General features: G+C 25.5%; 19 protein-coding genes and 1 long non-coding RNA gene across 28 annotated transcripts in view; 10 read left to right on the plus strand and 10 right to left on the minus strand.

Annotated features, from left to right (window-relative positions):
• LOC112688375 (C2 domain-containing protein 5) overlaps positions 1–4977 on the minus strand; it is a 15532-nt gene extending 10555 nt beyond the window's left edge. The window contains exons 1-7 of the mRNA XM_025561539.1: positions 4805–4977; positions 4016–4219; positions 3744–3933; positions 3544–3687; positions 3258–3471; positions 2506–2634; positions 386–1575 (exon numbers count right to left, since the gene is read on the minus strand). Of these exons, the coding sequence (XP_025417324.1) occupies positions 386–1575; positions 2506–2634; positions 3258–3471; positions 3544–3687; positions 3744–3933; positions 4016–4192 (2044 nt within the window). The 5' untranslated portion in view covers positions 4193–4219; positions 4805–4977. The remainder of the gene's footprint in view (positions 1–385; positions 1576–2505; positions 2635–3257; positions 3472–3543; positions 3688–3743; positions 3934–4015; positions 4220–4804) is intronic.
• A 2425-nt stretch (positions 4978–7402) lies between these two features.
• On the plus strand, positions 7403–10025 carry LOC112688428 (superoxide dismutase [Cu-Zn]-like). Its single transcript, XM_025561597.1, has 4 exons — positions 7403–7725; positions 7802–7898; positions 9047–9234; positions 9795–10025. Exons 1-4 carry the CDS (start codon positions 7660–7662, stop codon positions 9900–9902), a joined length of 459 nt encoding a protein of 152 aa, XP_025417382.1. The 5' UTR covers positions 7403–7659; the 3' UTR covers positions 9903–10025.
• Positions 10026–12643: 2618 nt separating this feature from the next.
• Positions 12644–13062, minus strand: LOC112688393 (guanine nucleotide-binding protein subunit gamma-1-like). Its single transcript, XM_025561557.1, has one exon. The coding sequence runs from the start codon at positions 12876–12878 to the stop codon at positions 12666–12668; it is 213 nt and encodes a 70-aa protein (XP_025417342.1). The 5' UTR covers positions 12879–13062; the 3' UTR covers positions 12644–12665.
• A 2659-nt stretch (positions 13063–15721) lies between these two features.
• On the plus strand, positions 15722–32116 carry LOC112688343 (polycomb protein Scm). 2 transcript variants are annotated; one of them, XM_025561503.1, is made up of 14 exons: positions 15722–15857; positions 16297–16358; positions 19512–19654; positions 26475–26607; positions 28271–28392; positions 28571–28805; positions 28892–29077; positions 29922–30068; positions 30146–30289; positions 30402–30599; positions 30920–31078; positions 31137–31396; positions 31458–31585; positions 31978–32116. In XM_025561503.1, the coding sequence occupies exons 2-13, from the start codon at positions 16337–16339 to the stop codon at positions 31581–31583; spliced, it is 1875 nt and encodes a 624-aa protein (XP_025417288.1). In that variant the 5' UTR covers positions 15722–15857; positions 16297–16336; the 3' UTR covers positions 31584–31585; positions 31978–32116. The 2 variants fall into 2 exon arrangements, with proteins under 2 accessions (XP_025417288.1, XP_025417289.1); XM_025561504.1 differs by lacking the exon at positions 15722–15857 and having other exon boundaries at positions 16279–16358.
• A 5784-nt stretch (positions 32117–37900) lies between these two features.
• LOC112688299 (protein unc-79 homolog) lies at positions 37901–69152 on the plus strand. 4 transcript variants are annotated; one of them, XM_025561431.1, is made up of 48 exons: positions 37903–38034; positions 38128–38247; positions 40093–40254; positions 41259–41429; positions 41489–41569; positions 41628–41807; positions 42633–42865; positions 42928–43136; positions 43222–43514; positions 49299–49443; positions 49507–49683; positions 49787–49910; positions 49979–50111; positions 50195–50331; positions 50406–50633; positions 51033–51179; positions 51408–51507; positions 51638–51807; positions 52779–52927; positions 53456–53613; positions 54298–54479; positions 54554–54755; positions 54855–55046; positions 56872–56961; positions 57036–57175; positions 57232–57353; positions 57425–57641; positions 58484–58622; positions 58679–58829; positions 58899–58992; positions 62450–62533; positions 62599–62741; positions 62804–63036; positions 63103–63314; positions 63732–63868; positions 65626–65733; positions 65804–65944; positions 66002–66156; positions 66228–66322; positions 66537–66788; positions 66911–67021; positions 67278–67394; positions 67453–67617; positions 67676–67854; positions 68131–68374; positions 68447–68587; positions 68655–68780; positions 68881–69152. In XM_025561431.1, exons 1-48 carry the CDS (start codon positions 38013–38015, stop codon positions 69076–69078), a joined length of 7509 nt encoding a protein of 2502 aa, XP_025417216.1. In that variant the 5' UTR covers positions 37903–38012; the 3' UTR covers positions 69079–69152. The 4 variants fall into 4 exon arrangements, with proteins under 4 accessions (XP_025417218.1, XP_025417216.1, XP_025417214.1 ...); XM_025561429.1 differs by having other exon boundaries at positions 38013–38034; positions 62596–62741; XM_025561433.1 differs by lacking the exons at positions 67278–67394; positions 67453–67617; positions 67676–67854; ... (1 more) ...; positions 68655–68780; positions 68881–69152 and having other exon boundaries at positions 37901–38034; positions 62596–62741; positions 68131–68368.
• A 555-nt stretch (positions 69153–69707) lies between these two features.
• On the minus strand, positions 69708–70729 carry LOC112688302 (U6 snRNA-associated Sm-like protein LSm2). Of its 2 annotated transcripts, XM_025561436.1 has the most exons (4): positions 70467–70729; positions 70180–70336; positions 69999–70116; positions 69708–69937 (listed from the first exon to the last, which is right to left on the minus strand). In XM_025561436.1, exons 2-4 carry the CDS (start codon positions 70317–70319, stop codon positions 69773–69775), a joined length of 423 nt encoding a protein of 140 aa, XP_025417221.1. In that variant the 5' UTR covers positions 70320–70336; positions 70467–70729; the 3' UTR covers positions 69708–69772. The 2 variants fall into 2 exon arrangements, with proteins under 2 accessions (XP_025417221.1, XP_025417222.1); XM_025561437.1 differs by lacking the exon at positions 70467–70729 and having other exon boundaries at positions 70180–70383.
• A 112-nt stretch (positions 70730–70841) lies between these two features.
• LOC112688300 (tyrosine-protein kinase hopscotch) lies at positions 70842–77067 on the plus strand. The gene is made up of 19 exons (XM_025561434.1): positions 70842–72056; positions 72111–72361; positions 72449–72568; positions 72642–72793; positions 72879–72998; positions 73068–73204; positions 73260–73472; positions 73593–73717; positions 73861–74014; positions 74098–74245; positions 74311–74418; positions 74623–74705; positions 74773–74847; positions 75075–75185; positions 75256–75384; positions 75449–75622; positions 75812–75981; positions 76053–76399; positions 76464–77067. Exons 1-18 carry the CDS (start codon positions 71301–71303, stop codon positions 76390–76392), a joined length of 3366 nt encoding a protein of 1121 aa, XP_025417219.1. The 5' UTR covers positions 70842–71300; the 3' UTR covers positions 76393–76399; positions 76464–77067.
• A 539-nt stretch (positions 77068–77606) lies between these two features.
• On the minus strand, positions 77607–80618 carry LOC112688301 (ubiquitin-like). Its single transcript, XM_025561435.1, has 4 exons — positions 80507–80618; positions 80018–80126; positions 77834–78051; positions 77607–77761 (listed from the first exon to the last, which is right to left on the minus strand). The coding sequence occupies exons 2-4, from the start codon at positions 80118–80120 to the stop codon at positions 77630–77632; spliced, it is 453 nt and encodes a 150-aa protein (XP_025417220.1). The 5' UTR covers positions 80121–80126; positions 80507–80618; the 3' UTR covers positions 77607–77629.
• Positions 80619–80739: 121 nt separating this feature from the next.
• Positions 80740–82896, plus strand: LOC112688337 (replication factor C subunit 3). The gene is made up of 7 exons (XM_025561495.1): positions 80740–80960; positions 81018–81155; positions 81226–81391; positions 81471–81670; positions 82206–82324; positions 82391–82559; positions 82637–82896. Exons 1-7 carry the CDS (start codon positions 80874–80876, stop codon positions 82823–82825), a joined length of 1068 nt encoding a protein of 355 aa, XP_025417280.1. The 5' UTR covers positions 80740–80873; the 3' UTR covers positions 82826–82896.
• Positions 82897–83264: 368 nt separating this feature from the next.
• LOC112688405 lies at positions 83265–84048 on the minus strand. The gene is made up of 2 exons (XM_025561572.1): positions 83953–84048; positions 83265–83810 (listed from the first exon to the last, which is right to left on the minus strand). Exons 1-2 carry the CDS (start codon positions 83971–83973, stop codon positions 83460–83462), a joined length of 372 nt encoding a protein of 123 aa, XP_025417357.1. The 5' UTR covers positions 83974–84048; the 3' UTR covers positions 83265–83459.
• Positions 84049–85384: 1336 nt separating this feature from the next.
• Positions 85385–93944, minus strand: LOC112688419 (46 kDa FK506-binding nuclear protein-like). Of its 2 annotated transcripts, XM_025561588.1 has the most exons (9): positions 93747–93944; positions 92188–92283; positions 90123–90290; positions 89942–90061; positions 88473–88628; positions 86294–86586; positions 86042–86225; positions 85797–85977; positions 85385–85704 (listed from the first exon to the last, which is right to left on the minus strand). In XM_025561588.1, the coding sequence occupies exons 1-9, from the start codon at positions 93751–93753 to the stop codon at positions 85623–85625; spliced, it is 1287 nt and encodes a 428-aa protein (XP_025417373.1). In that variant the 5' UTR covers positions 93754–93944; the 3' UTR covers positions 85385–85622. The 2 variants fall into 2 exon arrangements, with proteins under 2 accessions (XP_025417373.1, XP_025417372.1); XM_025561587.1 differs by lacking the exon at positions 93747–93944 and having other exon boundaries at positions 92188–92293.
• Positions 93945–98980: 5036 nt separating this feature from the next.
• LOC112688392 lies at positions 98981–99579 on the plus strand. The gene is made up of 2 exons (XM_025561556.1): positions 98981–99078; positions 99191–99579. The coding sequence occupies exon 2, from the start codon at positions 99192–99194 to the stop codon at positions 99507–99509; it is 318 nt and encodes a 105-aa protein (XP_025417341.1). The 5' UTR covers positions 98981–99078; position 99191; the 3' UTR covers positions 99510–99579.
• A 1644-nt stretch (positions 99580–101223) lies between these two features.
• Positions 101224–102822, minus strand: LOC112688424 (NAD-dependent protein deacylase Sirt4). Its single transcript, XM_025561593.1, has 3 exons — positions 102578–102822; positions 102075–102520; positions 101224–101546 (listed from the first exon to the last, which is right to left on the minus strand). The coding sequence occupies exons 1-3, from the start codon at positions 102741–102743 to the stop codon at positions 101229–101231; spliced, it is 930 nt and encodes a 309-aa protein (XP_025417378.1). The 5' UTR covers positions 102744–102822; the 3' UTR covers positions 101224–101228.
• Positions 102823–103150: 328 nt separating this feature from the next.
• Positions 103151–106525, plus strand: LOC112688425 (vacuolar protein sorting-associated protein 37B). The gene is made up of 4 exons (XM_025561594.1): positions 103151–103445; positions 103689–103860; positions 105825–105907; positions 105970–106525. The coding sequence occupies exons 1-4, from the start codon at positions 103320–103322 to the stop codon at positions 106270–106272; spliced, it is 684 nt and encodes a 227-aa protein (XP_025417379.1). The 5' UTR covers positions 103151–103319; the 3' UTR covers positions 106273–106525.
• A 1866-nt stretch (positions 106526–108391) lies between these two features.
• LOC112688345 (synaptosomal-associated protein 29) lies at positions 108392–110688 on the minus strand. Its single transcript, XM_025561507.1, has 5 exons — positions 110331–110688; positions 110159–110260; positions 109101–109278; positions 108925–109035; positions 108392–108761 (listed from the first exon to the last, which is right to left on the minus strand). Exons 1-5 carry the CDS (start codon positions 110610–110612, stop codon positions 108628–108630), a joined length of 807 nt encoding a protein of 268 aa, XP_025417292.1. The 5' UTR covers positions 110613–110688; the 3' UTR covers positions 108392–108627.
• A 411-nt stretch (positions 110689–111099) lies between these two features.
• On the plus strand, positions 111100–118027 carry LOC112688416 (tetraspanin-33-like). Of its 2 annotated transcripts, XM_025561584.1 has the most exons (7): positions 111119–111481; positions 111543–111746; positions 117105–117278; positions 117337–117468; positions 117543–117590; positions 117660–117776; positions 117840–118027. In XM_025561584.1, exons 1-7 carry the CDS (start codon positions 111386–111388, stop codon positions 117909–117911), a joined length of 843 nt encoding a protein of 280 aa, XP_025417369.1. In that variant the 5' UTR covers positions 111119–111385; the 3' UTR covers positions 117912–118027. The 2 variants fall into 2 exon arrangements, with proteins under 2 accessions (XP_025417368.1, XP_025417369.1); XM_025561583.1 differs by lacking the exons at positions 117105–117278; positions 117337–117468; positions 117543–117590; positions 117660–117776; positions 117840–118027 and adding an exon at positions 114436–115395 and having other exon boundaries at positions 111100–111481.
• Positions 118028–119257: 1230 nt separating this feature from the next.
• Positions 119258–122015, minus strand: LOC112688357 (translocator protein). The gene is made up of 4 exons (XM_025561522.1): positions 121734–122015; positions 119771–119891; positions 119596–119690; positions 119258–119520 (listed from the first exon to the last, which is right to left on the minus strand). The coding sequence occupies exons 1-4, from the start codon at positions 121842–121844 to the stop codon at positions 119329–119331; spliced, it is 519 nt and encodes a 172-aa protein (XP_025417307.1). The 5' UTR covers positions 121845–122015; the 3' UTR covers positions 119258–119328.
• Positions 122016–122601: 586 nt separating this feature from the next.
• On the plus strand, positions 122602–128417 carry LOC112688356 (SNF-related serine/threonine-protein kinase). 2 transcript variants are annotated; one of them, XM_025561521.1, is made up of 8 exons: positions 122602–123294; positions 125161–125450; positions 125502–125611; positions 126393–126741; positions 126816–126920; positions 126986–127103; positions 127170–127862; positions 127970–128417. In XM_025561521.1, exons 1-8 carry the CDS (start codon positions 123070–123072, stop codon positions 128213–128215), a joined length of 2136 nt encoding a protein of 711 aa, XP_025417306.1. In that variant the 5' UTR covers positions 122602–123069; the 3' UTR covers positions 128216–128417. The 2 variants fall into 2 exon arrangements, with proteins under 2 accessions (XP_025417306.1, XP_025417305.1); XM_025561520.1 differs by having other exon boundaries at positions 122608–123294; positions 127170–127901; positions 127970–128413.
• Positions 128418–130383: 1966 nt separating this feature from the next.
• Positions 130384–131865, plus strand: LOC112688376 (epimerase family protein SDR39U1-like). Its single transcript, XM_025561540.1, has 6 exons — positions 130384–130521; positions 130580–130692; positions 130861–131068; positions 131128–131274; positions 131388–131578; positions 131644–131865. The coding sequence occupies exons 1-6, from the start codon at positions 130437–130439 to the stop codon at positions 131863–131865; spliced, it is 966 nt and encodes a 321-aa protein (XP_025417325.1). The 5' UTR covers positions 130384–130436.
• Positions 131866–132532: 667 nt separating this feature from the next.
• LOC112688407 lies at positions 132533–133052 on the minus strand. The gene is made up of 2 exons (XR_003149061.1): positions 132941–133052; positions 132533–132725 (listed from the first exon to the last, which is right to left on the minus strand). It is a non-coding gene; the product is annotated as an uncharacterized LOC112688407 (long non-coding RNA).
• Between the last annotated feature and the right edge of the window lie 10713 nt (positions 133053–143765).

Below are 143765 nucleotides of genomic sequence, written 5' to 3' on the forward strand. Positions count from 1 at the left end.
TTATAGAATTATTTACTATTAATTTAATACATATTTTTTCGTGTACAAGTAAAATGACTTAAAATTAGTCATAGATATACCAACTTCCATTTGTTTTCAAGATCAGGAAAAATATAATGTCTACATCAATCAATGCTAAGTTTAATACATTTTTTTTTTATAATAATAATAAAAATTTATAATAATTTTAAAATAATTAGTAAAAAAAGACAACTTTATTGAAAATTTTATGAATGTTAAGATTGAATTTATATATTAATTTAACTATAATCTAATTACAAATTAAAGTTTATAATCATACAATTTCTAATTAATAAACAAAACAGATCCATATAAATAGCTTAAATATGGAAAAAACAAAGCTTTGAACCTAGATATATATTACCTTTTGGTGCATTATTGATTTCAGAGTCTGATGACCTTCGGTGCATTGAAATGTTTGTGACTTTGCCAGGTGACTCGGCTGTTTCAGCATTCCTGTCATCACAGTTAAAAGCATGCGAAGAACACTCGGATGCAGTTATATTATCAGAGAAAACAGGACAAACATTTTCTTCGAGTTTTATTAAACTAGGTTCTTTGTTAATTATAGATTCTACATCAGGATTAGAAGTCATTGGCAAAGGCGACGTGTTGTGTACAATTGTACTCTGTGAATTACTAAAACTACTAGAGTTATAAGGTGACACACTTCTCGACATACATATATCTGTTAGACTGTGAAAACTTGGTTTAATGTTACTTAAGTAAACAATTTTAGAAATTGGAGGTGTAATGGGTCTGTCTGTAGATACTATTCTTGATAATGGAGGAGTATATGGCTCTTGATAAAAAGATTCTGAATTTGTGCTTACAATATCAATTGAATCTGAATCTACAGAGTCTGAGGAGTCTGAATAATATGTTGGATTATCAGATACACAAGGAGATAAATTCCTTACATTAAGTTTTGATACCTCAAACCCAAAAGCCACATCTGAATCTCCTGTTGAATCAGAAGCTGAATTTAATGAACTCGAGGACGGTAAATTTAAACTAGGTATACCTTTTTCCTTATTTTTTAACTCCCGATCATCATGGTTAAACAAATATTCTAATGATAATTTTGAGCAATTTGTATCAACACTAGGTTGTCTTAATAGCTGTCTTCTAGAATGGTAAGGCTGTATTTCTTCAGACTCTGAATGTAAATCAAATGATGAATTGAAGTCCAAAGTAGCTTGGGCCAAGAATGCTAAAGCTGAATTGCATGTATTATAATTTCTATCATGATCAGATGATGAACTAGCAGATTCAATTGAGGCAGAGTACATTTGTTTTTTTTTATATTTTTGATAAGAATTTTGAAAAGTAATAGCCTTTAAAAATCGATTTTGTCTTTTTAATTTTGATGTACGCATATCTTCTTGATCGAACAAACTTTTCATACTGGATAATTCAGCAAAATCTACAGTATTTGATTTTAGAAGGTGTGGAGACATTTTACGGATAGAATAAGATTTTTTATTTTTATTAATAATTGAAATAGTATGGTTAATATCATTAGTTTGTATAAATGAGTTAGAAAAATCCAAACTTCAAACAGTAAAAACCAAAATAGAATAATTAATATTTTTTTGAAAGTATTTACTTACTAAATAATATTATACTTGAGCTGTTATACAATATTCTTCATAAACTGATTTAAATTTTATCAGTAATTTTATACTTTTAAAATATATATAATAAATAACTTTATCTGATTAAATATTTAATTGCAATTATTCACTTATTATTTTTCAAATAAAATTATTTCATGATAATATATAATATTATAATATAGCTTTTCTAAATTTACAATGATACTTTGATTTATATAAAATAATAATACATCTATTTAATTTTATTTTTATGGTATGATAAAAATATACAAAATCTGTAAAATGGTTTTTACTATGTTCATTACTGATATTTCAGACTTTCTAAATATTCTTATTATTCAAATTTTAAATATTTTTTTTAATATTTGTCATAAATATTTAATGAAATAGTCTTTTCAACTACATATATTTTATTCCTGAGAGTAAATACAACGAGAATTACTTACCACTATTGACAAAAAATAAAATTAAACAATTTTTTACAATTGGTTATAGGACTTTTATATACAGAGGATAAATAAAATATCACTAAGTACATGATGATTTTTTAAGTTTAAATTCAAAATAAATACCTATTAATAATCCTAATTAAGATAAATATTTAACTTAAACTTATTTCATATAATATATTAATGTATTATAAATGAAAAAACTTAATGTTTATTACCAAGCCTATGAAAAAAAAATATTTATATTTAAATTATTTTTAATTTAAATATTAATTAAAATATATTAAGTTTATAGAATTATGCTTAAATTAATTTAAGTAATGAGTAAAAATATTTGATAGAATAAAATTATATTTTAATATTAAAAAAACAATGAAATTTTTAAATAAAATAATAATTTAAAATAATCTACTTACTCATCGATTGTTGGCTGTAAATTTAAATTTACTGATGGTAATGTTAAATGTCGCACTAATGTAACAGCGGTTCCAATTCCACGAACAACAATGCCAGATTCACCTTCCAAATCAAAATATTGGTTATATCTAATAAAAAATAAATAGTAAAACAATTATTTTTATAAGATATAATGGTATTAATGTATAGTTATTTAAGCATATATTTGTTAGAGTAACTAGGCTTCATAAGATTTGCAAAATAGTCCTCTAAATGGAAAAAATTTAAATTAATGTTAACAATATCTCTCTCATATAATTTTCTTCCTTAGAAAACCTAACCATCAAAGTTTTTCAGTCAATTTCTCTTTGAAAAAACCTTCTCCACCATAATACATAGCAAATCTCAAACTTCTCAACTTAAGAATCGAAATAGTTTCAATGACTGCTATAAACTACTATAAAAATGTCATAATAAATTAAATAACTACACAAATCCACTAGTCTCGATATTAATTAACAAATCCTTATTTGAAAATCTCCATCATTGATTAAAAAGACAATGAAAATCTAAATTTCCTGAATCCTGACTATATTATTACCTTTTATCTTTGTCAGAGAATTCCCATACTGCTGGGTTATTTTCCTTATGTACTCTATATTTGTTTTCTTTTATATTCTCAAATGTATTTATTTTAAGTTACTAGGCTAAATTAATCCATATATATATATTATATAAAATATATATATATATATAAAATAAAATTACTAACCCAATAACTGCATTAGCTCCAAGCTCTAAAACTTTCAAACCAATACGTCTTTGTACTTCATTAGAAAGTTTTAAGAATATGGTTTGACGTGCCTCATTAGTAGCACGAGGAGTACGTATTTTATCCAACCATTGATATTCTGGATCATCTTCAACTACTAACTCTTCTACAAAACCATGCACCCATTCTGTATGTGCTGTTATTCCTGCCCCAGCTGTAAAACATAAAAATAAATATTTATAAAGACATTTAAAAATGTACAATACTTGAATTATTTTATACATACAATAAAAAAACTGAATTCCACATGAAGACTGACGAAATCTATTAAAATCTGAGAATAGTTCTACTTTTATAATGATATGTACTTCACCTCGAATTCCATGCATTGTATCAAAAACGGGAAACCATCCAGACACCACGGATCCCCCTAAAAATACAACATTGTTATTGTACTAAAATTTTAAAAGAACTAGTAATTTTTACCTGTAGTTTGACTCTGATTCGAAATCAAAGTATCAGTTTGTTGACCTGATAATTGTACAACTGTTGGCTGTGGTAATAGTAATGGATTTAAATTAAAGTATACTTTTCCAATTGCATCATTGGCTGAGTATGTATCATGATCCATAATTCTAATTTGAAGAGGTTCATCTTGAAGTTCTGTATCATCCAACTAATTTTATAAATAAATATATAAATAGTAATTTATTATGAATTAAAAATGCATTAAGTATTTTTAATAAATAAAAGCTTACTTCAAATTTATACCAATCAGAATTCCACTGAGGATTTAATGATTTTCTACAAACATCGGTCTTGTATGTTGTACTTCCGAGTTTCACTTCAACATAAGCATCAGTTGTATCACTAGATCGGTCCATGACTGGCAAATTTCGACCAGCCAATACACGTACTTTAACTTTTCCCGGCATCTTTTAAGTTCTAGTTATAACATATTACTGATGACATAAACAGAAGTTACTTAATTAGTGATTTCATTAAAAGTATTTGAATAAAAAACTGTAGAATTACAAAAATTATAATTTAATCATATGAGTATAAACAATAAATATGTTTAACACAACAATATATAATGTGAAGTACCCAATACAATTAAATTAAATAGCTTTATAACAAAACAATTCTGAAGAATTATTGAATGAAAACTACAATTTAGATTTCTGTAAGTATTTGTTTGTCCAAATGACTTGTTCAAACACAATATAAAATTAATAACAATAAAATAAAAATTATATTTCACATAATAATAAATAAAGTTAACTGATATTTAAATTATTATGTTTAGATTCAAGATTCACCTGTTTAATATTAAAACATGTACTACGTATTTAGTATTAGGATATGAAAAAAATAAAACTTAATACATATTTTATTTCAAGCTATACTTGATGACAATATCCATAAATGTAATTTTTAATAGTACACTAAATAATAAGTAAGATTTTTTATTTTATATTTCATAGTTATTTTACTATAAATATTAATACAATATCAAGTTATACATCATTTATAACGTTACATACCATATAATTAAGGTCATTTATCAATATAAATAAGTTTTAAAATATTGAACAAGTAATTACATCAGATTAACAGCACATTACATTGAAAATGTCAACAGTTTGTAGTAATTAATAAGAAACGTAGCTATGTATGAACGTAGTTTGAACTAAAAATACAAAATTGAACCGGTTGAACTTTAAATTAAAAATTGATATGAGATAACAGAGTAAACATATGTTTTTCATGATATAAAAACTATTATATCATGATATTTTTTAACTGCTTCACTACTCAAGTACTATAAAAATAAATATTATAACATCTAATGTACGAACTAAAATAATAATTCTTAGCAATTATCAGAGACCAAAATTACCAAATGTCTGTGATATGGATTAGTCTATTCTGTGTTAGAAATTACTATACGTTAAGGTATATATTAAAAGTAGTATGGCATGAACCTCCTGATTCTATGTATTGTAGTAAAAATGAGACCTCTGATTACTTTACTAGATTCCCAATTGAAAAGAATGAGTTAATTTATAATATTTAAAAACAAAATTTATAGAGGCTTTGGTCAAGTGGCATGATTAACGCTTTATCAAAAATTTGGAATATTTCTAGTTTACGGGATACTCAAAAATTTGGCTTAATCATATTTTGGGTAAAAAAAACGATGGTAAAATTAGAATTTGGCGCAAGAACTTAGTTTTGAAGTTATAGTTAATTAAAGTTTATAACTTTATACTAAAACTCTTAAATATTAATTTTTTATCAAAAGGAGCGCTTAAAAGCACTCCGCAATGGTAGGAGTTTATTAATATACATATATATAGGTAGCCGAGTTCGATCCCCGTATAGATGATTAAAAATCCAGCACTTTTTTTAACGTTAATTTTTTTACTGGTTTGATCTCTTATCGTAATAAAAATTGTTTGCATTTTTTTTCGAAAAATCGGAACTTTAATTTTAAAAATTTTAGGACTTAGCTCGTTACACATGCCGGCTCCACTCACAAACTTGAGTGTCACTGCGTGGTACTTTTCAGGGGGATGGGGCTTCGCCCCAAGAGGAATTGTAGTCTAAACCTAACTTAGTTTTTGTACAAACCTTGATACTGTTGTAAATGGGATTATGCTCTGAATGTGAACCTAAAACCTCGCTACGCGAGTAAAACCCTGAATCGTCATTTAAATTGTTTATACTTGTTTTGTATTTTTTCTTGCGCATTCTAATATCTAGTGTTGTGATACGGACCATAGGTACTGATATAACCTTATTATAAAATAATTATTATACCGATTACAAAAAAAAGTTGAAAAAAATGTAAAGAATATTTTCCCTACTATGGTAATTTTGATTACTAACCTAACTTTAATGGTGGTCCCGCGTTACCAATTGGACCATGACGTCAGTAAATTAATTATTGAAAAATAAATTATTTAATCAAAATAATTAAACTTCAATAGGCTGTTACTTCCAAAATAATTGTTTGCGCCAATTTTCGTTTGCACTATTGTTTTCAGCGTTAAAAAATACATAATTTGACATAAAAAATCCGAAATTTTGGGTGTCCCGTAAAGTAGAAATATACCCAAAAATTAACCTATTGAAAATATTGGAATATTTATCTTTAAATAAATATTCCTAAACCGATTCTGACATATGAAGTATGAAATAAATAAATTATTATTATTTTAACAACATTTTATTTTTGACAACATTTTATGGATTCCTTAATACGTCCTTTTTCTAAATTATATGAAAGTGTATGAGACTGTATTATCTTTTTCTTCGATTAAAAATTGATTTGAATAATGAATAATAATTTATCATTTTATGTATAAAAAAATTAAAAATTAGATTTCAAGTTTTACAATTGTCGTAAAAAGATTTTTTACTATCGATATGTTATTGTAATACATATTATTTAATATGTATTGAAGAATTAATAAAACCTTCATTGTTTATAAAAAATTGTCAAATTAACGTAATTTTCTGTTTAATGAATATTGAATGTGTCATTTAATATTGTTTTCACGATTAACAATATTTTGTTTTTTATTTAAGGAATACTTGGATTTAAAATATATCCATGTATATTTACCACAGAACACGCGTTCTATAAAATAGATTATGCGACAGGTACTCCGTTACACTTTAGTTCATCCATAAATATTATGAATGTAAAACGTTGGGCATCACTGGATGGTTAAAATTTCAAGAATATTTACGATCTACACCTCAATCTTAAGAAATATTTTCTAGTAAAACTTTATATTGTATTATTATTAATATACAATGCCCACTTATTTTGTATAACTTTCGTAAGCTAAAAATATAATACCTATACGATATTATAATTAATGTACCTATTAGGTTTTTATAGCAATAGTGCTGTAGAATTAATTTTTTTAATTACCAAATATAATTATAAACATATTTATTTTTATGTATTTAAGAATATAAAGTAATAATATATAAATGGGATATGACATATGTACATATGGTAGTCCACACTCTTAATTCAAGAACTCGTATAATGTCGTTATAAACTTCATACTAATGACGGACCTAATATATAATCCGGGAGAATACATATTTCTCTTTTTCCATTTACAGTTACATTATTATATTTAATTTCCGTACCTAAGTTTAATCATGATGATACTCGTGTTTTAATGTTCAATACTTCAAGAGTCTCGTTTTACGCTTGAAGTTACGTATTATACGATTATTACATTTGTCCATTAGACATAATCATTCTGTGAATAGGTTAGCATCCTATTAGTTCTTCTTCCAATTTTAAGCTCGTGTCAACACCCTAAAGTGTAAAAAATTGTTGACCGTACTTATTCAAATAATTTTTTCAAAAATGGTTAAGGCAGTTTGTGTTTTGAATGGCGAAAATGTTAAGGGCACCATTTTTTTTTCACAAAATGTAAGTATTATGTTTTTTACAATATAAATATTGATAATTAGTAGTTTCATTTATAAGTTTAATAATTTATATTTAGGATGATAAAGCTCCTGTTGAAGTAACTGGTGAAATAACTGGTTTATCAAAAGGCCTTCATGGATTTCATATCCATGAATATGGTGACAACACTAATGGTAAGCTGAAGAAAAATGTTTGTGCAAAAATTCAACAAAGTGTCAAAATGTGTGGTAAAAGCATTTTAACTTGGCATAGGTATCATGTTGCATTGTATTTGGGTCTCCTTTAATAAATCTTAATATTTTTCTATTTTGTATTCTGTTTATTTGTAAAATTTCGACAATGATGTATACATCTATTTTATCGAACACTTATTTATATATTTTTTGTTTTTTTTTTTTATACTAAAAAAAAGTATAAAATATTATAAATAGCCTAGTTTAAAGTTTTGTTAACTTGAAATTCATTACTCAAACAGCTTTAATCAATTATATAAATCTTAAAGAAAAGGTGTTCGGTATAGTAGATTTATTCCTTAATTTAATCATAGACAGAAATTCAAATGGAAATATAAAATGTAAGTTATAAAAATTAATGTTCGTGTATAATTAATCTTATCTGTTATATCCTATAAGTAAATTATTTGTTTATATTGTAATATTGCTCGTGACCATTGTAATATCACCTTTGACCATTTAACCTCATTAAATATGTTTTTGTATTAATTAGGAATTCATGTGTATTGTGTTTGATAGAGAAAATATCCTAGCATGCCTTTAAATCCATAATATTATAAAATGATTGCCAAATGATCATTATAACTAAATTATATAATTCATATAAATATCATTCATAATAAAAAAAATAAAATAATGAAATTCAAAAATGTTAACAAAACTAAAATACAGTTGTAATAAACTGATAACCAACTCAAAAAAAAAAATATTTGATGAATCTAAAATGTAATTTGAGTTACCTATGTTTTAATAATTGTTATTTAACTGTAAAGTAAAATACATATTAGACAAATCTATACTCATAGATTGAGTCTGGTAGTTGTTCAAGTTGTTAACTAAAATGTGGTTGCTTTATTCGTAAGATACTACGAGCTTACCTGCATGCAAACTAGTGTTAGGCTTCCCAATATGCTAAAGAATGAACTTTTACTGTGCATAATCAGTCATTCTATCTTGATTGATTCAATTTTAATGCTATTTTATTAATTTTGTACTTCATACAATTTTAACACAATTTTTTTTGCTCTATTTTATTTAAAAGTAGTGTATATAAATAACAGGTACATATTATATTATGTCAATTTTAGGGTGCATGAGTTCAGGTCCACATTTTAATCCTTTTGGAAAAACTCATGGAGCTCCTACTGATGAAGTAAGACATGTTGGTGACTTGGGTAATATTGAATCTGCTGGTTCATCAGTAACAACAGTTAATATCAGTGATTCAGTGATTTCGCTCACAGGACCTCTCAGCATTATAGGTCGTACTTTAGTGGTAAATAATTTTATATTTTACTAACATAAATCTCCATTCATGAAAATAAATCATACTTTTTTTGTTGGTTTTAATTTTCCAAAAATCATTATTTCAAATTATAAATATTTAAAATTTATTTTTAAACTATAGAAACATATACTAGTCAAGCAATTGCTTGTAATAATGTTTACATTATTTTTAGCAATGATTACATTTTTATATTCTATTAAGATTCTATTTTATTTCAGTTTTATCGATTAAATTTCATCAAAATAACTATAAATTTAAAAATATAACTAGATTTTATATGAAAACCAATATTAATTACTGAGACTTGAAGTAAATGCTAACTAAAAAACTGTTAGGTTAATCATGTAATTTATTTGTATTTTGAATAGGTGATGCTCAATTACAATTATTAAAATGATTGCATCTAATAAAGTTTAAAACTAATTTTATAGTTTGCATTTTATTTAGTTATGTATTTTCATCAAAAAATTTATATTATTTATCATTATTATTATCCATTATTGTTCATTATGATATATAACCATTTATGATAAATATAAATGTTATAGGTACATGCTGACCAAGATGATTTAGGCAAAGGAGGTCATGAATTAAGTGCATCTACAGGAAATGCTGGAGCCAGAATTGCTTGTGGGGTTATTGGGATTACAAAATAAATCATATAATTTTAGAATATTATATTAAATGTATTTGATAGGTGGCAAAAATCATATTATATTTAAATTAAAAAATCGAGGAAATTATATATTAATAATTGTAGAGAATTTTGTTTCAACATACCTCCCTGGTTTTATTATTTCTAAATTCTATTAATTTATTTTACCTTTAGTAATCATTTTCATTATTTACCTAGACAGCTAGAACAAAAATTGTATGGAATGTTGCAAATTATTAATTTAAGTGTATTTGATTAAAGGTATTATTGTTATTAAACTGTAGTTAATTATTTTTGATCGATTTTCATATTTTAATATACATTTAATTAGTCAATTAACCAAAAGTTCATAACTAGGTATAGGACAGGGTTCAGCAACCATGTCTTAAGCTCCTTTTATACAGTAACCTTAATACTTGACAGTCACAACAGTCACTTTCAAAGATCTACTACCATGTAAATATGTACTGCCTCACTTAACTGTTGGCTGTCGAACTATCAAGCTTGGCTAGGTAGTTGATCGTGTTTCATAAATAGGATCAAAAACTTCTAGTAGAAATCTACTGATGGTATATTTTGGAACTCTATATAATTACTGTAGATACACAAGTGAATCACTTATAACTAAAAATCTACAAGTAACTTGCAATTTTAACTTTGGTAGAAGATCATTTCTCATTGTTGTATTCTGATTTTGGATGTTTTTATGAACCTATGACAAATAATATAATATATATTCTAATACATACTAAAAACTGCTGAAAATAATATTTCTCTTATCATTGAACACAACTTCTTAAGACATGATTTTTAAAAAAACTGTGATGTTAATAATTAAACAAATTAACAAATATTGCACATTATCACGGTCACTGTATTATCGCTTGTCTTCGTATATAATTCTACGACGGTATCAGCATAACAGTTCTGTTATTGTGTAAATGGACCTTATAGCTTATAATTTGACCTCTTTGAGTCTTAAAGTTAAAACTTTAGTTTCTTTATATTTAAAAGTCGTACGTTTGACAAAAAAGTTAGACTAATTTTTCCTATTGTTTAAATATAAGATGTACCATAGAATTAAAATTTTTTGTAATGGTAGAAGTCTAGGAATAAGATTAGTATTTGATACAATGGTATGGCTACAAAAAAAATTATTGAAAATTTAATAAAAATGTATTGAGGAAAAAGTGACGTATTTAAATACAAAGGGTGCCTCTCTACCTATAGCAAAAATTGTAGGTGATTTGAGTGAGTAATTGGAAAAACAATGTGAATAATTTAATTAATAATAATACTCAATGGAGTTTTCAGAAAAGTGATATTTACAAAATTATGTTCTTTTAAACAATAATATAATATGCTTTTAAGGATTATTCTATTTTTGTTTAAAATTATTGTAATAGAACATAACATTTAAATTTATACTTATATTTACTCATAACTTATTTTAAATGTTTAATTTTAAAGCCCGTACGGATTTAAGTTTTGGCTAATAACAAAAGAAAGAAAATAAAATAAAACTAAAGTGTGCAATTTTAAAAAAAAAAGAGAAAATATATTTAATATTATTGTCGACATACACTCTTTCGCAGTTCAGTATCAACTCACACCGGGTCGTGCTATACCCACGTAAACATTAATTATTAAGCTTCAAAATCATTTATTTGGCTTTTTACATTTCTGTTTAAAATTAAATATAATTTTATTTTATTACATAAATACAAATTAACTCTTAAATTCTGATTCTCTTTCAATATGGTAAAATTATTTTTCTTTACTAAAAATTTCCATGGAGGATAGCTTTTAAAGGAGTAAAATTTGTAGTTTCACTTTAAATTAAATATAGTTATATAAATTATTCAATCATTAACAATTATTTTTTGAACGTTGATTTTATGTAAAACTATGTTTTCTTTTTCTAGGTTTTAATTGGTACATGTAAAAATCAAAAATTGACTTGAAAAATATAAATTTATATTCAACAGTATTTTTAGTGTAATTTAATAATTTAAAAAGTAAAGAACCCAATAGTTGGTTAAAATTCAAAACAATGAATTTAACATTTTCAATAACTACGATACATAAGTGGTAGAACTTATCACTTTCATTCAATATTATTAATATGATTGATAATTTGTATTCTAGGTATGTACAAAATATTTAATATATTTAGTTTTTTTTTTTTATTTCATATAGGAATAATATTGTCATTATAAACTAGAATGAATCCACTAACTTCTTTAAAATATCTCTGAACTAATGATAAGAAAATTACTTATCCCAGGAAATTGTTTAAATTTTCTTAAAAAATATACACCTATACATAAATTGATTTGATTAATTTCAAATTTAAGATTAATATGGTTTATTCTGGCAATTCAAGAGTAAAAATTATTTATACCTTCAATACTGTAATTGCAACAATTTACAACTTAGAAAACCAATCACCTTAAATCTATAAAACCAAATGGCTTATAAATATTATGGTTATGTATATGTTGTGATATAACTGCTACTTAATAAATTATTACCTAAAAAGCTAAAAAATAAATAAATAAAATACAAATGTAATACAAATATTATATTACTCAAAATCAAAGGATTAGATAATATACATACAAATTAATGTTTACTGATTATAACTAATTAAATATGAAATTGTATTATTTAAGGTATTTAAATTAATTATAATTGATCTTGATTATTATAATACAATATAAGTTAATTATTTTAATTTTATTTCAATATTAATATTAGGTTTTTAAATAACTGCACAGGTACTTTTTTCTCTGAATGGATTAGCTTTCTGCGATGAAAAGCCAATCATTAAGCAATCCTCCATTTCCCGTTCTCGGATATACTTAATAATATCTTGTATTGCTTGTGAAACGGGTATACGCTTCACAGCTGCTTCTCTTCGAAGCTGTTCTGTAATTTGCCGCTGCTGTTGCAGGTTGGAGATCATCATGTCCATGACTGCAGTATCGGATAGGCCTATTTTCGATGGGTGTGGTCACACTTGTTACAAACCAAAAAACAAGTCCACAATAAGGACTTGAAGTAAATTTAAATGGATAAATATAATCTTTTAAGTTGTTGGTAATTAATTGATTATTACGTTACGAAATACGTGTAGAAATATTATAAATATGTAAAATTAACTCAAAATTTTTAATAATAAAATCAGATAATGACAATTCACAATCAACAATTCTTATCAATTATCTTATCTAGTTATTTATTATGTAAAATTTTACAGTGGAACCACAGATATGTATATCTGTGAGTGGAACAGTGCCTTCGACCATATAATATTGGTTTGTATTGTCGAAGAACAGTGCCATAGACATATGTCTATGATCAGTACTGACACTGGATGGTAGTATCCCGTTTTTGCATAGATAATATAAGAATATTATCTATGCGTTTTTGTAATTCTTCCCACTTTTCTGAAAATATAGTTTAATACCAGTTATCATCACGATTAAAAATAAGATAATATCTTTAATCGTGGTTATCATACAAACAATACTTTCAATAAAATATTTCTTATTCCATGTACTAAAAGTAAAACAAATTTAATGGATTACACCATAGACATAATATAATGTATATAATGTAATATAATGTATATAATATATATAATGTATATAATGTAATATAATATAATGTAACATATTATATTATGTCTATGGATTACACATACCTACATCATTTATTATTTGAACTAATTATTGGTATACTATTGTATAATTTTGCCTTAGTGCCTTCACCGGGAGGCTTTACTCTGTTACTTACGACAAACAATATATACCTTAATTGTTCCATTTGCAACAGGTTGTTTTAAAAAAGATTACAAGTTCAAAAAAATTATAAATTTATTTTATATACTCTTATAAGTATTATAGGTTTAAATAATTACAGTCTCTATTGTTATTTATGCTTATTTTAACCTATTCTAATTAATCAATAAATTATGACATTGTTACTCTAAAGTATAGACATATAAACATTTATATCGAGATTCTTTAATATAAAATATAACTTATAAATGAAAATCGTTTAATACTTTTTTTAATTAACAAATTATATAATAAAAATACATTTTTTTTTAATTTATAAATCATAACATTATAAAACATACTATTTTCTTTTTTTTATGGTTTTATTTATTTTTTTTAATTAGATACATAATTTTTAAAATTAATTTTACTAAAATATTTTACCGCCTCTGAGACTTGACGCCCCCGGGCATGTGCCTACCCCCCCCCTAAATACAGGCCTGCATATAAAGATATTTTAATGACTATACTTAAAGTTATAAAAGAATCAAAAAAAAAAAAAAAACAATAAGTGCATGTGGTCTGTAATAATTTATTAACTGTAATTTATTTTTTATTAATTATAGTGGACAACCTTATCGTAGTAATACGTCTACAAACATTTTTCATTTTATGAGATCAGAAAATCATTTTAGATGATATAAAATATTTTAAATATTTACATATATCTTTTAACATTTACTAAATAACATTAAGCGTTCGTATTTAACACCATATTAATATAGTATCTCGTGATGATTACATTTCAACCTTAAGCAGTTTTAATATAATATCATTGTCAAATAATAAAAGGTACATTGGCTTGAAATTTAAGTGAAATAAAATACACGTATCAGCATCGGGTTACCCTACAGGCAAAGTAATCAGGTAATTAGAGCGGCAATTTTATTGGGGCGACTAATTTGCCGCACTTAAGAAAAAAAATATATTTATAAAGTTATATTATAATTTATGAATATTAACCATTAGGTTATTAATTCTGAAATGGTTTCGGTGAACGCAATCAACTAAAATTGTCATTGTTAGCGAATTTATGTTTTTCCCGGAAATTATTTATTTAAATATAATCATAGCTATACATTATGGCGATACAAATATTTACGATAAATTCAAATTTTTGATCAACATAGACAAGAAGTCAATTAATACCGATGATATTGTCCAAGGAGCCAAAAAAACAACAATTTTATTAATTGGACATTGATGGAAATATATTTAAACAAGAATGTATACATTTCAAAACTTATATGCAAAATGCAACAGAAAAAAAACAACAAAATCAAAGTTTATTTACATTTTTTAGAAATCAGAATTTAGAAGAACTATTTCCAAATGTTAGCATCGCTTTAAGAATATACTCCTGTATGGCGGTTACTAATTATTCGATAGAAAGATCGTTTTTATGTTTCAAAAGAAATAAAACTTATTTAAGATCTACTATTGGCGAAAATCGGTTAAATAGTTTGGCTCTCCTATGCATTGAATCGGGATTAGTGTCGACAATTGCTTTCAAGACCTAATCGATACATTTGCTAACATAAAAAGCCGAACAAAAATGATTTAATATTTGACTATTGTATTAAATTTAAAATTATAAAGAATAATTTAACTAAAAATTTATTTCTATATGTATTTTGTTTTAAAAAAAAAGTTTAAAATGAAAGGGCGGCCAATGTCCTGCTTATTAGCGGCAAATTGCTTAATCCGCCACTGACACGTATATTGCTTACATTTTACAGACTGATAGTAAATCAAGATTAATCGATATACTATAATACAGCTAATGATCAATATTACAAGATTTCGTATGGCTAGTAGAAGTCAGAATTGTTAATTACTTATGTACTTTCAACCAACAATTAATAATTCTTAATGATTGAAAACTCGTATCATTTGAGATATCAATTTTGTTCCATGAATATAGCTGTATAGCATATGCTTTGCAGTTTGTAAACCCCTGTTATCTATTGTATCCGGCCAATGGCGGATCAAGTTCTTTTGTTGACGTTTTTCTAGCGATTCTTAAAAAGCCGATAATGCTATTTATCTAATCAACTTTTAAAAAAATTGTCCCAGTTTGACTGTCCTCTTCGAACATTTTTTATTGTCTTGTAAGTAAATTTTTTATTATTAAAGACTTATATTGAGCCTTTATTTAAAATATTCATGTTCATAGAAAAATGTCCGTCAATGATGAATATCAATCTGGATAAGTCTTTTATATATTTTAATTATATTATTTTAATTTTATACTATAATATTCATTATTGAATGACAAATTAATATGATATAAGTAAAATATATTAATAGTTTTAATTAATGGAACATTAAATGAAATAAATATTTTTAATTCTAAGTGGTTAGGTATAGTTTATATACAATAACAGTTCTACATATATTTTTTTTATTTTCAAACTTGAACGAATTAGTTGTTCCATTAAATCAAAAGTATTGTAAAACATTTTATTTTTTATTTATTTCAAGAATTTTTAATGATTTTGTTTTAATTAATTTATGTTTTGAAAGATCAATTATTTTTTGATATTTTAGATTGCAAATTAAGAACTAGTGTGGATATCATTTAGTACTAATGCAAACCAACAAAATGAGAGGTATGTTTAAGCTATATATATTTATTAATATTCTTGTGACATGAATAACATCATAGAATATGTAGAAATAATTTATTCTCCATAAAAATGTCTTATACTTATATAGTATATTGTAATTATTACTACAAGCATTTGATTTACTTTAAATATTAGTAAAAAATGATTCAATAATTTTTTTTTTTTAATTAATTTAATATTAAAATTATTAATATTAATTAATATTAAATAAAATCTGATAACATTGAATTAATAAATAGGTCTTACATAACTTGGATATTGCGGTATTTTATTTAAGAAAAATTTAGCTCCAATTATAGAATGTTTACCTGAAAAAATTCACTGTTATAATTTAATTTTAATTTATACTTTTTGATATTTATAATTTTTTTGAAATTTTAGATGAACATTTTCACAGTTTTAATTTTAAATTATGCAAAAGGTCAGAATAAAAAATGTTTTATTTCCTTAAAATCTATTTAATGTTGTTTTTTAAATTTTAATCATGTAGGTATTTTGTGAAAAATATATATTATAATTTATTTTATTATAACCATTTTAATATTATAATAGTTATAATTTTTAATATTTAGTAGATGAATAATGTATGTATGTTCAGCTGAAATTTATGTAACTCGTGTGAAGACCAACCATTGATAGTAAATTAGGGTAATCTATGATATCATTTAACACAGTGGTTCTTAACGGGAATGATACCACCCTCTTGGGGGCATTTCGATTTCTCCGGGGGGCAATAATTTTGAAGGGGGCGGTGAGCTTTTTCAAACTCGGAGATTAAAAATAAAAATAATAAATCGTCGAGGAAGTATTGTTTGATACAAATTTGATCACTGATATCAAAGGGTCGTCGATTTTTCAAATGGTGTAGGAATATTTTACCAGAAAAAATGTCCCCTTGACTAATATTATTGCATGCGCAATGGATGGCGCTCCTTCAATGACCAGTCGTCATATTGAGTTCATAGCCCACCTAAAAAAACCGTCCCAGGTGTTATTTGTGTTCATTGTGTTATACATCGCCAACATTTAGCTGTAAATAACTTAAATGGTATTTTGCACAAAATTTTTCATTTCATCATAAAAGCTGTAAACAAAATTAAAGCAAATTCACTCAATGACCGCATAGTTCGAGATCTTTGTCATGATAATGTAGATTTTCAAAGATTAGTTTTGCATACGGCAGTAAGATGGCTTTCCAAAGGAAAATGTTTGTGTTGTTTTTTCGCATTATTTTACTCTATCATGGAATTTCTTGATAAAATTGATCCTGTCTTAAAGGACAATTAGAAGCAACGAAAAATTGAAATTGGGTAGGTACCCCACAGATATTTTAAAAAAAAATGAATGAAGTGAATTTGAAGCTTCAAGGGAATAAGATTAACTTTATCAAGGTCAAAGGAATAATTTTCTAATTCATTTTTAAGTTCGATCTTTACAACAAACATAAATCGTCAAGAACTGAGTCAGTTTCCAAATTTCAAGACATGTTCAGAAGCAAATGATTTAGTTCCAAAAGAAAAAATTCTAATTTTCACTGATCATATTTTGCAGCTCAAAAAAGACATGAAATCAAGATTTTAAGACCTACTTGAGTTACAAATCTCTAATTGGATTTTAGATATATTTTCGTTTGAATCTGTAGAAGATCTCGAACCTTATTTACAAATGGATTTTATCAATCTTAAACACGACTGTGAGGTTAGGAGCTAGCCTAGGTCAAGCTTAAAGACACTTATCCACAGCTATGGAAACAAGTTAGATTGTTGCTTCTTTTTTTTCCCCATCAACGTATCTAGTTGAAAAAGGATTCAGCGTTGTTGTTCAGATTTTGACTAAATAAAGAAATCGGTTGGATATTTGTAATAAAAGTGATCTACGTTTATCTTTGACCAATATCGAACCAGACATCGCCACATTAGCAACTATTCATCAGGCTCAGGGCAATCATTAATAGGCATAATTTTTATATTTTAAATTTTTTTTTTTCATAGTTAAGTAAAATCTTTTTGTAAAGTCAAACTGTTAATTTTGTTAAGTGGAGTAAAATATAACCATTAATATTTTCTTAAAATAAGAATTTTTACTATAATATATCATACTGATGAATAAATAAATATATATATATATGTATGAAGAAAATTTAATTTTAAATGAGAGGTAGTTAGCAGTAAATTATTACGATAAAGGGGCGCTGAACCAAAAAAGTTAAAAACCACTGATTTAGCAAATCATATAAAAATATTACATCATTAACTTTTCTTCTAAATTCTCTAGTAGTAATATCTAATTGAGTTGAGTGCAGAATATATGAATCCTTAGTTAGATAAATATTTAATTTGAAACAGATAGATTTAGTATAATTATATTGACATTTTCCAATATATTAATAGAGACAGCATAATAAGAGGACCAAATTCCAACTTAGATCTAAAGAGAGAAAAATTTAACCATTTTAAAGTATTAATATTTTTAAAGTCTAATATTTACAAAACCCAAATTCCTGAAAGCATTACTAGCTGTTAAATTAATGTCGAGAAAAGGATAGATTATCCTATGTATATAAGTACTAGAGATGGAAAAAAAGTTTGAAACATCAATGTTCCAATGTATCGATTTATCTATATTTGAAACATCGATGTTGATGATCGAAATTTTCATCAATAAAATATCAACTTAAAATATTGTTGTTTACCTTAATAAGTTTTAAGAAAAATTGTATCTATGTTATATGTGAGTATGTTGTGTATAAATTGTAAAATGTTTAAATAAAATAAGTTTTAAGAAAAATTGTATCTATGTTATATGTGAGTATGTTGTGTATAAATTGTAAAATGTTTAAATAAATACGTTATTTAAACATCGGACTTTGGATTAGAAAAAAATTGTTTTTTTTTCATTACATAAAAACATCAATGTAGGTGAACGAAAAAATTGATGTATTTTGCCCATCTCTAATAAGTACAATATAATATTTTACCTTATTATCGAGCTTATTAATTTAATACATTTTTATTTTAATTAATATAAGCTTCTCAATTTAAATGTGTATTATTTTAAGTAATTAAAACCACTAAATATATTATATTTATTGTAATTTGTATAATCATAAAATTTTGTTTAAAATACATTTTTTAGGTCGCCCTCCAAAGGCAAAATCTACATGCACTATGTGCAATGACTCAAAACATCCTTTAAATTATGTTTTACCTACACAAAATGGGAAAAAAGAATTTTGCTCCGTTAACTGCCTTGCTGAATTTCGAAAGGAATATAATAAGGTAATTAATATTTTATGAATATTAGTTTAATTACTAAGTCTAGTTTTATTCTGGATCATAATGACTATTGAGGTCTATTATTTTTACTTTAAACTGCTACTATATTTTATTTTTGATACATTTTGGTAATTCATTATAGATAAATACTATTCAAAGTCCTGTAAGAGTAAAACTTACTAGTTTGTTATCAATTTTACTCGAAGCTTATGATCATGAACAGCATGTTTAATTTGGTGAAATTCTAAGAAAATAGAAAGAAAATTGTCTAGAACAGTATTTATTAACTTGTAGTTCGTAAAAAGCTCATATTGGTATTACAACATGTATATAAAATAAAACAAACTTTTTTTTATAAGTATAAAAAAGACTTTTGGGTTAAGTGGATATTTAAATGTATGTTATACTCTGATACATGAAAGTTGAGAACTGCTGTTCTAGAACAAGTTTTTTTTAAATCTAGATCTAGCATAAAGGTTTGCCCTTGCAAGAGTAAACAATAGGGTTTTTTATGTATTAAATAATATTGCTTAGAGTAGTTGAAATAGTCTAAATTATTTTTATCACATCAATATTTAAAAACTATTCAAGAAGGTTCATATTTTAGGGGATTGGTGGTGATCAATTATTTTAGCCGAAACATACTATGTGATTGATTAGTATTATGACTGTCTTTTGTCCGTCATATTGATCGACCTAGTAATGCAATAATACTTTTGAAAACTAATTTAAGCTTGTGGTTATGCTTATTTAAAATCGGGTCAGTCCATTTTCTCCAATTTCATCCCCCAATTTTTATGTATTTTAATATTAAGGCCTACTCAAATGTTAATTATTCAGAATAAAATCAGAAATCTTAAAATGTACACTGACCGATCTCAACTAGACATTTTTATGGATTCATATTAGTTTTCTGAAATATTATAGTATTATTAGATCGATGTATAAAATGAATATAATTTACATAGTTTTAATAATGATATAATAAACTAATAAAACTTATGTTCTGGTCACGGAGCGATGGTGACTTATGCGAGTTTGTGCTACGTGCATTGACGTTTCATCGAAACCACCAGTTATTCTTATCACATGCCATACTGTTTTATATATATATAATTAATTGACTTTTTTATTATAAAACCATAGTTATGTAGAGAAGCCAATACATTTATCGTCTGTATTATAGTGAAGCTAAATTTCGGTCATTGGCCAGTACCCTATGTAAATAAAACATAAATAAATAAAATGTATTATTTACATTGTGGGTTGGAACATTGTGATACTACCAATACCATGGTTTCGATACTTTACTCTTATCAATAAAAAAATACTGGTACCGAATGAATAGTGAATGATTTATGAATCATTTACTAATCACCATATTGGTTCAAAAATCAAAAGTACTCGAATGGTATTGAAGAATAATATTTTTCTAGTAAAATGGTTTGCGCGCATGGTGGAGGATTTCATTTCATGACATTTATTTTCTTGAAATATTTGATGTAGGTGAAAAATAAAAAAAAAATAAATTTTTGTTTAAAGATCTCATAAATTATACGTACATGACTATTCTTATAAAGTGAGATATTTTGAAAAGTTTATTTATGTTATGAAATAATAATAAAGCTATACAGCAAATTATATTATATAAGACATTAATTTAACATATTATAACTATAACTATAGGATTAAATAATTTAAACATCCTCATTCCTCATACATATTTTTTAGTGTTTATCCTATTAAAAAATATCTGTAATTCAATTAAAACTAAATTATATTATTTAAAATAAAGAATATAAATTACAATATATAGAATATTGAAAAATAAAATATAAACACAATTAATAAAAAAAAACCTTAAGTAATGTAATTTCTTGGCAGGTACTATTGAGTTTAAAAAAAAGATACTTCAACATTTTTTTATGTTCTATAATTTTGAGTTAAATTACATAATCTACATTTAATATTTTATTATTAATTTAGAATTACCATTTCACAATAATTTTGTTTTGTTTTTTATTTATAATATTTAGTATTGTTAATTTTTAATTATTACCTAATAATTATGGATATTTTTTGAAGATTTAGATTTATCTATAAAATAATAAAAGGCAATGTTATTACTAATCATCTGTTCAGTAAAAACTTAATTTATTAATTATCACTTATTTATAAATTATAACATTATTAATCAATTGCTCATCTTTAACTGTCAAATTTTAGATTTTTTATAAAGTACCATGTAATTTTTGGTATTTATATTAGTAATTTTTTTTCACTTTTTACTCAAAATTATCACAGGAATATTTTCCACACAAACAATGAACAATACATAAATTATGTATACTGTGTTTATTTTTAGCCATGGAAATTAGTAAAAAGTATTGCACAAAAAGTTCTGATTTACTGATTTATATACCGATCAAATGAAATATAAATTACAAATAATGAAATTGGTTAAAAAATTAGTTAGAAAATGTTAGAAAATGGTTAGAAAAAATTAAAAATTTGCTTACAGACAGCATTTTTATCTGTGGTTCATAAACCATAACTACTTTTTGTTAAATGTTAGTAAAATATCATATTTTAAAATATAAAAATAATTTTTCATTTGATACTTATTCATATTGGTCATTTTTATATCTTACTCTTATCATTATTTTAATTCGATTCGATACGAAGATACGACGAAATAAAAGGATCAATGCTTTTCTTTCGATACTTATTCATATTGGTCCTTTCGTTTCGATATTTTACTCATATCGGTATTTTCATTCGATTCGATATCAAGTAAAAGTATCAATACTTTTCTTTCTATGGCACGTCTCTAGTCGTGGGCTAGTATCTAGAGTTAACTTACGTTTGTGATGTCGACTCGGTGCAACTCGATTACACAATTTTTCCTTTTTTGACCCGACTAATTACACCATGATTGCGCAAAAAATTTGTAACACGATTGCGCCCCGATCCCTTTTTATCTGATAAAATCACAACACCATTGCGCATCAAATTAAATGTGTATATGCTATGTCTATGGTATGATGGCAGAAGCTGATATGTACATTTTTTAAATTTTCAAAAAACGAGTTTAAAGGTTTCGAATGGAATAAAAAATAAAATTTGGTATGAAATGCATTAATTCTTTTATAATTGTAATAAATAACCTTAACACATAAAAGACATATCATACTTTGCCACCATTTGAAACATACTATTTATCAACTATTTACATGATAATCCAAAAAAACAACAAAAAATGACATATCAGCTTCTGCCATCATACCACAGATGTATAATAATTTATGTACTGCATAAAATAATGTATACAATACATACTTTCTACATATAATTTTCATATACATGCACTCAAACTTATTACCTATTGATTCACAATTTTTCTTCCTAATTATTTCAGGCTTAGGGCTGTTAATAAATTATTATTGTTGGCTTGGTTAAAAATAGTTTTTTTCTAAATTACATGTATGCTAAATGTATATACTGACATGGTCAATAGTCGAAATTTTTTTATTAAAAATTGTTTTTTTTTTCTGTACTGATAGTCATTACTCGATATTATTATAACTATTATTAGCTCAATCAAATTTTCATTTTGATTTTTGAAAAGTGCATTTTATGAATTAATAGTTTGAGTGCATGTGTATGCAAATTATAGAAAGTATGTATTGTATACATTATTTTATGTTGTACATAAATTATTATACATAGTATATACACATATTATTATATGGTACGCAATGGTGTTGTGATTTTATCAGGTAAAAAAGAATCTGGGCGCAATCGTGGTGTAATCAATCAGATAAAATAAGGAAAATTGCGCAATCGTGTTGCAGCCTGTCGACTAGATCGCAGAATACAATGTCGACAAATTGATACTACGTTTTTGTTATCATCACTAGTTTATGAATCAGATTAGTGATAGGAAAAATCGAGAGAATTTAACAATCGAGAGATTCTCTCGAAAAAACTTTACGGTCGATTTAGTAGGTAATAGTTTAGTACCTATTGGCTAGTATCATATACTTTATTACGAAGTCATTCGTTCAGTCGCTGGTATGGTTATCAACTCTAAGTAGATAACCATGGTCGTTGACTATAAATTAGATACATTATAATATTTGGACGATATTAGCTCTTAATTTAAATAGTATTATAAAACATTTTATAAAAATAATATAACACAATAATGGTAATAACCTATTATTTATTTTATAAACACATAATTACTAAAATAAAATAAACTTATAATAACAATAACATGTAGAAATAATATACAATAGTCAATTGTTGGATAATAAGTAGTACGGTTTTTGATAGGTACTTACATTAAATTATGATATATTGAAAAAAGTATCAAAAAAAAAAAAAGAAGCTAAAATTAAATATTTAAATATTTATCAATACATATTACAAATTTAAATACAATATTACTTATAAATTGTTTTCCTTTTTTGATTTGTACTAAATCGATTAATTTCGATTAGAACTAAATTTATAAGAAATGAATACTAAAATTAAAAACTTAATGCAATATTATTTATAATAATTTTATTTAGAATATAAATTGTCATAGTTTTTTTTTTCAAGTTGGCTCAATTATAATTATATTATAATAATATATAGATAGGTAAAGTTATACTACTAATAGTTAATAGTTTAATACTATAAAACAATATAATATTGTATTATAAAACTACTGATTAATTCAATACGATAATTATTCGAATATCTATGCAGATTAATTATCATTTTTCAATATTTTTTGGTTTTGGTGAACATTGTCGAACGTTTGTGAATTATTTTTACTTTCGAATATTAATTTTTATTATTTAGTATCAAATAGTTTGTTATTCAGTGCATTTACATTTTGCAATTACTGTTTATTAATATATATTTTTATAGTATAAATCATATTATATATTTATCTTCATACAAAATATTCGTATTTAATTATTAATAAAATGAGTTCGAAAAAAAAATGGAATACAGAAGACACGTACAAGCTCATAGAGCTGTATAGGGAATCTCCCTTATTATGGGATACTACTAACTTTAAGTACAAAAATAACTTTAAGAAAGCAGATGCATTAAAATAAATTGATATTGCATTATATACAGACGCAAATGAAATCGATTGAAAGCTAAAATATTTTTGTTCGCTATACTTCAGGGAGAAATGTACGTAATACCCGACATTACGCATAATACTGTATAGGTATTTCGATCAAGAAATATTGTAAGTTAAATTTAAAAATGAATAGATTATTAAAAAGTCGTTAATTAACGGATGACAGTGATATTAATGCAAATGACAAAAATTTAAATATCGAAATTAATATCCAACAATCAGCTTCAATAAGTGATAAAAGTTTAAATTTAAAACTTAAACGTAAATATGTTGAAAATTATTTGTTTTGGATTTACGGAATGGTGTTATTGATTGTCCTTTAACAGTTTGTATCAGAGGCGTCGAACTACTTTTTAATAGGTGCAAACACGAATTTTAACCACCCAACATCCCTACCCAGATATTATTTGACCATAATTGATCAAAATATTATCATTATATTCATATTAAGTAGGGAATCTACTACCAAATACCAACTGGCTACTAAATACCAGTTATTCAAAATTATAAAGACCCAGTACCCACCTCTCATTTTTAGGTGGTATATATGCACCACATTAAGTACGTATTCGGCGCCACTAGTTTGCATAATTTTAACTTTTTTACCCCCGAATAGAGAAACTATGTAAAAAAATAATTACCAGCCTCATTAAATTTGTATGATTTAATAAAAACAATATATTATATATAAATATGGCATTATGTATATTCATTTTTATTTATTAAATTGTGCCGTGGACATTTTTAAAATTATCAAATGTACCGTTAAGTAAAAAAGGTTGGGAATTCCTGTTATACTGTGTTGTTTTTAATTACTGTCAATTATCAGATAAAAAGTGCAGTAAGTAAACATAATGCATTGCGGTGCGGGGACACGTGACGTATCAGCCACGTACACATCCACATTGAATATTGCCTATACTAAACTCCTTAAATAAATTTTGTAGTATGGGTGTTGAGACCTTTCCAAATAAAATCCTGCCTGGATCCTTTAGAACAGTGGTGGCCAAACTACGGCCCGCAGGCCAACTCCGGCCCGCCATCATTTAATATCTGGCCCGCGAAAGTCTTCTATATTACAGCACTTATTTGTATAACTGTAATATTTTGCATTTACGTAAAAAAAAAATTTAGAATGCATTTTTTTATGGCCCGCGATAAAAAAAGTTGTTTTTTATGGCCCGAAAAAAAAGGAAAAAAAAGTTTGGCCACCACTGCTTTAGAACCAAACCGACACTATATATATATATATTATTACTAAGTATTTACTTAAAAAAAATTGGCCTTTTTTTAATAATAAGAAATCCAAATATTTGGATATGATAAATATAGTAAGAACATAAAAAATACTAAATTGTATTATAGAATAATATTTACTGTTATTTTTTAAATATATCAATATTTTTTTAATTAAAAACTGTCAACAATTTTGTGTAAGTATTCATTAAAAAAAAAACTCCAATTTTTATTAATTTTTTGGTAAATAATTTAAAATTTAAAAAGTTAATTGATGTTTTGTGAATTACTATATATAAGAAAATATTCATCTATAGTTTTATTAAATCATAATGAAATATTTTGATAATTTTAAAATGTTATTGCTTATATAGCTTAAAATGCATTTTCTTTGTATTTATTTTATTATTAAAATACATTTTGCTGCCATTATTTTAGAATGGATGTGCAAATTGTGATAATATAATTAAAGGCACACCAGTGAAACAAGAAAATCAAGATTCAACACCAAAAAACTTTTGTTCAGCTGCTTGTTTAAATAAACATCAAAGAAAAGAACAAACCAAAAAAAGTTAGTACTAGCTTTTAAATATTATTTTATTAGCTGAATTACATGGTTTTGTATGGAACAGTTTTGGCCCTGACATAATTTTGGATTATTACTTTACATTATTTAAAGCGTAATTTGGTGTAATTGTTGGTTATATATAACAAAGAAAACAAAATTTCAAATGGGTTTGATAATTTTGGTTGTACGCTGAATTACCCAGTTTTCCATTGTGGAACAGTCTTTACCAGTGCCAATATTTTTTAAAATTCCTTCTTTTTACACATCGAGAGTATTGGAGATATTTTGTCAAATTTCAAGTTAATTTATTTTGTCGTTTTTAAGGTGTAACAATTATTGATAAGTGAGTGGTATTTGCATTTTTTTAAAAATGTAGTAAGTGTTGTTATTGGAGTAGAAGAATGTCAATCTTGAAAATTATTTTCAGTGAAATAGACACATTAATCATTTTCTAGGTGCACACTTAGGTGTGTAACAATGAGGTTCCTAAAGAAAACAAAAAGAGAATAACTACTTGTTTGGGCCTTATCAGGTGTACAGATGCTTCCTTTTCCTTTTTTTCTTGAAAAGTGGTAGCTTATGTCCTCCAATGTCTAATCTATCTCTGTATCAAATTTCATCAACATTTGCTGAGTAGTTTAGGGAGACATAAGAGGTATATAGATAAACATTAATTTATTTATATACATATACATACATTTAATATTTAAGCTTTTGAGTATAATTTATTATTAGTCAGTTATTTAGTTTTGTATTATTGAATAATATCTACTGATTTCTATTATATACCTAGAAACAGAACATTTGAAATTATCAAATAATTTAATTTAAAAAAAGTATTTTAAAATGATTAACAAATAAATTGATATAATTTATTAGTATAAAATCTAGTTAGTTTTATTTAAATAGTGTATAAGACTCTTTGTTTTCTCTATAAAACTAATTGTAAAAAACGACCAAGGAAATAATATTTAGAACACATCCAAAAACTCATATGCATCTTTTGTTTCACTCATGAATGTAGCACCAATCAGAGAGAAGTGACTTCAATAACTAGGCATTGCCTTTAAAAAATTATGTTGATAACCAATTTATATAATTATTATAATTATATTTTTATTTAAAACCATATTTTTACAATGATAAATTATAGTTTATTTGCTTTTAAAAATATTTATTACACTTAGAATTTTTATTGATAATGTTTAGAGGTAGGTTATATGATTTATTAATAAATATAAACTAACTTTTGTTAAGTTCAGATTATTGTCAGTGGGCGTCTCCTCCACCAATATCCTTTTACACCTCAATATCTGTAGAATCTATCATGCTAATTGTATTAAATTGCATAGATTGTATAAATAAAATAAAACCTAAAAAAAAAAAGAGAAGTGTTTATTAATAAAAATTCAGACTATAATAAGTAAATTAGAAATCATTTTAGTACTGTCCATTTTACTTTTTAAATATTTAAACTAATTTATTAAAATGTAAAATCTGAATATTATTCAACAATTAGTGTAACCTGGGATTTACTGGTTACATTTTGATTTTACTATTATTTGCACTGTCACCTTAACAGCTTAATATATAAATTTAATTAATAACCTAGTTATTTTTTGTTTTATAAATTATTCAATTTCCTGTTTGTTTTATCTATTTCTAGCTGTATTTGGGGATGTTCAAGTGGAACATCCATTTTCTACTCATGGTAATCCTATTTTTGATTGGGATAGTTATCTTAAAGAAACATCAAGTACAGCAGCTCCTGCATATTGCTTTAAACAAGTTAGTTGTAATACCCGAGAAGATATTATTTTATGCCTTTATAAGTATTATTCAAAAAAAAATTATGTTCAATCATGTTGAATATATATCATGTTCAACTAAATTCAATTAAATATGATTTAATGAAATTATTTGTATTTTAGTATAACATATATTTATATAGCATTATTATTTTCAGCATGAAGAATCTCCTGAAAATGAATTTAAACCAGGCATGAAATTGGAAGCAGTAGATCCTCGAAACATAACATCAATGTGCATTGCAACTGTAATAGGTGTTGTTGGCCCTAGAATACGCCTTCGTTTAGATGGTGGAGATAATAAAAATGACTTTTGGCGATTAGTTGACTCTTCAGAATTAAAACCTGTTGGGTATACAGAAAAAAAAGGTGGCATGTTACAACCTCCACTGGGTAAATTATTTTAATATTTAACTTTTTATACATTATATAAATTTTTTTAACATTAAATTAAAAAAGAATGTTAAATTTTTGTATAGGTTTTCGTATGAATGGTTCACTATTTCCAATGTTTCTTGTGAAAACCCTCAACGGAGCTTTTTATTCTCCTGATACTGCTTTTAAATCTGAACCAGATACTCCTACAGATAATTTATTTAAAGTTGGTCAAAAAATTGAAGCAGTTGATAAAAAAAATCCACATCTAATTTGTGTAGCAACTATTGGTAAATACTTAATAATTTTAACTTTAATTCACTTTCATAACCCATAAGTGGTATGGTGAAAAAATAATCGCACTAGTCGTGGTATGGTGTGGTTTTCTGAACCTCTTAGTTTTGCTAAACTTATATTACCACAATTTTAAATAACAATATCAAATTATTTACAGAAATATTATCATTGTGGTCATCTTTCATTTGGCAATCATTTTTGAATTCTAATTGGATATATTTAAAGAAATTAATTCATTTTTTTTAGTAATTTTAAGGATAATCGTGCAATTTTCTGCTTGAACTTCAATATAACTTGAAGCATTTAAAAATGTATTTTAAACTCTGAAACCATCTATATATTTTAATAGACATAATTTAAAGCAGAATAAAAATAAAAATATGATTCAAATTTTTTGATTTTTAGTCAAAAATTACTGCAATCAAAATAGCTCTTTTTACATTGATTTATGACCTTAACTAAATTAAATAAATTAAAAATCATTCATAAAACTTAATTTTTTTTGTTAATATTTGCTTATTATTAAATTAAAATAACGTTAATGGTTTATGTCATTTTTTGATCAGTAAAATAATTATATTAATAGTATGGTGAAGTCTGTTAGACCACTTATCACTTTTAAGCAGTTGTGCCGACCAGATCTTAATACATTAGTTTCCTTAAACTTTGTTTTTAATGCTATATACATATAAAGATAAAATCTACCTCCCTCATCATATCAGCAATACCTTATAATCCCAAATGAAAAACTACAGTGGTCTGTGAGACCAGACCATACCAATTACGGATTAAATATGATTGAAATAATAAATATTGAAACTGAAATAATTTGATTAGGTGATGTTAACAAAAACAATATATTTGTTACATTTGATGGATGGAGAGGAGCCTTTGACTATTGGTGTTCATATGACTCTAGAGATATATTTCCTGTAGGTTGGTGTGTAAAAAGTGGTCATCCACTTCAACCTCCTGGTCATAAAGGTAATACATATTTACTAAAATAATCAACTCTATTGATAAATATAATATATAAATTAATAAATTGTATAACAAATCAGCTGTTCCAGGATCTCGTTATTCAGGAGGTAGACCAAATGGTGCACAAGCTTCTACAAACCTTAAACAAAATTTAAACGATTCCTTAAATTTAACACCAGATAGTGCTAGTGATCTTGAAACTGGTATTCAAGAATCATGTTCAGGTATAATAATTTAATATTCATGTTATTTTTGTAAATATCTTGACTTTAATAACTATTTATTTTTATAGTTTTATCCTATCTACATGTTTAATTAAAACAATTATTCTTTCAGTTTTTATTAACCATGAGTGTAAATGTGGTCCTTTTATGGATTCATCAAAATTATTTGAGCTTCCTAAACAATTAGGACCAGGATTAGTACAAAAAGTTCTAAAAGATACTATTCAGCATTTAGTAAATACTGCACATGATATACAATCAGTAACTACATTGATGAAAAAACAAGGTGATAGCACTTGCACAATAACAGGTGATACATTTATTTGAATTATCTAATGTTTTCATATTAATCAAAAGACTATAATAAAGATATTTTATAATATTTTAAAAGAATAAGGTGTAGCAATAATGTTAGTCAACCGGCTCTGGCTAAGTCACTTCTTCGTTCATTACATTTAGTATTCTGATGATTTAAAATTATGAAATAAATTTTGATATTAATCATAGTCATTTTACAATAAATAATAATAATAATAATAATAATAATAATAATAATATAATGATAAATAAATATAATTTTTCATAGTTAATTTTTTAATTTTTTTTTATTTTTTTGTTATGTTCATTCAGCTACATATGAAGGTAAATCTAGAGTTTTTAAACTTCCAAAAATTGAAAAAACTGATGAATTTTGGGATTATATCAGAACTCTTTTAGAGGACTTGTCATGTTGTAAAAATCTGTTAAGTCCTGCATTAAATGTTTGTTCAGAGTGCAAACAAGAAAAGAGTATGCATAATAAAATTATAGTTAATTCAACTTTTAAAATATATTATTTTTATCTTAGATGTCAGCATAGTAAATGATAATAAAAATATAAAAAGACATGGTTCACCTGAAAGTTCAACCCCTGATGAAGTGACATTAGTAACAAAAATGGCTCGTACATCTGAACCTGAAATGGAAGCTGCATCTTCAACTACCCCAACTGAAGGACCATCAAGATTACCTGTAGACCCTGCAGAATGGTCTGTGGAAGATGTTATTCAACATATTAACTGTGTAGACATACAATTAAATACATTTGCTGATCTTTTTAGGAAACACGTAAGGTTTACTATCAAATGTATTAATCAAAACAATTATTGACCAGTAATAATTTTTTTAGGAAATTGATGGAAAAGCTTTACTGTTATTGAATTCAGATACAATGATGAAATATATGGGACTTAGATTGGGACCAGCTTTAAAACTTCAAAATTTAATTAACAGATTAAGACCAAGAAGGAGATAAAAGTAAGTCAATATAAATTAATTTGTACATTATTTACTTAATATAACAAAATAATATATTTAACAGAAATAGTGCATGTTGAAAATAATTTTTAATATTATTTAAATTCAACAAAAATATTAGAGCAATTTAGTTTTAAATAATTTAAAATATGTTGTGTAAACATCATTTATTGTTAAAAAAATTTAATTTTATAAAATAAATTAAAATTTAAAAGACAAATACATTTTTACTTTTAAGTTCGTTTGATGTTACTATGTGAAAAATGTTCCTGTTAATGTTTTATAATTTTATCTTTTGTTAAATTCCAAATTCATCTCTTCCTACATAAAGTAATGTAGAATATTACTAGTAAAACTTTTTTTTTTTTATATAGAATTTGTGTGTTTTACAGGTGAAACATTTGGTTCTTCTGAATAAGCTTATTGTTCGTTTGTTAACAGTGATTGTTAGTTATTGATAATTTAGTTTTTTTCAAACTGTATATTGTAGCATAACTTATTATTATTCATTGGTGCTTAGGCAATATTTGTTTATTATAAGATCAATTCATACCAACTTGAATATTTATTTTTTTAATATTATATAATACCATTGATTTTAAGTATTACTTAATGATATTATTCTTATTCATTTCATCTTTATTGACAAATAATTTTATTTTTGTTTAAAAAAATTTTATTCACCACTACTAATTATTATATTTATTTTTATTTCTTAATGTATATGTATGATATTCAGTTTTTTAATTTGGTAATTATAAAATATTTTCTAATAGTCATATTTTTATAATTATATTTCAAGGAATATATTTTGTTTTCAATTTAAATCATCAAGTTATATGTATTTACATGTATTTTTGCATATTTATTTTATTTTTTACTATAATTTTTAGTACATAAGTATATTCAGATTTATATCGAATATTAAAGTCATTCTAATTTTTTTTAGAAATTATTGAACAATATATCGATTTTTCATTTTAAATTGGTTTTGAGTGGGTATATTTTAGATTATAATATTTTTGTTATTCTTAAATTTTTCTTTTAAGAATATAAATTAATTATTCTGGGAACAAGAACCTCGCTTAGCACAAACATAGAATAATATTCAATAATATCCTATTAGCTAAAATGTTTATTTAAATTAGTAGTAATCAATAATTTATATAATATTGAAAAAATATAATATGATTACATAAAAATTTAAAAATTCACACTCTATAGTTTTGTACTTTTAATTTTTATGTATCTATGTTGTTTTTTGTTATTAGTTATAAGTCAATATATAATATACAACTGTGACATTTTATAATGTTGCATTTCTTTATGTAAAAGAATTTTTGATAAATTTTAGTGATAAAATGATTATATTTATTTTATTTATTATATTGTAATATTTATATTGGCCACAAAAGGAGGAAAATGTAATGGCAATTGTTTCTGTGATTTTAGAAATATTTTGATTGATTGATTGTATTGAAAAATTATATTTTTTAAAAGAATATAGTATTTTGTTTCCATTTGTATTGTTGTTTTGTAATTATATAACTTTTTTTATGAATTTCGACATAAAAATAATTGTAATACAAAATAAATTTAATTTGATTCATTTATAAATATATTATTTATAAATGCCTTATCTTTTTTTTTTAATGTATCACCAAAACAACCCTAAGGTATTTTTCAATGATTATTATCTCCCAATAAAAAATAATTCTATGATTTACCCCTCTCTATGAGGAGATGCATATGTGGATGTTACTTCTTGTGCAGTATATCCTGCAAGGGCACAATGTAATTTTAATCAGACAAAAGTACACAGTTGAAACCTTTATTTTAAGAAATTCAGTTGTTACAATATTTTTGACTCTATAGCTAAAATCAATTTGATGATCATTGTAGTCATTGTACGAGCATTGCATCGCGTCTGCCTCTATAATATATCTGTAGGACTGTATATCATACTTATATTGTATGAAAATATTTGTGTAGATTTATCAAGGTTTATTTAACAATGGCGGTCATCAAATTATAAATTAAATAGAATAATATGATGTTCATAGTGAATCTAATATAAATAATATTAAGTATATAAAGTTATATAATTATTAAAAAATAATTGTACATCTATATTGCCTATTTTCATTGAAATAATGTTACTATGATTATGTGTGTGTGTATCAGACATATTACGATACATTTTGAAACTAACCACTCAATACTTTACAATTTTTTAAGGAAATGCACTCAAAATCCAAAGAGTATATTATTATCTAATAAGGAAATACATGTATTCTAATAGTTAGTCTTAAAATAATAATTATAGCATTTAACATGGAATACTTAACATATAATATAATAGTATTTTATTATTAAATTATATATTCATGACAAGAAGTAAAAAGTAGTCCGGATACTTAAGGTTCCAGATTTGGCATTCGAAAACTTACAATTTTTTTCAGGTTTCGTGTCTACAAATAGTTTCGAAATTTTTAAATCAGATTTTATTCCCTGAGAATTGTAATAATTTAATAATAATTATCCTCTTATAGATATTTTAAATTAATTAAACTTATGAAACTGATAAATGTAAGTATTTAATTTAAATATAAGTATTAAATAATACATTTTTCTGTTAATTATAATTCTATAGGTATTAATCCGGTTAATATTTAAAAAACACAGACCTAATAAATTCAGGGCTAGTAGACGTAGATACAAGGGGGATCTCTCTTAGGCCTAGGTACGTAAAATATTTCAAAGACTACTAAATTTATTAAAGATGAGCAATACTATACTTATAACTAGGAAACGGATTTATATGCACAAAAAATCCTCAAAATATGCTCCTAAAAATGTTGTAAAATGCTACAAAATATATATTTATTTTTAAATATGCACTTATAATTAAACCAAAAATATTTTATTTTATATTAAGTAAAAATTTCACAAATATTGCAATACAAAATTGAACCATCGGTTTTATAAATATCTTTATGTTCGTTTACGTATGTCTATGGTAACCATATATTTTTCTAGTCAAAATTAAATTTTATTAAAAACAACTTTTTTTATAAAATAGAAAAAGCGTCTACGTAAAGAAAAGAAAATGGACCATGATTACTGTAGTACCGAAATAATAATAACTATGAAAAATTTTTTTTTGTTAGCGCTGATCTTGCTGTTAAGTAGGTTAGGAACACATTAGGTTTTTTTATATTTTATTGGTGTAGTTATACTCTAATACACCACATAGCCCCGATTCCGTTCCACGTCATTCATGCAGTAATACAGTATATACACATTACATGCACACATAATATTATACTATATATTATACTCGTAGAAACAATAACTCATCGACAAATTAAAATTGATTATCGTTAGTTTTGCTATTTTCTGAAAACGAAACATTTTAGTGTCCCGAAAATTTTCCTGGGGACAATGGGACGAAGATGCGAAAAACGGGACGCATATAAATCTGTTCCCTACTTATAACATTTTATATTTTATTGCTTATTGACATTTAATACTGATTGATAATCGTGATAATTTATGTAGTCATCAATAGTCCTAATTTTGAAGGATAAAAATAAAGGATTGGTCAAATTAATTTGCTAATAAACTATGATATTATTTCAAATACTAAATAATTTGCACTCCTGCCTATGTTATAATATGGTAAGTACATACTAATGTATGCAATCAAACGTAATTTTGTTATTAAAGTTTTTTTATTATTATTTAACTAATTTAATATAAGTGTGTAAGGATGTAGTATAGTGAAGAGTGCTGTGAACGGTGACGGAATATAAAAATGAAAAAACAGCAAACATTTATTTTTTAAATAATTTATTAAAATTAAATAAATCACTAATTATGACATTATTCCCTTAATGCAACAGAGTGTACAATATTTTTTGTTATCCCATCTTTCGTCAACACAAACAAACTGGATGGTTCGAGAGCACGCCACGTATAATTGTCCGTGTGAAAAACATGATGTGCTCAAATCTAAGCCACAGACACGTCTTTAGGCCTTGAGACTTTTTGATAGTCATTGCAAATGCCAATCTAATTGGAAATTGAAGGCGTTTAAATTGTATTGGAACATCTGTGGGTATAATAGGGATTCTCGGTAATAATATACTCGTATTTTCACCTCGGAGTTTGCCATTTAAAATGATGGCTTCGATAACATTTTTCATTAATTTTTTTAATGACTAATCGCGTGCTGTTGCACAACCGTAGTGGGTTCAAATTACAAAGTAAAATAACCGGAGATTCAACCTTCAATTGTAAATTATGCGGTGACATTTCTGGTAAATCCAATGAGTTTAAAAACTCTATTGGATAATTTACAGCTTCAGTAGTATCGCAAACTGTATCAATAGATTTGTATGACAGCAAGTCTCCTGGTAACAAATGTTGTATCTTGAGATTCAATTCGTCGACGTCCACATTTTTTGCTGCTAAAATTACTCTTTCTGCCAGCCACTCATGATTTGTGTATTGTCTGTGTACATTGGGAAATATCTGGTCAATGAGAGCATCTTGCGAATTAATGATTGTGCAGAAATCGATCGGTAATTTTATGCATCTCGTTTCATCTGTAGTAACTTTCCCATCACCGATATCTAATAACGATTTTGAAAATCTTCCGCACGCAGCTTTTTTTGATTGAATCGCAAGTATCGTAATCGCTTGCTCTCTATCTTTACATACATATCGATCATGAGTTGTTGACAAAGCTCACGACGTCGTAGAATAACGTTATCCTGATCGCGTCTAATCATCAGCCAATATGCATAATAAACCTTCTTACTAACATTCTTGTTTGTTTTGGCACCTGTTGCGGGTTCTTGTTATTCATGCAATACTCGTAATTTAATATCAAAAATAAAATTAATAGTTTTTAAATAATTTTTTAATAGTTTTTTAATAGTTTCATTTAATAATTCATTTTAAATTGCGCAGTTATCGACTGGGTCAAAAATTATTAAATTAAGCTACAATTTATTAAACAATAGCACTTAGGAGCATAAAAAATAGATAAAAACTTATTCACAGACCTGCCAAATGTATATACAAAATTTCATTAAATCGGTTATGCCGTTTTGAAGGAGTATGGTAACAAACACTGTGACACGAGATTTTTATATATATATATATTATATTTATGACTCAATTTACCGTTTTGATTTTTTACAGGGACTCTATTAACAGCTTTTAGAAAACCATTGGGAATCAATTTACTTATACCCGATGTTGAAAAATTGAAAAAATTTTAAGTCTTATAATATGAGATTTTGTAAATTTCTAGAAAGTTTTTTTTACAGAATTCTCTGTATTTTATTTTTAAGCAACTTATTCATGGAGTATTTTAATTTTTTTGCGTTTTTAACCGTTTATTATCACTTGAGCCGGCGTTAGGGGGAGAAAAAACGGGAAATTTGTCCAGGCCTTCGCGCCTTCAAGGGCCTCGCACTTAAAATTGAATTTTTAATTGAAAAATATTTTGTACGGAAAACTCAAAAAATAAAACGTGAAATGTTTGGATCGCCTGGCGAGTGCGATTTCTAGAGAAATCCATTGGCGTGTAATAAAAAACCAATTAACAAAACAACAATATCATATTTAACATGTCATGTAGGCACTGACAACGCCCCATATAGCACGCCGCAAAGTATGGAAATCGGGATACATAGAAAATTAATTTTATGGCATTTTTTAAATTTAATCAATCATTACTCGATATCGCGTGTAGCTTTCACCAAGTCTGATTACATGTTATTGCCTTTAATTGCGTCTACAGGCTATTGTGACTATTATTATGGGTAAAATAAGTTCTGCCCAGGGCTTTGGAAAAGGTAATGCCGTCCCTGATTATCACAATATTATTTAAACAAAATTCTAAAAGTCAAATTTAAATATTCTTAGCTAGAATTAGAATCTAGAAAATCTATTATTAAAAATTAATTTATGTTATTATAAGTCATAAAATCCGCTATCAAAAATATTAAAGTTACACATTTTCACATTATAACATATATAGTTTATATTTTAAAACTTTTTTAATGTTTACTCATAAAATGGTTTTTATTAAATTAGAAATAATGCACATTAAATTAATTTGCATTTAAATTAATATCATGACTTTTTTAACGTTTTTTTGTAATGTAAATTGTTTCAATTGAAATTTTCAAAGCATTTTTTTTTTTTACATGTGGTATTACTGCTTGAATACATCAGATCAATAACTTTCAACGATGTTGTGGTAACTTGTAAAAACGATTGAGTAGTCCACATTTTCATTATATTATTGCAGTAGTATTATTTAACAATAACAATAACAGTAAATAATGTAAATAATAAAACTTCGATATTATAATTATTATTTCATTAGATTTTTTTAGCAAATACCATTATGGTTACTAAATCAGTATCGTGTAAGTTAGCAAATTATTTATGTACTACAGTATTTTCCTAGTTATAATATATAATTAATAAACAAATTTAAGAAAATATAATTTTTCTTTCAGTTATTGCTAAAATCAGACATCTACAAGATTATCAACTACGATTGAGCTATAACATGATGCCTTGTCCGTCTGGACTAGATATTGCCAATTGTTTAAAATATTTTTCTCAAGTTCTTTTGAGTAAGCTTAAAATATTATACTTATTAACATACAGTTATACAGGGATTTATTATTTTAACCTTGCAATAATCATAATAATTTAATACATTAAATATCGTTTGTATACAAGGTAAAGAAAATTAACTAATTCATTAATTCCATTTATTATTGAACTTACGATGCTTTATTGTTTAGAGTCAAATTTGTTCACAAATAAAAAATTAAAAAAATTGCACCTTATCGTTTTCGAGTATTAAATTTTTGTTGATTTTTAATCAATGGTATTAGGTACCATCTAGAACAATGATTCCCAATCGAGGGAATTCCACCCCAGGAGAAATATTGGTACTACTCAAGGGGAATAGAATAAAATAAGAAGACATTTTTTGTAAAAAAAAAATGTTAATTTACTATCTGTTAAATAAAAACAATAAGTGCATTTAAAAATATTTTCAAACATTGAAAGATATTCATTAGAATTGTTGAAGCTTAAAAAGGATTCAAGTGCAATAGATATAATTGATGAAAAATTTGTTTTGGAATTCTAGTCTTAACGATCAAGTTTTATCCAAAAGAGCAACTATTGAAGTTGAATGCTCACTATTTTTACGACACTTAATATTTTCTCAATATTTTTTCGTAAAGTTAACCCCCTCCTTCCAAATTATTTAATATTATTTTTATTTATCTATTGGATAAATGACAGGGAAGGGATGCCGTATGGCATAAAAATTTATTTCGAATGGTTTTCTTTTACGGAAAGTAAGACAAATTATTCTACAATCAGCACCATCCATTGGTACACTATCGTTTTAATCAAACTCAGAACTTAATTTTAGAGCGTAATATAATAAGTTTATACAAATATATGTATATGTCAGACATTCTCATAGAACATGTGTATACACTATGCACTCAGCATGCAATTGTGTTAGAAGTCTTTGTGTATAACTTGGTACACCTATCGGGAATAAGAAATTTCCTGAGCTATTTATATAATCATAAATTTAATTACTGAAAAATAACGTTAATACCTTTATAAATGAGATTGAGCTTAAAACTAAATTTGAGCAATTCACAAATATTGGAGTTAGTTACCATTTCAAATTACATAATTTTTTTAAAAAAAATTCGAACCTTGTAGTATGAGATTTCTTATATATAATATCCTCTATATAATTTAATACTATTAAATAAATATATACATTATCCTTAGTTATACAAGAAAAGAAATCTAAAATCCTTACTTTTTTTGAACTATTAATTTATACATTAATTTACTACTTTTAACCATTTACTAGATTTCATTTTATTTTTTTTTATTATATTGTTATGATTAAAATAATTAAATCAGTCATTTATTTATATGTACTTAAACTTAATAACTTTAATTTATTTTTATTAGTGGTTTTTTTCTTAAAAGTTTTAAAAGTCTGTACAAAAAACTTATTAAAAAATTATTACGTACTTATAGGCGTATGCAAGGGGTCCAATCATCTCCCTGCCATCATTGATGAAGACTTATTGAATTATCAACTATAATTTTAAAAACTATTTACGAATTTCTATATTTATGATGTTAATTAACTATTGATCCCCTCTCATCTTTAATCATCTATACCCACGTTTCTGTTCATTTTATATAGTAGTATAAACTATTTTTTTGTATATAAGTTTTTAGCTTAATCTTCGTACGTTATAATTTTTCGAAATAATTTGTACAATGATTTCAAATTTTTAAGAACAATTTTATTAGTTATCTCATTCTTGTACTCATTTGAATCCTGTATCCCTTTACCTCATATTGATACTTGGACATTTTATAATTTCATTACATGTATTACTTATAATAGCAATAATTTTTAGCAATATTAAAAGAAGTTTCTAAGTCTCCACATGAAATGATATTACATCCGGAAATGGATGCTACTCGATTAGCACTTTATCCAACTCTGGATTATACTGGCTTATATACTGCTCTTGAATCATTACTTCATTCAGCATCTTCTATTAATACGGGATTACAAGGTAAACATTTTTATTAATAATAACGTTAATAGTAACTCATTAGTAAAAACTCATTATTATAATCACAGATACATAGGTAATTCTATTCTCTAAATAAAAAATTTGTAAAATATTGCTTGACTGTATTTCATATGAAAGTAGTAAAAGTATTGTTAATGAACCAAAAATAACCGAAAAATATTTCTAGAAGAAATATAATTTCTTAATTTATTTAGTAAACTGTATAATAGACTACTTACACACAATTTTGCTTTTTTAAATGATTAAAAGTTATTGTCTAAAAATCACATATATTAGTAATAAAATTTAATATAATTATTTTCTAGTTTCATTTACAGTAATATGTCGATTTGTATATTAAATTAAATACATTTTATTTTTGGAATTTGTATGATACAATTATATATAAATATAATATTTGATGAGCATTTGTTTGTAAAAGTAAATTTAATTACTCGTATAATACTTGTGAGCATCTGCATGTATTAAATCCTAATTAGCGATCAAAATATTAAGTAATCATAACAAAAACCTTTAATAATGGTAAAACAATTAAAATAAATATAAAAAAATATTTTATTTTAAATCTGATGTAGTATACAAAAATTAAAAAAAATGATGTGTATCTATAGTATGAAAAATTACATTAAAACATCAAAATTAATTTAAATATAAAAAATAATTTAAAATTAAAAATTATAAGTGCAATAGAAAATTTATATATTCAAAACCAATAAAGCGTGAAATAAATTTGTAGCTTTGTAACGTTATATATGATTAAAAGAAAAAATGACTAAGTCATTATTCTATCATAAGTGTTTATAATAATATCTATTTTCTAAAATTATTACAAATGGTATTACGTAATGTGCATAAGTTATTGAACTATCGCTAATAATCTTATCTACTCTTTGGCATTTTTTCTAGAGAAAATAACAATGTAAATAGTGTATTTTTACTTAAAATTAAATTCTACATTTTAATATTGTCTCATTATTTTATAGCATTTGGAGAAGCTTTTAATCAATGCGTTGCTTGTTTGGTTCCTTTTCTTGGTGGTGATACTCTGGAAAACTTACCATACATGATAGCGACTGCTTTCCAAGTACTTCCTTCGTCAGTGCATCATGACTTGATCAACACACTATGTTATTTTGTGATACCGTTTACTATACGTAAATTCATTTTTTTTTTTTTTTTTTTTTTTTTATTTATACATTTTTTAATTTTTCAGCTAGAAATAATTGCATGAATAATGCGGCATTATCTGTTGCTGGGATTTTATTACTAGTTTTTCAAAATACTTTTGATACTGGTAATATCAAATTATAACTAAAATAACTATGTCATTATAATTTACAATTCATTTTTAGCATTGCATTTACAACTAGTAGAACGTTTGATGACATTTAAAAAGAATATAAAGAAAGATTTACTGGTTGTAATTGCATATGGAACTTCAGTGGCACGATATCATGCTGCAAGGTTGTTATTCAATTACTGGCCTTTATACAATGCCAATAAATTCGACCGTAATAAACCTAAATCAATTGGTAATAAATAATTATATATTTTATATGAAAATATATTATTTACTTTAGTTATATGAATAAGTGTACTTTTAGATTTAATTTTATGCTAATTTATAGTATTACTAGAATGTTCTTTTTTTCCACGAAAACTTTCTGGTGGTAAAAACTGAAAATATATCAGAAATTTCATATATTTGTTATTTTCCCAATCATAAAATAGTAGGTACAGATATTTTGATATTACGTCAAAAAAAACCCATAAACATAACAAACCTATCTATGTAGTGGAAAAATTAAATAAGCAATTGAGATTGATGTTCTGATACTGATAGTAAAATTATATAATGAATTATCAAAATAAAAGCGATTCAATTCAGTTTACTATGTAATAAGTAATTTATAATTTTAACATTACTAAACTACATTTATGTCTTTGATTTATTTAAAAATTATTTAGATTCTTATAGTTTTTTACAATGTTCTTTACAATAATTATTAAAAGTAATATGAAAATTCATAATATATTAGTAAACAATATATATTTTAAAAGAGAATTTATTCTAATAATTTTTCTTATATTTTTTAATATATTTAAAACTTTATAATCTTGGTTAGTTCTTGTATTATCTTTTTATTTTATTGTTATATTGTATTATTGAGAAACTAATGATAACAACTATAATTAGGAATTTAACTAATCTAGATAAAATTAGGCTTACAGCAATAAAAAAATTATAACATTAGTATTATAAGAGCCTCGATTTTAATTTAAACCATTTTTATAATTTTAAATGGGATAAATCTTCTTTTTGAGTAAAACTCTTCTGTCAATTTTATTGTCTTAAGGGAATTGGTTGGCGCTCTTATGTCAAAAAAAAAACTGCCCAAAAGTGGGTTATGGACCAGCCGAGCGAGTATGTTTTGATCATGAACTATCTATGAAACATGCTGAAAATTGTCCTCCACCATTTTACTTGTGCACTGATTGCGCAGAAGATTTGCATAATAAAAAGCCAACTTATCAATTCCATATTGTTTTACAACCATTGCTTTTAGCCACGTGGAAATGTGAATATAAAGTATAAGGTTTATTTATTTTAATTTAATATTTATTACTAAAAATATAATTAATTATTTTTAGGACTGTAAATCTCAAAACACTATGATTAGCGTGACTTGTTTTTCACCTGAATGTGCCTCCATGAATAAAAATCGACCTATTAGATTATGTTCAGATTGTAACAAACGTATTCATTCAGAAAATATTGATCATATTGTTCATTGGACTTTAAAATCAGCCGGGGAATTAGATAATGATATGCAAACTTATTTGGTAGAGTCGATTGTCAGGTATTTTTGAAATAACAATTAATTCGCATTTAATAAGTAGATAAATGTAAATTAATTACTACATAATAATTATAATAATTATTAGCTTATTAAAAGAAGTTCGTGCACCTATTTCGGAGGGTACTAAAGAAAGTCAGACTAAAGCAGCTGTGTTTGGAGCTAAAGTTAAAGGTACAATGTCATCAAGCAAGACAGATAAAGAAGACGAACAACCAGAAGTTACAATAAATGATAGACAACTTATGGGTAGAACAGGTGTTTGGCTATTAGTTGCTTTATATCGAATTGAAGATCAAGAACCTCCTCGTTCCAGTATAATGGGCCGATTGTTATCCATACTATTTCATTGGTTTCATGTTACTGCTTATTCTTACGATGGTAAATTTTATCTTTTATAAATATTAGATAGATAAAATAATAAAATAAAAGTCTGTTCATATTTCCTTTAATACTTCTTTATTAAATATGTATTACATAAAAAAAAAAAATTACCATTGTATAATATTAAAACTAAATTATTAACATTAACAATAAAATAATTATTAATATTTAATACTCATTTGATAAACTTTAGAATTTTTTCATTTAATTTAAAGTGTAGTTGGTACTTAATAGTTTTCTGGAACGTTCTGTATTCAGGCCGTTTCGAAGATAATTGTGTATGTATGACCAGTTAGAAAACACTTTTAACGGAGCAGTTGACGCTGGTAAATTTAGTTATTTATATGCCAATCCTTGTAATTCTGGATGTTTATTTTTAGCAAAAGACCACTATGCAGTTGCCAGTAATATACGAGTCAGTAGTAATCCTTGTTTTTCAAATAAAATTTTAAATAGCTCAGCCTTTTTCTTTATACTCAATAAAACTGTTTAAGCCTTCAGATCCAATTTCATCAAAATTTAAAATATAATCCTCAATCATATATTTATGTTCAGTTTCATTTTTTTCACTTGATATTTTGAATGGAGAAAATTTTCTGTTAGTAAATATTTTTTTTTGCATAATCTTGTCATTTTTCTTATTATTGAATTAAATCCTTCAAAGTCGTTTGAAATTGTAATTGGTAAATCTATGCTTCAGCTGCATCTGCAATTGATGAAGTGAATTTTTGATTGACATTAATATAAGTTCATATCAAGGATTAAATAATTCAATTTAATCAGATATTTATTTAAAAAAAATTATATCATATAAATATTTATGTACTTTCGTTAAAAAGGATACTGCTTATTGCTAATACTTTCTTCATTGGTGTAATATTATCTAATATATATATTTAAATGAATATATATGTTACCGGAAATGTTGACATTTAGGAAAGGATGACAATTCCTAGTAGCGGAAGGAAATGATATCATTGCCTAGTATATGTTATCATTTCCTTAAAATTCCAGGCAATGATGCCATATTTTTTCATACATGTGATACCTTTTTTTTTTTTTTTAATTTGATTTAATTAGACTTAAAATAATTATTTTACTATATATAAATGTTAATTACTATTATTATAATAAAATAATAAAATAATATAATAAAATAGAGTAGTTTTTTTTAACTTTTTTTTTATCAATTTGATTTTTATAATTTCACAATTTTTATATTTGACATTTTATTTTTCGTAGTTACTCAGTTTTATTTTCACATGTCAAACCTCCATGACATTAGAATTACAAATTCTAGATGCCGATCTGCAAGCACACCTGTTCGTCTTGCATTTTGTTTTACATTGAGATTGCATATCAATTATGTCTATTTGTGCACGTGAGTTGTATGCTGAATGCAAAATTGGTTTGGAAACAAGACCTCTTTTTGGGTTAGATGATTTTTTATGATAGTCGGTATAAAGACTCAAAAAAATCATTATTGTTTCTTTTGTTATATTACAATATTTTAATTTTATTTCAGCCATCATACGGTCGCGACCACCGTGACCGATAGCTATATGCGTAGAGTGAAGAATATCGAATAGCTCTTCGTATGTCGCCGCTACGAGTTAGTTATCGTTCTAATAGTTATATTGTAAAGCCGGTCCCACATGACTTGTAACATCATGAGTTCCAATGCTTTCGTCTAAGAAAGTAATGAGTGATAACATTGCCTAATAAACTACGGAAATGATGACAATTCCTAGGCAATGATATCATTTTCTTCCGCTACTAGGAATTGTCATCCTTTCCTAAAATGTCAACATTTCCGGTAACATATACACCATTTAGTGTCTCAAGGCATTTTAATACGTCGACTTTCTTTTTCTCTCATGCAAGGACTCTTTTTTTAACATCTGATCCATGAAATGCTTTTAATAAAACTTTAGAGGTTTCCCGAGTGCGACTCGTTTTTAATTTTTACCTTTTTCATAGCCTGAGTGCGTCTGTGATTTTATCTGTAGTTTTTATCGTATAGCCCGAGTGCGTCCGAGGTTTTATCAACTACTTTAACTGAAGAGCCCAATTAGGTAAGTTTCCGTTACAACGAACTCCAAGGGACCGAATTTTTTTTTTTTTTATTATAACGGAAATTTCGTTAAGATGATATTGAGAAATGTTTTATTGAAGACTTTATGTCTATAATGCCTGGACATGAAAAACTTCAAGATTTTATGAATTATTTAACAGAAAATTATATTGTTTTTGAAGCAAAATTTCCAATGTCTATGTGGGAAAAAATGAAAAGTAGTTCTGAAAGGATAACAAACGCCTGTGAAAGTTTCCATTCCAAGTTTAATTTGTTTTTTTTAAAAACATATTTATACATTTTTAGAAATATTAAAAAAAAATTCAAATTGACACTAAAATTGCAATCAAATCAGCCACAAAAACAACTATGATAAAAAGGAACAATTAATAACAAAATAGCATTTATCGAAGAAAATATTAATAAATTTAAGAATAACCAAATTTCAAGGATAGATTTTGTAAAAATTATGGCTTTTAAACATCAACATAAAAAGTAACAATGTAATTTATATAACCATAAAAAAATACTAAGATACTCACCTACAATTATTTGGTGTAAGTTAAATAAACGAGATAATATAATTTTAATATAAATATTGAATAAACGAAAAAATTAACTCTAAATTAACTGGAACGCATTCAGGCTATGTTAAAAAAAAAAAAAATATTTTTGGGGCGCACTCAGGCGATACCTCATTGTGTACATACTTATAACATTAAAAAAAGTACTTTTTTGGACGCACTTAGGATATCCCCAACTTTATCTTTCTCTTAATTAATAGTTTTGATATAAGGTTATTTGCAACCAAATCGGATGTATGACTATTGCAGGTCAAATGCCAATTTTTAGTCAAAGTTAGTTTTCCCATTTTTATCATATTTGCCACATTATCACTAATTACTGTGTAAATATGAGTGCTGTGTTTTTTTAAAGCTAAATAAATATATTTGTCCATTATATTAGTTCTATTGCAGTTTCTCTAATATCTGTTAAATCAAAAGATTCTAAAAAAAGTGCTCCATTATTAGAACTATGCAGTAAACATGCAACATTTTTCGTATTAGTTGCTTTATTTTTCCAACCATCTATCAAAAGAGCTGAATTTGAATGTCATTTTATAGCTACACAAAAACTCTTATATACTTCATTTAAAATACGAATTAGTAGAGTAGGTCTATATGGTGGTTTATATGCGGGTCTTAATGATTAATAAAAATCTTTAAAATGTACAGATTCGACTACAGAAAATGGAATATTACATCCAAAAAAGAGCTTTCCTAGTTTTAGTTAACCAAATCAATTTCAGAATTTGTAATCGTATCGTGGTAACGTTGAAATACCCTATTTATTACCATGACGCATGTATCATAATTGTATCAGGAGTATTATCACAGTATCATTAGTATCAAACATTTGTAATTGTTTTTTACATGAAGAACTTGCATGAAAGATATCGTTCTCAGTTTTTAATGGAAGTGATGGTCATTCAGTGGATATATTCAAACTTAAATCAGACATTGTTATAGATAAATTTTCACTATAAAATGGATCACCTTGATCTGAATCCGATTCATATATGTTCACATATTTACGTTTACCTCAAGTTTCCGTTTCAGATGTTAGATTTGACACTACTGGTAAATTAGGTGAAGATGTTCTTCCCATTATTTCTAATTCTGGTGGTTCTTTATTACAGATACTTTGAGTAAGAGTGGATTTATTAATTCTTGATGCTACTGTTCTAAATAATATTGAAGTATTGCAAGTATTGCAATGCATCATTAAACAATATTTACTGGTATTAGACAATATTTTTGAACAAATAAATATTTTGCTAATTGTTTACCTAATAATAGTTATTAAATTTTAAATTTTATACTATTTTATTTTATTTAAAATTAAGTAATTAATAAGCATCTACAAGTAGATACTCTAATTCATGTTTTTTACCCTTTACTTGTACTTTGCACCGCATATAGTTTACATTCCACTTGTGGTGTTTTGGAGGGTATACGTGGGTATACGACGTATACCCGTGAACCATCATAGTGATTTAGCGTATACAGTAATCCCTCGTTATCCGCGAAGATTACGTTCCAGCAAACCTGCGTGGATAGCGAATCCGCGGATAATGAGACCATAAATCAATCAATAATTTTTAATTCCTACAACTAATTTATTTATTATCTATCGTATTTTTTCTTAATTTTTACGTATTTCTCGTTTACTAAGTTCATTCATTTTTACGTTCTAACAAGTGAAGCTACAATACCACCACTTTTTAATTTGTCCAAAATTTCAATTTTTTAAACGAGTAATAAAACATTTCTTCTCTTTTTATTGACATTTTACATTAAGAAGTCATTTAAAAATATTTTTGTTTATTTAAAATAAGATTTATGTATGAAAATTGTGTTCGTGTATATCAGGCAAATGCGACATCAACAAGACGACACACATTAATGAAGTATAATAATAAATAATATACTAAACCTACATTAATTTTTCGTGTATAATCTAATAATATAAAATATTAAAAGTGTTATAAATATCACAAGTACAATAAGTTTACTATAAATACGTTCATGATAATTATTAAGAATAGATTAATAGCACCACAATTATTTATTTATAATAAAGTATAATATAGAATATATAATAAATATAATATAGATATATAAATATTATATAGAATATATAATATATAATAAAGAGTATAATTTATACATATTTTCTTGTTTTATTGTGTTTAAATTTAAAATGTTTAAATTATAAATGCATTTTTGTTTATAAGATGATAATATTTTTATACTGTATAAAAAGTATATAGTAATTATATTTATATATACTATATAATTATATATTTTATATCGTAATATACGTTTCAACCCAAGAATATATTGTGTCATATACGATTACTTAAACATTTTGAATATAATTTACAGTTTAAAATATATTTTTGAAACGGCGCTTCGTTTAGGCAATTCAGATACATTCATAACTATAAACAATTTTAACACTTTACAAATATGTACAGTAATGATGCACACATTTGAAATTCTTTATTATTTTTTAAATTCTTAAATTGCGCATTACTCTTTACTATTAATTACACTATTATTTTTATTGATGTAATTTTCTAATATAAAGCTTCATAGTGAACATATTTGGGCGCTAGTCGATTTTTCTTAGTACATTTCATTCCGTCATAAATTATACATATAACCTATATTTATTATATGTATATATAAAATTAAAAAAAAAACTAATAAAAAAAAATTCATTATTTAAAAGTTAAATTTTCTTTTAATATTAGTGTATAAAAAAAACTATAAAATTCACGATGATAACATTTTTTAAATAGAAGAAATAATTCATTTCATAATTAAAAATAATTGTGTTCTTCAATTGAAATATTAATTTTAGTCAAACAAAAACTGATTAGAATTTGTAAAAAAAAAAATAAGAAAACATAATATAACATTTTTATATCAAAATAACAAAATATATATAAGGTATAGATTTTTTAGTGATATTTTTACATAATTTTTTCATATCTTTAATCATTTTTTTGTTAATGAATATTATTTAAAAAAGTTAATATGCAGAGTTTCATATAATTTATACCAACAAATCATTGTATGACATTATTATTAATAACATAGGAATTATAATTTATATAAATATTATAATATTTATTTAAGATCAACAAGAATGTACCTTAGAATACATGAAAACTGAATACATCGGTGAAAGATGGTTAAAAGGCGTAAGACAACATTACTTCGAAGCTTTTGTTAATTGTTTATTACCATGTCCACCAGAATATGCACAAGTTGGTGGTAATTGGTATGGAATTAAAAATATTTTGTAGATTTTAATATTATTTATAATAATAAATACAATTTTAAGGGATATGCTGGCAAGTCAAACTGCATTAATAAAAAATGGTCTGAACCAACTGCTATGCTTAGTACCATATGATATTGTGACTTCAGAAATATGGGAATTAATAATGCCACATTGGTTAGAAGCTATTGTTCAAGACGTTCCACCAGATGAATTACCAGAATTACGAATGCTTTTATGGTAAAATAAGTATATAATTTTAATAGAATGTAAAAATTAACAAATATATAAATTTATTATTAATTTCGTGTTCTAAAAAATGTTATTTTAATATGAATTTTAGTAAAATATTGGATTCAGATATGAGTCCTTTAGGATTTGATGCTACTAAGCTATATAATTTCATTGGTGTACGTTTTAAGGGTACTACTGCCAAAGTACAAGAACAATCATTGACTTGGATTCAGGTAACACATTTACAGTTTAATTCATTTGATAAATGTGTAATTTCAGTTATTTAAATTTAATATTACAGGTATTAACGAGCTTAGAAATTACTATACCAATCCATCTATTATTTAATTTTTTTAAAGACGGATTGGAAAGTATGAAAAAAATCTATAATAACGAAAACATAAAGGAATCCGACTTTATGAGGAGTAATTTAAGTTAGTGTTAATCATTTTAAATATAAAAATAAACTTTTGATGTGTTGAACCAAAACTATAACAATAAATATTTTAAACTTAAGATCCTGTTATAATTAAACGAACAGAAAGTGTTACTGATGATGAAGATAAACAATATTATAACACTCGGCTAGATTTATTAGAAAATGATGTAAAACTCAGCTGCTGTGTGTTAATGCTGGATATTACATCAAAACAAGTACTTATTTCCAAAGTTCCGTTTTTTCCTAATATAATACCGATGTCAATCTAAATTAAATTTACATTAATTAGATGGAATTACATGGAATTGAAAGGCATACTGGGTTTGCAAGTGCAACAAATCATGAAGTATGTAAATTAATTACTAATACTTTGGTTACTGGATGGTTTACCGAATCACATCGCGATTGCGAAAACAAAATGGAATGCGTATCATGTGAATTAATTGTATTGTGGCATCAATTAGCAAGTTCATTAGTGGAATATATTTCTCTGCCATATTTAGCACATCCTCCTGATGTAAGTTAAAATTATAGTATAACTAATAAGGGAAATATAAAGCTGACCATAACTATTACCATTTGAAATATTAATTGTACTCTCTATATTCAATTTACATCTAAAACGGCTATAAAATTAGAAGAAGAATCAACTTGTGCGCAATAGGGCATGACTTATTATGTGCACTTGCACTTCATCTTGAAAACAGAAGGTAGATAGGTATAAGGTGGGGAAAAATATGTACGTAACTTCACGACCATCGACAAAAACTAATCATCGTCATTCGTTCTAAACTAGAAAAGAGTATAACCATTTAAATCTTTTATTATTATTATATTACCAATCAAAAATAATTAAATTTTTCTTTTCTTCTTTTTCTTAAAACCAAAAGATTAACTCTGTAAATAATTTGTATAGGATCCGATTACAGAAGAATGCTTTTCTGAAGACACGAAAAAAACTCCCACTGAAGTTGATAAAAAAGAATCAAAATGTGAAGGAACAAATTTATCTTTTATGTTAACACCAGATACCATTGGTGGTCTCTTAGTAAACATGCCTCAAGTAAATATTTATATACTCATTTATGATAAATAACTTTAAATTAGTGTTTTTTTCTTCAAAAATAATTAATAAATAATATAATATATTTTAATATGAATAATAAATTTAATAATAATAATAATTTAATATTATATATAATTTATACTTAAATAATACGTATTTTTTAATAATCAAATAAGTGCTAATAGTTCAAGTTTTTAATAAAAAATAAATATCACATTTTTACAGCTAATGACCGCTACAGTGGAAACGGTTGTAGAACAATTGGATTTAACTCCAGTCATGCCAGCTATTGCTAGGGCTATTACATTAACAGAATCCGATGTTGGTAATTATTTTTTAATTACATATTAAAAGTAATAAATGTACTTACGTTGAATATAATTGTCAACCAACAAACAGTTTTAGAATTTTAACTGATATTGCCTTTTATAACAATAATTATAATTATTGTTAAGGGTTAGCCACAGCAAGAGTTGCACAAGCTAAATTAATGAATGAATATGATGAACCAATTGATGAGTCGATCCATAATATACAAGATTTTTGGCAAACAGCTCAAGGAAGGTTTCGAATTAAAATTGAGGAACTTCCGGATCAATTGCAATTAGTTTTCCATATTCTAAAAGTATAAATTAAAATTTTTTCAAACCTAATATTTATATTCATAATTACCTAATTAAATAAATAATATCATCTAATAGATTAACTTAGTTAAACTAGGTAAGACCTTCACAACTTTACATTCATATTTATCTTTATGTGAGCATTGTGATCAGTAAACTACAATCGATTTATCAATATACTACAGGATGAATACAATTAAATTTTTCCGTCTTAAATACTGAATCATTATTTTGTATAACATTAAGTTGAATTGACTGCGAACAAAATCATTTGAATTTCACAATAAAAAACTTATAAGCTAACACAAAACACGGCTAGAAAGTTAAAATTATATATTAAAGTTAAATCACACAAAGTACAGATCTTCTGTTAAATGATAAGTCATTGAATGATTGTAAAAAAAGATTTTAGTTTTTTTGAATCAATCATGCAATTATATTACTATATAAGTTGAAGTAATAGTTATTCTAAAAATCATAATATGATTATATTATACACATCTATTCACATATTTGTACTACTAGTTATCAAGTTTATTATATGACCAAAAATTATAAAACTTTCAAACCATATAAAATCAAATTTTGCTAAATGAAATTTGCCATTAGAATTTTTACGAGAAGGAAAAAATCTTTTTTCTTCCTTTTTCCAATAAAATAATGATTCATGTTGAAAATATAATTTACTTACCTTTAGGAAATGTATACTCATAGAATCTACAATAATACCACAAAATAATTACTAATTTTTACAATAATTATTAGTTTTAAGTTATCTTCAGAAAAACAGGTTACTCGTACATGTGAATAAATTAATGTGTTATTATTACATAAAGATTTTCGTTTATCTGAAAATTTAATACTAAAAAAACATAAATACATTTAACAAATATTTAATAATAGTAATAGACACCTTTTAGTTATCTTAAAAATCTTATACTAATTATATTTTCTTAAAACATATTTTTTTTAGGAATTTCCTAAAACTAATGATACTAGCTTTAAGTATTATTTGTTACAATCATTGTACCTTGTGGTTCTTCATTGTGACACATTAAACAAAGCTGTAAAAGAGCACAAAGGATTTGTAATTTGGTGTCAAGAAAATTTAATAATTAAAAAGTAAGAATATTTATAGACATAGTGTTCTATACTGCCTTTATTAAAATTAAGTACTATTTATTACTTTCTATATTAATTAAATTATTCTAATGAATTGACTATTATATTTTATAATATATTAATACTTAAAAATATATGTTAGCTTACAATATCTTTTGTTAGTGAACCAAGCATAAACGATAATTCATAGCACCTTTTATTAAATAAATACCATGACATTTTTCTTGATATTATGTTCGAAATTATCATCTACTAGTTTTTAATTGAGAAAAAACATGGTATTTAAATTATAAAATATTTGGGATAACTAACTTATTTATATTTCATCAATGAATTATTCTTTTTATTTGTCACCAACAGTTAGTACAGGGTAAACTGCTTAATAAGTCAAATCTATTCACAAATATAATCTGATATAGAAAAAACAAATAAATCGTAAATTATAATAATAAAGTACCTATTTTTTTATATTTATGATATATTTAAAAAATACATTATGAAAAATAACACTAAGCATTTTCGTTTTAGTATTTGGGATTGCATTGAAGGTATTAAATCTCATCTATGTGAAGTAGCTATTCCTGTTATGCTTCATTGTATTTCATTACCATGTGGAAGTGATATATTTTGGAAATTAATTAGAGATGAATTTCATAGTGCAGATTGGCGTACTCGTTTTAATGCTGGTAAAATATAATTTTTCTATGTATAATATACATTATAATACTTATATAGCTATATATTTAAAAGGTCTAAATAATTTTTAGGAATTTCTATAAATTGTCAACGTTTAAAAATCATAATTTTTTGTTCAATACTGAAAAAAATAGCTGATAATTTATATCAAATTTAAATTTCTAGGATTAGATTTTTAGATTTGGATCTAGAGGAATTTGTTTTTTTGTATGTGAATTAATTGTAGTGAAACTAAATCAATATAGTTTCTTACATCTTATAATTTTATTTATGATTTATTCAAGCAAGACTAATATTGCTCAAAAACGACATTCCTTCGTTATATTTTTACCTAAATACCAATAAAAACATTTTCTGTTCTGCAAATATATTCTTTTTTTACTACATTTTAAAAATTATAATTGTATGAAATACTTTCTATAGGTACATTTATTTATATAACATAGTTTAATAAAATCAGAGATCATTACTTGCTATATGATAATTAATAAAGCATTCATTTATTAGCATATAAATAGGTACATGAATTGGTGTATTAATAATAATGATTATAAATTAGTAATCGCTGTTCATTATTTTACTATAATGATACTTATAGTTAGTATTATATTCATAGTTAAGTTTAATATAAACATATTATTTAATTGAAATAATATTTATTTTTTTGTTTTAAGTGGAAAAAGTAGTGCTGATGTCTCGATTTATGGATAATACGCCTTTAAGAAATAATCCTACTCTTCAGTCATGTATAACAAATGCGTTTTGTTACCTTTTATCAAGTATGGATGATCGTAGTACTTATGTAGCTACTAGAGCAACTCTCTTATTACCTACCATTCACGATTTAGCATTAAAGGTAAGTTAATAAAAAATAAAATTATAAATCTTAGACACACTTTTAAAATCTGTTTTATTTAATTGGATTTACAGAACTTAATTCATTGTATGGAAATGCATTTCGATACCGTCATGATAGATAGACCGATGATCTTACAATCTTTATATCAGTTACATAATACATTGAATGACAGAAAAATTCTGTCATGGGAGTTTTTCTTAGGTAGATTTGATGCTTTGTTTATAGAAGCGCAAATACAGCTAAAAAAAAGTGGTGATATTACTCATGTTCGAGGTATAATAGTTGTGAAATTTGTAACTACTAATTTATCATTATGGTTACAATTCTGATTCATCTATATTATTAAAAAAATTATTTTATTGGTTTTAAAAGATCTAAGGAACTCAGATATTACAAGTGATTCATTTATCAAAAAAGTTCAAAGAGCTCACGAATCTATGGCACATTCTTCCGAATCAAATTCTATACGAACATTAAGTGCGAGTTTTGGTCAAAAATGGCCGTACAAAAGAACTATGTCTGCGCCAGCTTCTACATTACCAAAAAATGATCAAAAATACAATGGTATGTAATATTTTACTTCAAAATTAAAATTATACTATATATAATTTAAAAGTCATAGTAGGAAGTAGAAAAAGGAATACATTTTCATTTAACCATGATTTTGTACTTTGCGGTCGATTAAAGACAAAGGCTATGAGAAGGAAGGTGATAAACGAAAATAATTATGTGAAATGACTTATGCATAATTAGCACTACCTTAAATTTGTATATCATATGTCTAAATAGGTCTTAATGTAGAAATTTATTTACTATGGATTTTGAGTGAGTTAAGAATTTAGATATTAGACGAAGCATGTGTTATTTACATTGATATTTTAGGTATAAAACCATATATTATTATCAACTGTGATACCTAAGTACTTTACATGTGATGAGTTTGGGAATTTTTTATTTTTTTAACAATCTATTTAGTTATGTTTTCTTTGGGCTTTACATATATATTTATTGATTTTATAATTATATTGGTATGGGTCATATCGTTATTATAGACAACAAAGTAGCAGATTTTCTCGCTACCCCATCAATTTTATTCCTTTTTCTTCTTTTTTTTGGTTTCGGCCTTTAGACCATGCCACTAAATACAAATCTTGCTATCTGTCCCTGTTATATGCAGCTTCTCTCCATCTTATTCTTGGTCCTATCATTTTTATGTCCTCTTTCACACAGTCTTCCCATTTTATTCCTAATTTTGTTCCTTTACCTATTAAAATACCCTATTCAAAATTTTCATCAGCTCATAAAGGACTTGGTATTACCTACTTGCATCATTTGAGACGTCTTTTATTTCCGTCTGTCCTATTTTATCCTTTCCCTGGTTTCACAATGTTCCTATATCGCACGAATTTCCTATATTGCCTCCGATTTGGCCAAAATCACCTGCCAGCTCACTTATTTTATTTATTTTTAAATGATTCTCTTTATTGCACTCGTTATCAGGGTCTTATTAAATACAATGTTTTCTATCTATTGTTTGATTTTCCTGATATCCTTCATAGTCACCGTCTTCTTTCCACTATATATATTACCAATAATGTTCCCTTTACTTTACCATATATTTTCTAATCTTCTAATTTTCCTTAATTAAAGTCGTTATTAACTTTTGCCTTTCAGATGGATTTATATTATATATTTTTTTTTTTTTTAGTATAAATTTCTAAAAATAACAAAAATAAAATTTATTTATGATGTTATACTATAGATATCATTAGTAGACTTACACTTAAATCCATTTGGATGAGTGATCTTTGTGTTAAACATTGAAACTTATGTCTTCAGAGACAAAAAAAACAGCAAAGCGATTTGGGGAGATTATATTTTTTTTTGCTTTTTATCATTCTGACGTGGTGAGATTGACAAATTGGATGGACACGTTTTAAAGATCAAGATTAAAAGGCAAAACAAAATCATTTTCTTGCCTCATAAGCATCGAAATAAAACAAACGAGTGTATGTTTACAAATATACTCAGCGAACTAAAGACGATAACAGAAAGAATTTAATGAGCGTATACTCATGTTGGACGTATAAAACGAAGTGGGGGAGAAGCTTAATTTATAGAATTGGTCATTCTATCATAATAATACACTGATCACTAAAAAATCATACATTTCTGACAACATACGTTAAAAATAATAACCAAATACATTGCTTTTATATTTAAGTGTCAAAAAAATAATTGGCATATATGATGATATTTTAAAATGAATTAATAAGAATCTGATAATCTAAATTTAATTAATGTAGTCACTGATTAAATTAACAATATCAGCTAATACTATACGAAATAAATTTATTATTGACAGTAGTATGTATTGAAATATGCCTAGGTGATAAAGTTTACAATAGACAATTTTCTGCTCCAATTTTAAAGCGAAAAACTTCACAGTTGATTACTCCAATTTTATCAATCCTTCCAGGTATATATTATCAAAAAATAAAACTATATAATACCATTTTTATAAATAGTCGAATAATCAATTATTATATTCAGATCATTCTTATGGAATGGATTCTCATGAAGATAACGCTGGAGAGCTTTTACAACGAATTGTTGACTTAGAAGAATCTGACAAAGAAACTAGCAGTCTTATTGTGTTTTTACTTATGCAATATATGTCAAGACCAGAACATGTAATTTTAATTGGTACTTAACTTAGATACCAAAATAATAAGATATTTTTTGTTAGGCATATCCAGAAGAATCAAAACATGGAATAAGGGTCCAAGGTATTGTGTTGCAACATTTATATTTGTTATTGGGTTATAATTATAATGAAAAAGGATTCCTTCTACCTCCAGATAAATTAAGGTATATACTCCAATATATACTACAATAACATTTTTAAATTAATTATTTTTTACGTTTTATTATGTCACTAGAAATCTACCGGTTTTTAATTCATTTCTGTCAAATTTACCTCAAATGTTAGATCAAAATTTTACAATGGGTCAAGTTATTGCGCCCACTGCATTATTGTTACTTCAATATTGTCCTTCGCCCGAAACACATTCTATTAATACAACATATTCCTTATGGTTTTTAGAACCGATGGCTAGAAAGTCATGGCTCATGTCTGTAATGGTATATCTATATAAGGTAACTCAAAGTATATTATTTCTAAATCTCAGTGTTTTTCCAGTTCCTTATAAAAAATAATTCGTTCTGTTCCTCGTTATTTTTTAAGGAACAAGGAATTTGTGCCATTCCTTGTTCCTTAAAAAAAAAAAAATGTTCCTTTGTCGTTCATTTAAAAAATGAACGAGCTACATTATAGTTACAAATAAAATAAAAATTCTTATTTAATCATTAATGTTTTTTATTTGTATATTATATTTAAATTTTTAATTTTACATTTACGTACAATTATTTATTATAAAAATTTGGATATTAATCAAGTATTACCAAGTCCCAACCCACATCATAAATGATTTTATGGTTCAGTGTTCGCTGTACATGCTATTTTCAAACGCGACGACAACGATTCATATTTGTTTATATATACCTATATATATATTGATATCTGTTCTATGATTTGTAAGCTCATATCTACAATATATATTACCTATATTATAATTTATAATTTATTATTAATAAAGTGACTAATGACAAATTTATAATGACTTTATTGTAATGATAAACGAATAACAATAAAGTCGATAACCGATACTCGATAACGATTAGGTACCAAATTTATAATACACATGCTAAGAAAAAATATATTTAAATTTCAACAAGGTATCTGTGTAAATTGAAACTCAAAAAGAACGAAAAATGTCATTCCTTTTTCCTCGAAAAAAAACCCGTTCATATCCTTGTTATTTTTTTATAAAACAGAATTCGTTCCAAGATTCCTTTCCTTTTAGAACACATTCCTTCCAAACACTGCTAAATCTAAAGATTTATTTTTTTTAAACTCATTTAATCTTCTTTTATTTTAGTACAATTTTGATAAAGAACCAGTTAGTCTTCTTGTAGTGTCATTAATGGAAATTGTTTTGAATACACTAAATGCACAACAACATGTTTGCAATAGAATACCTCCAACAGTTGTAATGTCGGATACCACAAAAACTAAAGGTTTTTATTCAAATGTAATTTAATACAATTGTGTAACTATTTTTATTGCCCCATAGTTGAAAAAAATAGTGAATCTCTTGGTATGGAAGCACAAAAATTCTATGAATCTCAGCCATCTACCTCGAGAAAATATCCAATGAGTATGGAAACACACTGGGAAGAAGATATTTCATTTCCCAAAAAAACTCCACATAAACAAGGATCTACGTATGCATATTTTAGATTTTTATTTGTTCTATTATATTTTGTTTACTAATAACTGTACAAATCGATTAGTGGCTCAACTGAACCAGATGAAACAGAATCAGACTTGGCTATTGCCCCAGAAAAATACAAATCGGACAGTACAACTGGTCATTACAGTTCACATGTACGAATTTACAATACTGTTTACTATCTTTAACTATTTTTAATTTTAGTGCATCTAATACATTTATATATTCCTAAGATTTAGATCCAATATTATAGGAGAGGGAGGAACTAAATGAAAAACAAATTATTCTAAATAAATAACATCATAGGCATTTCTTTCAAGTCTGTAAAGTGAATTAGATACTTATCTATCATACAAACCTACAAATTTTAAAATAATAATAATAAACTTAAAAATAAAATTATAGTGTATTGATATATCAGCTCTATCCACCTCCCTCTTTGTATCCAACTTTGATATAATAATGTGGATAACTTAATACTAATCGATAAACATTAAAAGTGTGATTTCGTTTTAATACTGGAAATTACATAATATTGATGTCACCAGTAACATGCCAAAGATAGGTTAAATAATGTCTAGATAATATATTATTAAAATAAATGTGTAGACTAAAATGTCTAGTAAGATTTTAAATTTGTTATTGTCATGATTCTTGAGCAGTGATCTCTACTAGTATTTTAGAAAGGGCCAATTAATAACTGAAAGTTACTTGCAGGCTAGATTAGAAATAGGACTAGATTAAAAATTACACTTTTAATGGTAATAATTAAAAAATAAAAAAAAATTATAAATTATATATTAATTAATTATAACTTAATAGTTTATAATTATAATGATACAAACAATTCAAAAATATTATTAAATTTATTAGATTTTTTTTTTTTATTTATTAATAATTCAAAATTTTTTCAAAAGGATTATTTTGACCATTATTAGTTCAATGGGTTTTAAAATGAAAATAACGGCATTTTCTGGAGTTATATTGTGGTACGCGGAAGGGATAATAATCTAGTAAAGGGGAACATGTTATTAAGCCATTTATTAATTTAGAAAAGAAGGTAATATCTGGATTTTTTCTACATGTATGTAAAGATTTAAGATTAAGACTATTTAAAATATACTCGTAATTTAAAGTATTGAAATTTTTATCATATGATTTGTTTGTTTTTATAACCAATATAGCGTAAAAATCTCCTTTGTACTCATTCTGTTTTTTCAATTAAATAAGTAGAAATGGGATACCATATTATCAATAGTTTATAGATAGAATAGTATATTTATAATATTTATAATATAATGTATTACAAATAAATGTAGTACACAAACATCGGGCCGAATGAAAAGTCCTATCTTTGATATTTATTGTAGGCTCTAATCTTCTTCTTGAAGTTCCTATCCCTTTCGGATGTTAGAAATCATATTGAAAAGATAAAATGTCTTCTCTTTCCAACGATGAATGAAATAATAAATTTATTGTTGCACTAAACCAATCGCGGAGATTTTTCTACCAAGATAACCTTCATCTACCAATACTTCTCTTATCTTCTTTTTTTCCTGAAGTAAAGTTACAGCAATCCATATATTTAGTTATTCTTCATTAGATGACCCCAGTATTGGGACTTACCTAGATAAATTATCTAGATATATTTTTTGTCATCTTTTATTTTAACTAGATAAATAACGCTAAGTTATCTAGTTACTTATCTAAGATAAAATTTTTACTTATCTAGATAATTGTCTGTATTCTTGTCAAGATTAAAGTTATTTTTATTCTTGTACGGAGACGAATCCAACAAATCAGAGATTATCAAAATCGGTCCAGCCGTTCTTGAATTATAAATTCTGTAACTAACCTCCTTTCTTTTATACATATAGATTTTGTATTCATTCATATTTAATGTATTATTAATGAATAATTATTGCTTGGTATGACATTTTATTTGTATTTTCATATCGGGAAAATATTTTTGGTATTTTTAATCTTAAATTCTTACTTTTCCACGGAAGTTCCAAATATAATATGCATTTGATTTTAATATACACATGTCACTCATACGCTGAATAGTTATTACTTCACTCTTGGAACCCGTAAAGTCGTAACTACTTATAGAATAATTAAAATCATCAAATTAATATTATATGGAAAACAATATTGTTAATTTAAAATAACTTTTTATGTATTCTGTATTCATCCTGATACGTTCATAGCAATTTTCATATTTTTTTTTTTATTTTTTTTTGTGTAACATTTTAATGATTAACTATCATTAAATATTGTACATTGTATATAATTCTTAATAGTACACTCAAGCGCGTACACAAAAGAATATTTTGGGAGGAGTTTTAAGTTGTACATTTTAATAATATAATCTATATACCAATTTTACTATATACAAACATATTTAATCATTTTCCTGAATTTCGGGAGGGGTTTGATCGCCTAAAACTCTCCCTTGTGTACGCGCCTGAGTACACTACACTACTACAATAAACATTAAATACCGAGGTACCTATTGATAATAATGATTATAATTGAGTCTTCATAGATATTATTAAAATATGAAATATTGACCAAAAAATGACATTTTTTGAAAGTATCTTTTTTTTAATTATCTAGATAAAAATTAAATTATCTTTTATCTTTATCTAGATATTTTAATTTTTTTTTATCTATTATCTTTATCTAGATGAACTCGGACATATTATCTTTCATTTTTATCTAGGTAAATTTTTCATTATCTATTCCCAACACTGTATGACCCAGATATTTTAATTTCCGTATTTCTAAGTCCTCAGTCATTACTTTTCCTTTTGTATTCTTTGAAGTACCTACACATAAATTGGATAAACAATTTGTCCATGAGATACTTAAGATTGGATAGTACAACCATATTTAGTATAGCTCAGTGTTTCAGTTAATATCCATGTTTCGGCTACATATAATAATATACGGTAGATGTAACATCTTAAAATTCTAATCTTAGTTCCTGGTAAAAAATCTTGTAATTTAATTATCTTAGATATTTTTACAAATACACTTCTGACCATCTTACTCCTGAATTTAACTTCAATATCATTTTCTTAGTCCTCATTCACCCATATACCGAAAAGCTATAGTATAGCTGCTATATTTTTAAACCTTTTTTTATTTGATATCCTCTAACAAATAAAATAACAGTTCTCTTACATTTGGTTTTTTCGATACCGTAAATTTGGTTTTTTTGTATTAAAAGACAAACCAAAGTTTCTACTTACATCTACTATTTAATTTACAATATTTTGCAAGATTTAAATATTATTTGGGAATTCTACTGTATCATCAGCGTATCTTATATTATTAATACATTTACCATTTACATTTACTCTATGCACAGTATAATATATTAATAAAACTTCAGAACTGATAATAATATAACTATATATATACTGACAGAAAACAAGGATAGATGGCAAGCTTTATATATTTATATATATATATATATATATATATTGATAGATTTAAATATTTAAAATATTACCTACATAAAATTAAATCACACAATAAAACACACATATATTTAATAATATTTTAAAATTAAATTCTAAAACAACGATATTAATATCTACATAGGGCTCATTTGATGAATCAGCTGATGAAGTTTATAGTAGAAAAGGACCACTTCGATCGTTTTGGTCAAATGAAAATAATATTGACGTAAGATAATATATTTTAACAAGTTATTAAAAAAAAAAAAATAAGCAACATTTTTTAAAGAGAAGGTGGATAAATGGGGTGTAAAAGAAGGAATGAAAATGTTAGCGACTTCAGCGATTATTAATGTTGCCAATCAACAAAACTTTTTATCACAGCCAGTTTTAGCGACTACTTCCACTTCATCACCAGAAATAAATACAACGCTAAAGTAATTTCACATAAAAAATGATTTACCTACATTTGAAATATTTATTTTATTTTATGTTATAGGAAATCTGAAGAAATAATGGATGATCATTTTCGACAAAATTTGCATACATTTTACAATCAAAAAGACATGAGCCAAACATCTACATCATCTTCATCAGTAACATCACACCCACCGATAATGTCAAACATAAAAGATAAAATATTATTACAAAAGCCAGTACCAAAATTGTATAATTGTCCCCAATCACCTCTTTCAAAAATGAAAGTACTTACTAACTCAACATTTTCTAATGGTATAATCACACAATTGTATAATTATGTACAGTACATAATAAAATAATAAAAATATGTTTACTTAGAATCTTCCGAAATTCAAACAAATTTGGGATTTAAATTAGAAGTTAATTTAGAAAAAAAACCATTGGAAATTCCTGTGCAAGAACGTCTTTTACCAATTGGAACAACAATAAATCTTGTACAAAAAATTAATAAGACTTTTGGTTTAGGAGACATAGAATCGGCATCACAGTCATCGTCTCTTAATAGAGAAGATAGTTCTGAAAAAGAACAGGTACTGACATACCTATACATTATAAAATTGTTTGGTTAGTTATGCTAAGCAAAATCATGGTTGAGGAATTGAGTTTAGACCGGGCGCACACTGAAAGAGCAAAACTGCTTGATTATTGATTGGATTAATTAACAGTGACTTATTTCAATTAATATTTCTTTAATTTATTAAATTTCTTCACTTCTTATTTCAGTTATCCTAATTTTTATAATTACATTTGATTAAACAACTCAGAAAAATAATAATGTTTATATTTTACATAGACACATGCATTCTTAAAATTTAAAGATTTAGTTTTTAAATATATTTAAAAACTTAATATATTTATACATTTTTTTTTAATATATTTACGTAAAATTAAATTATAAGTTAGTGATTATTATAGTGATTACCAATTAATTATTTCACTTTTTACAGAAAAGTCCCCATAGTCCACGGAAATTAATAAAACAAAGTGCTCTAGATAGTCCGGAAGACAACAAATCAGTAATTTCTTCTGCGCGGCGTTCAATGAATTATAGGAATGATTTCACAAGAAACTACATTCATCATAGGTAATATAAATCTTATTATAACTTAATTTATTTTAGAAAAATATATTAATACCGAGTTTAAATTGATATTCTAATACCATATTGTTTGGAGCGAATATATTGGTTAGTACATTAATGAAAAGTTAAATTCATTTCTATGTAAATTGCATTTACATTTAGGAAATTTTTTTAGTAATATAGGTACGCCTCTACACTTTAAGCATAATGAGGGAGGAAGTATTGATTTAACAGAAATTGTTTGTATGTACTTATTTGCACATGCGCATCTAGGGGAGGGTTTATCCATCTAAATATTTTTATGGCCTTCCCAATTTTAAAATAATTAATATCAGGTTTGAGATAGAGATAAAATCTAATCATCTATATCTACATGAAATAATTATTAAGTTTGACAATAATTCTTAAGAATTATTCTTATTATTTAGTGTATTATAGTTTTCGGTTTACTTACTCTTGTTTGTTACTGCTTCGCCATGTAGCTATATTACGCTGTTCCAATAATTATCGTGTTTAACTCGTGTTTTTTGGTGGAATATGTAGAGAAATTTACACGTGTTTTATATTTAGTGTTCCTGATCGATCGGAGAAAACATTGTTACTTGTAATACAAAAATATATAAAACTACGCTCAATAATTATGTCAGATTGTTAAAAAGCTTAAAATAATTTGCAGAAAGCTTGAATCCAACATAAAACTGTTAACTACACCTATAATTTTGTTGATCTCTACACAGGGGCACACACCCAAAATATCGAGAGGTTATGGAGTTCTACAAATTGGGGAAATAAAAAAGGTCGTAGAATTAATAGAAATTTTCTGGAATCGTATTTGGCAGAATTTATGTGGAGAACATATCTCGGGGAGCAAGAAGCATTTGAAGCTATCTTAAAATTTATTTGAGTTCTGGCCTCCATTGTAATTTAACATATTTTTTTTTTTTTAATTTAAAATTATAATACATTTTTAAAATTTTAATTTTATACATAAATAAATATTATTAAATATTGAAATATTTTTAATATTTATTGTATTGTTTATTTTATTTTTGACGGGACGATAAAAAACAAGAGTAGTGGGGAAATACATTTTATAGGGTATACTGGCGGGGTAAAACAAGTACCAAAAATCAAAACTTGGTTTACAAAATCACACTTTTTCATTTTCTTGCTAAAATTTGAAATGAACCTGCCTATAGTAGTAGGTAATGACAAATGTTGTCTGTATGTAAATTAGTAGATGGTAATGGAGGAAGGTGTAGTCCCTGTGAATTAGTGTATTATTGGTACTTATAATCCCCCCCCCCAAAAAATGTAAAATCTAACTTCTAGAACTTACTTTAGCGCCTATACTTATATGATCAACTTCTCGAGTAATCAAATTAAATTAAAAAAACCATGTATATGATTAAGCATAATATAAGCATAAGATTGAAAATTTATACGATAAATATTCTGACAGAAGGATTTTTGGATAGTTTCTTTAAGCATAAAAAAAAATTTAGAAACTACGAAAACGTCTTAAAAACATTTTCGTTCTAATAGATTATTTTTCGAGAACTAGCATTTGTTTGTTTGTATTTATTGTAATAAAATGGGTAATATTGCAATGTTTATGGAAGACTATACTATGAGTTGTTATTAATAATAGTCAGTTTGTTTAGTCTGGTTTTTTTATGTGTCACATAATAAAATAATTATTAAATATTTAAGTCTTATAAACCGTTTTGTAATAATTTACTGTAAAAAAAATTATCTAGAAATACCCATAACCAAAATTCAGATCCTCCAATTTACGAAGCTTTCTGTTTACATAAAAATGTAAGCAATAGCACAAGTCGCATTGGAATTGATTGTATACAAGAAAGGTATTCATAATATTATAATTTTTACATATAAGAATATTATTTTGTATATAATATTTTTATCATTTTTTAGATGCAGTGATTGTGGAACGCGCAAAGAAGAATATAGTGATGATGAAATTGGATTATGTATTGTCTTATTAGGAACTTTTGTACATCGAGCTCCTTCAGTTGCTGCATGCCTTTTACCCGAAATACTAACAATATTAGCAAAGTATTCATATCATTATAGTATAATACTTGCATTTTTTATACAAATTGTTTATAACAGATTTCATTCCAAACCTACTTTCATATGGCAAAAAGATAGTCAAAATTTTTTGCCATGTGGTTCCACTAGTATAGCAAAAAAATTTTTAAGATGCATTCTTTATCAACTTGCTCCAAATGGAGTGTTTACACAAATATTTCAAATGAAACATAATGGTAATAATTCAATGTCATTCAATGGTACAAAAAAAAAATATATATATATAGAAAATTATACTTATTTATAGAAAACAATGAAAATAATTTCTTTAAGAGTATTATACAAGCTTTAATGGATTTTAATGAAATGAACCCTATTGAACCATTGCAAATGGTTTTAGAAGTAAGCAATATTGTAACTTGTATTTATTTCTGATACCTACCTCAGAATTTTTATAATTATATTCTAATTTAAAATTATTATGTTCGAAAATCATTTTTAACAAATTACTAAAATATATTAATTTATATAGTAAATCAATTTTTTAAAATTGTTTTAATGGTATAATAATATATCTTTAAAATTACTATGATAAATGTTTATTTTGTATTTACAGGTCTTAAATTCTAAAAAATCACTTTCAACAGATAACTGCTGTATTATGTTGTCAAATATAACATATTATATTGATATATTAACTAATGACACTACTGGAACTACTTCAACTTTGATTTGGACAACAATTCTGAATCAATTTGACACATTATTCAGAAAAATCCAATTAACTATAAATAGTTTTGAAAATGTAAATTTAATATTTAAATTGATGATTATAGTATTAAAAATACCAGGAATTATTTCGACCAAGGTAATATTTCAAAAATAATGAGTTGCATTACTTAATATTTTATCAATTAAGTACATAAAAATTAATTTTATTATCTGAACTGATACTATAGAAGCTTAAATATTTGTTTTTGTTCTTTTAAGAGCATTTTGGATCCATTTTCAAAAATATTAACTTATGCACTCCAACAACATTACATTGATTATTACTTATTGGTTGATCTTTGTTCCTTGACATATAAAACATTTGCAAGAGTAAGAATTTTTATTTAATATTAATATGCAGGCATTGATTTTACAAAAAATTAAAATATTTCGCTCTATTAAAAATAAAAATGTTACTTTATTTTAAAAGTTTTTGAAACATTAAATATAAATTGATGAAAAAATTTTTAAGTTGACTTTTATTTATAAGTGCCACATTATCAAATATTTCTGAATCTATGCCTGCAATAGTTGACTGAATAAATAAATAAAATCTGATTATATTACACCTTTATAAAATATATAGGAAAGAGAGAAAACATTATTAACCAGAGCAGTAACAGTAGAATTGATACAAGCATTAAAATTTAAAACACAAAATCTCAATAACAACCTTTTAGTTTATGTTGCCTTCATACTTCAAGTAAAACACTTTAAATTTAAAAACATACAATATAACATGGTTAATTATTTTATTTTAGGATATTGGTGGTATATTACCAGAATGTTCTGTAATTAGTAATATAGTACCAACATTTCCAGCAATTGTAATTAGTGTTCCAACAGGTGCATCGGAACTTTTACGAAACAATTTACAAGATATTTTAGATTTCTTAACAGACTCCAACACTTTGACTAAAATAAAGGTTTATACATATATATAAATATCATTACTTAAATACATTAGAACTATTGTGTATTTAGAGTCGGTGTACAACACCAGAAGAAGGTATTAATGAAGATACATTTGGTAGTACTGTGAAAGCTGGCATGTCTCAATATTTGTCATTAGAACTATTAAAAAGTAATACTCGAGATGCAAGATCATTACATAAGATATTCCCTTGGTTATATTATGGACCAAATGAAATACAAACTATTGGGTAAAATTGTATATATCTTGTGTAAACACAGTCTAATATGCATAACTATATATATATAGTATAACTATACATTATTAAATAAAGTACTCACATATCAGTGGTTAATCTAGATATTTTTTTCTCATAATATTTCGAAAAAGTATTTCAATATACAATACATATTTACAAATAAAAATTCCGTTTTAATGATTATAACTCGTATGAAGTTTTGTTTGAAATTGAATATAAGATTTTAATTTTTCATAAAAACATGTACTAAATAAATAAATATTACAGATTATTTATATACAATTGCAAGGACTTTTCGGATTGTCTCAGTCATATACGTTTACTATCCTGGATTCTAATTGGATCACTGTCATATACAACAACACAAAACAGACCATGTTTACCGTTATCCCAAGATGTTTCATGCCAAATAGCTGATCATATTAATATAATCATGACAGGATTTGCAGAAGAATCAAAATCTTCAGTTATACATATGTCATCTCTCTTCCACGCATTTGTTCTTTGTCAAGTAATAATAACCAAAATTATATATGAAATAATATAATAGAATGGTAATAATAATTTATTATTAATTAATTAGTTATGGACAATCTACATGGAACTAACAGCTCAACAAATGGTAACAGCTGGTGATCATCATTCATTTACAATGAATATATTACATGACTTTTGGAATAAAGTTACACAGAGTATGTTAAATCTATCATCCAAATCTAAAACGGTTAGTGAATACTTAAAATAAAAATAAATTGTTGAACAATTTTTTGTAATTTGTAAATATTTTTTAGTTGGGGGAAATGGTGAACTTACATTTCTTGAGTTTACTAGAAGCATTGCTTGACTGTCGAGCTGTTACATTATGTAAACTTATACCTATGTGGAAAGAAGTTTTATTTACTGATAAAAATTTTAAGGTATAATTTTTTTAACACAAAATTAATATTCATTTACCTACTTAAATCATATTATTTTATTTATGATTAATTTGAGCTAAAAAAATTGTATTGGTTTTAGTTACCAGGACATATAAAATTACGTTTAGATGCATGTATTGAACTTGAACCAAGAGAACCTCCATCAATTAAGCCTAGATCTGATTTCTCCAAGTCCGAAGTTAATTTAGATATTCTTAAATGGCTTCAAACACTACAATTTAAAACGGCACAAATTGAACTTCAGTCATCTCAAGTAAACCAATTTTATAGTGTTTGAAATCATATGATAATTATCAGTAAACTTTCTATGTATCTTTATGTCTGTATCAATAAATATTTATATAAAAATAATTCAACTTAAATATTTCTGCTATATAAGATATAAATAACCAGAATTTATCGATTTGTGAGAATAAAGAATAAATAAAGAATTTATTTTTCTCCAATTATTGTTACACAGAGAGAAAGTTAAGAATTTCAAAATTAGTTATAAAGTAGTTTAAATGTGTTAATTATACGAGAATTATATAATTTTTAGTTCTTAACTTTTCTATATCCAATGATTGTAGTTTTTTTTAGTTTAATAATTAATAAATTGCATTTTCCAATTGAATTATTCATTAATATTGGAATATTGTTGGTTTTTTTTTTATTTTAAAAATCTATTTTATTCTTAGACAAGTTTATTTATTTTCAAATGACTTTGGTTTAGGTGGAAAAATAAATTTATCTTAATCAAGCATTATATGAAATAAAATAGTTTTATTATAACTAAAAACATATTTGATGAATCGTTTACAATCTTATAAACATTAAAAAAATATTTTTTTTTATAAATGGTACTTATTTATAAAATGTAAAATATATTTCCATGACATAAGTAATGAGTATTTAAAAAGTTTATATTAAAATTATATATGTATTTATAAAAATAAAAATTTTAAATTAAAATTTATACTTATTGATGATTTTTACTCTGCGTCTTTACTATCTTTACTTTTCATATTTTGTACTTCCCTTTTCAGTTGTTCCTGTTTTGCCAATATTTTCTTTTTTTTCAGAGAAAAAGATTTTTTTTTTATTCGAACTGGAAACGTTTTCCTTACCACATCTTTCATGGCTTGAAAAATGTCAACCTTGAATAATAGTAAAAGTAATTTTTATTAGTACACTCAACATTTCAATTCTTAAACTTACAGTTCGAGATAAGTGAACATAACGTATCAATCTTGATTTTAAAAAAAAATTATCACAGTAATATCTATTACCATTAGGATCAGTCAAAGTAACATCACTCAAAGTTATATTCATATCACTATAATTAAAATATGAAATTAAATACTGTCAAACAAAAAATTCTAAAGCAAGTAATCCATACCAATCAACTTCTTTAATAAGTCCATAGAGAGATGTTTCATTTTGTAAATCAATGGTAGTGAATTGATTTTCAACTGATTTTACTAAGCAAACCAAACTTTCCACACTTTTCATTTTCATTCTACGAGTCATTTTTTCCATTTTCTCAAGTTTAATTGCTGATGAAATTTAAAATTGAATAATATTCAAATATACTGAAGTATTAGTCAACAATTAATGAATAAAAACAAAATAACACAAGTATGTAGTTGTATTAAAATAAAAAAATTAAAAAAAAACAATAAATACTTATGCATTAACAAATCAATAAACTATTAGTTCAATCCCATGGAAGTATGTAGTGAAGCAAAACTATTTTCTAAATTTGTTATATTTATTACTCCTTTATATTACAATTATAACCAATTACAAATTCACAAACAATTTTAAATTATAATCGTACAAAACTGTTGAGTCGTTGAATGTTGTGTATTTGTTAATATTTGATATCATAATATTATTATCACGATGTTCTATGATCTCGAATCTTCATGATTTTAGGAGAGAGGGGTCTGTCTATACCATACAGTAATACTCTATGGTCTATACGCAGTTGATTAGACCAACACCGTCGTTATCATTTTGTTGTTATCAAAAATATTATATAAATCATATAAATCATTATATGTAATCACCGAGCTTATAGTGTGTTCAATATGTCTATCAGCTGAAACCACCTGACTTCAGAGAATCAAGAGACGTATCAATGTTATATATTGACAACTACCACAACCACTGAACCGAATCCCATTGGGTTACCGAGTCGTGCTATTGAGTGTTTTGTTGTGATTTCTTAGAAAATGATAAATACAATAGACTGTCACAGTATATTCTATAGTATATTGTATACAAGTATATTATATAGTAAAGACTAAAGATATATACAAATTACAGTATATTGTCAACTGTTTTTGTTTCCGTTAGTCTAATTAATTGATCGTTTGCAATTCTAAGTGAAAACATTAACAAATCAGTATATTATATTCAATAAAACGGTCATGCGATATGCATCTATCATGTTTTGTGCATTAAATTGAAAATTAATTTTTCTTAACTGCGTGAAAAGTGTATTAGTCGTCAATCATGGATTCGTCCATTTCTATCAAAGTACACACAGCCGTTCAAGCGACTCCATATGAAATACCTGTGACTATAAATACAACTGTAGAAGATGTAGTTATCGAGACATCAAAGCTATTAAACATTGGTCCAGTCGCCAGACATTTATTCGGACTGAGAGTATTAAGCATTACAGATGATAATCTATGGTTAAGTCCTTCTCTGTTTATATTATATGCTAAAAATGAACATCATGTTTATGAATATAAATTAAGATATAAAATGCCTGATGTAAAACGACTGAAATCAACTGATCGATATGCTTATAATTTCTATTTTTATCAAGTTAAATCTGATTTACTAAAAAGTAAAGTTACTGGATTGTGTTATGACACATATAAACGAGAACTTATTGGCCTGGGCGTAGTTGATATGTATAGAGCTATTTTAGAAGAAAATAAATCTAGAGAAACTGTTGAACAAAACTACAAACAATTTATGCCTAAAGAAGTAGTAAAGCAACATATGTTTTTTTTGAAAAAACCTGTCCAAGATACATTAAAAAAAATCATAAGTAACAATACAGTTGATACTCACTATGTATCTGTTATTAAAGAAAGTTATTTGGAACAGTTTAATTCTATAGCTCCAGATTATTTAGAAGAGGAATATAAGGCTTTATATAATGAAAATGGTACTTCTGTGAATGTTACATTTAGAGTAAACCCATTCCATTCTAAAATGCCTGGTGTACGAATGTGTACTGAAAATAGAAAAGAAGTATACTATTTTTGTTAATGTTTCTATTCAATTATTAATCAAAATATTTTTTAGTGGCTTCACTTGGCTGCTATTGAAGACTTGTGTTTTCTATCCACTACTGATGATGGTACTGTTGAAATATCTAGAAAAACTGGTATACCTATTCATTTGAAATTTCTAAACACAAGTACTATGATTTCATTCATAACATTATTGAATGGCTATTATCGTTTAATGGTAAATTGGAATTTTGACTTGTGTGCATCCACCAATACTCCTACATTAAGTAAACTGAAATCTATTCGTTCTCATGGACCCATCAGGTATTTTAAATAATTAAACTAAGTATGATTTCTAAACATAATTATTCATACAAATCCAAATCTTTAAATAATTATATGATTTAACAGCATTATGAAATCTACATCAATTTTGAAAAAAAAAATGTCAAAGAAACATGGAAGTTTTATACTACGACAAAGTATGAAAAATTATGATAACTATGTAATTGATGTTTGTGTAAACCAGAGGTAACATTTTTTATTCTACAAAAATAATATGTGTAATATAGAAATTAATATATTAATAAAAAAAAATATCTAGTATGAAACCTATGACGTATGTAATAGAAAGTAAGGGTGGACTTTACAAACTTGCTGGAGATAACAGTATAGAATATCCTTCAATTTGGAGACTTATTACTAACAATAAAATGTCATTAAACTTTATTGAATGTATTTTCCCATCAGATATTGGTATGTGATTGTTAATAAAATCTAAATAACTTAGTAATCTATATTTTTTATTAAGCTAGAAAATTATTTTATTTTATTTGTTTAGCTATGAATGAGTTGTTATTATGTCAAAACACTAGTATTAAACATATTAGTAATGATGATGAAGAAGATAAAGTTATTGGTCCCTATTTAATTAATAGTGATTCTATCAAATTATTGAAAAGTTAGTATTTATATATTTTATTTATATGAAATAAAATATTTATAGATAAATCACTATTTAATCTATTAGCTATATGTTCACCTAAAAAAAAAGTTCAATCACTCATGAAAGTTCGAGTAGCTACCTGGAGTAAATCTAAAAGAAATGAATCCACTGTAGTTGTAAAATTATTCCAAGATGATGTTAACATAAGCTTACACTTAATGGTACGTATTTTCTTTCAACGAATAAACAAATTTTTTATGGTTTTACTTTTGGTAGGATATGTTAAGTTTATCAAAAAGATGGAGTTCAGTTTCTTCAAGTGCTATTGTTCGACTATTTGGTCTTTGTGTTGATACACCAACTGCTTTGGTCAGTGAATACTTTGCATTAGGACCTCTTGATACTTTTTTGCGTAATAATAAAGATAAAGTGTCATTTAGTAATTTAGTTGAAGCTGCAACACATATTGCAACAGCTTTATGGGATATGGTAATTTTATTTATAAGTATTTATAAAATATAATTTCAGTTCAATTTTAAGAGGTTGTACTGTATTGTTATAATAAATACAATATATATATTATACCTTTGTGCGTGTGTATAATTTTAGGAAATGGCAAGCTTAGTTCATGGAAAAATTCGATGTCACAAATTTGTTGTTGCTGAACATACAAGAAATTCATTTGTTGTTAAACTTACTGATCCTGGTATTCATAAATGTTATACTAGCCATGAGTAAGTCCCATTATTTAGTTTTACAAACGTTTACATATTTTATATAAATTTGCTTTTATTGAATGAAAATTATACTTCACAATTTATCAAATTTTTTATAGAAATCTTGTTTATCTTGTAAAATAATGTGGATTATTCTTTAGTTTATATTGGATTCCAATTGAATTTTACAACAATATTGAACTTGCTCGCAAATCTCCCCAAGCTGATATTTGGGCTTTTAGCTCAACGTTGTGGGAATTATTTAATTATGGCATTGTATTACCCGAAGTTCAAAATGTTGAAATGTTTAAAAAAGTAAGTATTTAAAGACATTTTTTGTGAGTGAAGGACTAGCACGTGATTACTTTATCTTATATTAATAAAATATTATTTTTCAGAAATTTGAAAAAAATATAAAAATGCCAAAACCAGATTGTTGTACAGATGACATCTATCAGATTATGACTGATTGTTGGGATTGTGATCCTTTCATAAGAAAAAAACCACAAGCAACATTAAGAGATTTAAGACAAATTTGGCTGCAAAGTAGTTGTATTATATGTATGTACTAAAATCACCTTTTTATATTCTTGTTTACATTTTTATTTTAGTTTATGCTAGTCCACAACATGAATATACACCATTAAAAAAAGAAGAAATTTACAGTGATGATGTTACATGCTCTGATGCAACAATATACTGTACTTCTGATTACACAAGTAAGATTCTGTATCAATATAATATAATCTATATTAAAAAAAATACTGAAAATTATAATTTGTACTTTTTGCATATGAATAAAACACATATATAAGAAAATTATAAAATTGTCTGCTTAAATTTTTTTTTACTTTTAAATAGTATTTATAAATTGAAGATTTAACTTTAATGAATATTTGTTTATATATTAACTTTTTTTAAAGTTGAAACATTTTTGGACACTGTATCGAGTTCATTTTCTGGAAGCGAAACCAAATCAGATTTTATCGATTTCAATTCTAATCCTGTATGTACTTATATTTTGGAAAAAAATTATTTTAAAAATATAATATAATATTTTGATTGAATTTTAGGATGATGGAAGAAGTTATCAAAATGAAAATCCTTTGCTTGCAACAAACACAAGTTTCAATCAATTCATGGAGCAGGTAAATGAGTAATTTTGTCTATAATTTTACAAAATAAAAATATATAATATATGTTTGCATAAAATACTTAAATAATTTCATATATTGTTCATTTATGGTTATAATTCATTATTTATTACATGAAACTAATAAGATTTTCTTAAGATCTCTGACACTTCTGAAATTATCCATAAATATGAAATCTAAAACTTCTATTGGTCATCTAAGTTTTTATATATTATGTATAGCTTACATCAAAAGAAGAAATAAAAAGCAATATGCTAAGTGCTATGAATTGTCAAAAAAAAACTTACCAATTCAATAATGCTACATTGAGTTTACGGCAAGTTATAGGACAGGTAAATATTTTAAATTTGTTATTAATATTTAAATAATGCTAATTATCCTGAAGTTAATTTTTTTTTTTAGGGATTCTATGGTGTTGTTTTAGAAGGTTTGTTAGAATATAATGACTATAGAAAGAAAAAAGTAGCTGTCAAGCATATGAAAAGATCATTCCAAACTGAAGATTTCCAAAGAGAAATTGCAATCATAGAGGTAAGCTAAAATACAAGTTACAAAGTAAATTAAAAAAAAAAAATTAGTGTTAATTAAATTTTAGGGATTAAATCATCCAAATATAGTAAAAATTGAAGGTGTTTTAGAAGAACCTAATTTAATGCTTGTTATGGAATACGTTGAATTTGGTTCATTAAGTAGTTACTTACGATTACATGAAGATGAACTAATGGAAAAAACTAATATATTATTAAAATACTCTCTAGATGTTGCTCAGGTAATTTTATTCTTATAATTTATCATTGATTTTTAAAATATATTTTTCTAACTCAAAGTGATAATACTAATGAATATAATTAGTTTGTAACAAGTTATGATAATTAAATTTGAAAAAATATTGATGAATATCATATATGTAAAGGTGTTACTAATAAGTATTATCTGTATTATGACAATTATATTTTAGGGAATGGAATATTTAGGAAGTTTAAACATAATACATCGTGATTTAGCTACTAGAAACATTTTGGTAGCAAACCCTACAAATGTAAAAATTTCAGATTTTGGTCTCGCTCAGTTTTTACCTGATGAAAAATACTATTATTTACAAACTATGAGAGATTTACCATTAAAATGGTAAGTTTAAACTAAATTGAAAATATTATTATTCTTAAAATTGTTGTTCAACTTAAATTTTATAATTCTAGGCATGCTCCGGAGGCTATTTTGTATGGAAAATTTTCTCCTAAAACTGATATTTGGGCATATGGTGTATTACTTTTTGAAATTTTTTCTTTGGGTAAAGAACCTAATGTAGTCTCCAAATTAGAAGAAAGATTAGATGTTGAAAACTTAATAAGGGTTTTGGAAGAAGGTCATCGATTACAATGCCCATCATGTCCTCCATGCACTATAGACATTTACAACAAACTTATGAGACCTTGTTGGTCATATATTGCCGGCGATCGTCCAAATTTCACACATTTAATTAATATCATTCAATCACTCATGAATGTGCAAACTGATGAAAACTCTATACAGGGCTAATCGAAAAGTAATAAAACTTATGCTCCAAATTAACTATAGCAAACATATTTTAATATTATTCAATTACTTAGGACAATCAACTTCTACAAATGGTCCAAATATTTATGACATGTAAATAATCAATTGAAGTGTTATGGACTGCTTATTTATTTTAATATATTAAACGCCAATAACGAAGCATAGTCTACATTTAATGTAGGTAACGTTCAGTTGATGACGACTCATGGCCATCATTACATATACATCTAAATTTGTCATCTTAAATAGTTAGCTGATGGCAAACGACTATGCATCGTTATCTGCAATGTTTAACATGTAAAATAAGTACTGAAAAAAAAATGATAAATATTTGTAAACTATAATTATATTACATTTGTAAGAACTTAAGATTAAAATAATGAAACAATGGCATTTAAAAAATCCACTAGTGGTCTAGTCAAATGTTAAAATGTTATTGATGAAGGTAATATTTCAATCACAATCAACAGCAGATACCAAATATTGTAAATAAAATTAATACTTTTTAAAAGTAATTGATTATTTTATAAGAATTATTTATTTATTTAATTATTTTGTGTTCGCTAGTTATTCAATTTAAGTAGTGTTTCATTCTAAATTGTTACTTATTAACTATTATTTATTACTTATTAATTCTTGGCAATAAGACTGTATTCATTTTATCAAATATAGTATAATAAAGTTATTAAATAAAATCTATAATTGGTGAGTTTTGCTCCTCAAACTTGACTAAAAAACCAACTAATTATGTACTTAAAAATATTTGTTATACTATTATATATAAAATAATAATACTCAGCACACAAAAATTAGTTAAACGCAGTTGACTCTTGATTAATTCAATAACCCCCTTCCCTACCATGTTGAACTATAGCAATAAGAAATTATTTTGACTATGTGACACTCTTAATGTGTACTGAGTATAGATCAGTGGTTTTCAACCTTTTTAACAATGCAGCACACTTCATCTCCAACAAAATATTTGTGGCATTAATCCATATTATAGATACTCGTATATATATGTATCTATGATTAGTTCGATTGGTTTTCATTGAATATTGATAATAAGCTGGTAAATACATACTTATAAAACACTTTATAGATTTATCGTGGCATACCGATTGGGAACCACTAGTATAGACTATTACTTATTGATAAACAATAATGTAACACATTTTTTTAAAAAATATATTGTATTGAACTTTAATTACTATACAGTTTATTTAGCAATAGTTGAACTACACTTTCCACAATAGAATCTGTTGGACATCTCGGCCATGAAAACTCCAGCCCCACAGTTTTCGGATGTACATTCTTTCCTTAATCTATGTACTTTACCACTTTCATCAACCTATAAATAATTATTTATTTTATAAATAAATAATTTAAAAGTTTAATATACAAAACAATTTATTAATCTCACTTTGTAAAATTTAAGGATTCCTAATTTGACCTTCTTCTTCTTATGTTTAATCTTCTTGGGTGTGGAATAGTTCTTCTTCTTTCGTTTTTTAGCACCACCTCTTAAACGGAGTACTAAATGAAGCGTAGACTCTTTCTGGATATTGTAATCAGACAAAGTGCGACCATCTTCCAATTGCTTGCCAGCAAAAATAAGACGTTGTTGATCCGGGGGAATTCCTGAATCATTTATACTTGAATAAACATTTAGAATAAATTAATGTTAAAGTTATAACAGTTAAAACCCATAAAAATATTTATTATTCATTATAACAGTTGAGAAATTTCTGTAATTTAATTTCAAAAAAATGTATCAAGGACTCTAAATTACTTCTAAAAGTTAATTAATTATTGTAGAATTTGATACACTAACATTATTCCTTCATCTAACTAAATTTAATGATTGACAAGGTAGAGCTAAGTTAATATTATACAGTACAAAGAGCAAGAAAAATAAATATATATTAATAAATAAAATAATTTTTATAAAAAAGACCTAACAAATATTAATGATGTAATAAACTTATAATATGTATATGAATATAGACAAATATATATATATAAGCGTTTACAAAGTAAATAGAGGTGGGCATTAATATCATTATTCTATAACTAATAAAACTAGATCAATATCATCACATATAATTTCATATGTTGAGAAATAATATGTCATCAGTTTCTATGAGCCATAAAATTAAAATAAATTAATTTTGTAATTATTAGAAATAAAATAATTTTGTATACGTTTTTAATTTTATTATTTTTACACTAGCATTCGTAGCAGTACATGGATTATTTTTAACATATATTAATACTAATTTAAGATACTTATGAAGTGTGCTACCTATCGTGTCGCTAAATTATTATTTTAAAGTAAGCATAAATATAATAGGAGACGATTGAAGAATGGTGATATAATTCCAAATGTAGATAATGATGTATCAATGGTCATTCAACATAAAAAATGATAGTAGTCATTAATACGCAACACGACTTATAAGAAGTTTTCTGGGATGATGTAAAAATAATGTATAACGAGGTATAACAATATTATAAAATACTTAACAACAATGATCACCACTCACATGCAATACATTAAATAATTTTCAATTGGATAAATTTTAATGTATAAAATACGGTTAAGTTTTAGGTAGATAGCATAGTACATGGGTACCTAATTTAATAATAATTTAAGAATTACTGAACTAATAATTATTTTTTATTTTAGTAGATATTTGTAAGATTATAAGATAATTAATTTCATAACTGAATAACTCCTAATCCATTATTGAAATAACTTTAATAGTTTGAATACTTTGATAAAATAATTGGAACGATTCTAATTTAGTAACTTATCAATTTATTTTTTTCCAAAATGTGTGTTTTATAAGTATATAAAAAAAAAAACCCCGGACAAACTTCGTATTGAAGTTATTGATGAAAAACTTAAAGTGATGTCCTTTGTGATATTTTCCCCTTCCAAATTTTGATTCATCAATTTCAACAATTGACCCCGGTCTACCTACATACAAAGTATTTATGAAGAATAATTCATTAAAAATTGTCTAATAGTGTGAAAATTAAATAAAATTTTTTTGCAAAAGATGCAAGTGGTATCGGCAATGGCCAATGAAACTATTATACAAGTGTTTCAGCACTCGTTGCTATGCTCCTCAGAGCCGTTGCTTCGCTCCGCAAATCGAAAATATCCCTTGACTTGCTATGCAAAACCACCTAAAGTAGGTAACAGGAACAATAAAAATGTAAATATGTGAAAATTAAAATAAAATATTCAATTCTAATTATTTTTTTAAACAAGAAATACGCGTTATGAAAAAAAAGGAGTTTTTAAGTTTTTCTTCAATAACTTCAAAACGAAGTTTGTCCGGGCTACTTTTTTTTAGCATACTTATGAAACACCCTAGAACACACATTTTGGAGAAAAAAAATTAAAAAAATCGTTAGGTTGCTAAATTAGAATTATGCCGAATAATTAAATTAGGTACTTGGATTATTTTACATAATTTAGTATTATACCTAATATTAAATTATTTATTTTAATATGGTAATATAGGTATCATATTCGTTTTATAATTAATAAGAATGAATATCATAATATAAAAAAACTATCTAACTTTCAATTTACCTTCTTTATCTTGAATTTTAGCTTTCACATTTTCAATAGAATCTGATGATTCAACTTCAAGAGTAATTGTCTTACCCGTAAGGGTTTTAACAAAGATTTGCATTTTGACCTTAAATAATTACAACAAATAATAATAAATAAGTATTTACTACTTCTAATGAAAAATGAATTATAATAAAACAACCAATTGTAAAAACAATTTAGATATTTTGAATTATATTATTAAAAAATATAATTATTATTTAAAAAATACAACAAAAATAAGAATTTAATATTTTTTTATTAATAAAATTGGATAAAAAAATTAGAGTTACGATGCAGATGCATTTATATATATATATATTAATTTATTATTAAATAAAAATGATTTCTTTTTAATAAAAATATTCAAAACTACAAGAATTATTAACCTAAAAACTCTACATAAAATAATTACTCGAATATTAACTAATAATAAAATATTCAAGATAACACGAGGAAAATACTTACGAACTAACTACACACAATTCGAATTTCATTTAAATCCTAGAGCAAATTAGCAACCGAGGCCATAAATAATCCTAATATTGAATTGAAATATATGACATAACCTTAATATTTGATAAACATAACAAACAAGCTGCTAATTTTAAAAACTTAAAATATCTCTTTAATACTTTCCTTGTTATTTTATCATTTTCGATTTATTTTCCCGCCAATATTTATACATTAATTTATGTAGATAACAACACAAAACTATTTTTTGCAAAACTACGCTTTAAACAGTTTAGTACTATTGTAGATTAAAAAGTAAATTCATTAGATTTTATTAGTTTAAGATTATCTTTGTTTATTGTTTGTTCCACTTCTAAATACAATGAGTTTGTGGGCAGATAAGTATAGGCCCAATAATTTACATAAAGTTGACTATCACAAAGATCAAGCTCAACATCTAGTAAATCTTGTAAGTAAATTGGATTGTTGTAATAAACTCCACTTATTATTTTAAAATACTATATAGGTAAATCAAGGTGATTTTCCACATTTACTGTTTTATGGACCAAATGGAGCTGGGAAAAAAACTCGAATTTTAGCATTGTTACGACAACTATATGGTCCTGGTGTTGAAAAATTACGTACAGAACATATGAATTTCATGGTATAATATAAAATAATTATTCATTTAGCAATTTAAATTATTTCTATATAGTTTTTTATATTATTTTTAGACTCCTTCAAATAAAAAGTTTGAAATAATGACTGTAGCCAGCAATTATCATATAGAAGTTAATGCTAGTGATGCTGGAATGTATGACCGTATTGTAGTTATGGAACTTATTAAAAATGTCGCACAAACTCATCAATTAGATTCTACTAAACAGCGACACTTCAAAGGTGATAATTTTTGTATTTTTTTTTTTTTATCTATTAATTTGTATTTACTTAATTATATCTTTAAATACTTGTATTTTAGTGATTTTATTGACTGAAGTAGACCAACTTACCAAAGAAGCTCAACAAGCATTGCGACGTACTATGGAAAAATATATGACCACATGTCGTATAATTTTGTGTGCTAATTCCATTGCTCAAGTAATTCCTGCCATAAGGAGCAGATGTTTAGCTGTACGTGTACCAGCTCCAACTCAAGAAGATATTAGTTCAATTTTAAAAGTAATCAATTTTTTACTGAAGTAGGTACTACAATATTTAATTTTTTGAAAGAAATTCATAAAAAAAAGTTTGTTTCATTACAATGACTCAATTATTATATTATATTATAAGTATATAAAATTTAACGTATAAAAATGCTTTTAAAAAACAAAATTTCAATGATTATAAAATTACTAAGAATATTTTAAATTATGTAATCTCAATTGTAGAAATTACTATCAATGATAAATTTTGAAATTTTTTGTGGAGGGGTTAACATTTTTCTTAAATATAAGTATTTTATAATATTATAAAAGTACATATAAGGTAATAATTATATTATCACCTAAATATTTTTATACAAACATACCAACATATACAAACATATTAACAACATGATATAAATGAATGCTCTTTCTCTATACTTTTGTAGCAAATAATTTATGACTTTTGAGTCTTTTTCTTCTGGGGAGGTCAAGACCAGGGGGAGCTTCACCATACATACACATACACAAATATGCCACTAATTACTATAGTCGTTTTATTTTATGCTTAGACCATTTGCAAAAAAGAAGGATTAAATTTACCTGATGAGTTGGCTTTAACTGTATCACAAAACTGTGAACGCAACTTAAGACGAGGAATACTAATGTTAGAAGCTAGTAAAGTCAAACAGTTAGTACTCAATTAAACCCCAAATCTAATAATTTAATTTTTACTAACCATTTATTTTATATATAGGTATCCATTTGATGTACTACAAAGTGTTGTTGTTCCAGATTGGCAACTTTTTATTAATGATACAGCCAAACAGATATTAAGTCAGCAAACTCCTGGAAAATTGCTTGAAGTTCGATCTATGCTTTATGAATTAATTATTCATGGCATTCCAAATAATGTTATTTTTAAAGTAATTATTGATATATTGATCTAAACCTAATTAATTATTTTATTTATTTATTTTATTATTATTTTTGCAATTTTTAGTTTTTACTGAAAGAATTGGTGAAAAACTGTGACATGTCATTAAAACATGATATAGTTGAAATGGCTTCGTTTTATGAACATAATTTGTTAAAAGGTAATAAAGCAGTGTTCCATTTGGAGGCTTTTGTAGCAAAATTTATGTTACTTTACTCGAAATTTATGGAAGAATCATTAAATGGTATATTTTAATTTGTACATTTTGAATATTAATCTAAACATGAGCTGACCCACTGAATATATTGAATGAATAATACATTCTACACTGATCTTAATTATTTTAATTTTTTTAACTGATATAACATTTGTACTATTATTTTATTAATATTCATTATTTACATTTGTATTACACATTTAATTTAAAGAAAAAATTTCAATAAATAAATAATAGAACAATAACTTATAGTTTATATTTTGTAGATAAGTTTAATAAATGTTCAAAAATCTTATTCTGGTTACAGATAATACAAATTATTTCCCTTTATATGTTTTCTTTGTTTGAACTATTGACTTGGATAACTAAGGAAACTTAATTGCTTATAGACTATTAAAGATAATGCTTGTGGTCTTATTATCAAAATATATATTTAAGATATCAATATACACATATATTGTTAATATTAGCATGTTAAATGCATTTCCTTTATTTAATTTATTATTTTTAAGAAATCGGAATAAAATTATCAATATTTTTTAACCATAAATCTCATTAGTCACATGTTATATTGGTCTTAACTTCAGATATTCCTCGTGTTTTGACTACATTGCTAAAAGTAATTCAATGAATAATTAAAACAAATATGTAAAAAAAAATAAAACATGAATCTCAATTCAAATAATAACCACTAAGATGTATACTACATGTTTGTTGACAAGAAAACACAACACTTGTCCCAGATTTCAAGTGTAAATCTATATTTGATTGATACTTGTTACCTTCATGTAAGTGACAAATTATTACTTCTTGGTCATTTGTTGAAGTTTTTATCTTCAAGGTGAATTTGAATCTGTTGTTTAATACAAATTGGGGTATTTCATATTCAAATGTCCAATCCAATGGGCGTCTAATAAATGCACCATAATCGATGTCCAAAACAGCCATGGTGAGATGTAATGGTTTATCTACTATAAAAGTTTTTTCAATACCACATTTTTCACATAAAGTGTCTGTATGTTGCTGGAAAAATTTCACACATGAATTATAATCTTTTGGTATTAAAATTAATGAAAAAAAATGCATTTTGAATTTAATATTTTTATACAGCTCAATAACTTGGTGTAGTAAATTAAAAAGTAATAAATTATTATAAACAACTTACACACATATTTATATATACCATTTCTAACACATACAAGTATACTATATCAAAATTGTTTTTTTTTTTAATTGATAAAATAAAATTTATAATACATTCCCACGTTATATCTAATGATAAACTCTTGTTCCCATTATATTAGTATCATAGTTTGTGGTTTATAAATTGTTTTTTTTTTTGTTATTTATTAGAATATATACAATCTGTAAGTTTTTTTTACTATAAGCATGTTTTATATATTTATTTTTTGATGACATGAGTGGCTTAATTAGAAGAAGTTACCCAGTTGTAACACTTTTGGCTTGATAGGCTTGATTTTTTTTATATTTTACTTTTTTATCTTTATTATCTCGGCACCAGTTTCTCTTTATCCTTCTCGGGGGAATACCTAGATGATGTTAAAATTAAGGGCAAGTATTAGAGGATTTAATGTTTTCAATACTCCTGATTGAATGAACTCTGTAAGGTATTAAACAGCGTTTTTGATGTTAATTGAGGTTTTTACTGTTTAAGTTTATATTTTGGTCTAAAATTTCTTTAAATTTATCCCAATTTATTATGCTGTTGGTAAGACTTGTTCTGTCATACCGGAAAGCTGGTCAAGTATATTGGCTTGAATAAGACCTTCAGTGCTCTGTGGGCACTTAGCTCCTGATACTGTTTATATCAGTCATCAGTCGGACATCGTGTAAGCCATATTATCTGGTGCATATCGATAACACCGGTGAATGGATACTCCTATTTAGTGTCTTTAAGATGTCAGCCGACTGACTTTTACAAAACATTTAGAACACATCATAGAACCATGAAGATGGATACTAGTAGATCTATATATTACCTAAGGTCCGAGTCAGAATTGTAAATATTAAGCATTTATAATTTTGACTCGGGCCTTAACAAATTTTGTTGATAGCGAACAAACCCATATAAACCTCATTACCATGTTTGAGAGAAACAATCTCGGCATAAATGATTTAAAGCAAGATCATATTTTACTACAAGTGTTACTTTTTTTACAAAGTTATCTGATTACAGTTCGTTTGTTACCTACAAATTACAGACCTCATCTATTCATAAAAATAAATAAATTTAACTGCCCTTACGCAATAAATTAAATTAAGTCTCATTGTGCACAACTAAATTCTATAAATTATGTTGCAAATTAAAACGATGCACTGTTTCTACTTTTAGTTTATAATAAATGTATTTTCTTTATAGGCCTGTAATGTATACATTTTTATTTTATTAGATATATATTTTATTATACAAATAAGATATAAATAAATATTTAATAAAAGTACACACAAATTGCCATTCACAATATTCTTTATTAACAAATTAATTTTAAATAGTAAAAATATAGTCAATTATTGTTTCACAAAATTAAAATTACAACATTTTGATTAGATAATTCTATATTTCTTTAACATTACATAATAATACGTTATAATCTTATCAGGTCTTAAAGGCTGCATTATGTTAATATGGTGAAATAAAAAATGCAGATAGATATCAGCTAAACTTATTAACTATGGTAATACAATGGTTTAAAATATGAATTTTTTGTATTCAAAGGGAAGTACTATTTAAATTTGTGATTCTTATAAAAAATAATGAAAATTAGCAAATAATAATAGGAATATCAGTCGGAATCAATGACATTATGAATTAACTTAATTTATATGTTTAAGTTCCACATCAAAAACTAATGTGCTATTTGGAGGAATTTCAGGTGGACTTCCTTTAGCGCCATACCTGAAATTTTTTTTTTATTAATATGTATATTAAAACTAATTTAAAAACATTAAGAATAATAATAATTCAGCACATCAAATTAAAATACTTACGCCATATTAGGAGGGCATATAACTTTTCTTTTTCCTCCAACTCTCATACCAGCGATACCAATATCCCAGCCCTTAATAACTTCACCACGCTGTAGTCCAAAACTAAATCCAGGACCTTTCTGCATTGAATCAAAAACTTTACCAGTAGATTTCAAGCGACCAACATAGTATACTTTAACATGTTAAATACAAATATTATAGATGATAGTATAAATTAATATATACAATAAATCGGGACTCTACATTTTTTCCTGGTTTGGCAACAGCACCATCTCCAACTTTAATGTCACTAATTATAACTCCACCATTCAACTTTTGCTGTTGATTTAATTTGTCTTTGGGCAAGGGAGTATCTGGCTTGGTTTTTAATCCGTCCAAAGGAGTTTTAGGTTCCTTATTTTTCTTTTTCTTATTACTTTCAGTTGTACCCTAATATAACATATCATTACATTATATAAATCAATCTAAATTATACAAGACTAAAAATAAAAATTTACATTAATCAATGACTTATTTGCATCAGGTGTTTTTTGACCCTTGGATGTCTTATCTTGAGCTTTTGGTGTCTTTTCTTGAGTTTTTGGCGTTTTTTCCTGGCTTTTAAGTGGGGTTTTCTGTTCTTTTTTGGGAGTTTTTTGTTCATTCCCATTAATCTTAGCTTTCTTAGTGGATTGTGGTTGAACTTCATCATCACTTTCATCTGATTCTTCTTCATTATCTTCATCATCATCTTCATCATAATCTTCTACTTCATCATCTGATTCAGCTTCATCGTCAAACATATCACTTACTAACAAATAAAATTAAATCAATATACATAAAATATTTTTGTATTTTATTTCATAAATAATGCCCAACAAAGTTACAATTTAAATTGAAAACATGCAAGGAAATATATATAAACTTTAAAATGAAATACAGATGTATAGTTATAAAAATACTTAATATGTTTCAAAAATACTATTATAATTAAAATAATAACTTATTAAAACAAAATATTAAATATTATCAAAGAAAAATAGAATTTTTTAAAAAAAAAAAAAGAGGTAAAAATTAATTAGCTATTTGACCATATTAATGGACCAGCACAAATGAAGATAAATGAATTAGAAGTCATAGGCCTATACTGCTTGAGCGTAGTATTTAAACATATTTATAATAACAAAATAAAGAATAGAATAATGATTATAAAGCCATTTAGTTAAATCTGTTTTTAATGATTTTGATGGCTTAAAATCCACAACTTATGCCCAAACTTATGATTTTATATTAAACTTATATAAATAAAAACCTTGGTAAATAATTTTTTTATATAAAAATCACAAATTAAGGTTCGCACACACTGCAGCTATAAATCGGGTGTGGTACAATATTGCAGCATGGTTTTTATAGATACTGCTGCATGCTCGAATTTAACCGCTACCACCCAGCAGTTTTTGAAATTTCACTTGAAATTCGCCGTCATTAAATTCAATGCCAATATTTCAAATAGCATTTTATTACTTATTAGTTATTACCATATACAAGAGAATGAAAAGCTATGTATCTATAGTTAAGTGAAATTTATATTTAGCATTCATTAACATATTTTATTATTATATATTATAATTATAATAATTATGAGGTGAATCACTGCATAGATTGTCAATAGTTTGTCATAACAAAATTTATGTACAAAATGTAGTAAATGACAAATGTGCAGAACTGTGTTGACTGCAAACTAATGTGCTAAGAAATATATGTGTGTGTAGATAAATACATTTACAACAAGAGGAAAATCCGTAATCTTAAATTGTTAACTATTTAGCCTCCAAATTAACATAATGAAATTAAGGATGATAGCTATAAATATACTTTTTTCATAACTATGCTTTAGTACTCATTTATTTCAAAAAAGGAAATAATAATAAACAAATACCCAATTATATTTGTATTAAATTCAAATTTAAAAACAAAAATGAATTAGGTGGGTCACAGTCCCCTGTGATCCTATCTATGTATATATTAAATAATATGAGTTAACGTACATATGTATTATACAATAGTTACTAGTCAGTAAGTAATTATTACTCATAACTGTAATTACAGGTATAAGCAATTAGTTTTATTTTATTCCTTAACATTATACTATAATAAAATACTGTACTACAAAACCATTTATTTATGTTATTATAAATCATATAATATTGGAAAATCGTCACAATGCAATGTGAATTTATGACAGTTTATTATTTCTCGGGAATTTAAAAAGTTTAATTAAAAATCCACAAGTCATCACTATCGACATTTGTGCGAGCTATAAAATCGCCAATGATACCGCTACCGCTGCAGCGTAGCGGACCTTCATATTTTTTACATACAGATTGTAAATAATAATTTTTCATAACAAAAAATATAAATATTAAGTAGTATATTTTTACAAATGATGTAACTATAGACAAAGAAAAATCAACTATTTCAAAATCGATTAAATTTTAATAGATATTATTTATTTTGAAGTTTTTACTCATAGTTGAAAAAGTTTGAAAAAACATCATCAATGTTCCAGATTGATGTATATATATAAAAAAAAAAATACAACCAATATTCAAATAGAAATTTAACTTGAAAACATTTCTATAAGAAAATATAAATTATATAAAATACCTTACTCAGAAGATTTAATTAAATAACTACCTGTAAGGCCATTATCACTATCATCTTCAAAATCCAAGGTCTCGTCACTTTCATCTTCATCTTCATCATCATCATCGCTATTAGTAGACTTAATTTCATCTAATTTAATAGATTTAGGTTTTTTGGAAAAACTATTTTCAGCTTTGCGTTTACCTCCTACATCAAAGTTATATAAATATTAATGCAATAGCAATAAATACAATACTCTTGAAAAATCAAAAAACAAAAAAAAAATTTATAAATCAATTAAATAATCATTTAACACTTTAAAAATCTTTTAAATTCTTATAAGATAGATATTTCAGTCCTCTTAATAAATTGAAAATAATTAAGTATGAAATAACAGAAAACAATAGAATTTAAATATTTAGCCAGAATTTCTACAATTCTAATTTATTTATTTAATAAAAGTTCAAATAAATTTAATAAGAAATAATTAAACTAACATACTCATTTACATTAAGAACATAATATGTAATTTTAGCATTGAAAATTTACAATGATGATGTTATATAAAATTATCATTTGATATACTCGATTGTAGTTTTCTGTACATAAATTAATTTTAAAATTTTTAAATTGCTGTAATAGACTCTAATCTAATCGTTCATCACTACTATAAGCTAATAGTTGTGGTGATCATAAATCATTGTCAGTTTAAAATGTAAAGTACTGTAAAGTACATCCTGTACTTTACATCCTGTAAAGTGTTTATAGTTTCATCACACTCTAATAAGTGATCATGACAATTAAAACCAAAGAAAAGTAATAATTATGAAGCAATTATATAGAATAAAATCATCATAATATCACTTTACTTACTTGAATACTATCATAAATATTTATCCTATCAAAATTATAATTTACCATCAATATCAATTAATATAATTTGTTATTACTTATATAAAAGACCGAAAACAAATAAAATTTGAATAATAATACATAGTTTTTTTTTTAAATATTAAAAGAATTTATTAAAAAACATTTTTAAACATATGATGTAAAACACATTTTTTAAACACTGTACTAAACATAATTAAATGAAATGCAAATCCTTATACCGATCAATCTATTAAGACAATAAGGATTTTGAAAACTAATTTGAATTGTAAATTCATGAAGTATTTTTAGAATTGACTTTCTCAAATTCTGTATTTAACATACCCAAAAATTAATTTTTGTTTCCAATTTGTTTAATCTTATTTTGTGAAATTTAGGAAGATAAAATCAGAAGTGGGAAAGTTGATCAAAAAGAGCCTCTAACAAATTTAAATCAGTTTTCAAAATCCTTATCATATCATTGGATCAATTGGTACATTAGAAATTGAAAACGTCTAAATCCCTATATTGCTTGTGATAGAAAGAAAAAGAAAATAATAATAGCTTACAACCCCTTAATGGAAATAGTTTATACAATATTAAATGAAAAATTTAAAAATAGTCAATGAAATATTTAGTTAAAGACTAACCCTTTACTGCTGATTGTTTCTTTGAAATTTGTGTTTCTTCTTCTTCTTCTTCTTCTTGACTTTCTAAATCAGAGAATATCTGATCCTCATCATCTTCTTCATCTAAATCATCTACATATCCTATAAAAATACAATAAAATATTATTTATTAATATATATTATTTCAGAAATAACTAAATACCAGTCATATGTATATTTGCAGTAGCTGATGTAACAAATTTTAAATCTGTTCCTGTTGTGATAACATGATCTAATGCACATTGAAACATATTTGATGATTTTGATAAGTGACAAAGGATTACTCGTGGACCATCATTAGTTTCTATATATACTGTATGGATGTCATCGGCTAAATAAAATAAACCAGTTAAATTATAAATAAATAAAAATATTTTATTTTGTAATAATTAATTAAGAATTTTCAATAATATTTAAATCTTTATATCAATATACATTAAAAATATTGCGATATTTTTAATATAATCATAACTTAAGACCAGATATAATTGCATTCAAATTATCTTAAAATTGCACTAAAACGATGCCAAAATTGCAATAAAGATGTATCAAAATTGCAGTATAAATATGTTAAAATTGCAATGAAATACATTAAAATTACATAGTAAAATCAAATATATATTATATATCATATCAAATATATAATCATTAATTACTTACTAAGATAATATTATGGACATTTATATTATATTTACAAAATAAATAATTTTTTTTAATTAAAATTTATAATTATATACATCTATAAATTGTGTTCTTGAAAATTAAATTGTCTGTCACTTAAAATATGTTTATATAATAAAAAAGTACTTTCAAAATCAACACTTGTTATCGATACAAATTTAAAATTGTTTAAAAATTGGATGTTATATCTAAATTAACATTTTGATTTCTTGCCATAACCTCAGAGTAAGTTTTAATAGTTTTATATCATTCATTTCTTTCTAAGACATATTTTAATTTATCTTTAACTATTTTCCATTAGGACCGGAAAAAATATTTATAGAAATATTTATACTAAATATTTTTGAACTATTAAGTAACTATTTTATTCTTCTAAACTTGTGAGTTTTGTGGATAACCCAAATAAATATAATTTTAAAAATCCATAAACTACATTTAACTATTTGTAAAAATTTACATCGTAATTATATTTTTTTTGTAAAATCACTTTGGAAATAATAATTTGTATATTTTATCACGTGAATTATACAAAAATTTGCAAAAAATTGCAAAATTGTTGAAAATTGCCAAAAATTGCATTATTAAATTAAATAGGAAGACTGTAATTAATCTGATGCGTATACATATTTGATCAGATTTAATTTACTGGGTATCAATTTTTTGACAATTTTTTATCAATGTTTTAATTGCATTTTTGATTTTAATAAGTTTATCTAATTGGTTTCAACAAATTAAGTTCCAAAAATTAAAATTTCTTAGAATAACAATTTTGACAAAAATAAAATTACATTACATTTTATAATATGTAACATATAAATTATTATAATTATAATTTATATGAATTTAAAAAAATATAGTTTTTATTCAATATTAGCTTATTAACTATATATTATTATACATTTATTTGTCCCTAAATTATTACTTTTATGATCAAATATAGCTGAACAATAGCTCTCTGTGCAAGTAGTAGAATTAAGATTGTATATGAGTCAAGATGGATTAATAAAACCAAAGATGGTACATAATTTATAATACTATTGTGATTGTTTAAGATATTTATAATAATAATAAAAAAAAAGTATTGTTGAAACCTCCAGTTGTAAAACAGCATTACACTATTAATATGATCCAGGCAATTGTGAATATTCAACTTTATTATACTATTCTATAGTCAATAAGGATATAAATTAGCAATAGGTTTTTCAAAAATAATTTACCATCTTGTTAAGTACATTAATTTCACCATAAAAAATATGAACATTCAAAAAATACATCTCAAACTATACATTTAATAGAAACGTATGAAATATATTTATGGTTATGAAACCATAATATTATTCACTTGTACAATCATATTAATACTGATGCAAATATTTTTGTATCACTTAATATGCTATTTATACATAGACATATATATATCTACTAATAATACAATTCTACAACATAATTACTATTCAATAAATAGGACTAAATGAAAGTTTAATGTAACTTCATACATATACAAATTTTTTATCACTAAGACTACTTCAAAAGGGATTAATACATACCTTTTTTAACACTAGCTATATCAAGTGTAGCCATAGAAAGATGGAATGTTTTTTCTACTACTGTGCTATAAGTTTTACCAGGTTCCATTATTATGCCTGTAAACATTGATACAATATAAATATATTGTAAAACTTAGCATGTTAAAAAATGTTTATTTAATAATACAATTAACCAATCATTAACATAAGAATAACCACTTGGGTTCAGAACCTAATGCATACAAATTGTAGGAAATATACACTCAATTAACCGAATATGCATCTGTCTTTTTAATGACAAATACAAAATGTAATTTGTTCATTTAAATTTTTTTTTTATTAAAAATTCATTTAAATTTTTTTTAATTAGAATTTTTGACAACAATAAAACTATAAAAATTATATTACTGTGTATGTTTGATTTCTTTCTTTTCATCTTCTACAATGATAAAAAAAACGAACTCAATATATATTTTCTTTTTGCATACTCTAAACGATTTATAATAACCGATAGTATATGCAGGAACAATTAGGCATTTCCTTTGTTGCCCTGTCCTGACTCGTTCTATTATTAGGCTTATTGACCGATGCATGAAAGTAAAAAAAAATAATGTTAGCATTAATCTTTAAAATAAATTTAGTTTACATCTAACGAAAATTTGTCAAATATGTGAAAATATTTAATTAATATTTTTGTATTTCAATAAGTTATGACTTAAAACAAATTTATACCTAACTATTCTGCAGTTATTATTGAACAATATGCAAATGCAACTAATCCCGAACCCTAACAATCACCAATCAATATGCTTAAATATTAGGCATAATTCTAGTTTAGCAACCCATCGGTTTTTTTAATTTTTTTTTCCAAAATGTGTTTTAAGGTGTTTTATAAGTATGTAAAAAAAAAAGGACTCCAGACAAACTTCGTTTTGAAGTTATTGATGAAAAACTTCAAAAACTTCATTTATTTCATAACGCACATTTTTTTTTCAAAAATAATTACTTAAAATTGAATATTTAATTTTAATTTTCAAATATTTACATTTTTATTGTCCCTATTACCTACTTTAAGTGGTTTTACATAGCAAGTCGAGGGATATTTTCGATTTGCAGAGCGAAACGACGGCGCCGAGGAGCGTAATGCCGGAACACTCGTATAATAGTTTCATTGGCCATTGCCGATACCACACGCATCTTTTGCAAAAAAATTTTATTTAATTTTCACACTATTAGACAATTTTTAATGAATTATTCTTCATAAATACTTCGTATGTAGGTGAACCGGGGTAAATTGTTGAAATTAACGAATCAAAATTCGGAAGGGGAAAATATCACAAAGAACATCACTTCAGTTTTTGAAGTCATCAATAACTTCAAAACGAAGTTTGTCAGGAGTTCTTTTTTTTTTACATACTTATAAAACACCTTAAAACACACATTTTGGAAAAAAAAATTAAAAAAACCGATGGGTTGCTAAACTAGAATCGTTCGAAATATTATAATTTAATACAATGGAAAAAAATGTTAATAATTAATTATGTTATATTATATTAATAAAAAATAAAGTAAACACTTACTCCACATTTTGTCGGTTAGAACTATAAATTAAAAAAAAAATACAAATAATCAATAATAAAATATTAAAATAATATTGTTAATAACGTGACTTCCACGCATAGATTCAACACGATCAGTATGAATAGGAAGCCGAAAATGAAACCTTGTGATCAAATTGTAAACCACTAGAAACATACAAAACACGAGTTATAAAGAGGGTTATTTGTTAGTCCGTGCTGGGGCCAACCAAACCGATGATATGAATGCCAAATGCGAAGGATCTAGTGAATTCACAGTATGACCATATAGAGGGAATTATTTGTAAACAAATGGACGAGCCTTTTTGAATTTAGACTTTAGGAATCTTTATACTTACGCCATAGGCGTCAATCGTGGTGGTGAGGAGGCTTGAGGGGACTTAGTACAGGTCTTAGCCCCCCTAACCCTAAAAATTGTTAAGTGACTAAAAATACAATAATTATTATAATTGTAAAATACATTTTTAATAACTGAATTAAAAAAAAAATATTCTGTGATAAAATTAAATCAAATTCATAAGATTTTTCAAACTTTTTATCATGACTTGGAACGATCGTAATTAATGTAAAATTAATAATATGTAATAATACCCGCATTGGTTATTTAATTTAATTAATTAATAATTTCTGTTTGGAATACCCACTCCAAAAATGTTTAAGATAAAGCACCTATGTAATTGTTTTTTGGTTAAATTGTTGAGTATGTCAAATTGTCAAACTTTGTAAATATCCTTGTTGAAATAAATAATTGCATACAGGGGTACCCATGGGTGTATCTAGGGGGGGGGGGTCCAGATGTCTGGACCTCCCCCGAAATTTCTTCAATATTTTACGAATGTTTAAAATACTTATTTATTTTTAATACCAACATTAATATTTTCAGTCAAAAATGACTAAAGCTCAAATTAATCATTGACTGCTTTAAATTTTATATCATATGAAAATATGAAAATATGATATTAATTTTAATAAAAGAAGATTAAATCTTGTTCTATTTTATTTTTAACCAAATATCAAAAGTTAAAATCATAAATCAATAAAATTACAATATACATGTTTTGGACCCCTCTTGAAAAAATTTTTTAGATACGACCAGTGGCATATATAGGTTTTCATTTCGGAGGGGGCCGATTACGTATTTGATTTTTGGGTGGAAAGGAAGGAGGAAGCACAATATTACGAAAAAAATTACTTTAACACTATAAGACTTCTCGACAGTTTTTACACCATCAGAAAAATAAAAAATTCAATTTTTTTAATGATTTATTATTTTTTAAAAGTATAAAAACTACATTGTAATAAACAATTTTTTTATTAGAGTCATTCAAAATTCACCACATATTTTCTTAGAAGAATAAACATATTTTATAAATATAAAATTTTAAATTATCGCATAAGCAAGATTCTCAGTGTCACGACAAATTTTCGGAAACCCCCAGCATTAAGACATATCCATGTTAAAAATAACAATCTTTAACAATGGTGTTTTTCATTTCGGAAGGGGCCCGGGCCCCCTCTGCTCCCCCCCATAAATACGCCCTTGGATACGGCCTTGGGGTACCTATAAGTGTAATAAGCAAACAATTATCAGCCCACCCCCCCCCATTAATTTTACCAAATTTCCGCTTATGACTCACGCTCTCAGATTTTCTAATACCGTATTTTGTAATCTTTACCAAAGTGCCACTGGAGAGAGAGGAGAATTTTCCCTTGTCTGATAAAAAAAATCGTCTTTAAATAATTTATAGTACTTACCACCACAGAATACCTATATAAAATGTCATATATTCTTTGTTACTACTAAGATACAGATCAAATAATAAAAATAATATTACTAATAGCACTTAACTATTCTAGATTTTACTTTACACGTATAAATTTTAATTTACCACGAGTAATCTCGAGGTTTAGCGTTTAGCTTGGTACGGCTGCTTTAGAATAATTTCTCGAATTTCGTCTGTAAACCGTAGAAAATATTATATTATAATCAATTCGTCTTATATTCTATACGTTAACATCATAATATGATGATAAAATATATGTATATACATATCAAGGGCGTTTTTTAGAGGGTGAAGTGGGCGATTGCCCCCCCCTGATTCCGTATTTAAGGAATTGATCATATGTGATTAACATTTCAAATTTTTTTAATGTAGCTTAGTTTATAACGATACTTAGTGTCCATACCAGGGCACCAAAACGATTTTATAACGTTATATGTATAACCTTAAACTATTCAAAAAACGGTTGAAATCGATAACAGAAAACGATTAACGATTCAACCATGACCTATTAACTAAACTTTAGTTAATAGGTCTATGATTGAAACCCAAAAGAAATTGTCATGGAAAAATATTTATAACTATCAGTAAAATAGATTTGGAACATAGTGTAGTGAGCAGAACAGAGATCAAGTTCTCAACCGCTGTACACTAATACAAAAATATTGACGGCTCTTGACAACTTTGCTTGGACCGAAGATATTCAACATATGTTGAAGTTACAAAGTCAATTATAAGTTTGTTTAAAAGTAATATTTATAATAACACATGAAATATAAACATAAGTACAAATAATGGTTAAACAAATTTGAGGATAGAACATAAAAGTCAGCCCAAGAAGATAAGTATCTGAGCACTAGAGCTGGCGGCGATGTGAAACGCGCGGTCTACACAACCAGATAGTGTTCGAGGCTGAGTTCAGATAACTTATTCTTTCTAAAACTATTAGATTAACAGTAGTCGTATATATATGAAACAGCGAACGCTATTTTACTCTTTTTATACATGCATGCGAGACTTGGATACGGGATGCCAAAAAGGACACCTTGGAATAGGTCATGTCTATTTGAACATGTGTAAATTACTATTATAACAGGTCGTCAGAGACGGTGCGAGGGGGTGGGTAATAGGGGCAGCTGCCCAGAGTCCCGCGCCTTAAATTATAATTAAGGCCCCGCGATTCTGATATAACTGAACTTAAAATATTTTATTAATATAAATTATAAAACCCAACATTTATATTGCTCAGGGCCTCGCAAACTCTAGCACCGTCACTGCAGGTCGGTTTACTACAATAGTTATTTTTGTAAAATTGATTAATTACTAAGTAATCTAAATAAAATATATATAAAAAGGATGATTAAAACAGAAATACATTTATCAATTAATAATATATAATTAAGCATTACCAATTATAATTTATAAATATGCTTTCTGAAAATTCGTTGGATATTGTCGGGGCGGAACCCATATGGCCTCATCAAAAATATTTTCGGTGAACACCGATGAAACATTAGTAGTAATACATCATACATAAGTTATACATTTACAATAAATACATATTTAAGTGTTTGTGTATTTTATTGTTGTTATACAACAAATATGATTTATAACAAAGCTGGGCAAGTTAGTCATTTTTTTCCGGTGTATATTAGTTGCGGTCAAAATCAAAAATTACGTACTAGTTGCGGTCACCCAACAAAAAGGTTACATACTAGTTGCGATCATTCAAAATATAAATCAAGTATATATGGTATATACGATGCTATTTTATTTACAAAAACGTTTCAACATTTTTCTTTCCATTTTATAAACAGACTTAGGACTCTCTACACTATTTTTATCGTGTAGGTTTGAAATCACAGAAGTAATTGTGAAAAGTCACGCGGCAACTTCGGGTGAACATTCATTCTTGCAGTGTGTATATTTTTTCTAATCAATGTAACGCCATTTGACCCCAGTACACTGAGTACTATACTTGACATCTCAGAAAAAAAAATTTTAGAGGGACCCTCGCTCAACTGCTCCACTGCTTTACGTTTAACACTGTAACTAACCTTTTGCCGTACCATTGATTGGTGATCATCTAGTTCGTGATTATACTACTATTGCAGGGGCGTATACAAGGGGCGATGTGGGAGTTAGATCCCCCCACTCATAGATCTTTTAAAAATTGTATAAATTAGTATTCTTAATGTAAGAAAATTATAAGGAAACAAAACAAATATTTCAAGGATTTATTGTTAATTATTATTTTGACACATTCAATATATATATATATATATTATATCATTTATTATTTAAATGTGAAAATCCTTTGGTTTAGGAATTTTTCTTCCATAGTAATTTGTTTGCAATTGATCCCCCCCCCCATACAAAAGTTTTATGTACACCACTGTACAATTTTATTTATCTTATTTACAAACTTTACAGATAAGTAACAGATAGGTAATAGAACCACAACTGTTAGATTCTTATCTCAAAAATCATCTCTGACCGCAACTCGGATGCAGCCTTTTTTTCAACTAGTTGAAGTTAAGTTACTTTAATAAAAAAACTAAGTTAGAATATATGTTAGTTTCTGAAACTGTCCAAATTTCTCAGTGGCATATCCATGGGGGGGGGGGTCAGACTTCCCCATGAACCTGAGATGGTAAATTAACTTTTACATGAAATACGGTTTTTTCTTTAACATTTTTATATTTTAGAATTTTGATTTGGAAATCATATTAATAGTTTGTATAAACACTATAAACGTATTATAAACACACACACACACACACACACACACACTCACTCACACATCACAAAAAATTCAATAGGGGGAGTGTGACCACTCACCATATATAATCAGGTGAATCCTTAATATATGTGGTTTTTATTTTTAATCTATTGCCGGATCCACTCTTAGAACTGATTTTTGTGTAGATTTTTTTAACATCTGTCCGTGTTTTAAATGTTACACTTGTGTTTTATTTGACTTTTCACTAATTAGTATGGACCCGAAAAAAAGTCCAATTCAGTATTCACAGCCACGCATAATTTGATTTTGTTATAAAATGATCTACACTAAAAAAATTTGAAATGTGTATTTCACATATAATCAATTCCTTAATACGGATCCGTGGGGGAGGGGGTGATCGCCCGTTTGCCCCCCCCCCCCCCCTAAAAAACGTCCATGCAATAATTCTATAACAATTAGGAAATGCTATGAAATCTGAACCACGGAATAGATAAAATATAGATAATATATTTAATCTATTCTGTGTCTGAACCATTAATAATATTCATTATCTATCATTTATTGTCTATATCTGAAATGGACTATGATAATATTATTATCACAGTTGTTCTGTGTTATTATCTTAGTTCTTATAAATCATTATTTTGTGATTATAATATTTTAAACATTTATTAAATTGTCATTATTATGTTGTTCAGGTTCTGAAGTATAAAAAAAATCTTGTTTCTGAAGTTTAAAAAACATCTTGTTCAGTTTTTATTAAAAACTAGTTTTGCATAAGGAAATCTAAGTATGTTCTTATTGAATTTAGGAATAAATTGCTACAGTTTATTATTTGATGACTAATAAAGTATTAAGTCATTGTTAAATTTTTGTTACATTCTATTAAATAATAATTTCAGAATGACATCTGCTTCGAGTACAAGTGCTCGATCACTTTTTGGTGATTCTAAAAATTTGTTGAGTGAACGAGTGAAGTTAAACATTAACAATATGTCATCAGTTATCAAACAAATTCATAAAAGTTCCAAAAGTCATGAAAAATTAAATCAAACAATCAAAAATTACTCATTACTTGAATCTAATATTGATCGTACAGAACATAATTTAAATCAATTAAGAAATGTTTCTACAAATTTTAACCAACAATACAATGAATTACGAAGATCAATATATTTGATAGAAGAAGTTAAAGAACATGTTCAAACTATGCAAAGATAGTTGGTATATTTCATTAGACAATTCCAAACTAGTTATTATTACTATATTTTCTAATTTATGAATTTGTTTTTATTTATAGATTTATGTAAAGTAATTTTTATAATATGTAATGTTGAATTTTCTTAGTTATTTTATGTATTTCTGAAAAAAAAGACATGTACCTACATTTGAAGTATTTTTTGTTTAATATTTTTAAGTAAAAAATGTAATACATTTTAAGTTTTACAGTAATATATAGTACATACATCTGGACTATCTGAATCATCCGGTTTTGTACAGAATAGAATTTTGAATAATACACTATTTAAAGCTTGGTTTGTTTTAACTGTTGTTTATAAAACAATTAAAACGAAATTTCAAATAATTGGTGTGGTAGTTTTGGTTGTACACAGAATTACCTGATTTTCCTTCATAGAATTGTTTTTGTTGATACTAATATTTTTTAAAATCTCATTTTATTGTACATCTAGAGCAGGGGTCAGCAAGTAATATACATTGGAATCCTAAAGATTAAAATAATAAATCAATGAGGTCCAGTGAAAAATATCTTTTTCAAATTTTTATATTTTAAAAATAACAGCATAAAAATAATTATTTGGTAATTACAATTAATTTATATTAAAAATTACAATATTAGGAGTATGGAAATAAAAGTTTACAGGGTTAGAGTATTGCCTTCCTAGGTTCGCCAGTTGCCAACCCCTGATCAGGAATATTGAAGATACCACTATGTCAAATTTTAAGTTCATATATTTTTTCGCTTTTAAATTTAGCAATGATCAATGAGTGAGTGGTATTTGCACTTTTGTTTAAATAAATTTTATTTATTTATAGCTGAATTATCTGTCATCATCCAATAAGAAAATTGTGAGTATTATATTCCTTAGGGGTGTTACTCACTGTAGAAGCTATGCTTTTTAAGTGTAAATCATTCAAAATAACAATTTAATAATAATTTGTAATGCATTGTAATAGGTAAATATTAAATATAACCATACAATCAGAAAAAGTGGTGAGTATCGTTTTTGAAGAAAAAGTTAGTTGCTCTTGGAAATTATTTTCGTTTAGGCATGTTCACCATTTTCTTGGTGCACATTGAGATATGTGATAACTAGGTTACTTTCTATTTTGTCAGTTATGGTAACAACAAAACAACAATTGCTAGTTTTTTGGACCTATCAACAAAATCAATTAAGTAGTTTGGAGGGTATAGATAGAAACAATTTTTGTGTTATATAAGTATAGATAATATTTTTTTTTCTAATATATTAATTATTTATTATGTTAAAAAATGAAAAACAAAGCTTTAATAAATAGTTTATGTAAAAAATGTATAGTAAATTAATTATTTCTCATGTAATGAAATGTTCAAAAGCTAATACAGGGACACTCCTACTCATAATATTAAAAATTGAATTAAATTAAGTATAATTTAAAGGAATAAGAATAATTGTACTCTGTTTATGTTATACTTGTTAAAAACAAATGATTAGTTTAAAATTACCATTTTGTATTAATTATTTTTATTGTAATACAAAATTCTAACTTTTCATGTAAAATGAATATGATTTATTTTTCTTCCATTTATTAAGTATCTATACTATAAATATCTGATAAATAAGTTTAAAAAAATAAAATAGGTAAATAAAAAAACATTTTTATTAAAAAATTTTTAATACTAGATAAAAATATAATATTTTATAATAATTCAACATTAAATTAAAAATGTATTAATGGTAAAATGTCACCAAATTTTGCTTCAATTTTTATATCTACGCAATCATCAGCTCTGGTTGGTCCTATATTTACTATAGCTACAGGTTTATTTAAAGATTTGGTTTCTAATACTATTCTATAACCTGAGTATACAAATAAAGAAGACCCCATAACTAGAAGTGAATCACAATCTTCCACAAAACTATTTACCTTCTGGACACGGTTTTTTGGAATGTTATCTCCAAAAAATACAATATAAGGTATTAATAAGTTTCCTTTACACTTTGGACATTTAGGTATATTGAATCCACCAATTTGTTCCTGTTAAATCAAATAAAAATAGAGGATGATTATAGTAAACTTATATACATATGACAATATTTCTATCTATTTATTTTTATTTTGTATACATCAAGTTTTTTACTTAATTTTTATTTTCTAAATCTAAAGCAAAATTTTAACTAATTTGTAAAAAATTAAAATTCAAACTAATTATTTTAGTTTTTTTTTTTTTTAATATGTTGTTAGTCTCGCCATAATCAAAATTACCTCACTTTCTTTACATCTTTAATAAAAAATTTACATTTTATATTTCAACTATTGATACTCATATGAGTTAATAAAATATAATCAATAACATTATTAAAAGGTATACCAAGTGTAAATGTTTGAAATATAAAATATAAATATTTTAATAAACATCTAAAAAATGTGACTATAGCATGACTAATGTTGGGTTAATTAAAGTTAATTAAGCATAGGTGCATCAATATATTTTAATTCAGTTTTTGTTAATTAACTTCACTCATCTCAATTGCAAATATTTAATGTAAAGATATTTATTCTTACTGGAGTTAATTCAACATCACCATCGGGTCGAACACTAAACAATTTTGAGATAGTCACTTGAGGATTTAAGTTGGATAAAATATATTGAAATTGATGTCTATGAGTTGAATAATCACATTCTAAACAGTGTACAATATAAGCAGTTCCATGTAATTCAAGAACATTTTTACTTCCAGCTTTAGTATGCAAGTTGTCAACATTCTGAGTAATAATGTGAACAAGTTTATTTTTATCTTCTAATTTTTTCAAAAATGTATGTGCATAATTAGGTAACATTGATGAAAATCTTGGCCATCCTATATAGTTTCTAGCCCAATAACGCAAACGAATTTCGGGTTTACTAATAAATTGTTGGTATATTACTGGACGATTTTTACTTCTTGCATATAATCCAACATCAGCAGATCGATAATCAGGTATTCCACTTTCAGTTGATATACCTGCACCTAAATTATACAGACCAACTTATAACAAATAAATCATAAATTTATGATTTCCTATACCAGTTAATACAAGGATTTTTTTGTGTTCTTGAATAAAACGTTCAAGAGTTTTTGCATCTGATAATTGAACAGGTGCGTGTTTTGGTACAAAACTTGATTTAGATCTCAAAATTATTCTTTGACTTGAATTAGAAAGTATAACACTCAATTTAAAATTCATTTTCATTGTACGTAAATTCTCTAAAAGTCTGATGAAAAAATTTTAATAGTATTTACTTTAAAATTAAAAAATGAGCTGTACAGTCTATGATTATAAATGTATAAATTATATTTGTCAGTGTTCTTATCTGATATCACTTACACTAAGATAAAGATTATCTATGGGTTCGTACCTATAAACATAAAAAATTTATTTTCTAGTCTATAATACTATGTCAAGGTGGATATATCCACTTTATTCTATGCTCATACCACGATTAAAAATATATCTAAATCTGTAAAGGATAAATAAAGTGTATCTTTAATCACGGACTGTACTACAGATTACACGAAACGTTAATTAATGTTATCTATGGTTGTACAATGGTCAGAACTGAATATTATTTTTTTCGTTATCAAATCAATAATTATCATATTCTTTAAATGATTAGACACATAAAGAACTTTTTATGTATTAGCGTCATCTTTTCATTTCATTTTTAAAAATTGAATAAAGATTATTTTTCCGTGTCTTATATCTAACAAATTATAAAACTGAATTCATATAAGTTTCATTTCGAATGATTATATAAATAACTAAATTATGTATAATAGTTCAACTGCCATTAATACAGTAATGGGTCTTATGTCTCATCTAACTGCTTCTGATTTAAAAGAAATATTAAATGACGATAGTAAATTTGAACAGTATGCTAATGAACTGAAACCAGTAAGTATTTTTAATTTTTTTTATTAACATTAACCCCAAAATAACTGAGTACATATAATATATATTTATGAATTATATTAAATCAGTGCTAATAATTTCAAATGTAATGTATAAGAAATTAATTTATATCCAAAATATTACAATTAATTTTAATAAGAACTATAATTTCTATGGTTGTAATATCCAATTGGTTATTAAATTATGACTTCGATTAATAAGTATTTACCAAGTATTAATGTTTAGAATAAAGAAATAGATACAGAAAAGGAGATGCTAATTGCAAGTAATCAATCATTGGCCGAATTTAATCTCAATAAAGAACCTGAATTAATCAGTGCTAAAGAAAGATTATGTGAAATGTATGATGAAGCAGAAAAACTCTATAAGAGCGTAACTGAAAAAGTAAATACTATAAGTAAGTATTAATATTTTATTGAGTTGTTTTACAAAATTAATTGTATTAAATATATTTTAGTATAAATTTAAAAACTAAAGTAATAGATATCTCTGATTTTGGTTTTTTAATTTTTAATGTTAGATTAGTATTCATGAAATATGCTTTATAAATTATTCTTTTATAGTTTATAATGACTTCCATAAGTACCCTAAAACTGTAACTTTTAAAAAATAATTAATTTTTATATTATTAAATGGTTAATACTCATAAATAAATAAACAAATAGTTTTTATATAGAAATAAATAAATAAAAGCTTAGCTTGGAATATTATTATATTTGTGAAGTATGATTGGTTGCAAATTAAAAATGCATCATCAGATATATAGGATAGACAATTATTATGAATAAAACAAATTTAAAATATAAATTTTATTTTATTGATTAAATATTTATTTATTTATTTTTAATAGTTAAACACATAGGTATCTCAAAAGAAATCCTAGATAAGTAGTGATACAAAATAAAAATAATTACAGTTATACTCCAAATTTGTTTATTATTTTTATTCTTTAAACTGGCCCATGAATTTTGTAACACAATATTAAAAATTTTTAAATTTACAATGATTTATAAAATTATTATCTTTCTTTACTAAATTCAACTATATATTTCCTTTTTCTTGTGCAATTCTGTTTTGTTTTTAATTATTTAATGATAATAATATATTAATTGAAATTAGCGTCTTCATGTAGTGGTAAGTTTAAAATTGCAGTTCATATGCATTGAAGGTATAATAAAAGGAATGTCCATGAAGAATTATACCATATACTTCATTTAATAATACATTTTTTATTTTATTTTCAACTAAAGACAAATAGTTTTAATTTAAAGTTTTTAAGATAATAAATACAGTGGAACTTGAATAACTCAAAACTTTCAAGTTGAATTTTTGTTAATTCAAAGAAATGCCTTACCCATTCAGATATGCAATAAGATTTACATTTACATTTTCTTGATAATTCGAATTTTGCCAACTCAAATTTCTCAATAAGTCAAAGTCATTTGAGTTAAATTTTGGACTATTACTTATATTTTTCAACATATATTACCAAAAATTACTGAAATAATAAACTTAGTGCATGTATAAATAGTGTATGTTCATATATAACAATAATAAATAATAAAGAAATCCCTAACGAGCTAAATGATTGAGTGATGAGAAAGATTTGAATATTGATGACGATGTGGAATCACCTTTGTTTTTAACTACTCTTTCTCAGGCATTAGTTGGTTTAAAGGTATTTATTTATTTACAAAATTGTATTTGTGAACAACTAGAAATTCGAGGCAAATTTTTTTCCACTCACAACATAGTTGAAAACTTTACAGATATACAATAAATAATCCTTATACATTTATTGTGTAATCCATATACAATAAAAATAATTAAAATTATGGAATTTCTTCCAAAATCATTATATATATATATATATTTATTTATTTATTTCAATGTACAATACTTTTTTGAAAATTGTAATTCATATATACTATTCATATATACATATATATTATATAAAATATAAGTAAATAAATAAAATTATAAAATGAAATTTTTGTGTTGTACAAATAATAACATATTTTCAATAACTCAAATTTTTTTTTTTGACCTTAACCAATTCGAATTATTGAAAATTTCTGTAAAACAAATTTTTAATAGCTCAATTATTTGTTCCCCCGACCAATTTAAGTTATAGAGATTCCACTGTACATAAGTAACAGTACTTGAGTAGATAGTATTATTAATTTTTTTTCCATTTAGGTTGTCAAGAAAAAATATAGTAATTTATAATTTCAAATATTGTATAACATTTAACCTTAAACTCTTTCGCTCCAAATAATATAAATTTATTTCCCTTATCTACTATTTACATATTTTAAAAATAAAATATAGATGTTATAAATGTCTAAAAACATTTTCTAGAACAACATAAAGGGAATATGAATCCAGAAACTATTTTAGCATTGTTACAAACTGCAGCTTCTGAAACTGAAGAAGAATCAGATGTAAGTTCAAAAAATGCTAGACAAAAATGGAAATATTTTAATTGAATTTTTTGATATTTTAGAAATCAGCTGAGCAATTTTTAAGTGGTGATACTAAAGATCTAGAAGGTTTTGTAGACGAATTCCTGAAGCATCGTAAAGATATGCATTTGCGTAAAGCTAAGGCAGATAAAATGGCTGAACTTCTTAGTAGACGCAATAGCTCCTACAGACCATTAAATGACAATATTCAACATGTAACAGCAGGGTTTTCTCAGCCTGGTTATCCTCAATCGTTTTATTTTCAACCAACTTCAATGCCATATCCTAATGTACCCATTAATATGCCCATGCCAGGAAATCCATTCATAAACAGACACTTTTAATTTATATCTATCACATGAAGAACATCAACAATGTTATATTTATTATTTTTTATTATAATACATTTATAAATTTGAATTATGTAAATAGAACAAAGTATAATTATTGTAATGTTAATGGAATCACTAATCTTATTGTTACCACCTCATTTATAAACTTAATTTATCTTGCTATGATACTACTGATGGAGTATACGTGTTTTAAGTAATAAATTAGGTGTATTAGTTCTTAGTTAATAATTTATGATACAGCAAACGGTTTGAATATTGAATTATAATTTATTATAAAATACAATTTTAAAATAAAAATACTCAAATTTTTTAAACCTTAATTTGAAAAACAATTTATTGTAATATAATAGTTTCAATATTATTAATGTTATAGTTCAGTATCATATTAAGTTTTGTAAAATGTGTTTTGTTTTTAAAACAAAAAAATGGTTTTACTAAAATAAAGTGAATATATTATTATAAGGCAATGCAGTAAAATGGCTTATTAATTAAAATACTAATATTTTTGTTTGTGTATAATAAAATAGTTTTCTTAACAAGTCTTAAAGGAGAAAGGAGAAACAAATATTTTCTTATTTATAATTTTTTTATACTTTGAGTACTCGTGTTAAAACATCATTGACAAAAATATCAAGATCAAATATTTTAGATACCCTCTATATAACTGGTTGCTATAAAGGAAATGAAATTAAAAAAAAATTGTTATTTTTTATCTAAGTGTAAAGAAAAATTAAAATAAATTGAATTATGTTCAATTTCTTAAAACAATTGTCACTTTCCATTACATTGTATTTATCTTAAATATTATATTTTAATTAATAAACACAAATTGAAAATTAAACATACTTACTTATAGATGTCTGGTTTTATTTATGTATGATACATTTTAATAGAAGCATAATACTTGATAAACATAAAATAATCATACATCTAATAACTTTTGTTTATTAATTGAATATAACATTTTACAGTTATACTCATTAATAGATAAATTGATAAATACATCTGTAATTTAAATACTTACTTTTTCTTTAATAGGATATTTATGGTCTATATCATAGTCCTTAAACAAATAAAAATCAATAGATTTTGATTATAGTTTCATGATTCTAATTTATTCTATGATGTATTATATTTACAATCAAATTAGTCAAATATATTAAAAATATTTTTCTCTGAAATATCATTTATTTAGTATTATATTGGCATATACAGTATGTAAATTAATTGGAAAATCAATAGTTATTACTCCTAATATAATGCAAATTTAGTTACGTTTTTTTTAACACAATATGTGACTTATAGCTCATCTTTTACCACTGTTAAAAAAAATCAAAATTCAAAACCGACAAAAATTACGAAAATAGCTACTTTGTAGAATTACTTATAAGTTACTCAAAGAAAAAAATTTTGATATCGGTTAAATTTTGAATGAATGAGAGCATTTTATATTTTCAAAAAAACACAGTAAATTGTAAAATTGTATGGTTTCTAAATTTTTAAATAGATAATATAAAACTAATAATATGATATTAGGTTATGAAGTACACACAACTCATTTTATTTTTTGTAATATTTTTGTTTTTTACTGATTGTCATTCATTCAAAATTCAACCAATTTCAAATTTTTTTTTCTCTGAGTAAGTTGTAATTCTACAAAGAGGTTATTTTCGAAGTTTTTTAAAATTTCGGATTTTTTTTTTTTAACCTTGGTAAAATATGGGCTATAAGTTAAATATTATGGCCGAAAAAACTGAACTTCAATATCTGCATTATATTAGGAGTAATAACTACTAACTTTCCAATTAATTAACATACTGTATATTCATTCAGTAGTATCAGAAAATAAATATAACCCATTCTTTGACATCTCACATAACTCTATTGTGACAAATTATTGTTTTGGATTTTAATTTTTTGATAATGACTGAAATAAATAATAATTCATGAATAAATAAACTTTTAGGGTCAATAATAGTAGGTAAAATGAACTTTAGTATAATTTATAGCTATTTTTACTTAGTATTAACTTAGTATTAGTTAAACTTCATTGTGCAAAATCGAACATATTATTTATTTGTATACAAAAGTCTAGTAGTAAATATAACAGATTTAATAGATATAAATTGCATATACAGGAAAAAAAATGCAATTGACATTAGATATTTAAGAGATTACAACAATTAAAATGAGGAATGACTACAAATATAAACTATCATAGCTTAAATAAATGATTGGTAACATAAAAAAAAAGATTAAATACAAATATGGTAGGTACAGTATTTTAAATAACTTCAATAGAGGATAAAATCTAAAAAAAGAAATTTAACTTAATGGGAATGTTGCTCATTTTTTTAAAATACGATTTAATTCTTTGTTTTGCCGTTCCATATTTATATCAGCTTTGTCTGCTTTACCAAGAATGTTTTCAACTAGATCATTTTGAGAATCAATTTCTTCGCCGAGTCCCAATGCTAAACCTAATTATAAATATGAAATACAACAAAATATTATATAATTAAATCAAATAAATTAATTTTACTATTTTCAAAAATTAATATGAATAAGATACAAGGTTAAAAGTGTTATGAGCAATCTATAGAATAAATGAAATATAGGTCATATGTAATTTCAATATTTTACCTTTTAATCTAGTTACTGATCCAAGAATTTGATCCAAATTATTATCTAATGTAGATTGTACATTGGTTGGAGTAGTTAATTCATCGTCTACCAAACCTCTTATTTTTAAACCTAAAAATATTTCAAAATTATATCAATTGAAAAGTAAATAAAATAATTTAAAAATAAATAACTACCAGGATGTTGTTCCATGGATTTTATGTTAGAATTTGCTTGAGTTAAGGTTTCACTTAACGTACTTCTACGCACTTCATTTGTTAATGGTGATCTACTTGACTCTATTTCAGTTGGGGTATTTGATGGAGGTAAATTGGATTTACCACTAAGCATATTCTTAAAACTTCCAAAAATGCTCTATAAATTACAATTTATTATAAAATAATAAAGTCAATACGTACATCCTTAAATATGATAATATTGATTTTATGGTAAGTTAAAATTGTAATATAATTTATGTTATAATAATATGTTTAATAATTTTATAAATAGTGACAGAAGATATTATTTGTGATTTAGCACATTAAATTATTGATATAGATATACACTCAGTTTACTCTTAGCTCAATTAAATCAAATTTTACATCTCTATAATAAGAGGATAGGATATAATAGCGTAAAACAAATTTATAAATTAACTATTCCTTACAAAAAAAAAATAAAATAAAACTCGTAAGTAAATTTAATTTTAAGAAGTTATACCACATCAATTTATTTAATAAGTAATATATTTCTGTACATTTAGTCCAGAAGTTAGTAATTTAAAAACTAAATTTAAGTATTGAATTAAAATTGTTTTAAGTTTTTTTTTAAACTAATTTTAAAAAATATTTAAAGACAGTATCTAACAAAAAATGAATCTTGTATAAAATAGAAAATATCTACAACTCATATTTATTTTATTAATAGCAAGTTTTTAACAACACACTATTACTATGATTATCTATTAATAAATTAAATAGTTTATACATAGAAACTTAGTCTAGAGTATTATTATATTTGTAAAATATGACCAGATTTTCAAATTAAAAATTCATCGTCAGATATATACTAAGTCAATAAAATTGTGATTGAATATGAAAAAATGAAATTATGACTGTATTTTACGAATATAATAACACTCTAGATTGTTTTTATTTATTTGTTTATTTTTTATTATACATAAACTATTTGTTTATTTAATTATACATTTTTATATTATTAACAATTATTTTATTATTAGTTATCAGTTACTTACTTTAATGCCTTGTATATGTTTTTGACTAACACGAAGGTTTGAATTAATTTCATCAAGTCGTCTGTCGGTATTTTGCAATTGTTCTCTTTGTCTTACTAATTCCTTTAATAGTTAAAATAAAATATATAAATGATTTATAATAAATTATAATATTTTCAAAGTAATTATTTACTTCGGCTGTAGCTGCACCAATATTTTCTGACTCTCTAAGTAAACGTAGCGTCCTTTCAGTTGAATTTAAAGTTCTTTGTTCTACATCCCTTGTAGTTTCAATAACTTGTTGTTTTTGTCGATTTGCATTTTCAAATTCTTGATTTCCATAATTGTTACCCATTAAATCATTTCTATAACCTAAATTAGGTCGGACACGAGATAAGAATTCATTGTCATCCACATCATCTACATCATCGAATATGCCCCGTGATGAATCGCTCACAAAACGATTTTTCGACATTTTGTTGTATAATAAAAATGTATAAATATTTAGTAATAAAATAGAGTTCACAAATTTCAAGTTAAATAAATAACTATTTCGTAAGTTAAAATAAATCGTTTTCAATTCAATAAAAATTAGGTAAATAAATCTACAATAAATATTTAATCTGTAAAATCAGGATAAGTTTTTGTAACTTATTCTATAAACTCTAAAATATTTTTATCAAATATTTATGTACCTATATATCATATAGTATAAATCATGGATTCATGGCTTAATAACTTTATTTAGCTACGAATTAAATAGTTCTTAACCTCTTTGTTTATTATCACTTCGTCACAGATTTTTAATGATCACGAATCTAACATCAATAACTTAAAATTTTCCATTCTTATTTCTTTGTTCTATTAATATAATAATATATGACTATTGTTATATTATTGTTTGTGTTATTGTCCATAGAATAGAGATAAGTTTTTTTTATAATCATAAAATATTCGTAAGTGATGAAAAAGCATAATTTTATTAGGTTGATGTGTTATGTACATTTTTATGTATTTCAAATTTAGGCTACATCTTTTCATAGCGTCTTGAATATTTTCGATTTGTATGGAATCTAAGAACTAAATATAACAACAACAAAAACTATAAAAATACTCTATAAGTAAAATAATGATTTATTTGAAATTGCTTGTTTGAGAAATTTTATTTTGATACGATAATTATTTTTTAACAAATTTACTTTTGTTAAATAAATCAAATATTTATCGTGTACATTTGTTGTGACTAAAATGCCTGTGGCAATGAATCGAAGACGTGTTAGTAATTTTACTTATGTCAGTCCCTGTGTGAAATATATGATTTTTCTACTAAACTTTTTATTCTGGGTATGTACTAATTTATAGTTACATCAAATACGATCAAAATTAATAATTTATCGAAATTTAGTTATTTGGTGGTTTATTGGTGGCTGCTGGTACTTTTGCGTTTTATGAAAAATGGAACACCATGGGTTCCATCAAGTTGAACACATTCTCAGATGTTATACTAAATATTTCATTGGTCTTGATCATAGCTGGACAAATTATATTCATTGTTAGCTTTGCTGGATGTATAGGTGCCCTACGCGAAAATACTACATTACTTAAATTTGTAAGTATCTTTATAACATTAATATTTAATTTTAATTAATTATAATTATTTTATTTACAATTATAAAAATCTACTTTATTTTTATAATGTATTTTACTTAACATTTATTAATTTAAGCTTGCTCTTGCTTGCAAAATAGATTATAGTATATGTTAGCTACATAAGTAGATTACAAATATTATAAACCTAGGGAGTTTATGACAATATATTGAAATTTCAATTTGATTAGAAAATATGCAATTGAAGGAGGTGAATGAAATGAAGTCTAATTTACCTATATAATATTATATCTTATATAGTATAGTTAATGAACTAATTCTCTACGGTGATAACTGGCATTTTATTGCTTCACCTATATATTTTCATTAATTTTGTAACATACTCACAAGGTTAAAGGTGAATTAGGATTATTCCTCAGATAATTCAGTATTATTTAACCCTAAATAACAATTTTTTTTGTTTGTATTAGAGATGTTACTGTTGCATCAATTAAAATATACATTATATTTTCTTGAAATTCCAATTTCATGATTTATTTATTTAATAAGTTATTTAATAAGTGTTATTTAATAAGGCTTCAAGATATTTGATTAATCAAAATCATACTCAATTGATTATCATGCTCATGCTATATTACTGACTATAAATCTTTATACTTTGAAATTTAAGACAAATATATTAAATAATGAATTAGGTAAATTAAGTTTTTACCCATATTGTTTTTAATTTAAATTGTTTTTAGTTTACCATAGGGAACATATCAATCAAATAGATATTGATTTTTATTGTTCGTAAAAAAGATATATTTCTGTAATTATTTTATATTTTAAATTATAATTTGTTTTTTTTTTTTTTTGACAGTTTTAGATTTATAAGTCAAGTTTAGTTAATCAATAATTAACCTTAGCATGAATAAGCACGATTAAATATCAATTATTTTCCCCCCTCGTTTTTCACCCAACTATTTGGGGTCGGCCATCCTTGTCCTAAACCTCCACTCATTTCGATTTTCTGCATCCCCTATGCATACACCAACAGACCTCATATCATTCTCAATTGTATCCAACCATATCTCTTTTGGTCTTGTTCTTCCTCTTTTCCCTTCAAAGTTCATTTTCAGTACGATAAAATACCAAATAATAGACATTTTTTATTATAAATATAAACACTAAAATTAACTCTTAGATATAAAAATATTTTTCAATGTCATTTGATTTTGGTCATTGTATAAAAAAAATAGGTACCTGTTGTTTTGTTTTAAAGTGAAAGTTTTTGTTTTTAAAGTTAGATGTGTCATAGATTTTTAGTTTTAAAAGTTCATAAGTATTGCAATGAAGTAATTTTTAAATTTTTATATGATTATAGTTTTTTTTTTTTTTTTTTTTTGTAAAGTTAATCAACAACTAGTCAGTCTATTAATTAGTCTAGAAACATTTTGCTTCCATAGTTTTTTTTTAATTTTTATTACATGACTTGGAACTTAATAAATCAAAACTCTTTACAAAAAAAGTGGTAAAATGATTCAATCAATAACATTAAAAAATAAAATAAAAGATAACGTTTTATTAATTTTATAGCATTTTAAAACTAAAATTTAATTGTTAATACCAAGAAAGCAAAACATTTAATGTTAAAGATGGAAGTATGTAATAATTCCATTGGACATTTTTATACATTCTATTCAATTCTAAATTAATAGATCAAACTATAAAAAAATATAATTATAAATATATCTGGGATATATATGTCTATATGGGTAAATGCAAAGTAAAATGTATAATGTATGAAATGAATCAAATTTGTATAAAGACAATCCCTGAATATAAACATAAGAAAAAATATGCTAATTTTTCATGTTCTGAGTCCTATTTGGTTTACCAACAACCTTAAACTGATTTAGAAAAAATAACCATATAACTCTTACCAAAATTATTTGTTTCTGTAGTTGAGGGTGCATTTTTTATTCAATGACAACTACACAAAGATGATAATTATTTATATTTCTTCAATATAAATTTAAATTTATTTCTTCGAGAACGTTTTTTATTTTCTATAGTGTGAACCATGCAGTAGTGACCATTAAGTATATTTTGTTGATAATAGTGTTTTGAATGATATATCATTTAAAATGGGTTTTAAATTAAATTTTTCTATGGTTTAATTTAAGTTTTTAATGTGATTAAAGCTTAAATTTGGATTTGGAGTTACCATTTTGATAAAAATTGAAGCCTTCATTAATTTTGTCACTAAAGACATTTTTATCATAAATTGTCTTAAATTATAGTTTATTACTAATTATTCCTTATAAAGTTGATGTTATATTTTAAATGTGTTACATAAATCAAGTTCTTCATATTAATTTTAATTTTACCATGTAAAAATAAATACTTAACTTTTAATTGTTGAGAATCGTTTCCTTGGTATTTTTAATATTTAACAATTGTTAATAACACTAATAATCATAATATTATGTATGATAAATATTGATTGCAGATTTAATTATATTATTTTAACTATATTATTTGTGTTAAAAACAATTTTATACCATATGATAGAATGTTTAACAGAATGAAACTTTTTCATATAGGAGTGAGTTGTGTTTTTATTTTTGTTACAGTTATTATATTCTTATTTTAATATGAGATTAGAGAAAGAACATTGTAGTTTTAATGCTTTCCCTTTATTTCAGTTGTCTTTCAAAAATATTGCTGCTCAGATTGCAAATATTTATGGCATTGATCAAAAATTATTACCAAAATTAAACTGTAGTTCAAAAAAGTCATCCTGTTCCATTAAAGATGAGATTATTTTTAAACAACTTGGTTGTTATGATTATTTACTTAATTTACAAACCAAGACTTCATTATTCACTAATGATATAAATCCAATAAATGATAATCAATTTCAATTTTATAAACAATTTGTTTTTGTTAATAGAGACCAAATACTAAACTTAATGTATAGCACAATAGAACAGGCAAATAATAGTGCTTGGAGGTTGCATAGACAAACTAGACTCTCAGCCAGTTCTAAAGCTCATCAGATAAATACAAGACGTAATCGAAATGAAGAATTAGCTGAACGATTTGTTAAAGATAAAAAAATTATAGGAAATGGATTAAAATATGTAGAATATGGAATGAGAATGGAAGATTTTGCTATTAAAAAGTATTCAGATATATATAATGTTCATGTTATAAAATGTGGCTTGGTTATACATCAAAAACAACCTTGGATATGTGCAAGCCCAGATGGCTTAGTTGTCAGTAAAAATAAAATAAAAAAGTTATTAGAAATAAAGTGCCCATATACTTGTAAAGATACTTTGTTGATTAAAGAAGATGATGGACATTTAAGAGTTCCATACTTGCAATATAATGATAAGAAAACTATTATTCTTTTAAAAAAAAATCATAATTATTTTTCACAATGTCAAATTCAAATGTATTGTACTGGATTAGATGAATGTGATTTATTTATTTGTACTAAACAAGACTGCATAACTATTTCTGTTAAAAGAGACAATATATTTCTTGAAAAACTAGTCAAGAAAATGGAACATTTTTATTTTAACTACTACTTACCCGAATTAACAAAAGTCAATTCATAATTTTAAATTTTTAACGAATAAACCCATTTAAATTTTAATATGTATACTATTTTATCAATAAAATATATTTTATTATATTATTATTATATTTATTTATTTTTATAACTTAACTTGTAAAAAAAAACTCATTATAAATCAACATATAAATTAATTGTATATATTTTTAACTTATTATGATTCTCCAATTGAACAGTAAAAATTTAATTGGACATCACTGTTCTGCGAATCTTTAATTTTAAGTGTAGATTATTTGGTATTTTTTAGATAATATTTTATCTTATTTTTCATATTCAATATATAAGTTTATTTTTGTTATTTATAGGAATATTTAAAAACTAAAGTTATAGCTTAAATTATTGGATATTATTTTGAAGTCTAGTATGATTATTAATTGAAATAGCTAACATTTGTTTCCAATATACTAAGTATATAGTCTATAACTTTTTTTATCAACAATATTTGTGAGTTTCTGACTTATCTTACTTAAAAGTTGGATGTTGTGTGTTAATTAGAATTCTGTTGAAGTATAATAATATAGTATTCATGTGAAATATGAAATAAAATTGAATTGGAAATCATCTAAATTATTTTAAATATTTATTAAATACCTTTGAGTTTATTAATAAATTTGTATTGCTTTTGATTATTAAATTATTATAATAAATAATTAAGTAAATGTTTAACTGACAGTATAAAATATTTTATAAATATATAATCACCAAAGGTTCAAGCCAGTTAAATTATTATAAATAAAAAATAAAAATTGTTGGAATCCTTTTGTTAAAGACTAATTTCTTTGATTTTGACTTGGTCAAAACAATAATAATTTGCTTGGTAATACAATACTTAAAAATGTATTATCATAGGATTTGTAAATATTTTAATATAATTTTTCTTTGAGTGATTATTGAATTATAAAACTGTTTGTCTTTAAAAAAAAATAGAATCTATTCTATCCTTTCATTTAAAATATAATGTATAAATAATTTAACTGTAATAGAAAAATGTTATGTAACCAATGGTGTCATTGAAGTAATTGACATATTCCTAGTACAATCAAAAGTTATCAGAACTATCTGGACAACATAAATTTATCTCTAAGGGAAGTCTTAATTTTTAATTAGTATCAATATACCAGTAATACCAATTCAAGGTCCAATATCCTCATGCTAAAATGTCCACTTCTTATTACCCAAATTTAATAATTGATTAAAAAAGTAAGGATTTTTAAACAGAGAAATATTAAACTATATAATTTTTATTAAACTTCTGGAGTTAAAATATATATAATAATCAAAGAGGTTTGAACAATATTGTACCATAACAACATTAAAAACACAATATATTTGTCAAAAATAGTTTTGTATGTTCTATGTACTTTATGTACCTACATTATGAAGTTCATAGATTAAGTCTGTTGCCATTAAAATATCTCAAGATTTCTAATTATTTAAATTTTTATTTTACTGTACGAGGTACTGAAATCTATTAATTTTTACCTATTATGTATCAGTATTTATATGTGTATGTATGTAGATCATATATGTACAAATCCCAAATCAAATTAATAATATCTGGATTCTACTTGTAACTTAAATATGAGTTGTGCATATACTTAAATATTAAACATAGTATTTAATTAATTAAAAAAAAGTATTATAATTGACACTCGTATAGTCATCAATATAATAAAAACAATATTTTGAAATCACAAGATGAGCTGAAAATAATATAATTTTTTTTTTCAGTATTCCTTATGTCTTTTAATATTTTTTTTGCTTGAAATGGGAATCGCTATTCTTGGTTTCGTATTTCCACATAATATGCAAGCCACTTTGGAAGAGTCGTTCACTGACAAAATTATTCACACTTACCGTGATGACCCAGATTTACAAAATCTTATAGATTTTGCTCAAAAAGAAGTAATAGGTCTTAATTAATATATCAACATTTATATTACTATGTTTATGTTTATTCTAGTTTCAATGCTGTGGTCTTAGTTCAGAAGGATATATCGATTGGTCAAAAAATGAATATTTTAATTGCACGTCCCCAAGTGTTGAAAAATGTGGGGTGCCCTATTCATGTTGTATCAATGCAACAGATATTTCGGTCTGTATAATTTCTATTTTATTTGTGTTTTAAATTATTTAATACAATTTACATGTACGTAATTAATTTTTTAGAAAGGACTTGTCAATGTTATGTGTGGTTATGGTGCTCAAGATAGTTCTGTATGTATATAGCAAATAAATAATGTTTTTACTATCAAGTTTAAAAAATTCATATTTAATTTACCTTAGGTTGCTGAAGCTAGTAAAAGAGTATGGACTAGTGGCTGTATTGAAGTTATTCGTATATGGGCTGAAAGAAATTTATATACAATTGCGGGAGTTGCTTTAGGTGTGGCATTATCTCAGGTTAGTACTAATGAAAATAAAGTTATTGTAATTAATATAATATTGTGTAAATATTTTGTTTAGCTACTTATTATCAATTTAGCAAAAACATTAGAAGGCCAAATTGACTTACAAAAATCTAGATGGGCATCTTGAAAAATAATTAAAGTATGGGAAACTAGATAATGTTTCCATAATACTATACTTTGTATTCAAATAATATTGTATTTAATGTACTATAAGAATATTTACGAAGTTTTATTAATCTTAATTAAATTAAGTCATATTATATTATTTCATTTTATATTATTATAATTTGTATTTGACAATTTTTATCTTTGTATTGCTTTTTTATATTTCAATATTTTATCTTAGTCAATTCAAATTCATGAATATTATAAATTAATAATCATAAAGTGCCCTGTGATAATGGGCTCAATTTCATAAAAAAAAAAAAAAAAAAAGTAATGAAAATATGTGTAATATATAATTTTAGTTTACAGTATGTCCATTATTTTACTATCATACAAATAATTATGTACATAATTTATATGTATGTATATATGTAATTAAATACATAATTTGTATTTTATAATTTATTTGTTTATACATTTTATTAGATTATGAATATTAATACATTATTTACAGAATACAATTAATATTTTATTACTTTATATTGCCTTAGTAAACATTTTGGTAAAATCTTATATTACAAATGGTCATTTTTATTATACCTCTGATTTACTCATTACATTTTTTTTTTAAACATAACATTAGAAAATGGCTAAAATTTGTTCTTACATAACATATTATGAATTCAACAAATAATTATAAACAATACTAGTTTGAGTTTACTTTGAACAAATGTCTTTTACTTAAAATATATTTCATTTGTTTTGTAAGATTATTTAATATTATTTATATCTCCATTTACCTAGTTTTTTTAAATATTTAAAAATATAATTTATAGTATTTTTATACCTTAAGTTTAATGGATTTGTGTGAATTAAGTAAAATTGAAAATACTATTTAAGTGTGATAATATTTATTACTTTTTTTCATTGTAGAATACCAAAGATAATGTTAAAACAATTAAAAATATATTTTTAATACTACTTGTTTATTATTTTAATCAAAATTAATGTTAGTAAGTAATGAAAAATTATTGTATTGATACCAGTGTATAATATATGATTAATAATCTGATTAGGTATCATGTCCTATCAAAAATTGGATCTAAATAATGTTTTAAAGATGATTTTTAACTTCCTTAATTTTTTTTCTTAACTTTAATGAAAAAAATTAAATTAAATTTAAATTTCAAGGTCAGTTAGTTAGGCCTTGTTGTTCATTTTAAAAAATTTAATATACATATAATTAATTTTATAATAACAATTAACCACATTTAAACAATGACATAAAATTATCAACAGTACATAAATATACAAGTGAAATAGTTAATGTACATAATATGATTATAATATAAGATATAAAATTGGATATAAAAATAATTTACATATTTTTATTCAATGTAAAATCGATGTGAATAACAAACTGGAACAACCAATAAAATTTATTTGTTATCTTTAATTGTTTTGTCAGAAATATCGGGATTATTCTTGTAAATACTATATGTTAATGATGTTGCTAATGATAACCATCCTAAATATGGAATCATAATATAACCAGCTATTTTGTTTATTCTATAAAATCCTGTAATGCAACCAGCTACATTGACCCATAAAACACAAATTTCAATTAAACTCTGTTGAAAAAAAAAATGTTACATTATTATTTAAATTACTAGAAATTATCAGTTATAACTAATTCGAATAGATACCCATTTTAATTGATGAAATTCAAAGAATAATGGTGACCACGCCCAATTTAAAACTAATTGTGATGCATATAAAAGCAATGGAATTTTCGCTGTACCTATAATAAAATAATTAATAGTTACAATTCAAAATTAAAAAAAAACATAATATTAATTCTTAAGCTATTATTTATATTACCTGAAAATCCACCTCCATTATGGTATACCAAATAAGAAGCATAACCCATTCCTAAATATAATGTTGTCCAAATCGGAGCAAACACATAGTTTGGAGGTCTCCAAGATGGTCGATTCAATGTCTGTAACAGACCCATCATTTAATTCAAATATGTATTATTAATATAAGCGTGCACAGTCTTTAACCTTCTTATTCTAAGACTGGACATTAGATTGAATAAATAAATAATAATAATAAATACATAATACTTTTTTAGTATACGATTAAATTTGTAGGAATAATTAAATATAAAAGTTAATTCAATCCGGGTAGTTTTTAAGGGATTGAATATAGGCAATTTGTCACACGCGTGCGTGAACACCAAGAGAGTATGCACGAAATATAGTATGATTCACACTAGTCAGACACCGTACCGTACCGTTCAAACATATTATACTTATTATTGTTCCCATACCTACATTTTCGATACATCGTAAAGTGACTACACAAGTTTCCCTCTTTTCCCCTTTTTTTATATTTTAAGTTTGAAATATGTTTAAAAATGTTTGTGATAATGCATAAAGACATTCTTGGTCTTTAACGAATTCAATTAATAACTCTAAATTCATCACGTGTAAAAAAAATGAGAAGTTTGTATGTGACTGCGAATAATTTTCCAGTGAATAACAGCAGACGGATATTATAATATTATGTATGTTGTTCATTCACACTTTGTACAGACCTGTTCAGACACGTGCCGTTCCGACAAAACATTCTCGCACGGAATGCCGAACGGACTCCGTCGGTTCGCTATGTATAAGAACAGAACGTTTAAATGTGAATTACTGTATTTAAACAAATATTAAAATATTTTCCGGAACGGTACGTGTCTGACTAGTGTGAATCATGCTTAAATGATCACTAGTGTGTGTGTAATTACCCCGCTCTAAACCCCCTTTACCAATATGCCATTCCGGGCCATATTAATCTCGTGCTGCTAATCACCAATGCACCGGCGCGATGGCAAAACCAGTTTTCCAATAATAGATATCACAGAATTGCTTATTTTATAATATATTAAAAATATAATAAAATAGTAACTTCTTTGTACTTTAGCTAGACCATAAACCAAACACGAATGAAGTACTATTGCCGATTTCTAAAATTTTCATTTTCATTTAAAAAATTATCTATGCTTTATCTTTGAGAGTTTATTTATAGACTTTTGAATTATGACAACATTTAGCCCAGTTCCATTTAGGTATAATATAATATAAAATAAACAGATTGATAACAATGCGGGCACTATAATTAGCGGCAACGATTAGCGGAAGAAGATTACTTCCACACGCGCATGCTCAAGTCAAACTACACTGTTGCCAAGAATACGATTTGGTTCTATTTTTTTCGAAAAGAATCAATTTTTTGCCAATCATACTGGTTTCCTTGGTCATGGATAAAACTTCTAAAAACATATTTGAATTAGTCATGATGTTAACTTGAAATCGACTTTTTTACATTTTCAAATTATTTTATCAATTTCATATTATTTACATTTGTAAATTTATTATTATTTAAGATTTTAAAATCAATTTTTTAAGGGTATAGAAATAATGATTCAAAAATGTAAAAAAGTCATTTTCAAGTCAACTTCATGACGAATTCAAATATGTTTTTATGAGTCTTATCCGATCATTAGGCAGGTCAGTACAATTGGCAGAATATAGGTATATTTTGATAGAAAACTTAACCCAGATCGAATATTTTATAATACACATGAATTTAGACAATGCTGTTATTTGTATTTTTAGATACATCAATAATCTGCTTACCGCCTCTAACAGCTGTCAAAAGAAAAACACTAGAATCTAGGAAACAACTTAACAAAACAATTTACAAAAACTATTGTTAATCCAACTTAATAGTTATTAACTTAAAAAAAAACAAAATAACATTGATTAAAAATATAACATAATTAAATTACCTCGTACCATCCTTTTATATTTTTACGAACGAAAATTCCTCCAATGAAACCACCAATCATAGGTGATAATGTGAAAGTTGCTGGAATCCAAGGGATTGCTAATTTGGACATGATTTATAAGTGCAGAATAACTAAGTAATATAGTTGTGTTAAAATTAATTAAAAATGTTCAGTTACAAATTTTTTTCAATCAAACATGTAAAGGAAATAACTCATCTTGAACTACTAGAACATAACATATAACCATTGATTAGAACCTATTGAAATTAGAAAATGAATTATCATTATTTATTCTGTGGTATGTTTTCAAACCTTATCAATATATTTTGCATGAAGTGATACTAAGGCTATATCAGTTTTTAAAGAACTTTATAGATACTATAGGTAATAAATTACAATCATATAATAAACCTATGATCACGGGAAAATAGAGATAATGAAAGAAACCGGGTACTAAGTCATAGGATAATTATATGACTATTTACATAGTTTATCATGTTCTATATTAGTTTATGTGTTAACTACACGTATTTAAAAGGACGATAAAATAGTGACGTTTAGGTTTTGGCTGGCACAGACATATTATCGTGAAACGGCTTATCCAATAAGTAAAGCCCGGAACGTAAGCTTTTAATAAATTGGTACGATACAATTATAGAACCACAGACATAATTTATTATAATGATGTATAATATATACAATATTTTATTATAATATTATTTTATTATATATTATGTCTATGCATAGAACATATCTAAGACCTATTAACTCGTGAGTTAATAGGTCTATGGAACATATGATGATAGATAGCAAGATCTATAAAGAAGACTCTTCTTTTATAGATTCCTTTTTCATAGATCTTGGATTGATAGCACAGATTATATGAAATAGTTTAATATAATCTGTGATGATAGTATGTATGTGATAACAATAGCAGACTGGTAATCTTATCAAAGCGTATCAAATATTATCGACCTTGAAACTTTGGCAGGTGTTTTTATCGATTCATCTTGTTGATGAGTATAACAAATAAAAATAAAACTAGTAAATACTCGATAGGCGATATCGTAGGTCGCACATAACTTTAGTGTTAAGATGATCATGTAATTCGCGCAGTTGATATGAATGAAGCGGGGCATCATTGGTAAAAAGTTTGAGAAGTCTTGAGTGGCGTTTTCATTCTCTTGAATAATAATTTCCTGTTACACTGCTATTCGGCGGACAAGTGCGCTCACTTGACGACGAAATGCACTATACCACTTTCCGTCTGAAGTCTTAAATCTCAACCCAGTGAGTAGTAGGATCGGGGTGTTAACCAGTCGTGTTGAATACAATAATGCAACACAGTAGTGGCGTGATCGGCAAACCGGATACAATTAAACCAGCCAAACACAATGGCGGCAACATTGCTGGCATGTACGACCTGGAACAAACAATTGGTAAAGGACATTTTGCAGTGGTCAAATTGGCCAGTCATGTTTTTACGGGTGAACAGGTAGCCGTCAAAGTAATCGACAAGAACAAGTTGGAGGAAGTTTCTAGGAATCATCTATACCAAGAGGTATATATTGCAACTTTGTATAAACTTATTCATCAACCACCAAATGTAATGGTTGGAATGTAAACATTTCCCAAAACCACTGAACCAAATTTCACAATTAAATCTAAATAGACATTTAATAGATTTATAAATGAATTAATAGTTGTAATAAATCATCAGAGAGTAGGAATATGTCCCATTTATAGTTTTTATCTATAGGTTATAAAAAATTTTTAATTTTTTCAATTTTCTATTTTGGCTTTAAATATTTATTAAAATATTAAAAAATAAAATTAAAATAAATTATTATTAAATACTTATAGATTAATATTTAAATAAACAAATACAAATATATAGAAATAAATAAACAAATAAAAAAAAACTTTATCTAAAAGTATTATTATATTTGTAATGCACGGCCAATTTCAAATTAAAAATGAATTGTTAGTTATATACAAAATTAATAAAGTAGCAACTTTATTTTTTGAATTGCATTTTTATTAATTTTGTATATACTGACAATGGATTTTTTGTTAAAAACTGATCGTGTATTACAAATATAACAATACTCCAGGTTAAGTATTTGTTTATTTATTTATATACTTAAATATTTGTGCCATTTATACTACTTTTGTTACCTATAACTGTTAAAACAGCTTAATTTTAACGTTTTTATTAATATTGCTATTGCATATGTTGGACACTTACTATTTAAAATATGATAAATAATTTATTAGATATAACCATGCCCTTAAATAATTTTGTTGTTCTTATTTATCTAATGAGAATAATTATTTTAACATTATTTATTAATAAATAATATAAATAACCTAATTATTGTTATTTATTATTATAGTTAACCATCATAATGTTTAATTTTATTATGACTGTAATTGTACTAACTCATTTATTTTCTTTGTTCAATAGGTTTTTTTTTTTTAAACAACTACATTTATCCTATAATATACCCCTATTATTTTGCAATAGTAAGGTATAATATTAAGTTAATAAAATGCATTGCTTATGAATAATAATTATTATTAATACAACATTTATGCTTTTGAATTTATAGTTTGTTATTTATAAATAAAAGTTATTTTGAAAATGTAATAGAAAAATAATTATTTATTTATTATATTATTAATCTTTTTACAGTAAAGATTTATTCCATCAGTTCTTTCAATAACTAATTTAAAGTTTTGTTTTATAGTTAAACATTTAAAAATTAATTTAATATTTAATTCTTATGAACAATTTAAATAATTTTAATACTATTTCAAATAAACATATTAATCAATAAATTTTTATAAATTTATTACGTTGTATTTTTTATTAAATTTGATTAGAAAAAGATTAAGACCTTAGTAGTAGTAGTATTTAATAAATAAAAGAAAAATTATTGATTGTTTTGATAGTATTCAAAGTAATTTAATATTATTTATAATTATGAATTTCAAATAATATTCTGCTTTCTATACATAATATTCTTTGAAAAATTAATATTATTTGATGTTCGACTTAACTAATACATTATTCAAAATGAATTATGTGTAATTAGTATAATAATTATATGCATTATATTATATTCCTTGTTAATATAGCAATTATAGGCATAATTAAGATTGGTAATTACATTTTATATAAATAAATAATAATATCCATAAATTTACAAATTTTATAAATATTAATTGTTTTTATGTAGAGGTTAAATGTATTTGTGTTATATGTTATAGTTATTTATTTATTAAATAAAATATTTTATACAGTTAATTTCTAGTTAATAATAGAAAATATTAATCAATAAGTTATAACTAAATAACTAAATATATTTATTTTTTAAAGAATTAATTTTATGACATTATGTTTATTTATATATCTTTTAAACAGGTCCGATGTATGAAATTAGTACAACATCCAAATGTTGTGAGATTATATGAGGTGATTGATACGCACAGTAAATTGTATCTCATACTTGAACTAGCAGATGGTGGAGATTTATATGATTACATCATGCGACATGAGAGTGGATTGTCAGAAAAATTGGCTTGTGAATATTTTGCTCAAATTGTAAGAGCAATATCATACTGTCACAAATTACATGTTGTTCATAGAGATTTAAAACCTGAAAATGTAGTATTTTTTGAAAAACAAGGTGTTGTCAAACTTACAGATTTTGGGTAAGTTATTTATATAGTTTTAAGATTTTGTTTATAATATTTTTATTATAGCTTTAGCAATACATTTTGCCCTGGTCAAAAATTAGAAACATTCTGTGGTTCATTAGCTTATTCAGCTCCTGAAATTTTAATTGGAAATTCATATAATGCTACAGCTGTTGGTAAGAAAAAGTCTAAAACTAGTTTTAGTTAAAATTGATTTCATACATAATTCTAATAATCTTTTTGAAAGTGAAGGTGTCAATTTTTACAATAAAAATAAAGTCTTTATAATAAAATGTAATTTGTTTAAAATAATAAATTGATGAAGATTAAAATATGATAATAATTATTTAGAATTTAAATGTATCATAATAATTTTTTTGTTTTTTGGTATTGTAAATTATTATTTTTTTGATTTACTTGGACTAGCAGCATTCATAATACATAAACTTAACAGTAACTAGTAGAAAAAAATTTAAACTAATGGATTTGTAACTCTAAATTGGCTAAATTTTACATAATTACATTATGGTAAAAAAAAAGTTACAATTTTGTATTAAATAAATTAAATTTAGTTACTAAACTTAGATATTTTGAAAAAAAACATTTGCATTAAGGAAAATAGTTTTTTTTATTTTGATAATTGGTCTGCCAATAATAATTATTTACTTTTTTTTTTTTTACTCATAAAAAGTATCACTTTAATAAATAAAAAATGTGTTTATATAAACTAATTCAAAATCCGGTTGAACAAATCTCTATTTAAATATCTTTAAATTAAAACTAAATAAGTGTTTAAATTTAAAATATATCAACTTTATTCAAAATTATTAGTAATTTAAAAACTTATTTATTAATTTAATTAATAATATATACGTTATTATTTATCAGTGTATTTATTGTATCATAAAAAGTCAGTATTATACTAGTTTATAAATTTGTTACATGTTTTATTTTTAGATATTTGGTCATTGGGTGTTATCCTGTACATGTTGGTATGTGGTGAAGCACCATTTCATTCTGCTAATGACAGTGAAACTGTAACTATGATTATGGACTGCAAGTATAAAGTATCCAATCATGTATCGGAAGAATGTAAAAACCTCATAGGCCGTATGCTTGTACGAAACCCTGAGAAACGATCTACTCTTGATGAAATTGCAGCAGATGTTTGGTTAAAAGATGCAAAAGTAGTAAATGATGATGAAAGTCCATTAGTGTCTAAACAATTAATTAATGAAGATGACCATGCATTAATTGTGCAAAGAATGATTAGTGGAAAAATTGCTACTAAAGAACAAATTATAGAGTGAGTATAAAATGTATAATAGTTGTCAAAATCTTAATGTAGAATTAATATTAACAAATCATTATATATATTAGGGCTTTAGACAAAAATGAATATAATCATATAACAGCTACTTACTACTTGCTCGCAGAAAGAAAACTGAAATCAGCAATACCAAAAAAACCTCAAATTTGTAAAAGGTATTTCATCAATTTTTTTAAAAAATTTAATTAAATTTATATATATTACATATTTGTCTTTTCAGTAATATGAATGTTCCTCAGTTGAAAGTAGATAATTGTGTTCAAAATAATGCTTCTGAGGTGGTTAGTGTAGCACCAAAATCTGCCATATTAGGGTCTTTGCATTCTGATCGTCCAAAAGTAATAAAATCATGAACTTGTATATTTTCAAAATTATTTATAACATATTTATTGATATTAATACAGAGAACTCGCAAGTGTAGTGTTGTAGTCGAAGAAGAAGATGAAAAAGAAATTGAGGAAGAGGATAATAGTTCTTTAAATAGAAGAGGCTCTCGATCTGAAGGAAAATTGAATACTGTAGCTTCTGAATTACGAAAAAAAAAACTTTCTATCGCTGAACTTCATGAATTAAATACTGTTCCTATTTCCATTGCTGTCAACAAGACGCCACCTCTTTTTGTATCTACTCAAAGTTCACCTCAGCTACTTCTCGATGATAAACAAAATAGAAATAGCAGTAACTGTATAACATATGAACAGAGACGAAGCAAAATGCATAAAAACCGTACAGCATCCTGTAGCAGCTCAGAAACTAGTGATGATGATACAGAAGGCCGTAAAAAACGAGGCAGTAGTAGATCATTACCATCATTTAAAGGTAATGATAAAGATCCCGATAATGATGGAATGGGCAGTTCTGGTGGTCGAGGATCAGAACCCACTCAAGAACATGACACTAGTGAACGAGAAAAAGATGAAAATGGTGGAAATAAAGCTGAAAGGCCTAATGAAAGTGCTGCTGGAAGAAGACGATGCATAAGTTCTAATGCTAGAAGTCGAAGAGGTCGATCAGCTGAAACCAGATTGAGGGAAAGCCAAAGTTTGAATCGTATTACTGAGGTCCAAGAATCAGAAGTACATACTCCAAGTTCAACTGTTAGTTCCAATAATTTTGAATTTAACAGAAACATTCAAGTAACAATTATTTCATCTTTAATTTAGAAAGATTAAATATTTTTGTTTTTATGTCTTAATTATTTTAGGTATCTTCAAACAATGTGATTAATGAAAAAAATCTTTCAACGACATCAACTGTATCACAGCATAATAAACATCAAGCATCTAAACGTATCTCATTGTTTAGTAGGTACTTAAATTTACAAAAAAAACTTTGTACACAAATTCTATTTAGCAAAAAGAACAATGATAATCGTTTATATAAAGCAAAATCTTGTTCGGAAATGGCAAACTCTAAAATAGGTATTAGAGAAGTGAGTGTAGATAGTTAATGACTTTGCATATGCACTAAAATGTATTATTTAATTTAAATGTAATAAGTCAAACAATACTTTAATGTATTAACTTTTTTTTAACTATTTCAAAAAAAAAAAGAAAAATCTTAACGTCCAATTTTATAGTATCTCTATAGTTCCCTTTAATATATTATTATACCATTAATATTTAGTTACAATATTTTATCTATCTCTAATGGAAAGTATCTTATAGACTAAATATCTTACTTATGATTGTAAAATAATTTTTATTTCTTTGAAGAAAATTCAATTTAACCAAAGTTAATTTTTACACATATATTTTTTATATAAGACTCAATTAAATGTACTGTATTTACAGACATAAAATTATTTGTTTTTAGTTTTAAGTTTCTTAGTCAATATCTAATTTAATTATATTGGTAATATAATTGAATATTAATTGCAATGGTTTTAAAAAAATAATTTACCTCTTCATTTATAAGATGAGACTAGTCAATTTCCATTAAAAGTCACATAGAAATCAATATTTTTATTTTATTATTATTTCATTTTAGCTTATATTTGATAGATTAGTACTATGTTACAAGTACAAGTAAAATAGATATTTATTAATGTATAATATATATGGATGTTATAATTATTCTATTAACACTAATATAGTTAGAGCAATTATGAATAAAAATTTCATTATTTTCCTCCATTTATAATTTTACTATATCAGAAAACTGATATTTTTGTAACTTAATTATATAATCTACCCTTGGTTAATATAATGTGATAAACATAGTGTGTATAATAATAGTAACTGTAAAAAATAAAGCAATAATTTATTGCTTTTTTAATATTCTTTGGGTATATACATTATGAATTTATGTTTATAAAAATGTTCTAAGGGCATAAATATTAGAAAAAAGTTGCCATAATAAATTACTTTATATATATTAATGAAATAATTCTATATATCAATAATATATTAAAAACAAAATATAATCATGCAATACTTTACTTATCAGGAGTAAATTAAAGTTGACAATCGAAGGTTATTACATTTTCTGTTTTGCTATTATGTGTGGATCTCTAGTTTGTTGTTTTTGAAAAATCTTGACGATCTATATTGTTATAAACTTATTATACCATCACAGATTAAAAGAAAATCATTATTTTATTTGTATCATAATGAAATGTATTTTTTTTTAGTTAATCTATGAACATTGTATTTTTTTTTCAGTTGCAATTATTTTTTTAATGTTTATTGTTGTATTGTTTGTGTTTTGTATTATTATTATTATTATTATTTTTTTTTTTTTAAACATGTGTGTACACATATGCATTAAACTTAAGATGCAATCATAGTTATTTGTGAACGTAACTTGAATATATTTTGAAATAAAATTGAACTGGTTGTGATTATTATGAAATTAGAATTATTAAAAATAAATAAATTGTTACATTATATTAAGTATATTTCATTAAACCTACTTTTTACCTAAAATATCTAGTTTTAAAATTAAAAAAAAACTGATTAATTTATAAATACCACGTAACAGTAGAAATACTATTTTAACAGCTTATATATTATTGTTGTATAGACTGACGATTTTCAAATTTAATCATCTTAAAAATAATACTTTTTGGTGACTTTTTATAATTCAGAAAATATATAAATTATAGGTGATGAAATTTTATTCAGTTAAGAATATTTATTTATAATATTTTATATATGAGAAAATAAAATAAATTTTGTTAACAATTGGGAAAAGAATTGTACAGAAATATGAAAGGTTTGTAACAAAATTATTATATTTTAATTACTTAATCATACTATAATTATTTTTTAAAAATGTTGAATTCATTATTGCTAAATCATTTTAAAATAACCCGTCCTGTACGCTTATCTCCTATCAAAATTTTAATCTCTATTTAAATCATCAATAATATATAATTTTCGTGTATTTATTTTTTTGCATTTTTCTTAACATGTATATAGATCAAGAGATAGATTTTTCATCATAAAAATGTTATCTTCTATGGCATGTTTCCATTATCAAATTCCTAGTTTGTAAAAATGTATTCATATTTTTTTTATACATTTATTTTCAAATTAATAAAATATTAATATGTTTCAATAATGTTCATACCAAAATTGTATTAAATTAAAAATATAACTTCTTCATAAACAATAGTTTACTTTTTGGTAACAATTTACTTTTAAAAATACTAATTTGTGTTTTAGAAAATGATAAAGTCTTTCAAAGCAATCTCTTTTTTTAAACGACTTTTATGCAAGCCTATGTATTGTACTTTAGGCCACATATTAATTGGTACGTTTATTAAGTCAAAAAAATGTATACAAAAAAAATTATTTTTAACACTTTACAGGAGGAGGAACGGGATTCGTTGGAAGTAAGTTAAGAGATATTCTGATAAAAGAGAATTATAAAGTTACCGTGATTTCAAGAGTTAAGACAGGAGAAAATCACATTATATCTTGGGTAATTATATAATTCCCATTTAATTAATTATATAAAAAAAAATTTTTTAATTAAAAACATTTTGTTTACAATGGTTTACAATAAGTACATTGAATAAGATTTAATTAACAAATTTGATATACAAATTATAACTAGAATAAGTAATTTTATATTGCATTTTAATTAAAGGAAGAATTAATAAGAAACGGTATCCCCAAAGGGATCACTGCTGTAGTAAACTTGACAGGTGAATCCATCATGGTTCCTTTCAAATATTTTGGAAGTGATTATATGCAACGCATTTGGATCAGCAGAGTTGGTTCAACAATGTTACTTACAGACATCATTAATAATACAAAATGCAAACCAGATGCATTCATTACCATCACTAGTACTGGTATATTTTCTTCTGAGTATAAATACATTAAATTAAAATAATAATTACAATATTTTCAGACATTTATCCATCTGATGGATTTCACACAGAAGATTATATCCCCAATAATAAAATTAACTGTAATTTCTTTACGCAATTAGCATCAGGTGTTGAAAATGCTACATATAACTTATCAACTAGAGTACGTCATGTATCAATTAGAACAGGTAAGAGTTAAACTGGTTCTAAAAATAACTAGCTATGTAATGAATTGTATAGCATTTATAATTATGAGTGCCATAATGTAATAATTATTTTTTACAACATTATTTATTATAAGGAACTGTTCTGGATCATAATGGAGGATTCATGAAATGGTTGTATTACCCTACTCTAGTAGGTTTAGGGACTAATATAGGGAACGGATATCAATATCAACCTTGGATACACATATGTGATTTAATTTACCTCATACTATTTTCAATAGAAAACAAACAAATAAATGGCATATTAAATGGAGTATCACCTGAAGTAAAAAATAAAATTATTAATTATGTTATAAATTTTTTGAGTGATTATATATTAATTTCATTTAGATTATAACTAACCATCAATTAACAAAAATATATGGGCAAATGTTAAACAGATCGGTCAAGTTGAATTTACCTCAAAGAATATTAATAGCAATTTATGGAAAAGAAAGATCAAAATTAATATTAAAAGGGAGACAAGTAATACCTATGAGAACTTTGCAGTATGGTTTTAAATATGAATACAGAGAAATAATCAAGGCTTTAGAAAATATATTGAGAAATTAAATTAAATAAGATAATTTCAATATTTACCTTGAGTTGTTCAACTAATTAAAAGAATAATAATGTCCAGATGTTCTTATGTAATTTGAGTATTATTAATATGTATTATTTATAATACTTAACATTGTACCTGGAGATGAAAGAACCTACATATAATTGAATTTTTGTAGTTTATCATAAATAACAAATAATCTAGACAGTTAGAACTCATAATTACAAATACACCAACTGATCTTTAACACTTAAGTGTTACATGTTTTAAAAATATGAGTATGTAAGTACTTTAACAAAAATTTTAAGTATTTATAATTTAACAAAGCACATTAATATCTTCATAAACTCAAAAAAAAAAAAAAAAAAATGCCAAGCACTTATACCAGTTGTTCAGGAATCATTACTTTAAATTTATAACTTAATAGAATATTTAACCATACTCTACATTAGAAATCAAATAATGAAAATAACTAAAATTATTACAATATAATATTATAAAAATTTAGAAAATAAACTATAATACCTTAAAACAATGTATCTTTTATCATTATTTAAAGAGTTGCAAGTTAAATTGACAACAAAATTAGCAGACCACGTTTTAACCTAAAAATCTGAATGGGATTATGTTTGTCGATAGGACAGGAATAATATTTAATGATAGTTGAAAAAATACAAGTTTTTATGTAGAATATTTAGCGTTTAATGATAAATCAATAAAAAGCGACAGTATCATAATTATTTTACCAAAAAATGACATGCGTTTGGGCAATAATGTTTACTTGGATCTTGCACGCATCTTCCTCCTCTTGCGCTTCAACCTGCGCATACGCTTCTTACGCCACTTAGCCCTCATATTTGGACTAAAGAATCTGTAAAAGAAAAAGCTTATAGTAAGTCAAACGTGTATGAAGTTATGAAAAATACAGAATGGGGCAATAAACGTGGTTCATGTGGTTGATGAAATCCAAATAAAGTTAACGTGCGAGTATCAAGTCTAAAGAAATTGTTAAAGAGCAAATTTAATGGAAAGTTAATGTATATAAAATAAAAACTTCTAAACCTAAAAAAAATTATAAATACTTACCAAAGACGAAAAAGTCTGTACAGAAAGTCTTTCGAACACGAGAGCGAATGTGTTTGTGACAGACGCCATAGAATGACGCCGTAAAATGAACTCTAGGCGGCGAATGAAACGTTGCCAACCAAGCGAATGCGACATTGAGGTTATGTTCACATAAGCGATATATCAGCTTGGAAGAGAAAATTTAAATTCTATATAAGAAAAGTACTGAGTTATTCATACATGACATATATATATTATTTTATGATAAGCACAGCTATTTAGAACAATACGTTTAAATTTATATATCAGTAGTCGTGATCTGTATTGATAAAAATAAATAAAAATTATATATAAATACAATGGATATAGATAAGATTGCATTATCATTTTCATATATCTATAAATATTACAGAATAAATAAAAATTAGGATTTTTTTAAAACTTTTTTAAGCCTCAATTTATTGACTTTGTATACACCCAATGATATATTTTTAATAAAAAACCGGTTGTTCTTTACAAATATATTATGACTCCAGGCCACGGCTATAGGTAAATATTATAGATAGCCATAAATGTTTGCAGACATTACTTGTAGAGTAGTCATTCATAACACATTAACATTTATTATTGACAATAAATTCGAATGGGGTAACTCAGAGGTGGATAGGTAGTTTTTTTGTTACAGGGAAATATTTTAATGAGGCCACCAAAATTAAAAAAAAAATTTGCTTTTAAAAAATGTATTATATTTACTCAGCCTAATTTAATTTAAATAATTTAACTATAAAAATATAATGGCTGAATCCGAGTTGCGGTGAAAGACGATTTTTGAGATAAGGACATATAACAGTTGCGGTCATAAACCTATTACTTATCTTTAAAGTTTATAAATAAAATAAATAAAATTGTGGGGTACATATTACTTTTGTATGGGGGGGGGATCAATTGCAAACAAATTATTATAGAAGAAATATTCCTAAATCAAAGGACTTGCACATTCAAAATAATAAATTATAATATATATTGAATATGTCAAAATAATAATTAACAATAAATCCTTGAAATATTTGTTTTGTTTCCTTATAATTTTCTTACATTAAGATTACTAATTTATACAATTTTTAAAAGATCTATGGGGGGGATCTAACTCCCACATCGCCCCTTATATACGCCCCTGCAATAGTAGTATAATCACGAACTAGATGATCACCAATCAATGGTACGGCAAAAGGTTAGTTACAGTGTTAAACGTAAAGCAGTGGAGCAGTTGATCGAGCGTCCCTCCAAAATTTTTTATTCTAAGATGTCAAATACAGTACTCAGTGTACTGGGGTCAAATGGCGTTACATTGATTAGAAAAAATATACACACTGCAAGAATGAATGTTCACCCGAAGTTGCCGCGTGACTTTTCACAATTACTTCTGTGATTTCAAACCTACACAATAAAAATAGTGTAGAGAGCCCTAAGTCTGTTTATAAAATGGAAAGGAAAATGTTGAAACTTTTTTGTAAATAAAATAGCATCGTATATACCATATATACTTGATTTATATTTTGAATGATCGCAACTAGTATGTAACCTTTTTGTTGGGTGACCGCAACTAGTACGTAATTTTTGATTTTGACCGCAACTAGTATACACCGAAAATAATAAATTTCCATGATAAAATTAATGGTATCGAGGAGGCCCACTGGGAAAATTCCTTTTTCTCTATGGGCTTATCCACCCCTGAGTAACTTCATTTAAATTAATAATTATATTTTTCCAATAGTCATATCATGTATTTATCGTTTACGGACATTTCAAAGTGATTGAACGGGCGTAACACGTTTCCACCAAAAGTAGATCTTTCTACCAATACCCGTTTCCACCAAAAGTGTATCTTTCCCTTTTTCTCCAATATCTGTTTCCACCAAATGAGATAGAATACCTATACTTTTCATGAGTTTTAATATTATATAATTTAAATATATATAAATATATACACAATATAATCAATGTATATTGTACATTTATTATACTTAATTGTATGTTAAACCGTTATCGTACTTAGGCATGTACTTTTATGTCCATTAACAATTATAATATCTAAATAATCAAATACTTTATGAACAAGTGAAAAGATGGCACAGTTTAAATAGTGCATTACAACTTCGTGTGTGTTAAAATAAAACGTAAATTTTAAAATTTATAATTCTATGATGGCTAAAGTTATCAAAAGTAAACGTGGAAATAAAACACTAGTACTAAACAACTTTAAATGTTTTATTGGATTAGTTAACAAATATCAACTAATTATATATATATAGTTACAATTTACATAAATAAGGTAACGTATACCATAATATGTCATATTTTTCATCTTTTTATATCTAACCATTTTTAAAAATAACATTTTCCAACCTATATTGTATATATTATACAATGACTTTACATTTATTGAATTAATAGTATATGTTAAATAAAGTTATTTTTGTACTATAGCTTTTAATTTAAGCATAGTATTCAATTTTTTTGGTAAAAACGTGGTCGATATCTCATTTGGTGGAAACAGATATTGGTGGAAAAAGGAATGATATACTTTTGGTGGAAAAGGGAAAGTTTTACTTTTGGTGGAAACGGGCATCGCCCATCTTAATAATAGACGGGGACGAAAAGTCCGTGAACTCGTTTTTTTTGACGGGGACGAACGTCGGCGACTCGGTTATTTATTATTGTATTAATATTGAATATTTTAGTTAGGGAGGGAAGGTTCACAGAGTAGTCAAGAGACTACCCTAACTACCTCGTGTGTACGCTTATGTCTATAGTAGGGTTACCATACGTCCCGGAAAACCGGAGTTGTCACCATAGGCGCAACTAGGTTAAAAAATCTGGGGAGGCTACAGCCCTCCTGCCAAAACTTAAAATAACCTGTAGATTACCTCAGGGGCGGATTGAGAGTACTTCGGCCCGGGTGGAGAAGATTTGAGCAGCTCACATTTTTTTTTGTATGATCAAAAAATTTGCAGCTCGCTATGCTTGTTCATCATTGACTAAAATCTCCTAAAAGGGTGTTTAGCGCCGCCAATATATTCTAGAAATAAATAATACTTATCATAATTTTTATTTTCATGAATTTGTTTCTGTTTGTTTTAATAATTGTTTCTTAAAGATTTGACAGAGTATTTGATATTTATGAAGAAAGTGAGCAGTGGCGTAATTGTGGGGGGCAAGAGAGGGGGAAAGTGCCCCTTCTGACAATTTTTTGAGAGATAAAGATATAATTTTGCCCTCCCCTAGATAATCCAACAGTACAAATAGCACCTTTTATTAATGAACTCTTAAGGGTATTATTTAACAATATTGGTACCTACTACCTACAATTTATGTTTATCTAAACCATAAAATGAGTTAAAAGACTTATGTAAAATCAAACAATTAGATATAGTGTATAAAATACATACAATAAAAATATGTTTTAACTGGTAAGGGGGGGGGGGTGTTAGGATTTTGGTACCTAATAATAAATATATTATATTGCCCCCCCCCCTAGATTTTTTCCCAGTTACGCCACTAAGTGTGAGTGTCAAAGCCCCCCCCACGGGTTACTGATAAGTTAATTTTGAAGGGACTTGAGCACACCCAGAGTACAAAGTAGATTTCTGTCTATGTCGCTTATGATTGGCCAAGCCTGGATTATGATAATTTGGGGCCCAGGGCTAAACAATTTTAGGGGCCTATAATCATAATCAAAATATTAATAATCCACACATAAATATACGATACATTATATACATTATATATATAAAGAGTTAAAAAACAAAAAAAAAACCTACTATCCACCAGGGGTCTACTATTGTTTGATATTCGTTGTGGGCTCGGGATCATGGCCCCCTCTGCCCCCCCACCTTAATCAAGGTTTGTGATTGGCAAATTTTACAGCCTCTACGTACATTTATAGCGACCCTAGATGGCTATATTTAGTTTTTATTTACGTCAAATATGATTGCAGCACAAAAATTCATCGAATACATTATTACCACAAAATAGTGAATTCCTTATTTTCACATAATTAGTACATAATAATAATACGAATATAATAGGTAATGAATGAATGAATGAAATAGCAAATGCTTATTATTTAAATTAAAATTTATAAATTCAACATTTCATGCATAATGGTGGATAATTCTTTTAAATAGTTAACGACTTCCGACACATCTATTTCATACAACAGCTCTTTTTTTACTGACATTAAAAGCAGAGATTCTAAATTTTCCTGATTTAAATTGGATCTTAATCTAGTTATAATGAGTTTCAGTTTACTAAATGTACGTTCATAGATAACTTTTGTAACCAATAATGTTAAAAAAATGCATACGCTTCGCATAGTGTAGTATAAGCAGACACATGTAAATTTAAATTATATATCAAACTTAGATACAATACAAGCAACTTTTCTTGTCGTGATTACTGTAAAATGCATTACCTGAAACCATAAACAACAATATTCATATTATTGATCATGATTAAATAAACATTGTAAATAAAATTAATATTTAATCTATCAATCTTACAAGGAAACATATTTTTATAGATCCCATCAATTTCTTTGTTTTCTAATTCGATTTCCATGTTACTTTTTTCTTCGATTTCGGACTCTGAGTATGTTAATTTTGTTCTTTTCTCTATTGGATTAGATATGGGTTGATATTTGGGTTGACTTTTGAAAAAATGTTGAAGTTCCAGTTTTAATTTATCAAGATCTATACTTGTTATAGATTACTAAATATATTAGTAAAATGTAGATATATCTACCGTTGTACCCTGTAGACTACATGTCGTTTATACGACACCCGGTAGTATCAATGTATATTTTTTTTCTTGTAATAAAGTGGCCTACGTAACCAGCGAGCCATCGGCATTTGCTTGATCAGCGAATCCCACGACTCGGCGGAAACGCTGGGTTGTTTGTCACAATGCTCGAGCAGTCAAGTAATGACCACTACAGAGCATCAACGCGTGTCAGAGCATCTTTTAATATTTTATAATTGTAGTATTTCGTTATTTTATTATTGCATTATTTTTTTATTCCATTTTAAATAGTCCATAGTTCATTTTAATTATAATAAAGTGCTACTTCTTTAAAACAACTCTCCTTTTATTTATCACCTTCACCACAAAAGGTACCATCACATCATTGGTGGCAGCGGTAACAACATAAATTCATAACTCTCTGGATTTATGTTGCACGGACTTGTGGGATTTTTGTGGTAACGTGAATTTGAGAGAACTACTGACTTCAACCAGTTGTGTGCATTCGTCATTTCCATCACCGGATGACTATATGGGATCGTTTCATCACTGACAGAAGTATATGTGAGTTAAACAGTGGGTGATTCTAATTGATACAAATTCATAGGGAAATAAATCAAATACACGGTGACTTATAACCATCATTTCGAGAGCCGCCGTCGACGTCACAGCACCGCCGCCGACGACGCAGCACCGCCGCCGAGAGCCGCCGCTGACGACGTAGCACCATCTCCGATAGCAGCCGCCGTCGGAACAAGTGATATTTCAGCAAATTTTTTTTTTTCTCATGGGTCAGATATCAATTATACAAATGTTCACACTGTAAGTGTTATTGTATAATGATATTAGTTTATGATAACTCAGTATAATCAATCAGTGTAATCTGAATAAGTATTTGTTTATTGTCATTTGTATTTTTTTTTTTTTTTTTGTAATGTATTAACACGGAGCATCATTTTAATTTTGTAAATCGTTAATGTTATACGAGCATCAAATAGATTAACAGAACATCTCCCTTTTTTTTTTTTTACTTGTAAAACCGCTATCATAAGATAGGTACGTCAGAAAATCGTATTCGTTAGAATTTTGTATGTCGGCTAGGGAAAACGGTGGCATTAGAGAACAAAATTTAATTTCTTTTTCGGAGGAAGAAAGTGAGAGTAGTGACTCAAGTGGAAAATTATTTAAACCTAGTAAAAGTGTCCTTAAGAAAGTGGAAAAATCGTTAAATCGAGCTGATAATATAGTAGAATCGACAAGATATTTTCTTAGATCCAATAAATTAGCTATTAATAAAAAAAAACTTATCAAACGTTGAAATGGCTAAAGTATCATATATGTCAATAGAACAAGCCCTAAAACTAATTCCAATTTTTGATGGGGAAAATTCGGACTCAAATCATGCTTTTATAAATGCATGTGAATTCGCTACAGCAAATATTGATCCTGCGTTAAAGGATATGTTTTTAAAAGGGATTACAACTAGATTGGTAGGGAAAGCATATCGTGCAATCCGATATAAGCAAGTAAATTCATTTCAAGACCTACAAACAATTTTGAATTCTTTAGCAGAAAAGAAACAAACATTGGCTCAATTACACTCAAAATTAATAATGCTACGGTATGCGAATGGAGAAATAATCCAACAATACGCAGATCGGGCAGAACAGCTGTTTTATGACATTTTGGAAGCTTCTAATATTACGAGTGGACTCTCAGATACGGAGAGTATAACCAAGATTACGTCATTGCAAATCCTCACAGCTTTTATGGAAGGACACATGACACAAAAATAATTGTTAAAGCTTGTAGACCAAAGGTGTTATCAGAAGCAGTGCAAATCGCTTTGGAAGAAGAAGCATCTCGTAGTGCACAGAGAGAGATATATAAAAATATCAAGGAGCATAAATCGAGATATAAATCACAGTCTAATTCTACGTCTAAAGCATCAGTCAGTGGCAAACCATTTGGAGATTGTTTTTTATGCGGTCGTTCAAACCACCAGTCTCGCCAATGCCGAGCGTCGGAAGCAGACAAAACACGATATAAAGAATCACGAAAAATAGAACAACGCAATGTAAGAGTGATCATATGCAGTTACTGCAAAAAACCTAATCATAAGATTGAGGAGTGTCGGAAACGGAAGTACGTTAATGAAAAGAAGGAAAAAGAGAAACAAACGCAGCAGTCGGGAAACAAGCAAACCACGGGCCCAAGTGGCAGTCGCCCGGTGGGGGGAAATCAAAACTGCCACACTCGACTTGCAAGGATTATGCATTTCGAAGCCGAACTAAATGAAAATCACATACCTCTAAATATTCACCAATGTACACAAAGGACTACTAGATTTCTATTAGACACGGGAAGTGATTTAAACTTAATCAAACTATTACAGCTAAAAAACGAAGTATTAGTTGACGAAACACAGAAGTATAATTTAAAGGGTATTAATGAATTTATTGTGTGCACCATCGGCTTAGTCCAACTTGATGTAGAATTTGATAATGAACACATTCCAGTACCATTTCAAGTTGTACATGACAACTTTCCAATACCACATGCCGGTATTATAGGTAAGCCGTTTCTAGTAAATAATGGTCTGATAGTAGATTATAATACATCGAAAATAGTGAAACCAAAAAGAGAATCATTAAATTTAGCACCTCGAACGGAAACTGTAGTTCCTATAACGACAGGTAGCGCGGAAGGAACCACACTATTTATTCATTCACAAGATACACAAAATGGTGTAATTCGCCTAGGAAACGTGGTTAATACTGTGAAACAAGGAAAGATTTTAGCCATTGCGATTAATGTCACAGAAAATTCAGTACAATTTATTCCGCCAACGCTTGAAGAAGTATCTTTCGAAAAATTCATTGAAGCATCAATTAAATTAAATACAGTCATCCAGTGTGGAGATAATACTAGAAGTCGTATGTTACGTATCAAAGAAATAGTTAATACGGAACATCTCAATTTCGAGGAGCGAGACAGTCTTTGGAAAGTATGCAGTGAATTCATGGATATTTTTCATCTCGAAGGGGATTCTTTTCCGACAACGAATATCATACAACATGAAATACGATTGAAGGCAGATGCCGTACCAGTCAATGTTCGCCCGTACCGATTACCATTTGCTCACCGTCAGGAGATTGCACGTCAAGCCGAACAACTAGAGAAAGATAGGATTATCCAACCATCCGATTCACCTTGGAATGCACCCTTAATAGTAGTTCCAAAAAAAGCAGATACCCAAGGTAAACCACAATATCGAGTATGTGTAGATTTTCGACGACTAAACCAACTAACGGTAGGAGACGCGTTCCCTATCCCACGGATAGATGAAATACTGGATCAGCTAGGACGATCTAGGTATTATACCACTTTGGACCTTGCCAGCGGATATCACCAAGTAGCCATCAAACCAGAGGACCGAGAGAAAACAGGATTTTCAACCGACAAAGGTCATTATGAGTTCATAAAAATGCCGTTTGGACTTTGTGGAGCACCGAGTACATTTCAACGACTTATGAATCAAGTACTATTGGGAATAAATGGTACTAGAGCATTCGTCTACCTCGATGACATAATTATTTATGCAACAGACTTACCGGAGCACGAAGAAAGGCTTAGGGAAGTATTCTCCAGGCTACAAAAAAGTAATCTTCAATTACAGCCCTCTAAATGTCATTTTCTACGTCGTGAAGTTATATATTTAGGACATCGGATTACGGATGTAGGTGTCAGACCTGACCCATCAAAGGTTAGCTGTGTTCAGAAACATCCCGTTCCAAAAAATATTACTGAGATAAAGCAGTTTCTGGGACTTACAGGATATTACCGAAGATTCATAGAAAATTATAGCCATCTTGCTAAACCTCTCACTCGACTTCTAAAAAAAGATACACCATTCGAATGGACAACTGAATGTGAAGCAGCGTTCAAAAATCTAATAGATAAACTGACAACCGCCCCAGTACTTCAGTACCCTGATTTCGAACGAACTTTTATTCTCACCACAGATGCCAGCCAATTTGCCATTGGTAGCGTCTTATCTCAAGGAAATCCAGGAAGTGATCATCCTATAGCATATGCATCTCGTACTTTGAATAAAGCCGAGCAATCATATAGTACAACTGAAAAAGAACTACTGAGTATAGTATGGTCCATAAAGAACTTCAGACCATACCTTTTAGGAAGGAAGTTTCAGATTTATACAGACCATCGACCACTTACATGGCTTTTTAATGTAAAGGATCCAGGCTCTAGATTAATGCGTTGGAAACTAAAATTGGCCGAATATCACTATGAGGTCATTTTTAAACCAGGTATCAAGAATACTAATGCAGATGCATTAAGTAGATTAGGACAGGTGCTATTAACTCAAACCGTAGAAGAGAACTCGCAAGTTGGATACCATGAATACAGGGAACAAATAACGTCACAAACTGTCATAAATCATAAAGTCAAAGAAGAAGCAGGAGATCTTTTTGATGCACCACAGGAGTATAGTCTAGCTCATTGTGTATCTCGAGATTTGAAATTAAGCCAAGGCATCGCTTTGTTATTTCGTCGGAAATTTGGTAACATTGAGATACTTAGAAGTCAAAATCCAAAAATGCACGATGTTCTTTATGTACGTCAAGAGGATCGATACATAATTTATCTCGTTACAAAAGCAAAATATTGGCAGAAACCAAATTTAGAAGATATGTATAAAACATTAAATAATTTAGTTCAGTTATGTAAAACTTTAAAAATCGATAAATTAGCTATACCACACCTTGGTAGTGGGTGTGACGGCCTAGATTGGTCTGAAGTAAAGACTATGGTCAAATTTTTATTTTATAACGTTGATATTGAAGTCAAAATATATTCTAAGTCAGACCTGACTGGAGAAGAAAAACAGCAAATTATCACAGATCATCATACAAATCCTCTCGGAGGACACAGGGGAATCGACCAAACCATTAAACGGATTAAAATACAATTTGACTGGGATAATTTAACAGAAGATGTTAAGAAGTTTGTAAGTGCGTGTCAACTCTGTCAGATCAACAAAGGCAGTAATCACAATGTTAAACAACCAATGATTATAAGCACCACGGCAACGGAACCATTTGAAAAACTATTTATAGATATCGTAAATCATAACCTATTTAAAAGTATATTTGTAATATTAAATGAAACTCTCCAATCCATTGTTCCACAGAAAATATCTAAATTAAATGTAATAAAAGACCTAAATTTGTTAGCAAAACAGTCTATGGATATATTGAACCTACCAAATAAGCATATTGAAACTTCGATTATTGTGAAAACAGAAATTCATTTTATTGTCATCTATCTATTAATATTAGTATGTACTATTACGTTGATAAGCATATTTTTTAAGTTTAGAAATAAGAGAGTAGTATATAATCCAGAACTTGCTGAAAGTCAGCCTGATACAGGTAGGGACGTAACAACAGAATCTCATGTTTAAATCCTTACGGTCAAAAATGTATGATTACTAGTATGTAGTTACTCAACTTAATTTAATTTAATTTAAGATAATGATGTTATACATGCAACTTATTTTCTTGTTCTTTATTGTGAGCCAGGGTAGTCGCAGGGACTACTCCAGTTTAACACTGGGGGTATGTTGTACCCTGTAGACTACATGTCGTTTATACGACACCCGGTAGTATCAATGTATATTTTTTTTCTTGTAATAAAGTGGCCTACGTGACCAGCGAGCCATCGGCATTTGCTTGATCAGCGAATCCCACGACTCGGCGAAAACGCTGGGTTGTTTGTCACAATGCTCGAGCAGTCAAGTAATGACCACTACAGAGCATCAACGCGTGTCAGAGTATCTTTTAATATTTTATAATTGTAGTATTTCATTATTTTATTATTGCATTATTTCTTTATTCCATTTTAAATAGTCCATAGTTCATTTTAATTATAATAAAGTGCTACTTCTTTAAAACAACTCTCCTTTTATTTATCACCTTCATCACAAAAGGTACCATCACATCACTACGATATTACAAGTAAA

The sequence above is a fragment of the Sipha flava genome, unplaced genomic scaffold (assembly GCF_003268045.1).
Source record: "Sipha flava isolate LNK unplaced genomic scaffold, YSA_version1 38_pilon_pilon, whole genome shotgun sequence".
Taxonomy (NCBI): domain Eukaryota; kingdom Metazoa; phylum Arthropoda; class Insecta; order Hemiptera; family Aphididae; genus Sipha; species Sipha flava.

Bases quoted from the DNA above. Each gene is read 5' to 3' on its own strand.
- LOC112688428 (XM_025561597.1), top strand. From the start codon at position 7,660: ATGGTTAAGGCAGTTTGTGTTTTGAATGGCGAAAATGTTAAGGGCACC. The intron at 7,899-9,046 runs GTAAGCTGAAGA...TGTCAATTTTAG, and splicing joins ATATGGTGACAACACTAATG to GGTGCATGAGTTCAGGTCCA. The intron at 9,235-9,794 runs GTAAATAATTTT...TAAATGTTATAG, and splicing joins TTATAGGTCGTACTTTAGTG to GTACATGCTGACCAAGATGA.
- LOC112688393 (XM_025561557.1), bottom strand. From the start codon at position 12,878: ATGGACATGATGATCTCCAACCTGCAACAGCAGCGGCAAATTACAGAA.
- LOC112688343 (XM_025561503.1), top strand. From the start codon at position 16,337: ATGCAAACCAACAAAATGAGAG. The intron at 28,393-28,570 runs GTTAGTTGTAAT...TATTATTTTCAG, and splicing joins CTGCATATTGCTTTAAACAA to CATGAAGAATCTCCTGAAAA. The intron at 29,078-29,921 runs GTAAATACTTAA...TAATTTGATTAG, and splicing joins AATTTGTGTAGCAACTATTG to GTGATGTTAACAAAAACAAT.
- LOC112688299 (XM_025561429.1), top strand. From the start codon at position 38,013: ATGGTTACTAAATCAGTATCGT. The intron at 50,332-50,405 runs GTACTTATTTCC...TACATTAATTAG, and splicing joins TGGATATTACATCAAAACAA to ATGGAATTACATGGAATTGA. The intron at 67,022-67,277 runs GTAAGAATTTTT...TAAAATATATAG, and splicing joins CATATAAAACATTTGCAAGA to GAAAGAGAGAAAACATTATT.
- LOC112688302 (XM_025561436.1), bottom strand. From the start codon at position 70,319: ATGGAAAAAATGACTCGTAGAATGAAAATGAAAAGTGTGGAAAGTTTG. The intron at 70,117-70,179 runs GTATGGATTACT...TTTTAATTATAG, and splicing joins CTTATTAAAGAAGTTGATTG to TGATATGAATATAACTTTGA. The intron at 69,938-69,998 runs GTAAGTTTAAGA...CTATTATTCAAG, and splicing joins ATGTTCACTTATCTCGAACT to GTTGACATTTTTCAAGCCAT.
- LOC112688300 (XM_025561434.1), top strand. From the start codon at position 71,301: ATGGATTCGTCCATTTCTATCAAAGTACACACAGCCGTTCAAGCGACT. The intron at 72,362-72,448 runs GTATTTTAAATA...ATGATTTAACAG, and splicing joins CGTTCTCATGGACCCATCAG to CATTATGAAATCTACATCAA. The intron at 73,205-73,259 runs GTACGTATTTTC...TACTTTTGGTAG, and splicing joins ACATAAGCTTACACTTAATG to GATATGTTAAGTTTATCAAA.
- LOC112688301 (XM_025561435.1), bottom strand. From the start codon at position 80,120: ATGCAAATCTTTGTTAAAACCCTTACGGGTAAGACAATTACTCTTGAA. The intron at 78,052-80,017 runs GTAAATTGAAAG...TAAATGATTCAG, and splicing joins TAAAATTCAAGATAAAGAAG to GAATTCCCCCGGATCAACAA. The intron at 77,762-77,833 runs GTGAGATTAATA...AATTATTTATAG, and splicing joins GAATCCTTAAATTTTACAAA to GTTGATGAAAGTGGTAAAGT.
- LOC112688337 (XM_025561495.1), top strand. From the start codon at position 80,874: ATGAGTTTGTGGGCAGATAAGTATAGGCCCAATAATTTACATAAAGTT. The intron at 80,961-81,017 runs GTAAGTAAATTG...AATACTATATAG, and splicing joins CTCAACATCTAGTAAATCTT to GTAAATCAAGGTGATTTTCC. The intron at 81,392-81,470 runs GTGATAATTTTT...CTTGTATTTTAG, and splicing joins TAAACAGCGACACTTCAAAG to TGATTTTATTGACTGAAGTA.
- LOC112688405 (XM_025561572.1), bottom strand. From the start codon at position 83,973: ATGGTATATATAAATATGTGT. The intron at 83,811-83,952 runs GTAAGTTGTTTA...AAATTTTTCCAG, and splicing joins TGGTATATATAAATATGTGT to CAACATACAGACACTTTATG.
- LOC112688419 (XM_025561587.1), bottom strand. From the start codon at position 92,293: ATGTTTACAGGCATAATAATGGAACCTGGTAAAACTTATAGCACAGTA. The intron at 90,062-90,122 runs GTATTTAGTTAT...GTATTTTTATAG, and splicing joins TGCAAATATACATATGACTG to GATATGTAGATGATTTAGAT. The intron at 88,629-89,941 runs GTTAGTCTTTAA...ACTTTGATGTAG, and splicing joins GAAACAATCAGCAGTAAAGG to GAGGTAAACGCAAAGCTGAA.
- LOC112688392 (XM_025561556.1), top strand. From the start codon at position 99,192: ATGACATCTGCTTCGAGTACAAGTGCTCGATCACTTTTTGGTGATTCT.
- LOC112688424 (XM_025561593.1), bottom strand. From the start codon at position 102,743: ATGAAAATGAATTTTAAATTGAGTGTTATACTTTCTAATTCAAGTCAA. The intron at 102,521-102,577 runs GTATAGGAAATC...TGTATAATTTAG, and splicing joins AAAAATCCTTGTATTAACTG to GTGCAGGTATATCAACTGAA. The intron at 101,547-102,074 runs GTAAGAATAAAT...TTGATTTAACAG, and splicing joins GTGATGTTGAATTAACTCCA to GAACAAATTGGTGGATTCAA.
- LOC112688425 (XM_025561594.1), top strand. From the start codon at position 103,320: ATGTATAATAGTTCAACTGCCATTAATACAGTAATGGGTCTTATGTCT. The intron at 103,446-103,688 runs GTAAGTATTTTT...ATTAATGTTTAG, and splicing joins ATGCTAATGAACTGAAACCA to AATAAAGAAATAGATACAGA. The intron at 103,861-105,824 runs GTAAGTATTAAT...AACATTTTCTAG, and splicing joins TGAAAAAGTAAATACTATAA to AACAACATAAAGGGAATATG.
- LOC112688345 (XM_025561507.1), bottom strand. From the start codon at position 110,612: ATGTCGAAAAATCGTTTTGTGAGCGATTCATCACGGGGCATATTCGAT. The intron at 110,261-110,330 runs GTAAATAATTAC...TAACTATTAAAG, and splicing joins TTGGTGCAGCTACAGCCGAA to GAATTAGTAAGACAAAGAGA. The intron at 109,036-109,100 runs GTAGTTATTTAT...AAATATTTTTAG, and splicing joins ATCCATGGAACAACATCCTG to GTTTAAAAATAAGAGGTTTG.
- LOC112688416 (XM_025561583.1), top strand. From the start codon at position 111,386: ATGCCTGTGGCAATGAATCGAAGACGTGTTAGTAATTTTACTTATGTC. The intron at 111,482-111,542 runs GTATGTACTAAT...ATCGAAATTTAG, and splicing joins TACTAAACTTTTTATTCTGG to TTATTTGGTGGTTTATTGGT. The intron at 111,747-114,435 runs GTAAGTATCTTT...CCTTTATTTCAG, and splicing joins ATACTACATTACTTAAATTT to TTGTCTTTCAAAAATATTGC.
- LOC112688357 (XM_025561522.1), bottom strand. From the start codon at position 121,844: ATGTCCAAATTAGCAATCCCTTGGATTCCAGCAACTTTCACATTATCA. The intron at 119,691-119,770 runs GTAATATAAATA...ATTTTATTATAG, and splicing joins TAATGGAGGTGGATTTTCAG to GTACAGCGAAAATTCCATTG. The intron at 119,521-119,595 runs GTATCTATTCGA...TTTTTTCAACAG, and splicing joins AATTTCATCAATTAAAATGG to AGTTTAATTGAAATTTGTGT.
- LOC112688356 (XM_025561520.1), top strand. From the start codon at position 123,070: ATGCAACACAGTAGTGGCGTGATCGGCAAACCGGATACAATTAAACCA. The intron at 125,612-126,392 runs GTAAGAAAAAGT...TTTTATTTTTAG, and splicing joins ATATAATGCTACAGCTGTTG to ATATTTGGTCATTGGGTGTT. The intron at 126,742-126,815 runs GTGAGTATAAAA...TATATATATTAG, and splicing joins ACTAAAGAACAAATTATAGA to GGCTTTAGACAAAAATGAAT.
- LOC112688376 (XM_025561540.1), top strand. From the start codon at position 130,437: ATGATAAAGTCTTTCAAAGCAATCTCTTTTTTTAAACGACTTTTATGC. The intron at 131,275-131,387 runs GTAAGAGTTAAA...ATTTATTATAAG, and splicing joins TCATGTATCAATTAGAACAG to GAACTGTTCTGGATCATAAT. The intron at 131,579-131,643 runs GTAAAAAATAAA...AATTTCATTTAG, and splicing joins TAAATGGAGTATCACCTGAA to ATTATAACTAACCATCAATT.